The sequence below is a fragment of the Mytilus galloprovincialis genome, chromosome 3 (genome assembly GCF_965363235.1).
Source record: "Mytilus galloprovincialis chromosome 3, xbMytGall1.hap1.1, whole genome shotgun sequence".
In the NCBI taxonomy this organism is placed as follows: domain Eukaryota; kingdom Metazoa; phylum Mollusca; class Bivalvia; order Mytilida; family Mytilidae; genus Mytilus; species Mytilus galloprovincialis.
The window spans coordinates 9,183,502-9,311,048 of NC_134840.1; the positions used below are offsets into that span (position 1 = coordinate 9,183,502).

Here is a 127,547-nt window from a genome sequence, read left to right on the forward strand (position 1 = left end):
ACATTTATCGGTCTCATCCGAGTGCTCCTAAACAGGAGGGAATTACGAAAGAAGAAGTACACCTTACAAATATAGATTTATTTCGTCTTTAAGCCATTGTTCCACTACTAAATTATCTATTCTTCTTACCAGTACACTTGGTACAATCAAGGACGTATATTAGATATAATAAGGCCTTCGAAAATAGTGGAATTAATTACTTTTGGAGTGTCAAAAACTCGTTGGAAGTACTTGATAAATTGCATGCTTATATTGGTGATTTTGAATCTGTTCAAAGTTTTGATTTTTCTACCCTATATACCACATTGCCTCACATTCTCATTAAGAAAAAAATACACACCTAATTAAATGGGCATTTAAAAAGTCAGAATGTGAATATATATGTTCAAATTCTTTTAGGTCATTTTTCAGTAGCAATAAACAAAAAAAAAACTATGTCAATTGGACATGCTTTGATACTATATCTGCCCTTGAATTTTTACTAGATAACATTTTTGTTCGCTTTGGAGATTCCGTATATCGTCAGGTTATTGGAATTCCAATGGGGACTAACTGTGCACCACTTATTGCGGACCTGTTTTTGTATTGCTATGAGTTACAATTTATGACAAAAATCAGCAAATTAAGCCCATCGAAACAACATCTGATACACAAATTTAATAATACTTTTAGATATTTGGATGATATTTTAGCTCTCAATAATGACGACTTCAGTATGTATACTAAAGAAATTTATCCTGTTGAACTTACTTTAAATAAAGCTAATACTAACAATGACCACTGCCCTTTCCTCGATCTTGATATATATATATCATTAACGGAAAGCTTAATACTAAAATTTATGATAACAGAGATGATTTCTCATTTCCTATCGTTAATTATCCATTTTTAGATGGTGACGTTCCCTCATCACCATCTTACGGTGTTTATATATCCCAACTTGTACGATTCGCTCTTGTATTTAACAATGTTTTAGATTTTAACGAGAGAAATTTATGTATTAATGAAAAATTATTACACCAGGGTTTTCGATATCACAAACTTGTCAAAACATTTACTAAATTTTATCATCGGTATAAGGACATCATTCGTAAATATAGCTCAAAATGCAGACTTCTTATACGTTCAGGTATTTCACATCCAATACTTTATGGAAATATTCTTTATAAAGCACAAAAATGTCAGTATTCACCTCAGAAGCTAACAAAACCTTTAAATAGACTTATTAAGAAGGGATATAGTTACGATACTGTTCTCAGTTCATTAAAGATTGCATATTTTGGCGTTAATATTGATTCACTTATAGGGTCTTTGCATCGGAACTAAACACATTTATTATTAATAAAAACCAGTTGTTGGCATGACACGGGTTATGTTCTTCTCATATATGTTATGATGGTATGATACTAAACCCCTCACGGGGAGGATTGTGCCTGATATTCATATGATGAATATTCATATAATTTTTCAATCAGTTTAATTGAAGTCCGGAGCTGGCATGTCAGTTAACTGCTAGTAGTCTGATGTTATTTATGTATTATTGTCATTTTGTTTATTTTCTTTGGTTACATCTTCTGACATCAGACTCGGACTTCTCTTGGACTGAATTTTAATGCGCGTATTGTTATGCGTTTACTTTTCTGCATTGGCTAGAGGTATAGGGGGAGGGTTGAGATCTCACAAACATGTTTAACCCCGCCGCATTTTTGCGCCTGTCCCAAGTCAGGAGCCTCTGGCCTTCGTTAGTCTTGTATTATCTTAACTTTTAGTTTCTTGTGTACAATTTGGAGTTTAGTATGGTGTTCATTATCACTGAACCAGTATATATTTGTTTAGGGGCCAGCTGATGGACGCCTCCGGGTGCGAGAATTTCTCGTTGCATTGAAGACCTGTTGGCGACCTTCTGCTGTTGTCTGCTCTATGGTCGGATTGTTGTCTCTTTGGCACATTCCCCATTCCATTCTCAATTTTAGTAGACCCCCTTCAACAGAGAATTTTTAGATACTTTTAGATTTCATTCATTGACAAAATTTGTTTAGTATATCTTTTTCTATTGTGTTATATCTAGATATAATTTTATAGATATTAGTGACGTTGGAACAAGAAATGCATCTCTTATATAAGTTTTCAAAATGTCTTGTGCAATATTTGCCACAAGCTTTCAAAGTATAAAATTTTCTTAAATTGACACCAAAAATAATTTGGATAAAAAACGATGGAATATATGCAAAGTTTCATAGTTTAATTTCAGGCAATGTTTTATTTACTTCTAACAAGGAATTTACTGGTATTTTCGGGTAAAAGACTGGTTAAAACTCTCAGCAAGATAAAGAAATGCCAGTCAAAGATTTGATGAACGAAATATCTAAAAAAAAATAAAAATATAAAAAAAATTAAAGGAAATTCGAAATACCAGATAACGATTTTATGAAATATGATTTCAGGTTTGATATAAAGAAATTGGGAGGACAGGTATATAACACAAGGACATTTAAAGTCTCAAATGTTCTTAGACAAACTGGCACCAAAATAATTCTTTTAAAGAATAATCAAAAGCTTAAGCTTATTCTGGAAAACTTACGGTCTATTCAATTCTTTTTATGGGGTTATAGATGAAAAAAGGAGCACCAATCCTTCCCGATTATTGTGCACTTTAGTTTTTAATTTAATTCAATTCATGTGTACTATGTCATGGGGAGACACACACACACACACAACCACACATATACAGATATTAAAAAGATGTGGTATGAATATCTCTTTAAAACATATGATATAAAACTGTTAACACAATATAGTATTAACAGATCAATCTATAAAAGAGCCGTGTTAAAAAGAGTTATGAGAAACTGTAAAACATACATTAAAAATACATTTATATTACATATATAATATATCAATACATCTTAACATAAACATTAACATGATAAAGTCACCATAATATTAAAAAAAAACCACTATACAAACAAACTACATTATATAGTTATTTCGTGTTAAAAGTAAAATCACAAAAAATACTGAACTCCGAGGAAAATTCAAGACGAAAAGTCCCTTATCAAATGGCAAAATCAAATGATAAACACATTAAACGAATGGACAACAACTATCATATCCTGACTTAGTACAGGCATTTTTAAGTGTAGAAAATGGTGGATTGAACCTGGTTTTATTGCGCTAAACCTCTCTTGTATGACATTCGCATCCAATTCCAATATATTTACAACGATGTGTGAACAAAACAGACATAAAAGGTAAAATTGTCAAAAAACACTTTCTCTTAAAAAGTACTTAATGGCAAATTTGGTTGTAAAATAGCAAACTCTGTCATCATGAAACCTAAATAAAAACTTTTCTTCATTACTCAAATTACTAAAACTACTTTCTATAATACACATACTGTTAAAAAATATCGTTCACAAATCTGCATATTCTGGACAGTCTAAATCATTTTTTCTACAATTAATTCAAAATCTTTCATTAAATTTATAATTTCATACCTGCCCGTTTCAATTCTGATCGGCACAACACCAACTCTGAATTTAGCATATTTTGCACTTCTATATTTTTCCGGCATAGTTATACTTTAGTATTTTTCTGTATACTGATAATTTGATTTGAATAACCTGTAAGTATTCAATTTACTGCTTTCATTAACTAGTTTTGAATGCAATTTATTCTGGTACATACTAAATAGTTTGTTTTCTTTAATAACAGACTTGCTCGAAATACATTCAATATTACAATACTGATACATTAAAGTCTTGATCTTGTTATTAAATGTGTTTTGCATAGTCGTTAGTAAAACATCTAATCGCTGAGGATAAGAGTCTCCTGCTCTATTACCGATCGTGTGCATCGAGACTCATTCAAAAAGTATTTAAAGAATAGAAACCAATTTATACATTTATAGATCCGACACATATTCAGGTGACGTGGAATTCGGGTCCAAGGGGACATTCAAAACTCATAATTCGAAGTAAATCTGACAACACTATAGCAAAACAAAAAAACGAAAAGACAAACAAGTCCATAAAACAATACATAAAACTTAAAAAAAAAAACAACAAAAAAAAAAACAAGCGATAATAACTTGTGCTCTTTAAAGTTAGAAGATCCTGTGCAAATGACCAAATCAAGGAAAGGAAAAAGGTTGGATTGTGGTTACGACATTCGCAACTGGAACGCATGTTTGTTGTGGTCATTCGAAGATATCGACTTTCGTTACTCGATAACTATTATACGGTGTCATAAAACGAAGATCAAATCTTGGAGTTAACGATGACAGAATGTTCCTACACCGCATCCCAGACTGTTTTCAAACTGAGGCCTGCGCTAGTTTGAAACAACAGATAAAGAGTTTTTAATCTTTAATTATACAGTCACAATGTATTAATTTACAAACAATGACAAAAAATTAAGACTCCTTATTGACATCAAAATATAGAACTGAATGCATGTCAAACATTTGATAACTTTTTATTTCCTATGCGTCACCGTCCCCTCGTGTTTATTGAATATTTTTAAAAAAATGGTAGGCAAATAAAATACATGTTTTACGGCAGCATTCCTTTTGCGCCAATAACTGTTTTTCAGGGGTATCATTTGCGCCAAATTTTGTTTTCAAAATGTATCAATTGCGCCTTTAACATGTTTAATTGAAACTCATTAGCTCCAATTTACATGTACACATATCTATCATAAATATTAATGATTAATATTTATTCTTATTTTTGGCTTAAGAATTATCAATCTTTCGGAGATATTTCACCATGAAGATGAGCATCTGAAGAGAAATTACATGAAATACATTATGTTATGTCTAATTGAAACTGACAATATAAACTATTAAAGTTACTATGAATTGTTATCAAATGAACTGTAACCTCAAAGTGAGGAAAACCATATGGCACCGCCTAGACCGTTATATACCTACCACAGTTGTCGCGATATATAATATGTAACTTGCTTGATTATTTTAGTGTAGAATAAAATGCTAATCTAAACAGATGCCTTCTACCTCAATAATGTTATACTTAGTAATACATAACAAATTGGCGACGAGTTAAAAAGAAAAATGGCTGGATATATCGGTAAAATCGAAAATTTTGATGATGGAATTGAACAGTGGACTTCTTATACAGAAAGACTAGAACAATATTTCGCTGTGAATGAAATTAACAACGAAAAGCGTGTACCTGCTTTACTTAGTTTAATCGGTGGAAAAACTTATGCTTTGTTAAGAAATTTAACGACACCAGACAAACCGAAAGATAAATCATACGATGATATTGTGAAAGTTTTGAAAGAACATTTATCACCCGCACCATTGGTGATAGCAGAACGTTTCCGTTTTCACAAGAGGGACCAAAAGAGTGGAGAGTCTATTAATGAGTATGTACCACAAATTCGCAAATTTTCGGAATATTGTAATTTCCCGGATCTAAACGATACATTAAGAGACAGATTGGTTTGTGGGTTAAAATCTGAACAAACTCAGAAGAAACTATTGTCAGTCCAGGCATTAACATTAGAAAAAGCTATGCAGATTTCCGTGGCAATGGAAAAACAGCTACGAAAGACGCATTGGAGCTACAAGGAAAACAACCAGAGTCAGCTGTACATAAGGTTAGAAGTCAAAAACCGAAGGTTAACTCTTACCATCAGAAACTCATAACGTGTTACCGTTGCAACAAACAAGGACATAAAGCCGATACATGTCGTTTTAAAGATCAAACGTGTCTTAAATGTAAGAAGAAAGGACATATTCAAGCAGCGTGTCGTAGTAAAATGATAAAACGGAATGTGCCCTCACTGAATGCTGATGATTCTCAGAATGATGAATTTGGGATTTACACAGTGTTTGCGAACAAAGATACACAGAAAGGAAACAATGATGTAGAGATTTATACAGTGAATTCCAAAACAAAGGAGATAACTGTCGACGTGAAAATCGACAACAAATCTGTTGAAATGGAAGTGGACACAGAATCCGCTCTCTCGATTATTCCGAAGAAGGAATTTGATCAAATGTTTCCGAGTCGTAAGCTTGATTCAACAGACGTTATTTTGAGAACATTTTCGGGTGAGAAATTTAAACCACTAGGTGTAACCGCCGTAAAAGTAAACTACAACGACCAGAGTGAAGTATTGTCGCTGTATGTCGTACAAAAAGGAGGAGGAATCTTATTTGGAAGAGACTGGTTACGAAAAATCAGACTAGACTGGAGCAAAATCAACAAAGTAGGTGTTGACAATGTTAATGAGAAAACAAAATAATTTCTTGATCAACATGCATCCGTATTTAGTGACAACATCGGTTGTGTGAATGGAATTAAAGGAAATTTAATTATGAAAGATAATGTTAAACCCGTGTTCATGAAGGCGCGACCGATACCGTATGCACTAAGACCGAAAGTTGAACAGGAGCTTGACCGTCTTGAAGAGGGAGGAATAATTACAAAAGTGCCAACTAGTGAATGGGCAACGCCTATTGTGCCTGTCGTGAAGAAGTCAGGAGGCGTCAGAATTTGTGGCGATTTTAAGGTCACAATAAATCAGCAGCTTCAAGTGGATCAATATCCTTTACCTAGAATTGACCATATATTTGCTTCGTTATCTGGAGGTGAAAAATATTCGAAAATAGATTTAAGACAAACATATTTACAGGTCGAGATGAATGAGGAATCAAAGAAGTACTTGACTATAAATACGCATAGAGGACTTTATCAGTACAACCGAATGTTATTCGGCGTAGCTTCCGCACCTGCAATCTGGCAGAGAACCATTGACCAAATACTTCAAGGGTTGACAGGTGTACAATGCATATTAGATGATATGGTTATTACCGGTAAAAATGACCGAGAACATTTAGTGAACCTCCAGAAAGTTATGAAGCGATTAGAGATGTACAACCTTTCAGTTAATAAGGACAAGTGCAAGTTTTTCAAAGATGAAATCGAGTTTTGTGGACATAAAATAGATAAGCATGGATTACACAAAACAGAGGATAAAATCAAAGCTATTTTAGACACACCAGAACCACAAAATGTTACCCAGGTACGTTCAATTCTCGGATTAATGTATTACTACCATAAATTCCTACCAAATATCTCATCAGTTGTGCGCCCATTACACAGACTGTTAGAAAAAGATGTTAAATGGGATTGGAATGAAGAATGTAAGGTATCATTTAAGAGGGACAAAAATTTGGAAACATCTGAGCAGGTTCTATGTCATTATGACCCATAATTACCTATTCGATTAGCTTGTGACGCTTCTCCATTTGGATTAGGGGTAGTTTTGTCACATAAAATGCAAGATGGAACGGAGCGCCCTATTGCATTTGCGTCAAGGTCACTTAAAAAAGCCGAAAAAAACTACAGTCAAATCGACAAAGAAGCTCTAGGTATAATTTTCGGTGTTAAAAAGTTTCATACGTATCTTTATGGTCGTAAATTTACACTGATTACAGACCATATGCCGCTTGTGTCAATATTCAATTCGAAAAAGGGAATTTCGACCACTTCAGCAGCACGTTTACAGACATATGCGTTGTTTTTAAGTGGATATACATATGACATCGAGTACAAAAACACTAACAAGCACACGAACGCAGATGCGCTTTCGAGAATACCACAGGAATCTACAGAAGCAGATGGTGAGGAATTTGATGCAGTTGATGTTTTCATGTTAAAGCAGCTAGAACATTTAACAAACAACAACATTAGGCGAGAAACTGCGCGTGACAAGATCTTAGCAAGAGTCTATGAATTAGTACAAAAAGTTTGGACCGTCAATGATGATATTGACTTGAAACCGTATTTCAACCGGATAGCGAACTGTCTAGGTTGTTTGCAGTGGGGAATACGTACTATTGTTCCGACAAAATTTAGACAGCAAACTTAAGAACTGTTACATTCTGCGCACCCAGGAGTAGTGAAAATGAAATTATTGGCAAGGAGCTACGTATGGTGGCCACGTATTGATTCTGAGATAGAATCACTAGCAAAAAGTTGTTCCGGATGTCAAAAGCACCATCGTAACCCGAAACAGTCACCACTTCATCCATGGGAGTGGCCGTAAAGTCCGTGGAAACGAATACATATTGACTTTGCTGGACCATTTATTGATCACATGTTCTTGATTGTCATTGATGTTCATTCTAAATGGCCTGAAGTTATACCGATGAAAAGTACCACTTCAACACAGACAATTAGAGTTTTAAGGACTATATTTGCGAGAGCAGGATTGCCAGAACAAATAGTAAGTGATAACGGACCACAATTCGTATCTGCAGAATTTCAAACATTTACTAAAATGAATGGAATAACGCATATAAAGAGCGCACCTTACAATCCTGCAACAAACGGACTCGCGGAACGTTTTGTTCAGACTTTCAAACAGAGCTTGAAGGCAATGCGAGGAGAAAATGCAGATTTAAATAAGACATTAGCAAATTTTCTGTTGGCATATTGTAACGGGGTATTTTCTAGGCAAATACAACAGTAACGATGTTCTAGGGATCTTTTCTTTAATACACAATATTTAGACCCTACAACATATAATAACAAATAATAAATATTCACATGACAAGACAGTACATGTAACATATGGGCAAAGGGGAACAACTACAATTCATACTTATTCCTTAAATATCTATATACTACAATAAGTCCTTTAAGCACACAAATCTAACTCTTTAATTAACTTTCCAATACAATATAATTCATATGTATCTCATAATAATACATCTCAAATCTCTTAATGAGTCGTCCATTTTATAAATAGATTTGTATACAAAGTATATCCACTGATAGTATTTCATAATAAAATATTGTCCCTGACAATGTTTCATTATGAAATAGAGTCCTTGTCCATGAAATTTTGTCTCCTCCTTCTGGACAATATTTCACTATGAAATTCTGTTCATGGCAATACTACACTATGAAATACTGGCTTTGAAAATACTTTTTAATCAAATTATTACACAATTAGAAATAGTACACAAGCATGCAGCATGCACATTTTTAGATTTATAACTGAAATTGTTTTGAATAGCAAGGAGTTTATATTATTACTAATAGTGAGTTTCAAATTTGCATAGAGATACATTACAAATGGTTTACATGTATTATATATTAAAGAATTGTCTAACGTATGTTTCATTCTATTACAGTACTGTACAAATATAAGTAATGAACTGACAATCAATTATTTTGTAAATATATACACAGGCACGTGTCGCAGGAAAAAAAATCATATATACCTTCTCTGACATCAATATATGTTGATAACCTCCCCTTCATGAGACAAAATTCCATGACAATCTGTCTATGAAATATTGTCTCAATACCCACAAAATATAACCAAAATATAACCTTCCTTTAATAGGACATAATTTCATAGTATTTATCTGTGAAATATTGCCTCAATTCACACAAAATATAACCTCCCTTTAACAAGACAAAATTCCATAACATTCATCTGTGAAATATTGTCTTTATACAGACACAATTTCGCTATGAAAATTTGTCCTTCTCTGGACATTTTTCCATAGACGAGCACAATATTTCATGCTACATAGTTATGAAATATTGTTCTGTGGTACAATATTTCATAGGACAATATTTTGCTTTACACTAAGTTATTTATGGGTAGAAATTTACGAAACAGACTGAACTTAATTAAACCAGATATCAATAGACAAGTTCAAGACAAGCAGATGAAAATTGCAATTAAACCGACAAAAGAGACTTTGCGACAATGTACCGAGGGAGAAACAGTAGCCGCACGTGATTACCGTAGACCAAATAAATGGACAAGTGGACTTGTAACCAAACGTGAAGGACCGTTAAATTATCAGGTAGAAGTTTCGCCCAACAGTATCTGGAAACGTCATGCCGACCAGATACGAAACTCAGACTCAAACGATAAACAGAGAGAAGAAATCATAAATGACAAAACAGTTGAAATAAAGATAAATCCGGATGAACCAACTGAGCAACCACAAGATCTACAACAGAAACAACAAGACAGCGAACTACCTTTGTCAGAACCAATTCAGAGAAGATATCCGTTGAGAACCAGAAAGGTTACTAAGTTAAATTTGTAAAAATGGTTGTAGTGCCGTAAGGGTAATACTAATTCCCTTTGCAACTTATGTTAGGCGTGATTGTGTGCGCGAGAAAACGAAAGTTTTTCTATTGCAATCACTGTAGGGATAAATATTTTGAATGCATGATATTAGTGTTTTTGTAGTTGTTTAATGTTTTTAAAATACACATAGACAGTAATTATTTTCTTTCATTCATTCTTTTCACACTTGCTTTATACAACTGATTTTTATCAATGACCTTATCATTTGCATACTATAACTTTACTATGGAATTCGAAAATTAGAAGGGAGGAAATGTTATGTCTAATTGAAACTGACAATATAAACTATTAAATGTACTATGAATTGTTATCAAATGAATTGAACCTCAAAGTGAGGAAAACCATATGGCACCGCCTAGACCGTTACCTACCACAGTTGTCGCGATATATAATATGTAACTTGCTTGACTATTTTAGTGTAGAATAAAATGCTAATCTAAACAGATGCCTTCTTCCTCAATAATGTTATACTTAGTAATACATAACACATTAAATAGGCCATGTACAGAATGAGGAGAAAACTTATTGCTTTGCTGAATATTTATTACAAGATATACCAAAAGAGAAGAAAATAGAACCTTTTTATGTGTTATACACATATGTCGATGGCCAACACTTCCCACCATCCGTATTGACGTTATTTTGTTATCAGCCCATAGACATAATTTAGTCATGTGACCGTGACGTCATAAACGTTTTTTCATGGTTTTCTACGGTTTGAAATTGAATTTATAATTAAATTATAAGGAATGACTGTAATATTTTTTCTGTCTATGAAGAAATAACATAAAAAAATTGGTGCACACTGAATAACGCGCGTAGTGTCCGGAAATTTAGAAATAATCCTGGTAAACTTATCGATCCTTTAAGTAAACTTATTCTAAAAGGCTACCAATTCGACTATGTAATTAGATCTTTGAATATTGTTTTATTGGTATTAATATTGATTTTGTTTTTAGTAAAATTTTAATAGCTAACTAAGTATTATTGCTATATATATATATAATGTCTAAAAATAGCAACAATCAACATTCAATCTATTTAAGCGTGGATCAGTTTGTGAAAATAAACTGATACAGTTACTGAATTAAAATTATATAAATGTCTAAGAATATAACTTAAACAAACTAATTAATACATTAAAAAGTTCTATTAGATGTTAAATAGAAATACGCAATATTTCGCTAAACAAATTAGCTTCATCAGGCGTGTGCATCTCTCAAGGTGAAATCGGATGCATGACAAAAAAATATTTTTGTAGCTTAATCTATACAAGAGTTGAGGAAAAGTGTAACATATTGATTGATGTTGCATAAAATATGTTTGTAGCTACAACTACATGAAGTTGGAATAAAAGTTTAACACATTTATAGATGTTCGATTAATTGTATGAATTTCTATAAATTAATTTGTATGATTTCAAGATAATTATGGTTTTGATTTGTTTTTAAATCTTTTTTCGTCTCTCTCATTGAGTCCATCAGGTTCAAGAGTTCGTAACTGGTGCATCCAAAATCTCTCTCTTTTTTGTCTTCCTTGTGTATCCCAATTTTGATTTTTCTCAATGATTTGAAATGTGACGTTTTCAAAATCATGTCCTGCTCTTAAAAGGTGTCTTGTAATTGGGCAGTTCCTTTCTTTTGTATAAAATGACCGATGGTTATTTAGTCGGATGTTAAATGGTGTTTCTGTTTCACCAACATATTGTATTTTGCAAGTTCCACACGTTAGAACATAAATGCAATTTTGCGTTTTGCAATTTGATGTTATGAATATATATATAAGTCTGAAAATTACTCCAAACAGTGTTAGAGTTAGATTTTCTACTGACAATTTTTTGTTCGTCCCTCAGCGGGATTCGAACTCACACCTTTGATACACTACAGCACCAATCGCTTAGCCTCATGTCCAGCGCTCTAGACCACTCGACCACATCCGCTATATAAAAATATAACTTCAATAGTCGTAGTGTTACCTTGTCACGGAAGGCTAATCTAGAGATAGACATGAGACACGTGTTTTTTAAGCGTGTGTGGATGTTATATTATTATTTTTATACACAATGTATTTTTCATTTGTCAGTAATCTAACTCAACAATTTTTATATATCATATGGGATCATGATGCATTTCATTATACAGTCACTAGAAATAAGTATATCATACAAACAAGTCTAAACAAGTGTCAAACCATACAATATATATGCCCACTGGATCTCAGAGTGATAGAGATACATGGTTAATACAAATATTTATATAAGTCTGAAAATTACTCCAAACAGTGTTAGAGTTAGATTTTCTACTGACAATTTTTTGTTCGTCCCTTAGCGGGATTCGAACTCACACCTTTGATACACTACAGCACTAATCGCTTAGCCTCATGTCCAGCGCTCTAGACCACTCGACCACATCCGCTATATAAAAATATAACTTCAATAGTCGTAGTGTTACCTTGTCACGGAAGGCTAATCTAGAGATAGACATGAGACACGTGTTTTTTAAGCGTGTGTGGATGTTATATTATTATTTTTATACACAATGTATTTTTCATTTGTCAGTAATCTAACTCAACAATTTTTATATATCATATGGGATCATGATGCATTTCATTATACAGTCACTAGAAATAAGTATATCATACAAACAAGTCTAAACAAGTGTCAAACCATACAATATATATGCCCACTGGATCTCAGAGTGATAGAGATACATGGTTAATACAAATATTTATATAAGTCTGAAAATTACTCCAAACAGTGTTAGAGTTAGATTTTCTACTGACAATTTTTTGTTCGTCCCTCAGCGGGATTCGAACTCACACCTTTGATACACTACAGCACCAATCGCTTAGCCTCATGTCCAGCGCTCTAGACCACATCCGCTATATAAAAATATAACTTCAATAGTCGTAGTGTTACCTTGTCACGGAAGGCTAATCTAGAGATAGACATGAGACACGTGTTTTTTAAGCGTGTGTGGATGTTATATTATTATTTTATTACACGTTTATATATATATAAACGAGTCTTATTATATATATATAAACGAGTCTAAATTGAAAACTACGTTCAAACCTATGATTGCGTTGGATAAAAACCGCAATTTTTATACGTGTGCATGTAAAACAAATTTCGTTGTAGAATGGTCTAAAACCAGCACACACAACATTTTCCAAAAGACCAAAAAAGTGAAAAAGTATATTTTAACACAACGCATTTGACTAACAGGTCGAACAACTGATGTTCTTTAACCCTGCTGACTGCCATTGGCGATTGCCAAATAAAATTGATCACAAGATGTAATAAAATGGATCTTAATATAGATTTAATACTAAACAGAAAAAAAAATTTAACTTGTGGCCACGATGTTATGCCACAAACATACGGTGTCAATATTATATATAATATAATATATATATATGCACATTCATGATCAGGGATCTACAATCTGTCGATACCTGTATCTTGATATTGCACAAAATTATGTTTTTCTCTGACTGTTTATAACGTTTTTACACTAAATCTATTGGATGTTTCATGTGAACTGATTGATAATTTAGCCTTAGATGCATATTTTTTTATTATTTTGTTGAACTTGCTGTCAGTAACTGCGAGTTCTCGCAGATCTTTAATTAGTTATTTTGTTGTTGGGATGTGCAAGTACACGTCCACGTCCACTCTGTGTTTTTGTTATATGTGTGTATTTTTATTTACATCCATTTGATGAGTTAAGCTTTATTCAACTGATATTTATAGTTCTTTCTTAAGTTAAACTGTAACACCACTGATTAAGATTTGGGGCGGGGGTCGGATCCCTCCAACATGTTTAACCCGCTACATTCTGTATGTATATGCTCGTCCTAAGTCAGGGGCCTGTAATTCAGTGGTTGTCGTTTGTTGCTATGGTATAAATTTGTTTATCGTTCAAGTTTGTGTTCATAAAGTAGGCGATTGTTTTTCTCTTTTGAAGTGTTTTACATTTGGGTGCCTTTTATAGCTGACTAAGCAGTATGCGCGTTGATCATTGTTGAAAGCAATACGGTGACTATATTTGTTAAGGCAGAGGTTTCAAATTATAAACCATGACTGAGGAAACGGACCAAATAAACTCAGTGGTCATGCTTAAAATATTATTGACATATCAGTATGGTTTTCTTTTAACTGGCATCATTACAAACTGAAACAAAATACCGGAAACAGTTCGCAAATGTCTCGCCTCAACGAAGTCGAAAAAAAACCCTAACTTTATGAATTTATAGTTCCTCATTATATCCCGATTTAAAACAAAAGCAAACGCCAACATACATAGATAAGTGCAGTAGATAATAATGCCACATTCCTGACGTGGTACAGGACGTTTAAAGAAACATGGGGTGTTCTACCTTGTTTTATGGCTAGCAAACACTTTGTCAATCGAAAGTTTGTTCTGCTGCTATTGGTTTCGTATGTTTTTGTCTATATATTTACAGGTGTATAGCATGGGCTCGAACACTAATACTGGAATGCAGTATATTTATTCTGCGCCAACTAATAGTAAGTTATGTTAATATAATCTTTATCAATTTATCTTTACATTCTGACATATACTTTTGTTTGAGCGTTCCTTATTAAAATGTAAATACGGAGAGGCACTAATTCTATAATATTCATAAATTCAACTTTAAAAAGTGCCTATTGAAAGCTTCACAATGACGATCAAAATAAAAAAAAAATCATATACTTGTATAGTTATATCCACTTAATTTTTGTCCTTTCATCTTTTTTAAACCGAACTTTCCCTTTCAACAGTCAAGATTTATGAAACTGGTTCTGGAAACGGTCTGCCAAACTGCCGCTGCAATCTAAACAGTCGTCAGTTTCTTCCGCAATGTGTATTACAGGAAATATTGAGCTATACTTCAAACGATTAAAGAGGGTACTGTAAAAAAAAATAACAAAATAGCTTATAATATTCCTCTTTGAATATCTTTTCATCTTTAATCGATACACTAAAAATGCATAGCACTATGATAAATATGATTTGACCTAAGCGTTTGTTTATATTGAATGCATAACAATATGAACAATTCAAGGGTTGACCAAATGAGAATGGAAGCAAGAGTTTATGCACTTTATAGATCTCAAATACTTATGGTAGTCCAATCATATATGTTACCTTCGGTAAACACATTATTTTATTTTGTTCAGAAACCGGGCGGATATTCTGCTGTAATGAAAGCAAAAAGGTACATAAGATCGAAAACAGAAGAAACTGACCAAGCATTGTCTGTCATTGCTTTATTTCGATATACCATGAAACTGTCATGAGTTTTTTTTTATGTAAAGACGATCAATCGGTCTTCTTTCCTGCATTTAAACGAATAAGGATATGTTGTCTGTGAAACTAGCAGAAAACAAAATAACCGTACGGTGATATATGGTTGTTGACCATCTACGTCATCGGGTCTCTGGTACACAGCTACTTTTGTAAAGGTACTATTTCTGTATCAACAATCTGTAGTAATGGAAATCTACTTTTAATATACATGACTATTTTGTTACTGTTAAATTATTGTAATATGTAGGTATATGTATTTTACAGTACTTGATTTGTACTTGAAATTTAAGTACTACAGATTTTTGGTTACACCGTTACATTTTCAGCATTTTGAGAGTTTTTCGTTTTCGAAATCTCATAATGTTATGATGTTCAAAGACAGAATACTGTGATTATTGTTGGTATTATTTTTGTACAAATATTTTAAGTACAAATCAAGTACTGAAAAATACAAGTACCTAAATATTACAATAATTCTAAAGTAAAGAAATAGGACTAAATATTAAAAGTAAATTTCTAGTACTACAGATTTTTAGTACAGAAATAGTACCTCTTCAAAAGTAGCTGTGTAGGGTAGTTTTAGTGATGTTTCAGGGGCAATCATATCCAGTCGTATTTTTTTTTTTTTTTTTTTTTGTTACTCATACTTATATTTTTCAGTTGACTCATGCATTGGGACATGTGAGAATGGTGGTACATGGAGTACAGATATGTGTGCTTGTGATTGTACACCTGGATATACCGGTACGTTTATCCGAAAAGTAAATTTAGTGTATAGTTGTTGTTTTTTTATGCACCGCTAGGAGCGTTTTGTTTTTTCTGTGTGTGCGTCCATTCGTTTTTCTGTCACGCTTCAGATTTAAGTTTTTGGTCAAGGTAGTTTTTTTCAATATTAATGCCAAAGTTTTGACTACTATTTTACGATCCACTGGCATAGCAAATTATAGTGCGAGTATCGTATCCGTTTACTATAGACTTTTTCCATAATTTTCCATCAAATTTCTCATCTTAGGGCGACTCTCATCGAATGATTAAACAAAACAATTACTTGTTTATGCGATTGAATAATGTTAATATTGTTTGATCTTGTTCGACTTATTAATCAAATTAAAAATATGTTTACCAATTAAATGATGAGATTAATTATCTTTTTGTGGAATAAATTAAGATATATTATTCTAGGAGTATTTTCTAGAGTATGTAGAGTTTTTTTATACGACTATTAGATAACGACCTATGAAGCGTAATATGTGTTCTGATTTTTAAGATATATTTTTTAGCTAGTACTCGAGTTATTCTTCACCAAGTTGACATCCCTAGTTTAAATACATATTCCTATGTGTTCTGATTTTTAAGATATATTTTTTAGCTAGTACTCGAGTTATTCTTCACCAAGTTGACATCCCTAGTTTAAATACATATTCCTATGTGTTCTGATTTCTAAGATATATTTTTAAGCTAGTACTCGAGTTATTCTTCACCAAGTTGACATCCCTAGTTTAAATACATATTCCTATGTGTTCTGATTTCTAAGATATATTTTTTAGTAAGTACTCGAGTTATTCTTCACCAAGTTGACATCCCTAGTTTAAAAACATATTCCTATGTGTTCTGATTTCTAAGATATATTTTTAAGCTAGTACTCGAGTTATTCTTCACCAAGTTGACATCCCTAGTTTAAATACATATTCCTATGTGTTCTGATTTCTAAGATATATTTTTAAGCTAGTACTCGAGTTATTCTTCACCAAGTTGACATCCCTAGTTTAAATACATATTCCTATGTGTTCTGATTTCTAAGATATATTTTTTAGTAAGTACTCGAGTTATTCTTCACCAAGTTGACATCCCTAGTTTAAATACATATTCCTATGTGTTCTGATTTCTAAGATATATTTTTAAGCTAGTACTCGACTTATTCTTCACCAAGTTGACATCCCTAGTTTAAATACATATTCCTATGTGTTCTGATTTCTAAGATATATTTTTTAGTAAGTACTCGAGTTATTCTTCACCAAGTTGACATCCCTAGTTTAAATACATATTCCTATGTGTTCTGATGTCTAAGATATATTTTTAAGCTAGTACTCGAGTTATTCTTCACCAAGTTGACATCCCTAGTTTAAATACATATTCCTATGTGTTCTGATTTCTAAGATATATTTTTAAGCTAGTACTCGAGTTATTCTTCACCAAGTTGACATCCCTAGTTTAAATACATATTCCTATGTGTTCTGATTTCTAAGATATATTTTTAAGCTAGTACTCGAGTTATTCTTCACCAAGTTGACATTCCTAGTTTAAATACATATTCCTATGTGTTCTGATTTCTAAGATATATTTTTTAGCTAGTACTCGAGTTATTCTTCACCAAGTTGACATCCCTAGTTTAAATACATATTCCTATGTGTTCTGATTTCTAAGATATATTTTTAAGCAAGTACTCGAGTTATTCTTCACCAAGTTGACATCCCTAGTTTAAATACATATTCCTATGTGTTCTGATTTCTAAGATATATTTTTAGTAAGTACTCGAGTTATTCTTCACCAAGTTGACATCCCTAGTTTAAATACATATTCCTATGTGTTCTGATTTCTAAGATATATTTTTAATCTAGTACTCCAGTTATTCTTCACCAAGTTGACATCCCTAGTTTAAATACATATTCCTATGTGTTCTGATTTCTAAGATATATTTTTTAGCTAGTACTCGAGTTATTCTTCACCAAGTTGACATCCCTAGTTTAAATACATATTCCTATGTGTTCTGATTTCTAAGATATATTTTTTAACTAGTACTCGAGTTATTCTTCACCAAGTTGACATCCCTAGTTTAAATACATATTCCTATTTTAGTATATTTGATCTTTAATTATTCCCAAAGTCAACGATCCGTGAAGGAGATATATATTTCATCAGAATAAAAGTAATGTTCATTGTCTTTAACAGGGAATTTATGCACCAGTCAATGTTCTACGCAATGTAATAATGGAGCTGCCGTGAACGAATCTAACTGTGAATGTATATGCAACGAAAAACAGTTTGGAAGTAAATGCAATTGTCGATATCCCTTTACTGGTGGAAACTGTAACACGTGTAAACATGTAACTTGTGAGAATAATGGTGTATTTAATGCTATTTCATGTCGTTGTGAATGTTTACCTGGTTATGGTGGACTTCGGTGTGATGGTGAGTAAAACAATATGATGTTATATATCAGGACTATGCATTACAATATGTTGACTGATATTAAAGGTTTTTTTTTTAAATGCATGACATGCTTTCACAATATTGTATCGTTCACAAAATTTTCATATTTTACTGATGTCTTTCAAAAATTCTAAGGTGTCCTAAAACTACAATAGCCTACTTGAATTTATTTTCAGTTTAGATTAATCATTGAGCAATAAACTAATTTTCTTAGTTTTGTTTTCACACGTTTCCTATATTTATGAATCCCATTTGTTTGCAGTAACGTGTGCAGACACTGGTGATAACGCTACATGTACGGCAGGAGCAGCTGCAGGAAATTGTATATCAGATAATGTGAACATGGAGCAAACATGTATGGTATCGTGTAATTTGTGTGGTAAGAACATATCTCTTCTTAGCTTGTTCAAATTAAATTTCTGATTTATGTAACATATCAAACGTACCAGGATTATAGTTTAGTACGCCAGACGCACGTTTCGTCTACATAAGACTCATCAGTGACGCTCATATCAAAATATTTATAAAGCCAAACAATTACAAAGTTGAAGAGCATTGAGGATCCAAAATTCCAAAAGGTTGTGCAAGATACGGCTAAGGTAATCTATGCCTGGGATAAGAAAATCCTAAGTTTTTCGAAAAATTTAAAGTTTTGTAAAAAGGAAATTTAAAAAAATGACCACATTATTGATATTCATGTCAACACCGAAGCGTCGACTACTGGGCTGGTGATAAAAGATGTACAACGGTATTTTTCCTATTCTCCAGAAACGCATGTAATGCGCAAACTATACTTTTGACAGCTTATTTTGGTAATGACGGTAGGTTTTTAACCGGATTTTTGTGTCAAAGATGTCGGTTATTGATTTGGGGATGTACGACGGGCGGCCGGGCGGGCGGGCGGCAACCAAATGTTGTCCGTGCATTTTAATTTTAATATGTTGTTACTGACAACAAAATGGAGGTCAAGTTCAATAATGACGATTTTGACTTTTACCGTTCAGGAGTTACGGTTCTTGAAAGTTTAAAAAATGTTGTGTCCGTGCATTTCGGTTCTTGAAAGATTGAAAAATTGTGTTTCTGAGAATTATTGGCAGATTATACCACAGAAATGGGATTCATTAACTTTAGAAGCATTCTATGTTACTATTTTTTATTAGATATTTTCAAAATCCTAGGTAGGTGGACTTAGTAATTTTTTCTTACTTTATGCATTAAGGGCACACAGTTTGTCCTGCTAGAGGGTCATTTTCTATCTAGTTTATATGTTGTTATTGTTGACAACATGGAAGTCAAGTTTGATATTGATAATCATAAATTTTACCTATTAGGAGTTTTGGTCCTTGTAATATTGATAAATGCCAGAACACAAATAAATGTTAAAGAATCCGGTTTACTGTCATTTTGACAGCTCTTGTTATTTCTTTTGTAGGGCTAGGTGTCACAATCTTCAGTATTTTATGGGACTAAACTTCGCAAATATGGTTAACACTGGTGTGTGTCACTAAAATGAAGTATACGCTTCGCTTCTTACTTTTCCTTTTAAACACATGACTCTGTCAAGAATGTCGATGAGATGTGAGTTCCTAACTAAATTTCCTTCTGTATCATGTTTTACAATTTTATCAAAAACCACTTGTCTTCTAGTAAAGATGAAGGTTCTTTTATTGAAAAATCCCTTTATTATAACCTCTAATACTTCCCCTTTTTCGAACACGAAACTACGGCCAGTTTTCAGTTGTTCTAAGACTGAGCTAACAATTTCAAATGTCGACGTAAAAATATTTTACCTTATCTCATTGGGTCCTTATCGGTTTACATGATGCTCAATGTTTTTAACTTCCGAACTCTTTGTGCAAAACGTATCTACATATGTGTATGAAGAAACCAAAAATGAATTTTCTTAGGGCACCCTACCCCCAATAGAATTCACCTAACATCAAATGTTTGTAGTTATTCACGCTCATGTCGGATTTTTCCCTATAAGTCATGTAGAGTATGTATCTTTGATTTTATTTCTTGCAATGCTTACTTCTAATCATCTGCTTATTACGTATTTAAGCAATATGTTTCTTTTGAGTTTTTTCTCTTTGACCAGAGAAATGTAGGAAAAATAAACTCATACACCGAAAAACACTTTAATTCAATTATTTTAAACAAAAACCTGCTTTACTAACCGAGTGTGGTTATACGTAAGTATTGCTGATTGTCTTCAAAATGATTTGTTTATAGACATCGATTTAATGTTCTTATAATAAAAATTCTTGAAAGCAGACATCAAGTATAAGTCTCCACAATTAAAATTATCTTTACACACTACACTTTATTTACATTTTTTATAGTTGAACAATCTCCTTCTGCCGTTCCAAGTACTACAACTTCAAGTGGTTCCAATTTCAGTGAGTATAGTGCAATATGCAGCACATTTATATGCATCATAGATTGTGGAGACTGTATGTAGCACACTGATGTTCAAATGTTATCAATCGATTAATAAAATACTCACCAAGGTAGCAATCGTCCATGTATTCATGTTGAAGTGTTTCCTATGTATTAGTTGTGGGTATCCTGGTAATATGAATACGGCTAATCGCATTTTATTATTTACTAAAATAAAAAACTTTTAAAAAAAAACGATTTGAAACAATGTCATAACATAAAGGGCATTTCCATAGAAATAACATGAAGTTAAAATCTATTTTGTTGAAAACGCTATGTTATCATCAACCATAAAACAATAGGAGGATATCGTTGGACTAACCATACATCAATACTGTACTTTGATTCGAAAAATTGTGTAATGTCCTTTAAAATATAGTTATAACTCGCGAATGTTTGGTACTGTTGGAAAAAAGAAAAATAACAAAGATACTGAACTCCGAGGAAAATTCAAAACGGAAAGCCCGTAATCAAATGGCAAAATAAAAAGATAAAAAAAACATCAAATGAATGGACAACAACTGTCATATTCCTGACTTGGTACAGGCATTCTCAAATGTAGAAAGTGGTTGATTGAACCTGGTTTTATATTAAGGTGGTGTAATATCGATTGTGACCACTTTCGAGGATATCAGAATCTTTGTTTTTTTTTCACCCATTTTTTACTATTCAAAATAGGAACATTATCTTCCTTTGTTTATCTGAAAAAGGGTATGTGCAAAGAAACAAATCAATAGAAATTACTCGGAGAAAAGCTGCCGGTTATAGTTTATACCACTAAAGCTAGCACCGTAATATAAGTGCCATGCTTGAACACCAATACTTACCAAATCTATAACTAAGACGAAATTCTGTATATGTCATGCACCAAGATGTACTGAATTCAACACAGGCTACTTTTAATTCCTAATGATCCTCTCAAACATCTTATAACTTGTACCTTCAATAGAACCTGTATTTTGGTGATTTTAGAGGCCTTATACATGTCATTGTCAGTTAAAGTGAGAAAGGAAGAGCTTAACATGATACTTATTACAGTTTAAAGTTATTTATTTCAGGGAACTATGATTTGGAGATCATCATTATCCTTATTCCAGTAGGTTTATTATCGATTACATAAGTTAGGTTATAATCTATTAGAATAACGTAAGTTTATTTACTTTTGTAAACCAAAACCTCTGATATTTTACAAAATATTTGTTTTTATTCCAACACTAAATAAAGACCTTTTTCTCTAATTGTCCCAAACATTATCATTATAACATGACAAAAAGTAAGTAAAAGATACTAGGCTTAAAATGTGGGTACATCAAGGGAAAGTACTGCTTATCATGTAATCTGGAACTGACAAATATACACTTTCTAAACCTGTTAATTTTTTCTTCTTCTTTCAAATTATTTGATAAAATACTTAGTTACCAGAATTTTACGTTTAGTCAATGATAAACCATTTTGAATTATATTTGATATAACTGTTAGTTTCTCATTTTGGCTGACTTGTGCATATATATTTCAATCCTTTGAAATTATAACAATTAAAGGGGAACTAGCTGAGAGGTATATAACATATCTAAAGTAGAATTTTGTTCAATAATTAATGAAAGTCAAAAAGGAAAATAATAATTCACTTTTAGCAACCAGTATGGTTCTATTTGGTCGAATTAAGCTAAGAAACATTGATCATGAATTATTCACTTGCAAGTGAATAAATGGATCTCATTGAATCCGTTTTCATGTGAACTTCAATTTAACCCTTCACGTAGAGATGGATTACACATGCAGTGTGTGTGTTCGGTTATTTGAAGAAAAAGAATGTCAGAATTGTGTTTAAAGTGAAACAAAGGTAAATCATTTGATTGACTGAGTCGATCCACAAAAAAATCATTCTTATACATGTAAAATCAATGATTAACATATAGTCTTAAAGTCATATGAGTGATTGGTGAAAACTAATGTTTATCCAATTTTTTGAACCAGTGCATGTATATATTATTAACTTAGTCTTCAATGCTCGATTTTGATCATGTTTGTACGCATCCATGTAGTATAATCGTAAATATAATTCTCTCGGTCTGTTATGATGTGAAAATATGGCAGCTAATTAATTGTCGTGTTCTGAAGCCATAGTTAATCGATTGTTACCTTTGTAAACAATCAACAAAGAAGAATATATATTTAACGTGTTTAATGTACAATACTATTATAATAATTTATTTCAACGACATATCCATGCGTATTGCAATCACTGAATTTTTACGAGTAAGGTTAAAAAAAAATACGCTGAGTTCACTACATACGGAAAACATGTTGACGAATTGTTTACTGAAAGAAAGCAAGTAAAAAACAGTAAACTTTTTTCTAAATATGAACAAATTAGAGAATTTTCTTGAGAAAAAATATATTTACATAATTTAATTATAAAAACCAGCTATTTAGTTATAAAATCATATGCATAACTTTTTTTTTCAATTTGAAGTTGCATATGACTTTAATCTATAATATGAAATTAAACAGTCGAAAGAAATCAAATTCCTCGTGTTCGATTTGTATTTCTATCTATATTTTTGTTCATTTTTGTTTATATCACCATCAAAGACTTTCGGAGGTCAATTCGACTGTTAGACTTAGATGGCATCAAGACTAAAACACACACGAATCGAAGCTACATATTATCGAGCCCATGCCCTTTAAATCATTTATTTTAGAATTTTAATCATTTAATGAAATGTTTTACATGGTTATAAATCAAATATGAGAATTTTCGTCAAATCGGTGATTATGAATTTGACAGCTAGTGCCCCTTTAAAGATTGTTTAGTCGGTTGAAATTTATTGTCGACACTGAAAAAACTTGTTAATTATAACTAAATGAAAATAACATGATAGGTAAAAGGAGACAATTCAAAGAGCAGACCACTTTTCTGGTGCCAACATATCTGTCATCAATTCAGACCCAACATTTTGTCATTGTTAACATAAAGCTTGTGTTTTCTTTCTTCTTCGTAATTCTGATATCTATTGTTCCTTCCAAAATCCCCCCCTCCCCCCGATAATAATAGTTATTTTTAGAAATTATTTTTTTTTTACTTTCAGGTCGCACTGATGTTCCGAAAAAGTTGATTTTTCAAGAATTGTTCTAATAATCAAAAAGACTAAATGTTCCTGTGCACAAAAGTATTTTCATGTACATAACATTAATATTTGAATTTTGGTTGACAATGTTATTTGTAAGTCTATTCTTAAAAAGACTTATTTGCATATAAAATTTGGACAATTACAATATCTCAAATGAACATATATAAAGGCATTTCCATAAAAGATATATTATTTCCGTCCAAATAAGTGTATCTTAATTTTGTTAGGTTCGAGTTCTGTTTTTTATTGTACGGGTATATTTCCACAAAATATTGTATTTTACTGGATTTTTGTTTTAAAATAAAGATGTTTTTTTATCAAACTTGTTGAGTCATTGTACCTTTGTTATACCATCCTTGAAAAACATTGAAATATAGTTTTATATTATCATAGATAAATATATTCAGAATTTTTATGTACTAAGTACATATACATGCATCAAATCCAATCATTCATTCATCTTTTATAATTTACAAAGAAACAACAATAATGAATAAATAATTTATAAATACAAAAGGACTACATCTTTATTGATCAAACCAGGATAATACTATAAATAGCTTAATTGTAGACTTATGCTATACCAAACAAGATATTATGCTACGTGATATATCTTTCAGTGTGAAATTCTTGTTATTGCATTTCATTAAATAATGATTTGTGAACAATGACATCCATTTTGTATCAAATAGCATACAGCGATTTTGTATCAAATTGCAAACAGCATTGCAAAATGTACATTACACAGCCATTGTAGGTAGCAATAACATATTAATGGACTATTCCAATTAAAACTGAATCATGACAATAGCATTTTGTTCTAATATCAATGGATACATCGTTATCTTTCTTTTTTCTTGTCTCTAACAAAATATCTCACTAAATACTCATTATTTTGTTCAAAATTTAACACTGTAAGGCATTGGGAGTCAGAATTTTTGTTTTTTGTTCTCAGCTTGAACAGAATTTTTTTTTTCATCAATGTGGGAAACAAAATATTAACCAAACCAACCCCCTGGTATTGCAGTCAGAGTTTACATGGTCATTAATGTTGATGTTATCTTGTTCTTACTCGTTTTGTATCGTCGCAAAACAGACCTCTTGCAAACATTGTCTGATCTGATCGGAAAAGGTGGTAAACCTTTGACTGGTAAGGGAAATAAAATTTAAAAAATACTCTATTGGTGATAAAATAGTGTAAATTCATTTCCACGTGTATTCAATTGAAAAGGAAGACATATTCGATTTAACTGAATGCTCACTGAAAAAAACTTTTATATCATAAAATTTCTGAGGAAATTAGTATCTGCAATCTGATATTCTATACCACTGCTAAGGAAAATCTTATTTTCAATATCACATATCTATACTACTTCTAGTGTATCTCTCATCATACTTTTATGTATCTACCATTTCTGCTTAGGTATAACTCATCATACATCTTACTTATCTATACCACTACTTATGTTTTGTTCATCATTGCTAGAGAATCCCTCAGTTCCCTTCTTATATATCTATACCATTTAAACATATAAAGATGTTACCACTACCATTATGTTACAGCATTACAAACAAAGTACCCTGGTATATTAATGTATTTTAAAATGATGTCATAAAGATAACACTTACTTTATAATTGTTCGTTTCGTACATAGTTTATATTACATACATATCATATAACTCCAAATCAATTAACTTGGTAAGACGTATTTTGTTCCGGAATGACCTTTGCTTTCCCATCCTTATACTGTTCAGGCTTTTACATAAACCATACTTAACTCGTTTAAAAAAATAACAATTAGCTGGCATGATTCAAAGATATATTGTTTATGTTGATCTTCATTATTTTGGATTCGAACCCAAAGGTAAGGTAGTATATCTTTTTTAAATATAATTTTCTTTCTTCATGTAATCAAAGTTGTAAAAATAAATGTTATTAAAGGGTTTTATTAACGAATGGTGATGCGTCAAATTTTAATTAACAAATGTCGTCTCTTTTTTTTTATAGATACATCAGTTACAAATCAATTGCTTCATATATATTGTATAACACAACTATATATATTATATGTACTATGATATCCTTAAAAACATTAATTATTACATTGGTTGCAATAAATTACATTGATTTCCCAGTTAAATAAAAACCGATAATTTCACATGTGAAATAAACGTGGTTATTTCACTCTCTCACGTCATACAACAATAGGCGTTGTCGAGACGTCGGTAACGGCAGATCAAAACAAATTGTGAATGCGTAGAATGCGTAGAAAAAAGATATAATTCCTTACATGTTTTACATTAATTTTGTTAAAAAAAAGCCATCTGCCAATGTAATAAAAAGAATAACTAATTAAAGAATTCAAATATCGAAAAATATTCAACTCGTGACCAAACAACACTGATAATTAACTCATGCGCTACGCGCATTCGTGAAGTAATGTGTTGTTCGGTCACTCGTTGAATATTTTTCTCTATCTGAATTTTTCGATTAGTTATTCTAAAAGTCATTTTTTTTTCCGGATTAGAATAATTTTCCTTTTTTTTGTGAATCTGTTTACCTCAAAGTATGATAAGAATTCGTTTTTGAAAATATGGTATACGTTTGAAAACTTTCGTTCTTTGTTCTGATATGTGTGTTTTTTTTTTTCTATAAAAATTTGTTAAACAGTTTATTTTCAAGATTTTATTACTATTAATAAAATTGAGAATGGAAATGGGGAATGTGCCAAAGAGACTACAACCCGACCATAGAAAAAAACAACAGCAGAAGGTCACCAACAGGTCTTTAATGTAGCGAGAAATTCCCGCACCCGGAGGCGTCCTTCAGCTGACTCCTAAACAAATATATACTAGTTCAGTGATAATGAACGCCATACTAATTGCCAAATTGTACACAAGAAACTAAAATTAAAATAATACAAGACTAACAAAGACCAGAGGCTCCTTACTTGGGAAAGTCGCAAAAATGCGGCGGGGTTAAACATGTTTGTGAGATCTCAACCCTCCCCCTAAACCTCTAGCCAATGTAGAAAAGTAAACGCATAACAATACGCACATTAAAATTCAGTCCAAGAGATGTCCGAGTCTGATGTCAGAAGATGTAACCAAAGAAAATAAACAAAATGACAATACTACATAAATAACAACAAACTACTAGCAGTTAACTGACATGTCAGATCCAGACTTCAATTAAACTGACTGAAAGATTATGATTTCATCATATGAACATCAGGCACAATCCTTCCCGTTAGGGGTTTAGTAGCATACCATCATAACATATATGAGAAGAACATAACATGTGTCATGCCAACAACTGGTTTTTGAATAAATGTGTTTAGTTCCGATGCAAAGACCCTATAAGTGAAACAATATTAACGCCAAAATATGCAATCTTTAATGACCTGACAACAGTATCGTAACTATATCCCTTCTTAATAAGTCTATTCAAAGGTTTTGTTAGTTTTTGAGGTGAATACTGACACCTTTGTGCTTTATAAGAATATTTCCATAAAAAATTGGATGTGAAATACCTGAACGTATAAGAAGTCTGCATGTTGAGCTATATTTACGAATGATGTCCTTATACCGATGATAAAATTTAGTAAATGTTTTGACTAGTTTGTGTTATCGAAAACCTTGGTGTAATTATTTTTCAGTATACATAAATATCTCTCGTTAAAATCTAAAACATTGTTACATACACAAGCAAATCGTACAAGTTGAGATATATAAACACCGTAAGATGGTGACGAGGGAACGTCACCATCTAAAAATGGATAATTAACGATAGGAAATGAAAATTCATCTCTTTTATCATAAATTTTAATATTCAGCTTTCCGTTAGTGATATAGATATTAAGATCGAGGAAAGGACAGTGGTCATTGTTAGTATTAGCTTTATTTAAAGTAAGTTCAGCAGGATAAATTTCTTTAATATACATACTGAAGTCGTCATTATTGAGAGCCAAAATATCATCCAAATAGCTAAAAGTATTATTAAATTTGTTTACTAGTATCAGATGTTGTTTCGATGGGTCTTTGCTTATTTTTGTCATAAATTGTAACTCATAGCAATACAAAAACAGGTCCGCAATAAGTGGTGCACAGTTAGTCCCCATTGGAATTCCGATAATCTGACGATAAACGGAATTCCCAAAGCGAACAAAAATGTTATCTAGTAAAATTCAAGGGCATATATAGTATCAAAGCATGTCCAATTGACATAGTTTTTTTGTTTTTTGCTACTAAAAAATGACCTAAAAGAGTTTGAACATATATATTCACATTCTGACTTTTTAAATGCCCATTTAATTAGGTGTGTGAATTTTTTCTTAATGAGAATGTGAGGCAATGTGGTATACAGGGTAGAAAAATCAAAACTTTGAACAGATCCAAAATCACCAATATAAGCATGCAATTTATCAAGTACTTCCAACGAGTTCTTGACACTCCAAAAGTAATTAATTCCACCATTTTCGAAGGCCTTATTTGAACAATTTATTATCAGATTTTTAATTGTACCAAGTGTGCTGGTAAGAAGAATAGACAATTTAGTAGTGGAACAATGGCTTGAAGACGAAATAAATCTATATTTGTGAGGTGTTTTGTGTAGCTTCTGAAACCAGTACATAAGGATATCTTACCAGCTTTTTGTTTTTTGCTTCTTTTTTTGTATTGATACTTTGTCTATGAAGTTGTGGGTTGTTTTTTTTTTTTTTTTTTTTGGCTTTCACGGTATTTCATATTCGACTGTTTTCGTCAATGAGACTATTGATGAAAATCATACTATTTTGGGTCCAATTAGGCATTACTGCTTTTTCATTTTTTTTTAATTTGATGTATTTATTTTTTCATATTATTTGCTTGTATATTCTTCTGATAATAGATTTTTACCTCTTAGTGTCCAGCATTTAATTTATCTTGATGCAAATCTGGTAACTCACGTATAAAGGGTTTCAAAGTTCTAATTCCTAAATTCATTTCAGACATAATAACTTTTTTGACGTATTTATTAAAAAGGAAGATTGAAATAATTGACCAATTTTCCTATTTTGACTTTATTTATCTTGATACACATTTACTTTTAAGTGTTTTAAAGTATCTGTCGATATCAATCATTTTAAGCCCCCCTTAAGTGCAATACGATACAATAAGTAATCGTTACATTGTATTTTGTTTCTCGTCCCAAATAATATGAATATCTTTAAAAGTGTCTTTTTATACATATCAAATATATTTTTATGATTGTTATGCTTGCAGTATACAAATGGAGGTATGAAAAATATTTTGTGAAATGCAAAGTGAGTTCATGATTTTTTATTTTTCCAATAACAGTAAAAATATATTTTTTATAACCAAATATTAAGACCTGTTTTCACTTAAGAGTTAACTTAAATAACTTGACATCCAAACTAATAACACACTCATGGGCTTAACTGGACAGAAATAGATTTCTTTTCATTCATTTAGGTAAACGCAATTGCGAAAACTAAAATAGAAATACCAAGGAAAGTGCTAAACAGAAAGTCCATAATCGAATGGCAAAATAAAAAGCTCAAACACATGAAACAAATGGGAAGCGACTAGCATATGCCTGTATATTCATTTCATTATGTAGAAAACTGTAGGTTAAACCTGGTTTTATAGCTACTTAAATCCGTCACTTGTATGAGAGTAGCATACATTTCCGTTATATTGATAACAAATGGTCTAGAAATCGTTTAAATGCGAATTGACAAAACGAGATGGGGGTCTTATATGAAAATACATTTAAAGTGTGCGTATTGATATACGTCATATAACCCAAGTTTGCTTGTGGAAATATCAAAGTATGTACCTAGTGTGTGTTGGGGTCGAATTCATAGTTGGGCCTTTAATTTAGCTATTCTTTTCCCAATTGAAACATTTCTTGATTATTTTGTCTAGTGAAACATGCATTACAGAAAACACTTTGTTTGGGACACATTTTGTCTGGTTTGAAGAAAATAACAAATAGAAAGATTTGTTTATCATAGAATGTATCTCCACAGAATGTTTTAATCTTAAGGGAGAATCTAGGGGCTTAGTAATACTAGCTACCACTGTCAAAATCATACGTTCTGATGTAGTGATCATACAATTGTTAACACTTTTTTTACTAGCTTGAATGTAAATAATATAGCTTAGAGTATCTAATCGACGAAGACCGGACTTTCCTTAAATCCTACCAATCATTGTTTCAACTGGCGTTATTTAGACATTGTTAGACATTGGGACACAACATAGGTAAACCAGGAATTATTTCGGATATAGATTTTACAACTGCATCTAGTGGGAAACGATATCCATTCGAGACAACTTAATTTTCAAATTTGAAATTTAACTGTAAAGAGTGGATAATTATTGTATTGCCCGTGATAAGTTGGTGGAATTTGGTTCTGTGATAATTTGTATATTGATAATGCAATCATGGTGGAAAGACATCGTAAGCTAAAATGAAGAATGCATTTAGGTATTTAACCCTCTGGAATGATATCGAAGTTCTACTTATTAGCCTGGTACCTTTGATAACTATTTATATATTATATTTGAAGAATTATTTTTTAATGAGTTTTTGTTATTCAGTTATAACGTTTCTTTTTCTTTGTTTGACAAAAGTACAGTTGCAGCATTAAAAGACACACTATAAAATATCAATTTAAATTGCAAACATGTAACTAGTAAGAATTTAGTACATTGAGGAACATTTATCTTAGAAATGTAATTCTTAACACTATATTCATAATAATATTACTCTACATATTCGAAAGTCATCTAAAGTGTATATAGACTTGTTTGGTTACAAAAATTTATTCATATTTAATTTAGATTTGTGTATTTTACAACAAAACATATTTAAAGATCGTGTTGTCAAATATTTCAGAATAAGATGAATCGATTATGACCATGGGTTTTCAAAGATATATCGCAAAAACAATCTTTTAGTTAAATGGTAGTATTCCTCAGAGTTCAGTAATTTAGTGATTTTACTTTTTATGATAAAGATATTGTTAATAAGTTGTGATAAATAAATTCCGCATCTCTTTTCAGTTTCATTTCATGATTTTCATGTGAAACCGATCTGAAAGAAGCAATAATTGACTAGACTAGAAGCATTGACGTGAAAGCCACATGGTATAAAACTCATGGAATACGGTATTTCTGTCTTATTGTCAAAATCAGAGGACAGTGCAAAAGAATGGCTTCAGAACAACGACTGACCATTACTCTAGTTTTAATTTTATGTGTCTACAGCGAAATCGTGGTAAGATTTGTCTCGCATTTATTATATTCTGCTCTATCACATTCAAAATCGGTTATAAAATCTTATGAGAAGACAGAAAATATTTCAAAAAGATAGTGTCATCTTTTTCAAGAAAATTTTTCTTTAAATCTTTATCTTTTTCTTTTTGTCTTTTTTTCTTTAAATCTTTATCTTTTTCTTTTTGTCTTTTTTTCTTTCTTTCGTTCTTTCTTTATTTCTTTTTAAAATTTATTTATCAATTTATTTACTTTCTATCTATATATCTTTTTACTCATTCTATTTTTCAAGTGAATCATTAGCTAGACATACATTGCTTCAAAATAATTAGCCAAACTATCAAAATTGATATGTAATCCATGAGAAATTCACCAATTTGCAAACAAATTTCTTATGTATTATCTTACCAACATAATAAGATGTAGATGGTTGCCCAGAATCATAGTCATTTCGTTAAATAACCATTTCGTACGATTACCATGTTGTACCATTACCATTTCGTACCTTTACCATTTCGCACGATTACCATGTTGTACCATTACCATTTCGTACCATATGGAAGATCATTATGTATACCATTTTGTACCATATAGAAAACTATAATGTAAACCATTTCGTACCATATGGGAGATAGTAATGTTTACCATATCGTACTATATGTGAGATTATATTGTATACCATTTCGTACCATGTGGAAGATTACAATGTATAAAATTTCGTACCGTATGAAAGATTGTTATGTTTAGCACTTCGTACCGTTTTGTGTGATTTTTTTTTAATTTTTAAATTATACTTGTTGTTCAATGAATTTTAAAAATACAAGATTAAAATAAAAACGAAAACTTTCATAGTATTTTATCTTAAAAACATAGTTACAAAAGATATTTTCCAAACTTGTAGATGTTATAACGTCCAAAAATGATATCCTGGTTTTTTTTCTGTCAAATTTTAACAATTGATAAGGAAGAAGCATTTACTTTATTTTAGTGCATTATGAATTACTATACTATTGTTACGCTTTGATTTTTTAAAGATTTTCTCCATGATATTGTAAAGTTTAATTTTCGTATGGTAAAAAAAAAGATACAGCATTTTTTTTCAAATTGTACGAAACGGAAAAGCATTTTTCCATATGGTACAAAATTGAAGATCTTTTTTCCATATGGTACGAAATTGTTTCTTATGGTACGAAATGATAGATCCTTTTTCTCAATATGGTACGAAATGGTTTATAGTCATGGTACGAAATGAGACAACTCTCCGCCAGAGACCAAATGGCATGATTACTGACTTCGAATCTTCTCCCTTACCTAGGACAAGTGTGATACATTACAACATAAGAACAACATATTACAACTAAATAGAAAAGGTTCAGTTTTGAGATAATTTTCAGTTATTAAAAGCTAGTCTCTCATCTAATAATGGTGACAGAGTGTATAAATGTTTACAAATACAATATATTTGAAGAATTGTGTTTGTTTTATTTCATAGAATATATTTGAACTAATGCAACGTTTGATATATTAATTGTTATAAGTTTATTTTGATTGAATCATTTCATGAATACAATATTCTTTACAATTATAAAAAGATCAAATCTGTATTCACGATTATATTTATCACAAAAAGACGTATAATTGATACACATATTAAGAGAGAATATGCGTATTTGAACAATTGTCTTATGTAACGATATATCTGTGTATTGTCATCAGTGTTTCTACATGTGTACCATACCCGCAGTGACACCTATATGATCTTCAAAGTTGATGTCTGATATTTCATAATACGAACTTAATTTGTATGAATACAGACTTCAGATGTAGCAAATTGGATATAATTTTCCGGCTTAGATAAAGTAGATCATTATGATCATGTGGTTTTCAAGAAGTGTGTCCAGTATAGTGGAATGATATTATAGGGTTATTGAATGAATATTGAAGAATATTGTCCCGAGTAGAATTTTATATTGCACGAGCTTGCGAGTGCGATATATGTTCTACGAGGGACAATATTCCCCAATATTCATGCAATAACCCTTTTATTGTATAGCAATATAATATTTGTAAATAAAAATTGGTTTAAACTTAGATTTTGTCGTTTATGACGTCATGAATTTTGAAGATTTATTGCACTAGTGCAATATTAGAATTTATTGCACGCTAACTTTTGATTACTTTCTGTTCGAAATATTATATTGCTATATATATTAAGTACATGGTGCAACCCCCTTTTAAAAAGCAATTAAAATGCATTTTCAGGTTGACGAAATTTTGTTTAATTTAATACAAATAGTTTTTTAACTTTGTATTCTTACTACGATATTTTGACTCGAGACATATTAGCACAATTATAGTATAACAATAAAATGTTTGTTAAAACAGCTTATTTGTCTTAAATAAATTTGCCTATAAAAAGACCATTGAGCTTGTAATCAGGCAAAATTTAAGACTTTTTGTCAGATGTTCGTATTCGTTAAGTTTTTTCCTACGATTCAGGGTACAATGTTTCGCCCAAAATTACCCCTTTTTTTTTCTATTTATATATTAAATTGTAATTTCGAATGGTTTCTTTGGACGTAGTTACCAATGTTCTTCTAAATTTACTATTTAATGAAAAAGAATAAAAACAATCATATGTATCAGATTTATTAAATAGTAATCCAAACACGATTTGTCTACAGAAGAATTGTTTTCCTTCGAAATAGGTTAAATGTCTGTTATTGAAATAAAATTTAATTATGCAAAATTGTTCAAACTGTCAATATTGATTAAATTGTTTTTTATTTCCTTCGGTCTGTTACATAAAAATCTAACAACAGCGATATTATCATTTTCGTGGTGCTAGACGGTGAAAGATGGTTGTAAACGTTAATAGTCTAATGAGTACTAATTTAGATCAATCAAGTAAAATAATTAAAGGTTTCAGTTGCATCTGCCTTATTAAACAATACATTGGTGCGTAACCAAAGTTTAATTAAGGAATGATCTAGCATTTTAAATGTAATATATATTTTGATTGTCCCTTTGGTATCTTGTCTCTTTCCAAATGTATGTACCTTTCAAAAAGAAATGAAGTATAAAAGATATATTGGGTTCCAGTTGTGAACTGTTAGATCGTTGACAGCTTATGAGTTTGTTTTATTTTGTAAGAATAAACCTGAGAATAGATTAGCTTGATAAAAATATGAGCGCTTTTTTTAATATTATCCAATAAAACTGCTTGATAAGGGTTTCGTGATAATTATCATCATTTTACTGTCTCGCCTTGACGGAGTCAAAAGGCGAGACATAGGTTTGTTGTTTTTTGGCATCGGCGGCGACGACGGCGATGGCGTCAAGAATGTATTAGTTTGTGATTAGGTCAGTTTTATGGGGAACCACAAGTGGTAGGTCAATGATAGTTGGTATGCAGTTGTATTACCATTGCCACATTGCATTTCCATGGAGATTATTTGACTCTGCCTCCCCAGTCATGGTCTATTGACTTTGAATGTTTTTGATTACTTTACATATATTAGTTTGTGTGATTATGTCAGTTTATGGGGAACCATTAGTGGTAGGTCAATGATAATTGGTATGCAGATGTATTAGCATTGCCACATATCATTGCCATGGAGATTATTTGGCTATGCCCCCTCAGTCATGGTCTATTGACTTTGAATGGTTTGCTTACTTTACATGTATTAGTTTGTGATAAGGTCAGTTTATAAGGATCCATTTTTGGTATGTCAATAATAATTGGTATGCAGATGTATTAGCATTACATCCTCTCATTGCTATAGAAATTATTTGGCTATGCCCCCTCAGTCATGGTATATTGACTTTAAATAGTTTTTATTATCAAAATTACAAAAAGGCGAGACATATCTCTGTGATTACTATAATCGTTACTCCTGCTATTATAAAAGTGTTTTCACAATTTAAATATTTATGGGTACAACCTTAGATTATTGAATTGTCTGTCGTATTCCTGATCAGGTAATTACTATCATAATTATTTTTTTTGTGTCTCCAGCTTATTTCGCATTTAATAGAATCATTCTAGAACAACTTAAATTCAAAGAATTTTGTTAAGATGAGTTCAATCCGTTGGTGTTGGGTTATTTTAACTTCCCGTTGATAGTACTATTGCGAAAATGGTTGTACAAAGATTAAACAAATGATAAACCGATTGTGATGTTAATAAGTAAAATAACAAAAATACTGTGATAACAGCGAAGTAAAAAACTATAAGTTACCATGCGGCCCTCATCAATGACAACACCTATACCATATAGTAAGCTATAAAGGCATCAAAATGACAAATGAAAACATTTCAAATGTGTCAATTAACGGTCTAGTATTTGTACACACGATGAAGGTAAAACAAATATTATATACCGCTTCAAACAATAACCACAGAAATACAAGCTCCTGACTGGCACATACAAAAAGTCCCTAAGCAAATGGAAAAATCAAAAGCTCAAAAACATCAAACGAATAGATCATTCAAACCCAATAACAGTAATATGTAAAACCAAAAACAAGTCGAAGGAAGGACTGCAAGGCGAAACTGTACACTATTATGTGAATTATAAATTCCATTTTTAAAGAATAACTTTATTTTTCATTGCAGGCAAAATCATTGTTAGAACACAGTCACATAAAAGAATTCATCAAGTCTAGAAACCTTCGTGATGGTAATAAAATTATTTAAGTGGGGAGTGGTAAGCTACGTCATTACTAGTGCAGACTAGAAAGTGCAACTGCATGTCTTAGAATATGATAACAATGATGCAATGTAAAATATCAATTAAAACATATATAGCATTCAATTCATACAATTTTATCAAACAAAAATCTGCACATTCAGCTGAATAGCATATAACATAGGTAAAATCAACTAAGAAAAATGTAGACTGGTCAGACTGACACTGCCTTGTCAATTATATGAATGATGAAGTACTAAAGGCTTATAGAAGGACGGTCGCACGAACATACCTATGCTTATCCCCAAATAATGGGAATATCTTTTTAGCGTGGCTTGTATTTATTCATAACGCCATTGTGTTATTGCACTATGATCATTTTCTCTGTATTCTTGTCTTTTAACTTTGCTAGAAAGTATCTTTTGTTTTTCTTTGTAGGCTTATACTTATTTGGTTTTATAGTGATTAAGAATAACACAATTTTGACGGCTATGTTGTCAATATAATGACGTTATATACGCCTACCTTACAAGTGAGAAGTTAAGCTGCTATACAACCAAGATTAATCAACATTTTTTTGCATAAAACATTGACTCTTTCATGTTAGGAATATGACCCGTTTGTTTGATGTTTTAAGCCTTTGATTTTGCCATTTGATAAAGGACTTTCGTTTTTAAGTTTTCCTTGGATCTCATTTTTTTGTTATTTTACTTTGTTCGCCGGTTTGGTTTTTTCTTTCTTTCTTTAAATGTATATTACAAACTTCCCCGTTTTGAATTCATGATTTTGTTATACTCAGTATTTTTTTTTACACTTTTTTACATTCAAACATTACAAGTTAAGTGTTAGAAATCTTGGCGTTCTCCTAAATAACTGTACAGTAGATTAACATCGATAAGTTTTCCACATACTTAGAATAAAAATAAATATTTCTATAAAATTGCCTCCTGCACACATTTCCTGCGTGAAGATCAATTGATGTCATTCGTATGTCGGGTTGTTTTCTCTTTGACACATTCCCTGTTTTCATTCTGTTTTCCATTTTGATTCTTTATGGGGTCGGAGCGATTACTCATTGCTTTCATAGTTAAACATGACCACACTCATTCCGTTATCAGGACCTTTTTTTTTGTTCTCCTTTTAAATTTTCTGTCCAATTAAAACAAATGGTATGCATGCTCCTATATATTGTTTTAAGAAATATTTTTAACAGAGTTATCTTCATAAGTCTGTCGGACTTGTGTCTTTTCAAATTGCTATTTGAGCAAATCAAATATGTTTGAACTAAATCCCATATGCTAACTGGCATTTTTTCATCAGGTGAGTGATACACTCACATGTGAGACTCTTGTTATTAAAAATGCTTTGGATTTTATCATAGGTACAGTATTGGACAGCGATGTCAGTTTATCATATAAAGTTTTTGTGTTTATCGTGAACATAACAAAATACAAAAAGTTAAACAAGTAAAACAATTAGCGTGTTTCTCATTGAAATAACTCTTCAATCTTTCAAACATTTATTAGGGATATGTAGATCTGTTTAATTTTTTTAGATGGCTTCAATGAGTTCGAGTTGACATCAGTTCAAGAGGTAACACGTTCACATCAGCAGAGGTAGGATCTTTTTTTTTTTAATTATTACAATCTTATTATCAAAATATCAATATTTTCAATATAAATAAATCAAATTAAGATATTGTGTATGAACTAATTACAATAAATAATCATACACATTGTAAATACTTGATAAAACTCAATTCAAAGCTAGGAGTAGCGCATCGATTGCTGTTCATTGTCTCAAAGATAATTTAAACATTTAAAATGTGTAGAGATAAGTCCGCATAATAGTTTTCTGACTATTGCAATATGTGAAAAGCACATGAGTATTTACGAGTGGATGCTCTAGTAGACTCTAAATTTAGTCTTGGTTTCTGAAATAACAGCAGAAACATAGCGCATGCGACTAAAACAATTATACAATAGAAAACGTGTTTACGACTGTAATAATTGTATTGCATTTCAACAACAAATGAAATTAACATTTAATATATTTTATGCGTCGTAAGCGATCTACTGCATTTAACTTTATCAGAAACGCTAAAAGAAATAAAATGTATTAGAATCGAATATCATGATACGCTATATGACCTATAAAAGGTCAACTTTGCCTAGGGTATTGAAATATTACTTTCTTAATAGTTTACAAATTTATAAACGGTCAATAGCACAATCTGAAGATAAATAATACTAATGAAGTATTAACAAACAATGCTTGCAGTGAAAGAAAGATACATAATTGACTGTGATATAGACAATAATAGAAACCGTCTTACATGTTATCATAGGCCATTGTCAAAGTGAAGCATGACGTGTCAATTCATAATGAGTTATTTTATTTGCAGTCTCGATGCTTCATCAATCCACAGACGAAGATGGTCGTTAAACTCTACAGATTCATTTGATATTGCAATTGATGCTTTTGGAGAATCTTACAAAATGACTCTTCAACATACCAAGTCGGTGCTCCACCCTTCAGCTAAAGTTTCCATAATAAATGATGACAAAGAAACGAAATGGAATGGATATAATCCGGATTGTTTTCTGATTGGAAATATTCATTCTCATGATGGAACAGTCTCGGCATCATTTTGCAAAGAATTGGTATAAAATCAGGTTTTTCAAATGTGCAAATATTTATCATAGAAGGGAATTTATGAGCTTGAAAATATGGTTACAAATAAATAACATTTACTCTGTAGAATTTTTAAATTATTTCCGCATTTGTTGTAATAGAGAAATGTTATTAACTAAATAAAATATAGAGATCTTTATAGTTAAGAATGAAAGGAGGTGAACTGATTTGTCACCATACTGTGATAGTATGATCTATCTAGTATAAATAAACGGTTTTGATTCTAGTGCATCTCATGACGGTCATTCCAAACACACGCTACAAACGCAATGCACACACATAGTATCACTCGTTCTTGATCACTACTATTGTGTCGTAACCATCTCTGGTGACTGTGTGTAATAGCGAACAGGTAACAACGTCTTAGTTACTAGTATGATGTTAAATAAATAGATATATGAAGATGTGGTATGAGTGCCAAAGAGACATTTCTCCATCCAAGTCACAATATGAAAAAATAAAATCATTATTATCTCAATCGATTTATGACTACTGTTACCTTTATAGATCGAAGTACGGTCACTTTTAGTTAAATCATATGGTATACATGTGTAATCATAAAACACAATTACAAAATAGTCAATACCAATCATATATGAACTCTTATCTTAATTTTCTATGTTGCATATGCATGAATAGTAAAAAATATGATTTATCAATTTAGTGTGGAATGATGTCAACTAGCAATCATGAAATTCATTTTGAAGTTTTACCACATAATATTCGGAAACGGGGTACATTAAGGAGAAATCAACATACAACACTTATAGCCAGAAAACGACAAGTTGATCCAATGATCAAAGATGTAATCCAAAAGAATGGTAAGTATTTATTTTCTGGTTAAATAAAGGCAACAATCGTATACCGCTATTCAAAACTCATAAATCCATGGACAAAAAACAAAATCGGGGTAACAAACTAAAACCGAGGGAAACGCATTAAATATAAGAAGAGAACAACGACACAACACTAAAATGTAACACACACAGAAACGGACCAAGCATCAGACAAAATCCCACGAGAATAACAAATATAACATCAAAACCAAATACAAGAATTTGGGATAGACAAGTACCGTGACACGTCTTATAAGATATTTATTTCAAAACCGTGTTGGTTGTTACTAGTTTAGAACCTGAATTACAAGAAACATGCATATTCCGTAAATCGTCAAGTTACCGAAATTCCAATGTGTACGTACTGTGCACAACTTATTGTAGACATGTTTCTCTATTGTTATGACTTACAATTTATGATTAAAATCAGATCCATCAAAACAACATCTGATACAAATGTACTTTTAGATACTTGGATGATATATTGGCTCTCGATAATGACGACTATAGAATGTACACTAAAGAGAGTAATCTTGATGAACTGACATAAAGCTTATACTAGCAATGATAACTTTCCTTGCCTAGATCTTGATACTTATATATTTAACGGGAATCTTTATAACAAACTTAATGATAAAGATAATGACTTATATATCTCAACGAGTTTGATTTGACCATGTATGTAACAATGTATTTGATTTCAAAGAAAGAAATCTCTTCATTACTGAAAAAGTAATAACTAGTGTTTTCTATATCATAACATTATAGTCATAACATTTACTAATGTTTTATTATCGGTACAAGGACATCATTCATAAATATAAATCAACGTGCAGCTATTCTATATGTTCAAATATTTCACATCCAATCTTTTATGGTAACATTCTTAACAAAACACAAACACGTCGGTATTCCAAAAGCTAACCAAACCTTCAAACAGACTTTTTCAGAAGGAATGTAGTTATGATACTGTTGTGGGGTTAATAAAGATGGCATGTTTTTGGTATACATCTTGATTCACTCATAGGGTCATTGCATCGGAAATAAACACATTTGTTCTAAAACCAGTTGTTGGCATGATAAGAGTTATGTTCTTCTTGGGCTGTTTTCTACCTTTTGGTTTAGTTGTTGTCATCTTGGCACATTCTTTAATTCCATTCTCAATTTAAGACTATAATAGCCTCCTTTTGGTTTTGAAAGTATACTTTTAATTGCCTTTCTAATGGGAAACTCTTTTCAGTGGTATCGATTGGTTCATACACATGTAACATGTGATCATTCTATTTATTGACTTAATCAATTAAATGCTTATAGGATCAGTGACAGAATTCAATTGAGAACAGACATACGAAAGAATGATTAAAAAATGTTTATTTAAGACCAACCCGTTATCATATTTTTGTTATATCAAGTGAAAAATGGCGATAAAACCAAGTTAGCCGTGTCCGGTCAATCACCAAAACAATAAACGTTTCCTAATTTTTGTAGATATGTCATACCATTTTAGATTACATGCCTATTCATCAAACTGAATTTCACCACACAAGAATACACAAACGAGCGGTACCTTCCTCTGACTTCACAATAGAATTGGCCGTGTATGTAGATGCTGACTTCTTGACTTATAAATTACAAGTTACTGACATGAATCAAAGAATTGAAATCATGCTTAACAAGTATAATGCAGTAGGTGTATCTATTTAATGTGAAATTTTTTTTTATATATACATAAGCCTTTAGAATAGACGCCTTATCCGGTTTTTTCATTTGCAAAATAAATGTTATTCGTCAATTTTCCTCTACTCAACCTAATAAAAAGACCTACCAATTGTAGTAATAATAAAAACTATTTCATACAGTGTTTAGACTTGGAAATTTAAAGAAGTGGCAGTCACACACTTTTTTTTTCATTGTGTGCCTAATTTGCCTTACCATAGCACTTTAATGATGATAGAAAATACAAGCCCGGGAATTTCGTATCAATTGGGAAATACAGACTCCGTATGCAGGCGCTGCTAGAATGTTGCTGCATAGAAATGGAAAGTTTAAAGCTGAAGTGATCTTTTTTGACGTACAGTTTTGTGTTCAACCGTCCCTCATTGTCAATTTCTAGTTGTAAGTCAAGATATATGCTACTTTACCACCACCCCCTTTTTACAATCATCAAAACAGCTATAAATCAGCAATAAAAAGCTTCCTCAACTGTTGAAAGCTCTTTCATTTTCACCTTGTCATGGCGGTTGTTTATTTTCGTATGTCACTAACAAAAATTTTACAGCAACACGAAAGAATTGAAATCGTAAGAGAGTTTTTTAGATGCGATGTATTTTATTTGTATCTTTGTAGGTGCAATATGATTGGAGTCGAGCTAGTGTGTTGAATTATAACGTCACTCTATCAATAAAACTTATGACGTTTTTTGACACAAACCCGGTGAGAACATATGCATAATAACAGTTTTATATATTATTGATTGACTTGTGTAATATACAATCATCATTTATGAAGTCTTTTAAATAACTGGTAGTAAAATAACAGAATAAGAGAGTCTTCAGAATAAAATCCTTGAAATTCACAGAACATTTTAATTTGTAAAACGCCTGAAATATTTTTGCGTCTTCATAAAAGAAGTCTGAATTCTCCTGTAAGACTTTTGACCATTAACACTGACACTTCAGGTGATGTTCTTCTTTTGTCTAGAGAGGAGGGTCTTAAGGAATTATGGTTGTTGAATGTGAATTCTACTGCATTTGTCATTATATCAATCTGGATACACAAGTTAAGTCAAATCTAATACAGACCGTCAAGGTCATCAAAGAAACATTAATTTCTTAATAGGTTAAAAACAATAGTATATCTGTTAAACCAACCACTATTTTGTCAATACTATGGTCATGCACTTTAACAAGTACAGATAGTGTTTTGAATACACATCTTCCATACATTTGCTCCTTCTTTTGTTCTATTTCAGTCCTGGTACAATACTTCCACTGATCTGTCTGTTACTTTGAACAATATATGTACAGGAACTCAAGCTGGTCTACCTTACGATCATGTACATGTTCACACGGGGTAAGTACGAAATAGACAGTCTAACTAAGATAAACAGCCAAAAACCTATTCTAAATGGCAGTATACCCCGCATTTTTATTAGTGCGTCTGCATTGTTTACTAACACAATCATTTTGGAGTTCAGTATTTTTGTGATTTTACTTTCTACCCAAAGTACACAATATTACCATGGAAAACATTTAGGAAATGTTTTATTTGAATGTTTAAAGTGAATAATTTTGGCTTAACCATTGCTTTCAGAAATTAGTATCTGCTAATCAACAGACGATTGTTGTGTAAACTTAAAGTCGTTTTTTTACTAAACTATTTAAAGATCTTTTAAAAGTATTGGTACAAAAATAAAATACAGTAAAGCAGTTTTATCGAGCCAGTATTCTTAAAACAATATTATAATTAAAAGTTTTCAATACAACTTTATATGACCTAAACCATAAAAATGCCTTATTATATTATACCGTGATATACATTTATCATTGCATTATTTATTAAGATTGAAAATACACTCAAACCGTTTGATAACTATACATGTCTTTTGTTGTCCTGTGTCGATGAGTTGATGTCTCATTGACGTATACTCAGTATCACATCTTTTGTCGCGTCCTAAGAATATCAAGAAAGCGAGATTAATGTGCGCTTAGTGAATGATACAGTTTTCTATATTTATAGCATACCTAATCCAGAATTAGGAGGATTAGCTTACCAAAGTCTAGTATGCAATGCTAGGTACAGATGTGGTGTTTCTGCAGATGGGATAACAACATATGTCACGACAGCTCATGAAATAGGTCATAAGTATGTTTTCTGTATGCACTTTGATAAACTACTATTTGACATTCCATCTGTGTGATGATCCTGTTAAATAGCTTGACATGACAGCATAACTATGTATTGGTTAATTTTACATTACAAGTCGTTTCTTGTCCATTCGTTTTTGATGCGTTTTGTTATTTGATTTTGCCATGTGATTATGGACTTTCCGAATTGATTTTCCGCTAAGTTCAGTATTTTTGTGATCTTATTTTTTTTTCAATATTATACATGTATGGAAGATAGATATATTATAGATATATTTGTAGTTGTCACAAGACGTTATTCGTTTTTTTTTTTTTTTTTTTTTTTTGCTATGCCTTTGTCAGTATTTTAAGGGAGTTCGGTTGTCAGTTTCAAAATAATTAACTTTTCAAAACACTAGTTTATATTGATAGGGGATTAATAAAGGAATCAAAAGAGCCAAAAAAATATATAGGTCAATGTGATTGTTTTCGAGATATTAGCCTTTGACACTTTTTCGGAATATTTTCTCTTGACTTTTCATAGCTTTATCATTGACAAGTTTAAGTTCTCAAAAACTATTAAAGATACTTAAAATTTTATAAGACTTTAACATATTGCTTATCATTATACATGTAAAAGATTTATAAAAAGAAAAATGGGGGTCAATGGGCAATTGTTGGTAAGGCATTAAAAAGGATAAAACCAGAGGATTCCAAAAATCTGACAATAATCCCAAAACATGACAAGCGAACTTCCTTAATAGATTGTTTTGGCAATGGAGAAATACGATTAAATACTTGCATTTCCAATCAGTAAAGTTCATTTTTAGTAATTTTAAGAATAATTACCCATTATAACTTAAGACATTGATTACAGCATGGGTATGCTGCATGATGCTGATAGAAATTGTTTATCTCCAGACGTTGGTATAACGGGTGGCGCTGGCGTCGGATGGAGTACATGTAGTGCCAATGATATGAACACAATGTTACAGTAAGAAAACATAGTATACTATATCATTATGAAAAGAAAAAAAAAACATTGTATCTTAAAAGCATTGTCGATTTCGTGATTTATATATTTATAAAAAAGAATTCAGTAAAAATCTAAACACGAAGACTAAACTAAGCAATGAAAAAGAACATGATTCGTCATTAAAGGTTTTAAGAAAAACTGACATATTCTTTGCACATTTCAAGAGAAGTATATTTTGTAATTTTGAATTGAAATATCCACAGAAGACTCATTTAATGTTGATTTTGCATTTAACACGGATGCAAGTTATTGAAACTTTCCTCAATGGTTTGGACAGTTCTAGTGGTTGAGTATGTTAATAAAATAAATACGGAACACGCAAAGTGTACAATATATTTATCATCAATTGCATACACCACCTATGTTGAAGAAAGACTATCAGTTTGTTTCCAAAACATAAAACGTGATGTTTATAAAATGTTAAACGACGACGATGAAATTAAGGTGGGCAAAAACTTATTATGTTATTTATCAGAACAAGTAGTTTATAGGATAGCTCATTGGAGTATGCACCAAGTGAAGAAGACAATAAGACATGAAAAGTAGCACATACATTTTTTATGCAATTTTGAAAATATCCACTCCAAAAAAATCTAGCAAATTGGCAGTGTTAATTTTTTAAAATGTTTGGACAGGACTTAAATAAAACCTTGATTTGGCATAACTTTTTGTGGTTTTTTTTATATCAATACTTTTCAATTTGTAATTGATCCAGGTTTCAAAATGATTTGATTTCAAATTCCAATGGTGAGTCTCTTAATTGTGTGTGGAGCACGCGCTTTAAGTACTTGATCATAGGTCTGTTTCATGTGAATCAGTAGATAACTGAAGCTTTCATTGTTTTTGAAAGATTGAAACGGGATATAAGAATAACAATTTGTATTTCTACTTGTATTTTCCATTTGGTAGGTTACTGTGTTATTTGACTTGTTTAATATACGTAATTGTTTTCACAGAACAGGGAATCATGGATGTCTATGGATAGACAATATTGCTGATAATGAAGTAACTCCATCATCTTTACAGGGATTAATATTAGTGCCAGAACTTCCAGGTAAATACGTTATAAATAACTTTATTTTTATTATATTGGAAGAAGAAGGTGAAGGCAGCAGTCACTTCACGTTCATATATATATTTGGTACATTTTTGACGACATTCAAGTAAGTATCTATTCTGACCACTTTGTTCGAGACTAAGACTGTTCTCTTTATCTTTGGGATGTATCAAATAAAATTTTGTATTCAAATTATTGTGTTGTATTAGTTAGGAAATTCACTGTTATCCTCGCTAATGCAATTCAGTCCCTTCTCCCCGAACGTCACTTGCCGAATAAGACTTATGACCAGGTTTTTATTAACATGAACAACAGGACGGGTGCCGCAAGTTGATCAGGATCTCCCTACCCTTCCGGAGCGCATAGTTCAACTCCAGTATATGGTGTTGTTCAGCCTTTAGTTTTCCATTTGTATTTTGTGTACTGTTGTTTGTTTTTCTCAATCATTGTGTTTTGTATAGGGTTTCTTTAAACTGTTGAGTTTTTTTTGTTCATCCATCAGTTGATCACAGATTGCTCTATTTTAATATATTTAAGTAATTATATTGTTAAAAGTGATTCCCTTATTCTATGGAAATTTATCTCTTTCTGAACCTATTGTATATAAAAAAAAATAATCAACGTGTGGATGCCGGTGACCTAAGAAGGTGGTTGGGTGATTTTAAGGGTCATAGCCTATTTTATTCGTCCCCGAGGGTATCACCAGCCCAGTAGTCAACACTTTGGTGTTGACATGAATATCAATAATGTGGTCATTTTTTTTATAAATTTCCTGTTAACAAAAGTTTAAATTTTTCGAAAAACTAAGGATTTTCTTATTCCAGGCATTGATTTTCTTAGCCGTATTTGTCACAACTTTTTGGAATTTTGGATCCTCAATGCTCTTCAACTTTGTAATTGTTTCGCTTTATAAATATTTTGATATGAGCGTCACTGGTGAGTCTTATGTAGACGAAACGCGCGTCTGGCGTACTAAATTATAATCCTGGTACATTTGATAACTATTAGTTAACTGAATGAATCAAAATATGCTCACAGGTGATGATAAAATTGACAATTTTTTGAAATGTGAAAGGCACTCGAAGGGGATTTTCGTTTAACAAAAAAAGAGAATATTTATTTTCTAATCATTAGTGAAACAGATTCTTACATAGTTACACGTGGATTATCGAATTTATCCAATCTAGATGGTACAATTCAGAAATTTTAAAGTCCTCATCTAGGCTCGGACTTTAAAATTGATAAATTAACTATCTCGAATGGATAAGTCTGATAATCCACTGGTGTCAATGTAAGAATCTATATGTGTATCTTCATTTCAGATGCTTTATTTGGAATGATATTATTCTTGACACAGTGCTTACAATACAGTTTTATTGGGATTTTCATTTGAAAATCGTAATTAAACACCGGGTCCTAGAGATTGTGCTACCTTTAGTTTTGTGTTAAATGTATGTGAATTGTAGTTTTAATTTTGTCCTGTTTGTTTTCCTTCGACCATTAATTTATAATTTCCGCCTTTGTTTCTTTACTTGATAAAGCCATACAGTAAATATAGTATTTCTATATCAACCAATGTATGTTTGAAGTTAAAAAAATACGTTGATGAAGTTCATGTGGACTTTAAAAGGGGCCAAGGGGGTTCCAATAACAGCAAAACAGTAAATTGATTTAGCTTAAAACAGATATCAAGGAATTGAAAAGTCCGGTCCTGGACCAATACAGTAGATTTTATTATATAACTGGTTGTATAGATCTAGCTAGGCCTTAACAGAATCATTTTATTCATTTTAAAAAAATAATATGATCCTCATCAGGTATCAGGTACGCATGGGGTACAAGGAACATTATCCTCATATACCGGTTTATGTTAAATTCAAATTTGAACAATTCTTAATATCACAAAAAAGGAAAACATATGGCTATGATGAGGAGAGGCCTAGGTCCATACCACCATAACAGGGACACCTTTTATATATATTGGGGTACAAGTTTTGGTTTTCTACAAATTATGATTTGTACCCAAAAAAAATGTACAAATTATAATTTGTATTTTTACTTTGTACAATTGTAATTTGTTAAAATGCAAATTGTAATTTGTACAAAAAAATCCATGTACGAAATTACAAATTTCTACTTAAATTCACTTAAAACTGAACAAAATAACTAGTTTCTATTTTTGTTTAAGGAATATTTAAAAATCAAAGGCATTTGATAGATAAATTTTTGTGGTTTTCTTTTTTCAAGAAAATGAAGTCAGTGCCACCCTATGTTAATTTGATATCTAGAATATATTTTTCTGGAAAGCGATTTTCTCGTATCGATTTTGTCATCGAATTGATGCACACTATAGATTTTGTATTCAATGATCACATAATAAACCTCAGTCATAAAATACCAAAATACCTAGAGGAAATGTAATTGATACATGTATACAGTTAATCATGATAATATAATAGAAATTGGCTCAAGTGACTATTCTGACAGCATAATAGAAATTAGTCTGAGTGACAATTTGATCGACACCAAAAGAAACAACAATCATGCATCTTATGTGAAATAATTGAATATGGAGAATGTGGGTACCCATTGGAACAGCTGTTGGGTTCTTAAAAGTATATTTTGTGGAGAAATTAAATTGAAGCTGTTAAAGACACGTCTTTATTTGCAGTAGCACTTTCTGAGCTTTAATTTTCACTATGTGAAGTTTAAAAAAAAATATAGTCAGGGTAATCTCTTTCATGTAGATGCTCAAATAAATGATACATAACTATTTTTGCATTTTGTAAATATGTATAAAAGTATAAAAGGATGTGGTATGATTTCGAATGAGTCAACTCTCCAAAAGAGATAAAAAGACACAGACAAATTAACAACTATAGATCATCATATCGCCTTCGACTATCAGCAAACCCATTCCGCATAGTCAGATATAAAAGGCATTGAAATGACAAACGAAAAACAATTCATACGAGAAACTAACGGCATAATTTATCTACAAAATAATGAACCGTCAAAAAACTTAGCAACAAATATCAACCACTGAATCACAGGCTCCTGACTTGGGACATGCACATACAGAGTGTGGCGGGGTTAAACATGTCAGTTGGTGCCCGACCCTCCCCTAACCTTGGACAGTGGTGTAACAGTACAACATGAGGTTTATTATGTGCTCATTGATTTGAAATTCTATACGGTGTACCAATGATTTTTATAACAAAATATATAATTCATAAGTAAAATGTGTACAAAGTCAAAATACAAACTATAGTATACAATTGTTTTACAAATTATAATTTGTACAAAATTATACATCTAAAAACATGTTCCCAAACAATGGAATTTATTACAAAGAGTAATAATAATGAATACTAGAATGATCCTAGACCCGACTGTTTTAATATGTTTATGTGATGAATCCTCCTGCAAATACATGACTTCCATAACACCAGTGGAAAGACCCCAATAGATATAAGAGAAGTAGTATGATAGGCAAAGACACAACTCTCCGTCTAAGTCAAAATGTTTAATTTTCTTCAATTAAGATTGGCTGTCAATTGCTAACATTTCAATTTTCAATAACAGTTAACAGGAAATACACTCTCACAGTAACAGATAACAATAAAAATAATAATCCTATAACAGCTTACAAGGAATAAGACAATAACAGCTAACAGCAAATATATTTTCAGAATAACAGATAAAAACGAATTGAATAACTTCATAACTTCATAACAGTTGAACCTCTTGCCCACCTCTTTAAAGGTGCAAAAGCTACAAGATTAAAAAAAAAGATTTTTTTTCTGAAATCATATAAAAACGAAATAGTGAAATGATAACTCGTTTTTAGCTGCTAGTTTAGTTCAATTTTTACTAAATATACTAAGAAATATCGCTGCTGAATTATTCACTAGCAAATAAATAATTCGACTTCATTGAATCCGTATTCATGTGACATTCAATTTAAGCCCTTCGCAAGAGATTGCTAATTACATTCCCCATTTCCATTCTCAATTTTACTTCAGAATTATTTCAATTTGAATATACGATTTAGTATGTTAAAGATCCAATATGATACTTTAAGTTAAATCAGTGAACATGACTTTAACAGCTAATCCCCTTTTAAACATATGTGTATGCTTTTGAAACAGAAAAGAGTTTTTTATTTTATTAACGACAAATCTTTTAGTGTGCAATATAGACATATACTATGTTCTAACAGTTTTTATCAAAATAATTTCTGTATTTTAATATTCATATTATTTCTTTATTACCAGGTCAGTTGTATACAGCAGATGAAATATGTGAACAGTTATACGGAAGTGGATTTAGATACCGTGAATATCCGAATGTGAGCAAATTTTAAATATCAACCCATATCTCCATTAAGACATAAGAAATCGTAAACTTAATAGTATTAGGTAATCCGACAATGAAAACATACATTCACGAAAAACAATAATCATTGGGTTTTTATGAGGTGTTCTGAAAGAGGGAGAAAAGATCCGAACCCACATCTCACAACCGTAATGTTTGCATGGTAAGTACCAATTCGATATAATTCATCTGATGTTACAATCGAAGAAAAGAAGCACGGGTTTGTGGTTACAACACTTGATAAATCCATGATCGTCTGTTACACCGAAAATACAAAATTATCAACCAAATTATGATGGCGTCCGTGATAATTTATATCTCAGCATTTAATTTTTTCCTAATAACAATGCTGGTATCTTTCACGTGTCTATACAATTACTTTTAATAACAACACTTGTGATTACAAAAATTATATGTCAAAATTTTCATAATCTTCACTAAAGTGATACAAAAATTAGAGCTATTATTTGTACATGCAAGGGAATAGAACATTTATTCGGCTTCTATCTGTCGACAGGCGAACCTTGCTTGTATCAAGTATAGCTGTGTTGATCATAACGCTGGGAATACACATGGTCGGATGTTCCAGCAGTCGAATTCTATAATCGGACTATACTGTGAAGACCAAAAGGTGAATATAAAGTATCAATGTCGTTAATGATCATGGATTGTGTATATGTCTGTTTTCATAGTATAAAAGAACTTAGTTGTATATAACGGAATTTGACGAGACTGTCATCAAAGTGAGAGGGTTAGCGCTATAAAACCACGTTTAATCCACCATTTTCTACATTTGAAAATGCCTGTACCAATGACAGTCCTTGTCCATTCGTTTTTGATGCGTTTTGTTATTTGATTTTGCCATGTGATTATAGACTTTCCGAATTGATTTTTCTCTAAGTTCAGTATTTTTGTGATCTTTCTTTTTGTATACGTACTATTTGAAATAAGCATAAACACCCCCATTATTTACATTCGGTTCAGGTTTTAATATATAATACACTTTCATTATGTCAAAGGCTATGACATTTATGATAGTTTTTCTCAGCTGTTTTACGCGAATTTTTGTAAAATCCAAATTGATGCAATTTAGTTCGCCCTGTTCATGATACCTAAGAGAAAACAGACAAAATATTTCAAGCAAACTATTGGTGAAAGCAGTTTTTCAATAATTATAATAACAAAAAACAAAAAAGCATTAACCTCAATAAAACTGTTCATTTATATATGGGTTACATTGTTGTAATGGTGTTTTCTTTATTTGTTATTTACGTGTACTTTACCAGACACAATTTTAATTTCAAACCATGATATTTGCGAAATTTTATTAATTGCCAAACATCCAACTGAATATTTACTTAGATCTGCTTTGGTGTGTTGATTGGTCTGAAGCTCAATTAATTAATCCTGAAGTACGAGCAGGTGGGTGGTCAGATTGGGAAACATGGACAACCTGTTCCCGGTCATGTGGACGAGGAATGCTTTACAGACGGAGAATATGTAACAACCCAACGTAGGTTTGTTTTGGTATTTCCTTCTGAAGATTATGATAAATATATGTATTAGAAGCAATTAAGATCGTTTAGTAAGTCCAAAGTGACAATAGGAATGTTGTTATTTTACATATCAAATATGTACTTACTGTATTTTGACACTTCACATCTACGAAAACAGTATTGCGCAAAACAGTATTGCCGACCTCTTGCATATCATTCAATGAGGATAATTTTAACTAAACAGTTATTAAGGAAAGAAATTTATCAGTGATAGAAAACTGAGCTTTAGATCGCTGATATAGAAAAGATGCTCGAGGATACAAATGAAACGGTTAAAATGATTTGAATTCACCACTGAACTCTCAAATAAGTAAAAACTTAAAGTCTTTGGGAACTTCTACATATTAAATCTATGGAGATTTTGTATGACTTATTACGTCGCTTATGGACAATGTATCTGAAATTGAACATGTATCTAGATATGACGCGTGGCTTACTCCTATGTTTTCTCAATATATAAAACTACATTACAGAGAAAAACGATTCCGCAACACAAAAATAATGTGCTATCATATTTTGCAGATCTCATCTTTTACTATGTTATTAATTTTCTTTTATTTCAGTCCTAAGAATAATGCAACTTGCGATGGGAATGAATATGAAGCTGAATGTTGCAGTCTAACGGTCATTTTTTCTTGGTACTTAGATAGACAAGAAGATGCGAAATGAGTGCCAAGGAGACAAATCTTCATCCAAGTCTTAATTTTAACAGTAAACTGTTATAGGTCAAAGTACGGCCTTCAACATCCAGCATTTTCTCACACCCAACATCAAGCTATAAAGTTCCCTAAATATTAATAGTGTTAAACCATTCAAACAGAAAAACAAACGGTCTAATCTATATACAAAAACCAGGAGAAACACTAATGAACACATATCGACAACTACTGAACTTCAGGGTCCTGACTTGGGACAGTTGCAAACAAATGCAGTGGGTTAAAACGTTTAAATAGGTACCAACCTTAACCCTTACCTGAAACAATAGTGTTACATCCCAAAACAGGCATTTATCTCAAAAAAAAATTTCCTTTTATACCTTAATAAAACACAAGGTACTTAACTAAAAAAAATTTTAAAATGTCATCTGGTTGCAAACTTCCGGTTTTTTTTTCGATTTCTCGGTTGCCAAACCTACTTAAACTTATTATGCCGTAAATCTAAATTGATTTATCTACACAAAGGTGTATGACACGACTACCATTGATTTCGGGATCATTCGTAGCATGCCTCAGAAGCAGGTCAACGTGATTTTTTTTGTATACCGACACCAAATTGGAAACACTAAGTCCGCGGTGATTGATTTATTACAAAAAAAATATTTACAAAAAAACTGTCAGCTTTTTCTCTGAATAGTCATTATTATCTTTATTGTAAATTCGTAAAAGATTATATGATACAAACCCTAAAAAGTGTTATATGAGGTCTGTCTAATAGTCTAATGTGTCAGGAGTTTCTATTTTTAGAACTCAGATTTTCTCAGTTTATTGATATCATGCAGACTCACTCTTGACTTAACGTATGAAATAAAATAAGATTAGATAATTCCGAGAAACATTTGGACCTTGAGAGTGGGGAGATACCTTTTACTGCGAGACGTTTGTTTCCAACTTGGCGTCGGTAGACGAAATAATAACGATTGCCATAATTGGGTAGGATTGCTACGGATGATTTCGACAGCAAACGTAGGCGTGTTATACACAAGTGTGTAGAAAAATCAATTCAGATTTACGACATAATAAGTTTAAGTGGCGTTGGCTACTGGGAAATCGGCATATTACGGAATTTTGCGACCGCGTGACATTTTCAAAATGTTTAGTTAAGTACCTTGTGTTATATTAAGGTATATAGGGAAAAAAAATCTGAGACAAGTGCCTGTGCATTCCAACATAAATATACACACAAAAAAAAACAATTTGAATGACCTAAGGTGGTATCCAACACTTTCACTAAAATTCATTTGGCTCGTTTAATTTTCATAAAATTTTGACAAAGTATTTTACTCTGACCCTTTAACCAAAATATACAAATTTCAAAAATTTTGAACCAACCATTTTATCAGAAAAATTACACTGGCTATACAGCAGATTGACAAACACCAAATTTGATCATTGAGAAGCTTTATATTCTCTTTACAACACAACGTTAGTAAAACGTTTGGCTGATTTTACAGAGCTATCTCCCTGTAGTGTAAGTTACCACCTTAACTCAATCAAAATACATATTTACACAAACAAGTGAAAATATACTGAACCGAATAAATTTAATCTATGACACAATGTAAATACAAAATCTATAAAAAAAAGGGGTGAGTGATAAACAATATCAGAAAGACAGGAATAACCATGGACAAAATAACGCCTAATAAAATAATGTATACAGGTAAATGAAAATAATGTTGTTGTAAGATATACAGTAAATCAATAAGTATAATGTAATTCATAAATACAGTAATCTCTATAAAGAAAATGAATGTGGATGTGTATTTATACATCCTAAATTTTACACAACCCAAATAAAACTCGTTTGAAAAGAATACAAATTTATTTATTTTTGAATTTGCTAATAACAAAATCGATATTTGTGCCAATGTAGACCGTATTCAAATATTTTATTAAAACATTGGTAAGATAACCTTTATCAATAAGTTTGTTCAAAAGTTCGATGAGTTTACACTGATCACATAGTGATTCCCGCGCTTTTAGTACACTTTTACTGTAAAATGTAGGGTGAAAAGCAATACTTTTTGCATTGTGATTGACTTATGATAACATTCCAGTGTTGTATCTACAATATCTATCACTTATAAAAAGAAATGCCGAAAGTACAAAAGGGACAATAAAAATGTCGTAAACCGAAGACAGGCTAACCCATAGCAAAAAGATTGGCATAGCATTAGTGCAATGATACAAATATTATCATTATGGAAAAACTACAATCCACGTTTTGTATTTATCGTTTTCTTAATATTTTTCAGCCATGCGTTGGAGATATAAGTATGGATTCTTATCTTATAAAACAACGTGCATCAGAGACATGTCAGAGACTAATTGATAACAACATCATTAATGGAACAGAATACACAGCTAAGGGAACTATTTACTCATCCTTAAGTATGTAGAAAAACTTTTAACTCTTTCATGTACAGATCAATTGTATATCAAAGTCATAGCCATTTCATTAGAGAATATCTCACTACGTGTAAAATAATTATGGAAATAAGTCCTAAATTTTCGTTCAAAGTCAGGTGTGTTAGTGTGTTTCCCTTTCCCGCGACTAATCACACATGGCAGACGGTCATTGCTCTGAAATAAACCAGTATGTGATTATTAGAGCAATCGTTAAAGGTAAAACAGTCCCTAAGCAAATGGCAAAATCAATAGCTCAAACACATCAAACGAATAGATAACAACTGTTATTTCCTGACTTGGTTCAGACCTTGTCTTTTGTAGAAATGGTGGCTGAAACCATGTTTGATAACCAGCTTAACCTCTCACGTGTATGATAGCCGCATAAAATTTTATAATATGGACAACTATGTGTGAACAAAGCAAACAGACATTATGGGTAAAAATGTCAAAAACAGGGGTACAGCAGCAATATAATCTTAATTACTATAAAACAAAAACATATATCAACTAACAAAAACAGTAAGGCAAAAACGATAGCAAAACACGAAAATGTACAACAGTACAATAACACAATTACTGTATGTAGAACTACCGAGCCACGTCAAATAAATACTGTCAAAAAATAGGCTAAACAGTTAAAGTAAAAATTTAAAAAGACAATAAAACAATTCTATAACACGTTATTACGAAGATGAACATTAGTATAATCTATACTTCAAGACCATATGATATCATTTGTTAAGTTGATATGGAATATTTATCAATAAAGTCTTGGTATCTTCCGATGAACCTTTTAAGAATAAAAGGACGAGGCGTTTTTAGCTCACCTGGCCCGAAGGGCCAAGTGAGCTTTTCCCATCACTTTGCGTCCGGCGTCCGGGGTCCGTCGTCGTTGTTTACTTTTACAAAAATCTTCTCCTCTGAAACTAGTAGGCCAAATTAAACCAAACTTGGCCACAATCATCATTGGGGTATCTAGTTTAAAAAATGTGTCCTGTGACCCGGCCAACCAACCAAGATGGCCGCCATGGCTAAAAATAGAACATAGGGGTAAAATGCAGTTTTTGGCTTATAACTCAAAAACCAAAGCATGTAGAGCAAATCTGACATGGTCTAAAATTGTTTATCAGGTCAACATCTATTTGCCCTGAAATTTTAAGATGAATCGGACAACCCGTTGTTGGGTTGCTGCCCCTAAATTGGTAATTTTAAGGAAATTTTACTGTTTTTGGTTATTATCTTGAATATTATTATAGATAGAGATAAACAGTAAACAGCAATAATGTTCAGCAAAGTAAGATTTACAAATAAGTCAACATGACCAAAATTGTCAGTTTAACCCTTAAGGAGTTATTGCCCTTTTGTAAATGTTTAAAATATATTTTCCACTGTTATTACTGGGCCAAGTTCATTATAGATAGAGATAATTGTAGCAAGTAGAATGTCTAGTAAAGTAAGATCTACAAACACATCATGATCACCAAAACACAATTTTGTCATGAATTTATCTGTGTCCAATGTTTAATATGCACATAGCCCAAGGTGAGCGACACATGCTATTGAGAGCCTCTAGTTTGATAAACACCTGTTTCATCATCTTTCTGCTCTGACACTGGTGGCGTTTACAAAGTCTAAGTAGCAGCAGCAAGCTCTTGAAAGAATTGGGAAATGTATATCCTATATGCAGATGAAGTTGGGTTGGTATATTGCTACTAAGGTGGGGGAAATTGATACATGTAATTTGAAATAATTTCGTATAACTGATAAAAAATTACTGTTAAAAAAAAAAAACTAATTATGTTTCCTTAAGATCTTGCCCCGAGCTGAGAGACAAGTTCTAATTAATTTTATACTTTTGGATTAACAATACCAATCAATATACTTGACAATTGATCCGTCAAATTAATTACCACGACGACAATTTTTTTTTAAAGAAAACACAAATAATTAATGATTTCAATACAAATTTATATCAAATCTATTAAAATTGAAAAAAAGTCCGGTTAACCGGTTACCGTTTTGGGGTATTCGGTCGTTCGAACGGTTAACCGTTGACAACACTAGTAATTTCAAAATTAAAATCGTCTGGTTTGTCATTGATTCTGGTACTGAGATGATTAATTATGCCATTCGTGACATTCTGAATTTTATTTCTGATACTTGAACCTTAGCAAATGAATTCAACTGTTTTGTCTGTCTTTCTGAACTCGACAATACATCAGGTTTTCAAGTATAGTGTTGACCAAATGAAAACAATATACAACTAAGAGGTTGTTTCAGTAACTCTCGCAATTCCTTATACGTTTCCAAATAGTACCTCTGCCAATAAAATGGGGGCTATATTGCATATCTTTTACGATTTTATTGATGATTACCTCAAATTTCATTCCGTCAAATAATACATACGATTTCATTTCAGACCACGGAGTATGTGAAGTTCTTTGTGAATCGGCTCCTGGGTATACAAGACCTGATTTGACAAGATTTGGATTGATCGAAAATGGTACACCATGTCCCGGAACCTCAGCTACAGCTGATGCTAATCAATATTCCCGACGCCCAGGCTTTTATTATGCTTGCTTAGAGGGTTATTGTCAGGTGATGTACTAGTATATCGTTTAGCGCTTTTTTTGGGGTATAAAGTAAATTTGAAATACGAAAATTAACAGTTTAAAAAATTAAAGATACCAAAATATAACGAAATTTAAAGCGTCAATTCATATATGTCGAAGTAATACGGCAAGAAAAATGTTTTAACAACTATCAATGCATCGAATACTCAGCCACATCTACAATAGGAGACGGTAAGCAGCTCCTTCGTTACTAGTTGTACACGCCAAAAGCCTTTAAACGAAAAGATGGGGATATGTCAACAATTTGTAGATGAGTATAATTACTCTAGTCTGATAAAACAAAAGTATTCGTTATAAACGTACCTACTATATGAACTTCATCTGGTAATCAATTTAACATGGACTGTTGAAAACACCAGATTCTTCTCAAATATTTCGGAAATACACGTCCCGATTAACTATTTGGATATGTTTAAAGCGAAACGTTTAAACAAATCTAAGCATTATAAACGAATTGTATGAATCCAACCTAAGGTGGTACATAACACTACAGGTTGCACTTCTGTAAATATTGACAATGCAATTTCCCATAGGAACGCCTGTTACGGCTAAAACTGTACCACTTTTACTATGAAGTTTTGAAAAAAAATCTTATCCTAGAAATGAAATTTCATATGCACTACAATATTTTTCAAAGGTCAAAATATAGGGCTGTGCGGCATATTTTCAACGTTTATATGCCCTGAACTTTTCAGAGTTTAAACTAACACTAATTTTCTTAACTACCCCTACCTCGAATGAAGGGTTACCACAGATTTCAATGTAAACAATATGTCCGTATATTTTTACTGGTAACATTCCCAAGATATGTCTCTATGAGATGGAACACAGAGAGCATAACTGGGAACCAGTATGTAAACAAAATCAATTTTCTATGAATATTCTAAATCTCCCCAAAAGAGGCGTGGTTTGAGAAACAGCTGTATTTACAAAGTGCAACCTATACAAACATTTATTCAAATAGAAAACTCTCTAAAATCAGTTTTTCTCACATTAATACTCATTTATCAGAATTATAGCCTGAAAGAAATCACTGTGTATACTCTAAGGTTTTTTTTACTGACATTTTATACCCCTCCCTTGTTTCAATTTTTAAAAGAATTTGAAAACAAGACTTTAATTATTGCCAGCTTACCCTTTTTGCATATTTTCTGATTTAAAATGCCTAGAACCTGTTTAAAACTGTTTTGATAACACATTGAAAGCATATCAGAATACCATAAATGTTATGTTTAGCGGTCAATCATTACAACATTCAAAATTATAAAATATCCAATCCTGCCTCTGTCTCCAGTCCACATCTTACTGTATGCCTATTTGTCAATCAAAGTTCACATTTTTTACCTCAAATGGTCAATTTAGAATTCTTGTCACAACAGTATCATCTGTAACCATATATCTGACACAATTTACATAATAAATATACTAGAAGTGTTCAAACAAAGCCATATTTGCAATAGTTGTATGTATGCAGGTACCAGTCTGAGACATAAATTCACTTAAAATGTTATAGAAATGACTGCTAACATCTCATTTGTGCATAACTTCCAAGCATAGTTATTGTTTTCTATATCAAGAACTTAAAAATCATAAAATCATAGCATTTACATGTTAAATTATCTGTTTTATGACACAGGGGGTGGGCAATTTTCTATGTTTTTTGCCCCTGGGGCCTTACATTTCCTAAATTATTCTGCTGTTTCTAGCAATTTGGAATATTTAATACATATTCAGGATAGAACACACTATTGTAAGTTTTGTTGGGATATTTTTGTATTTCTAGCTTGTATTTTTTATGCTGTCGTGACAAAAAAGCAGATTTAGGTGTTACGGCTTACTTTTGGGTAATCGACAGGACACAAACATCCCATAAATAATATTCAGGAAGGATCGATGAGTTTCAATGACTGCGAAGAGTAAATATAAACACTTCTTAACAATTTAACTTACAAATATGCAAATATTATGAATTAATTTTGTATTCAGGACTTTAAGTAAACTATGCATACTGTAAACTGTGAAGTTATGCTGGGTCATCATATCTTAAGCCCAGGATTCTATCAATCTTCATGAAATATTTATAAAACTTCATATTTGAGTTAATTTCTTTAAAATCTGTGAGATAAAGCAAATTTGGTTAAATTCTGAATGTTCCCTTTTTTCACCCTATATAGGTTTCATTTCTGTAAATATTGACAATGCAATTTCCCATAGGAACTCCTTTTACGGCTAAAACTGTACCACTTTTACTATGAAGTTTTGAAAAAAAAATTATCATAGAAATGAAAGTTCATATGCACTACAATTTTTTTCAAAGGTCAAAATATAGGGCTGTGCGGCATATTTTCAACGTTTATATGCCCTGAACTTTTCAGAGTTTAAACTAACACTAATTTTCTTAACTACCCCTACCTCGAATGAAGGGTTACCACAGATTTCAATGTAAACAATATGCCCGTGTATTTTTACTGGTAACATTCCCAAGTTAGTCTCTATGAGATAGAACACAGAGAGCATAACTGGGAACCAATATGTAAACAAAATCAATTTTCTATGAATATTCTAAATCTCCCCAAAAGAGGCGTGGTTTGAGAAACAGCTGTATTTACAAAGTGCAACCTATACAAACATTTATTCAAATAGAAAACTCTCTAAAATCAGTTTTTCTCACATTAATACTCATTTATCAGAATTATAGCCTGAAAGAAATCACTGTGTATACTCTAAGGTTTTTTTTACTGACATTTTATACCCCTCCCTTGTTTCAATTTTTAAAAGAATTTGAAAACAAGACTTTAATTATTGCCAGCTTACCCTTTTTGCATATTTTCTGATTTAAAATGCCTAGAACCTGTTTAAAACTGTTTTGATAACACATTGAAAGCATATCAGAATACCATAAATGTTATGTTTAGCGGTCAATCATTACAACATTCAAAATTATAAAATATCCAATCCTGCCTCTGTCTCCAGTCCACATCTTACTGTATGCCTATTTGTCAATCAAAGTTCACATTTTTTACCTCAAATGGTCAATTTAGAATTCTTGTCACAACAGTATCATCTGTAACCATATATCTGACACAATTTACATAATAAATATACTAGAAGTGTTCAAACAAAGCCATATTTGCAATAGTTGTATGTATGCAGGTACCAGTCTGAGACAGAAATTCACTTAAAATGTTATAGAAATGACTGCTAACATCTCATTTGTGCATAACTTCCAAGCATAGTTATTGTTTTCTATATCAAGAACTTAAAAATCATAAAATCATAGCATTTACATGTTAAATTATCTGTTTTATGACACAGGGGGTGGGCAATTTTCTATGTTTTTTGCCCCTGGGGCCTTACATTTCCTAAATTATTCTGCTGTTTCTAGCAATTTGGAATATTTAATACATATTCAGGATAGAACACACTATTGTAAGTTTTGTTGGGATATTTTTGTATTTCTAGCTTGTATTTTTTATGCTGTCGTGACAAAAAAGCAGATTTAGGTGTTACGGCTTACTTTTGGGTAATCGACAGGACACAAACATCCCATAAATAATATTCAGGAAGGATCGATGAGTTTCAATGACTGCGAAGAGTAAATATAAACACTTCTTAACAATTTAACTTACAAATATGCAAATATTATGAATTAATTTTGTATTCAGGACTTTAAGTAAACTATGCATACTGTAAACTGTGAAGTTATGCTGGGTCATCATATCTTAAGCCCAGGATTCTATCAATCTTCATGAAATATTTATAAAACTTCATATTTGAGTTAATTTCTTTAAAATCTGTGAGATAAAGCAAATTTGGTTAAATTCTGAATGTTCCCTTTTTTCACCCTATATAGGTTTCATTTCTGTAAATATTGACAATGCAATTTCCCATAGGAACTCCTTTTACGGCTAAAACTGTACCACTTTTACTATGAAGTTTTGAAAAAAAAATTATCATAGAAATGAAAGTTCATATGCACTACAATTTTTTTCAAAGGTCAAAATATAGGGCTGTGCGGCATATTTTCAACGTTTATATGCCCTGAACTTTTCAGAGTTTAAACTAACACTAATTTTCTTAACTACCCCTACCTCGAATGAAGGGTTACCACAGATTTCAATGTAAACAATATGCCCGTGTATTTTTACTGGTAACATTCCCAAGTTAGTCTCTATGAGATAGAACACAGAGAGCATAACTGGGAACCAATATGTAAACAAAATCAATTTTCTATGAATATTCTAAATCTCCCCAAAAGAGGCGTGGTTTGAGAAACAGCTGTATTTACAAAGTGCAACCTATACAAACATTTATTCAAATAGAAAACTCTCTAAAATCAGTTTTTCTCACATTAATACTCATTTATCAGAATTATAGCCTGAAAGAAATCACTGTGTATACTCTAAGGTTTTTTTTACTGACATTTTATACCCCTCCCTTATTTCAATTTTTAAAAGAATTTGAAAACAAGACTTTAATTATTGCCAGCTTACCCTTTTTGCATATTTTCTGATTTAAAATGCCTAGAACCTGTTTAAAACTGTTTTGATAACACATTGAAAGCATATCAGAATACCATAAATGTTATGTTTAGCGGTCAATCATTACAACATTCAAAATTATAAAATATCCAATCCTGCCTCTGTCTCCAGTCCACATCTTACTGTATGCCTATTTGTCAATCAAAGTTCACATTTTTTACCTCAAATGGTCAATTTAGAATTCTTGTCACAACAGTATCATCTGTAACCATATATCTGACACAATTTACATAATAAATATACTAGAAGTGTTCAAACAAAGCCATATTTGCAATAGTTGTATGTATGCAGGTACCAGTCTGAGACATAAATTCACTTAAAATGTTATAGAAATGACTGCTAACATCTCATTTGTGCATAACTTCCAAGCATAGTTATTGTTTTCTATATCAAGAACTTAAAAATCATAAAATCATAGCATTTACATGTTAAATTATCTGTTTTATGACACAGGGGGTGGGCAATTTTCTATGTTTTTTGCCCCTGGGGCCTTACATTTCCTAAATTATTCTGCTGTTTCTAGCAATTTGGAATATTTAATACATATTCAGGATAGAACACACTATTGTAAGTTTTGTTGGGATATTTTTGTATTTCTAGCTTGTATTTTTTATGCTGTCGTGACAAAAAAGCAGATTTAGGTGTTACGGCTTACTTTTGGGTAATCGACAGGACACAAACATCCCATAAATAATATTCAGGAAGGATCGATGAGTTTCAATGACTGCGAAGAGTAAATATAAACACTTCTTAACAATTTAACTTACAAATATGCAAATATTATGAATTAATTTTGTATTCAGGACTTTAAGTAAACTATGCATACTGTAAACTGTGAAGTTATGCTGGGTCATCATATCTTAAGCCCAGGATTCTATCAATCTTCATGAAATATTTATAAAACTTCATATTTGAGTTAATTTCTTTAAAATCTGTGAGATAAAGCAAATTTGGTTAAATTCTGAATGTTCCCTTTTTTTCACCCTATATAGGTTTCATTTCTGTAAATATTGACAATGCAATTTCCCATAGGAACTCCTTTTACGGCTAAAACTGTACCACTTTTACTATGAAGTTTTGAAAAAAAAATTATCATAGAAATGAAAGTTCATATGCACTACAATTTTTTTCAAAGGTCAAAATATAGGGCTGTGCGGCATATTTTCAACGTTTATATGCCCTGAACTTTTCAGAGTTTAAACTAACACTAATTTTCTTAACTACCCCTACCTCGAATGAAGGGTTACCACAGATTTCAATGTAAACAATATGCCCGTGTATTTTTACTGGTAACATTCCCAAGTTAGTCTCTATGAGATAGAACACAGAGAGCATAACTGGGAACCAATATGTAAACAAAATCAATTTTCTATGAATATTCTAAATCTCCCCAAAAGAGGCGTGGTTTGAGAAACAGCTGTATTTACAAAGTGCAACCTACAGGGAGACTCTGTAAAAATCTTTCCAACGTTTTTTTCACGTTCTATTGATAGGGAAATTATTATCATTTTTTATATTTTTGTCACTTGGTCAAAATAATTATTGTGTCAAATTTTAATGAAAATCAAAGAAGCTAAATTAAATTTAGTCAAGGTGTTTATTAACACCTTAACTTGATTTAATTGGAACCTGATTGGTAAGATCAGAAATTACAGAATTAGTAAAAGTAGCATGAAAGACCTTACTATAGGCTATTCTAATTATATTAAAATCATGTTACTTAGTTAAGAGACAAAACACTGAACCAGTATGAAAATGTATCATAAAATGGTAATGTAATTAAGAAGGAAAAAATTGTTTGATAATATTTTGTAACTGTTTTAGAGATTCGACTGCGCCAATACTCTGAATGCTGGTGTATTTGATGGATGCGGCGTGTGTAATGGTGACAATGGTGCATGTATTATCCGGGAAGGAATATTTACTGATGATGTAGCTCAATGTAAATATTACTACTTACTTGTTATTGGTAATATCTGTTCAAATAAAGGCAACAGTAGTATACCGCTGTTCAAACTCATAAATCCATGGACAAAAAACAAAATCGGGGTAACAAACTAAAACTGAGGGATACGCACTAAACATAAGAGGAGAACAACGACATAACACTACAATGTAACACACACAGAAACGGACCAAGCATCAGACAAAATCCCACGAGAATAACAAATATAACATCAAAACCAAATACATGAATTTGGGATAGACAAGTACCGTGATACGTCTTATCGCAATGTGAATTTACACTCAAAAATAAGAGAAAACAAACGACGTAACGTTAAAATGTAACACACACAGAAACGAACTATAATATAACAATGGCCATATTCCTGACTTGGTACAGGACATTTTTAAAGGAAAAAATGGTGGGTTGAACCTGGTTTTGTGGCATGCCAAACCTCGCACTTTAATGGCAGTGTTAAATATAACATTGAAATGACAACATAATATTACAGGACTACAATACAAATAAATAGGAGAACGTATTAGAAAAAAAAACACATGATTAATGGATAACAAAAAGCATCAGGTTTAAAATTCAATACGCCAAAAACGCGCCTCGTCCACACAAGACTCACCAGTGACGCCCAGATATAAAAGATCGAAAGTGAAAAAAAGTACAAAGTTGTACAGCACTGAAGATCAAAAGTTGAAAAAGGTTGTGTCAAATACGGCTATGTTTTTAAGCTTGGGATAAGAACATCCTTATCATTTAGAACAATTAATGCTATTGCAAACAGTAAATTTTATTAAATGAATATAATAGATATACATAATGAAACTGAAGTATTAACTAATTACAGAAAACAAACACGAATACATAATGCAAAGACCAACACAGGATAGACACACCCGACTCAGTCCAGGCCTCAACGCAATAAATCATAAAAATGACGTCACATACGATAGTGAAAAAGCACAAAAATTACGTCACATTTGAATTTAAGAAATTTGAAAACAGATCATCAAAAAATGAAAAATGACGTCACATTTGAATGAATAAGATAGAATTAGGATTGATTTAAGATTATATTTGAACTAAATACTGATATTGCATTTAATAACAATGCACATTTTAATACTTATAAATAGCAAACTAAGGTTGCAATTAACTATTTATTATAAATCTATATCCGGTTTGTTTTGAATCTAACTTCAAACGTAAAATATCGTACTGATTACGTTGAACAAAATCAAATCTAAAAAATGAATGCGGTGATTAATTTTCTTTACCATAACACATAAATATAATAGAAAAGACGTTAACACATTTGACAAAATCCGATGAGAATTACAAATATAACATTAAACATTTAAACTAAATACATGAATTTGGGATAGACAAGTACCGTAACACGTCTTATAGTAATGCGAATTTTCACTCAGCAAAACAGTCACAATCGGGAATAAGTCACGTTTGGTAATTAAAAGATTAGACGACATAATGACAAACCACAATCTACCATGTGGCAAAAATGTCCTTAGCTAGTTTAGTTAAAGACACATCGTATGGATCCACCAATTCGTGATGGTGTCCATAAAATTTACGGAGTGTCAATTTTAATCTGTCCTCCTCATAACTTTGTTGGAGCAGTTTCTGCGTAAGGAGCACACTCCTGTATATGAAGTCCGTATAGTGTGACATATTAGATATTCAATATACGGATTGTGTGTTTCATATAAAAGAGATACTATATCTTAAGATCTTAGTGTTTCCATATTTCAAAAGTTAGAATGAAATCATAAGTAGACTTCGCGTTCCACTGAGGATCAAATCAGTCAACATGTACAATTCTTTACAGATAAGTGGTAACCTTTACCTCAGTCACTCTGTCCATAACCGTGGATATGTATGATAGTTCGTTTGACATTTGAGACATTTTCATATTTGTTGTTAAATTTTTGGGGAACAAAGTGAGATTCAGTCTTTTCAATGATAGGGTTTTATAGCAACCTAAGATAGACACATGCACATTTTTAATCCTCACGCACATTTCCTATACCTTTTTATATAATTTTGAAGTGGTTTTATGAAAATATATTTTTCATTAAGGGGTACAAAGGGATTGGACACAAATTCCTGTTGGTGCATATAACATAGAAATATCATTTGTTTGGAATGATATGAAGCAATATTACACAGGTAACAACTTAACTTAAGCACTGCATGATTAGTTTCAACTAACACATCTGGACACAAAACTCAAATATGTATGCTTTTTATGACGTTATTTGCGACGCAATAGTTCACTTGTCCATACATTATGACGTCTACTGACTCATTATCATCAGATGAGTCGATGATTATGTACATACCCAACTACAGAAATTTACACTTAAAAATTATCCACCTTATCAAAGTGTATTCACATAATCACCCAAAGTGCGCGAGATATCAACATGATAACAGATACATAAAAAGTCTCATTAACATGCCCTGAACAGAACACGAGATCCTTGAGTTGTCTTTCTAAGATACGATCAAAATCAATACTTTTGAAAAACAAAACTATGAAATATTGGAGAACAAAACGCCAAACTGGCATACATAGAACTGTGAATTACTAAAGACAATAGACTTTGAGAGTAACAACATAAGTTTAAACACGATTACACAATTAGATTAACTGAAAATGTTTATCTCAATCATGACATGAATCAGATTCAAAGTACCAATACTTACACAAAAGTTTTTTTTTTGTAATTAAAAAAGCCATGGGACTGATACCATTATAAACTTGTGTGGAATACTTAGCATACATAGAGATGAAAATGTGTGGTATTTGCCTGTGAGATAAACTTCTATGATCGAATGAAAGACGAGTATTTAGACAACTGCAGGTCATCGTACGGCATTTTAACATTGTACAATTATCATACTTTATAAAGAGCTATAAAATACACAATTCAATGTAAAAAAATGCATTAGAGAAATCAAATCAACTAATTGGTTTGAAATAATTCAAAAGAGATAATCAAAAGCCTGTTCCGTAAAATTTCATATGATCATGGACTTTTTTCTTGAAGATAAAGGAAAACACAAATATTAAAAATATTTAATAGTGTAATGTTCTTTTCATTATTTCAGAAATTTTTACTAAAGAAGGAACACCAATTATAACAAGTAGCATAGCCGGTGATAGCAGAATATTTCAAACTGGAAATAGTCCTATTAGTTTTGGTGGAACTTTATGGCATAATGATGCTTTTGTTGCGATTATGCATGCCGAAGGGCCATTGACAGAGCCAGTGATAGTGAAGGTTGTAAATTGATAATTTGTTGTGTGACTTGTTCTCATATCAACATTTAAATGTTTGTTCTATTTGTAATTCATCAACATGTAAATGCTGTATTAAAGTCAAAAAGCGTGAGCTACTTAATTAGATACACTTTCATATATTCAATAATCTTGCTAACTGCAATGATGCATACATTTCCTGTGGGTTTTTTAAAATAAATATAGCACTAAGTGTTAACAGTTTTTTTACATGTAAAAGTAGTTTCATTTTGAACGATTCGATTTACTTAAAGAATTGAAGACTTAAAGATTAAAAGATACATCTTTACATCGCTTATTGGCTCTACTTTGCTTTCCAGTTAAAAAAAGAGAAAATTATCTAATGATGTCAACATTTATAAAATTTGTTAAATCAGGGTATAACTCTTAAAATTTAGAACAAAGAAATGAACAGTAAATATGCAAATTTTGTTATCCACCGAGAATACCAGTACGATGTCCCAAATTAGTTTCCTCATAAAAATCATTTAAATATGTTTTGATGTGTTACAATCTATAATCTACGTGACCTTAACCTTTAAGCAAGAGAAACATAGGTTAGCATGGGAAATAATTTTTCTTAAACTAATACATTTAGTAACAGTGACAATGACCTTTGACATGATGACCAGAAACTCAATACGCTTCTTTCGTTCCATTCATCTCGCATCTATCTAGATGAAATTCCAAACAAGCAATGATACCCAAATTACAATTCGGAAACCACTTAATTGAGACAAATGGACAGATACATATACCTAAAAAATAAACTTATCATAGATACAATGATTGAAATTTTGTATTCACGCCAGACGCGCGTTTCGTTTTCAAAAGTCTCATCAGAGACGTTCGAATAAAAAATAAGTAAAAAGGCCAAATAAAATACAAAGTTGAAGAGCACTGAGGACCAAAAATCCCTAAAGGTTTTACCAAATACAGCTAAGTAATGATAAGTGGTATCTATATTGACTAGACAGAGATCAATATCATTTATAAAAGCTACTTTGACGTAACGCTATAATCATGTGTCTGACTATATCGAGAATTTATCTACATCATATTTGTAAAATTCGTTTGTTAAATTTTGTTGTTACTTGTTTGTATTCAAAATAATTATTAAAAATGTAAAAGAAGGGCGAAAGATACAAGAGGGACAGTCAAACTCATAGATCGAAAATAAACTGACAGCGACATGGCTAAAAATGATAAAGACAAGCAGACAAATAATAGTACACATGACGCAAAATAGAAAACTTAAGACTAAGCAATACCATAAAAGTATGGATTGTAGTTATTAATCATGACATAAATCTCGTAAAGGAACATGTTCATAGATTTGACTCAAATTCTCATATTTGATTTATTACCATGTAAAACATTTATCCAAATTATAAAAATTTTAAAATAAACAATATACCGTGAATGATCTCGATAAAATGTAGCTTCGTTTCGTGTATCTAGACGTCATCTAATAAACTGTCGAGTTGAGCTCGGATTGCCATATAAGGGATATAAACATAAATAGATATATAAATAGATATATCAGACTCATGGATTTGGATTTTTCTAGGTCTGTTTAATTTGATACTATAGATTATAGATATACGTTAATCATCGTTTTTACCTGTATAAGAATGATTTTTGTGGATCGAATCAGTCAATCAAATGATTGACCTTTGTTTCACTTTCAATGTTGGCATTCTTTTCCTTTAAATAATTGAAACACGCAAAATGCATGCAATACCAATATCTACCTAATGGCTTAAATTGAAGTTCACATGAATACGGATTAAATAAGGTCGAATTATTCACTTGCAAATGAATAATTCAACAACAATATTTCTTAGCATATTTTGACAAAATTGAACCAAACTGGCTGCTTAAAGCGCTATTATTTCACTATTTCACTTTCATTAATGATTGAACAAAAATACATTTTATATCTTATATTTTTTATATATCTCGTAGCCAGTGCCCCTTTAACGAACTTAACAAAACTAAAGGCGAAAGGAATAACACTTTCCAATAAAGTACATTATGTTGCTCCCCTGTATCTAAAAGATTAACTAGTCTTTTGTTTCTCATTTACAGGTGTACGGTATTGGATCAAACCGTAATACTGGAATGAAATATATTTATTCTGTTCCCACCGACAGTAAGTTGTGTTAATACATTTGCTTATGGATATATATTCTTCTAACAGTATATAATCTCATAGGTCGCTTTAATGAATGCTTGTCAATATCATAACAGATTAACACAGGGTTATTTTCATATCAGTTAATTGAAAAATATTAAAAGAAGTAGATGTGGTATGGCTGACAATTAGACAACTACCCGCCACAGTTCAAAATTAAGTTGATGGAATTTGTCTAGCATCATAACGTTTGGACGGTTAACACACACACTCACGATTCGATATAAAAACTAGATTAAGTTAGAATGTGTAATAATATGATTTACATAATTAGCAATTTTGAGTAAAATCAAAATTTGATATACTCTATTAATCAAAAGCATACAGAAGTTACATACATTATATAAGATACAAACAAATATGGATGCATTTATCTACTTCTATTTACACTCTTAATACTAGCAACGACGACAAAAATCTACGAAGTAATCTTTTATTTGTACGAATTTAACAGTTATTTGTTTTTTTTCTTTTTTATATATTATCTGATAAAAGACTTTTTGTATTTTCTGTGTAGGGTTGTTGATGTCATGTCAATACACTGTAGTAAACGTTTCTTGAAGATTCGCAATATAAATATTTGAAAATGAGCTAACATGTCTAACCCCGCCACATTTTGTATGTTTGTGCCTGTCCCAAGTCAGGAGCCTGTAATTCAGTGGTTGTCGTTTGTTTATGTGTTACATATTTTCGTTCATTTTTTGTACTTAAATAAGGCCATTAGTTTTCTAGTTTGAATTGTTGTTTCTGTGTCATGTGGGTCTCTTTTGGAGAGTTGTCTCATTGGCAATCATACCACATCTTATAATTTTTTTATCGTAAAGTATATTATCGGCAAATACAAAATTTACTAGGAACGCAAACATTTGAAAGCCAGGGTTATCACAGTACTTTAGTACGGGAGAAGCTATATAACTAAAAGGGACACAGAAACATATGTAAATTTATATAATGTCAACTACCACAGGGAATTGAAACATGTTAACTATATCCATAATTTATCAACGAGGAATCCAAATAAGGGAAACAGTAATGTACTGCTGTTCAAAAGTCATAAAACTTAAAAATTCGGGTCACAAACAAAAACCAAGTGAAACACATCAGTTATGAAAGAAAAAAACGGATTAACAGAAACACTGAACCGCTACAAAAGCATGGAATGTTTTATGTTTTAAATCTTGTCAGTAACGATGCACTGACTAATGAGCTTACAATGTCCACGGTAACTTACAGCACAACAGCAGTTGAGTCGTCTCTATTAGAAAATGGAAAAAAATGTAAGTTTGATGCGCATGAAGGTCTATTTCTGAATATGCCATTATCAGTACCGACAAACTTGTGGAATAACATCGTTGTCAATATAATGGAATTATATGCGACTGTCATACAAGTGAGGGGTTTAGCTAGCTATAAAACCAAATTCAATCAACCTTTTTCTACTGAAAAGAAAATCCTGTACCAAGTCAGGAATATGACAGTTGATATCCATTCGTTGATGTGTTTGAGCTTTCGCTTTTGCTATTTGACTACAAACTTCCCGTTTTAAATAATCTGCAGAGTACGATATTTTACTATTTACAATTGTTTACCCAGAAAACTTCAATTTTTTTTATTAATCTCCTTAATACATTTATATAGCTTATTCAGTTCTGAACATGTTTTGGAATTCATTTTCGTGGGTTGACCAAATTGGTATTGAAGAACGAGTTCTTGTTGTTTATAGATCACTGATGTTAGTACAATCATATTTATATTTTTTGTTGAAAAACATATCATTTCATATTGTTAAGACGCAAGTAAGAATGGTACTATTATAAATAAGAAAAGGTCAAGCATATCAGAATCAATGTAACAGTGTTTGTTACTGTTTATTGTCATGTTCAATGAAACGCCAATAGTTTGTTTGATGCAAGTTAGTCTTTATATTCCAACACCAGTGAAAATCAAATGTCTCTGTGAAACTAAACAGGCAAGCAAACTTATTGATCATGGTAATTATTTACAGTTGACTCATGTTCAGGGACATGTGAGAATGGTGGCACGTGGAATACAGATATATGTGCCTGCAATTGTCTAAGTGGATATTATGGTATGGCATATTTATAAAATGTAAATTTACTGTATGTCTTTCTAATATATACATATAATAAATTCATTGTTAAATGCAAAAGTGAGAACCAAACACAATTATAGGTCGCACACACAACGATTTCAACTCATTGCAGTGTAGATCAATGCATTTTATTATAAAATGTTTGCCTATCAAACAAAAATAAACAGAAAAAAGGTTAAAAAAATATTAAAGAATGTCAACACATTAGGATTTTATATGATATACAAAAGAATTCAGATGATTCTAAGCAAACAAGTCGTATACATTTTCAAAAAAGTAAGTTCAATGTTGAAGCCGAATTTTTATCCTTAATGTTTCTTATTATCATTCAAACTCTCATAATTGAAGTAAAAGGTTTTCGTCAATACATTAGAAAGAAACAGTTCCCTTTCAATTGAATATGGCAAATTCTCTGCAAACGCAAATTCTACCTGCCAAAAAAAATGATATTGCATATATATGAAAACATGACTAACATCATTTGTACTAGAAAACTATAGAGTAACAGGGAACTTAACACATGGCGTTTATATTTGGCTCATATTGTAGTAACTCAAATTGTATTCTAAAAAATCTGAAAGGGATTGTATATAATTTTAAAGCATATTTCTATTGTATTGGCCATCATTTTCCACGAGAAAATGTATTTTGCATTATTGTCAAAGTAACTAAGAAAAACTAGGCTATATATTTTACTACACTGAAATTAGTTTTTGATCATTATCATAAAACAGGGATTCTATGCACCAGTCAATGTTCTACGCTATGTAATAATGGAGCAGTCGTGAATGAATCAAACTGTGAATGTATATGCAATGAAAAACAGACCGGAACTAAATGTGATTGTATATATCCCTTTACTGGAGGATACTGTGATACGTGTGCATTTGTAACTTGTGAAAATGGTGGTATATTCAATGCCACATCATGTAGCTGCGCATGTTTAGATGGTAGTGGTGATCCTCAATGTAAAGGTGAGTAAAACATCATGATGTTATTAAACATTGAAATGTTATACAATAGAAAGATATAGTTTATGATTGTCAATGAAACTACTATTCACCAAAGTGCTAATAAAGTGGATGTAAACATTTATAGCAACTTTACGACAAAAGAGATGATTTCAGCTTTCCAATTGTGACCTTCCATTTCTTAGTAGCAACATTCCAGCAGCACCTGCATACGGTGTATATATCTCCCAATTGATACGATATTCTCGTGTTTGCATATCCTATCATGATTTCCTTGATAGAGGGTTGCTGCTCACAAGAAAGCTATTAAACCAAGAATTCCAAAAGGTGAAGTTAAAATCATCACTTCGTAAATTTTACAGACGCCATCACAAGTTGGTTGACCGTTATGGAATAACCGTTTCACAAATGATATCGGATATGTTCCTAACGTCGTAACTACAACCCCTTCCCTTTCATGAATGTGACCTACCGAATTAGACTATTTACCGGATTTGTAATCACATAAGCAACACGACTGGTGCCACATGTGGAGCAGGATCTGCTTACCCTTCCGGAGCACCTGCGATCACCCCTAGTTTTTGGTGGGGTTCGTGTTGTTTATGCTTTAGTTTCCTATGTTATGTCATGTGTACTATTGTTTGTCTGTTTGTCTTTTTCATTTTTAGCAATGGCGTTGTCAGTTTATTTCCGATTTATGAGTTTGACTGTCCCTCTGGTATCTTTCGTCCCTCTTTTATAGGGATAAAAGGATACGGCCATAAAATGGGGGGAAATATACAAGAGAATCGACTTTTAAAGACCCCGACATGAATAATATGATAACAAATCAATTGATAAAGGTAACGGTGTTGGTTATAACAAAACAATTTACGAAAAACAAATATATCAGACATTTACGAAATACAACCACTGAACTACAGACTCCTGTCATGGGACGGCACATATGGAATGTAACGGAGTTAAACATTTTTGTTCGCGCTCAATTCCAATATATATGGAATTTCGTCTACATAAGACTCAATGACGCTTAGATCAAAATAGTCAGAAAGCCAAACAAGCATAAAATTAAAGGGCATTTGAGGACCCAAAATACCAAAAAGTTATGCCAAATACAACTAAGGTAATCGATTCCTTGGATAAAAAAAAAGGTTTTTTTTTATAATTAAAACTTTTGCAAACAGAAGTACTGACAACTAGGCTGGTGATACCCACAGGTCGAAACGTCCACCAGCAGCGGCATCGACCAAATGGTATAAAAGGTTATCAAAGGTACCGGGCTTATAAAAACTATAAAAATCAGTTGAAAATGGCTTTACTCACAACATAGAGGATCACATCGTTGGGTTCATTTTGCTTTTTATATCTATTCAAAATAAATATTTTTTATGAAACTGTACAAATTACTGAGTAGATATTCAAGTCATTGTTATATATTACTCTGTATTAATTCAATATGTTCGTGTTGTTTATTCTTGAGTTTTCTATGTTGTGTCATGTGTACTATTGTTTGTCTGTTTGTTTTTTTCCTTTTACGCCATGGCGTTGTCAGTTTATTTTAGATTTATGACTGAGTTTGACTGTCTCTTTGGTATCTTTCGTCCCTCTTTTTTAATATGTTAAGGAGAGAGTATGATTAGCTCCAACTTGAATATGATCTCACACATTTTCAGCTAACAACACTTACGAATTACAAATAGAGTTAGAATAGTAAAATCAATTTCATTAGATGCATAACTTTTTTATTAGTCGTTATTGGCTTTCAACTAGCTGTCAGTAACTGTGAAAACTTTCATATCTGTACAACATTTTGTAAGTGTTGTTTTGTTGTTGTGATGTACAAGTACCCGACCACGTCCACTCTTTGCTATTTGTTGATATGATTCTATTTGTATCCATTTGGTGAGTTAAGCCTTTTTTCAACTGATATTATAGTACGTTCTTATGTTGTACTGTTACGCCACTGTCCCAGATTAGGGGAAAGGTTTGTCACCCGTCAACATGTTTAAACCCGCCATATTCTGTCCTAAATCAGGAGCCTGTAATTTAGTGGTTGTCGTTTGTTTTTGTGTTTCATATTTGTTTTTCGTTTATCATTTTGTACATAAATTCTCGTTTGAATTGCTTTACATCTGTCATTTCGGTACCCTTTATATGAGATTATGCGCTATGGTCTTTTCTCATTGTTGAACTTCGTACGGTAACCTTTAGTTGTTAATAACTCTTTCGTCTGATCTCTTATGTAGAGTTGTCTCATTGCCAATCATACCCCATTTTCTATTCATATTCAAGTGCTAACACGAATAATTCCCGTAAGTAATTATCAAGAATAATGTATCAGAATATTCTTACACACTTCGTTTTTGGTGCGTTTTGTTATTTGAATTTGCCATGTGATTATGGACTTTCCGAATTGATTTTCCTCTAAGTTCAGTATTTTTGTGATCTTACTTTTCACTACACGTACTGTTCTTTTGTTATTTTTAGTTGATCAGTCCACTACTGCTGTTTCAAGCACTATAACTCCAAATGGTTCCAATTCCGGTGAGTATAGTGGGATATGCAGCTTATTCAGTCGTCATAAATAAAAGCAACAGTGGTTAGGTTTCTGAAATGAGTTTCTCAACTGATTTTCAAATCTGATAAGTCGATTAAAAAAAATCAATATAACAAACAACAAGAGTGCACACGCTGAAACGCATCGCCTGCTTTAGTGAATTCGTGTTGACAGTTTGTAAAATTAACATGTAACTACAAGTTTCACATAGACATCATTTTGTCAACAACCCGTGAAAATGAAGTCACGAATTGATGAACATTGCCAGACAGACATGAATATCAAACAATCATTTCATTCACAAAATATAGTGGTATAATCACATTTGGCACATACTTACAGCTTTTCGTCCAATCAAATTACTTGTAAGCCCCTCGCTCTTAATTTCATAGTATATACCTTTCCATATACTAACCGACACATAGAAAAAGCTGACAAACCAAACAAACTACAAAATCTTAACATTGACCATTGAACTACGAAATTGAGGTTAAGGTAATATGATTCCTGTCAGAGAGACATCTAATCCTTACAATAGTTGAATACACCAAACATAGTTCAACAATTGTTTATATAGTAACTGATAAACTGACATAACCACAAAAACCTATCATCGACCCATGAACCGTGAAATGAGGTCGAGGACACTGGACATATAACAGATGGAAACTTGGCAACATAAGGTATCCGCATACAAGTTGTGAAGTATCCGGGTCTTCTAGTTTCTGAAATATAAAGCTTTTAACAAATAGTTTACGCTGTCGCAGCATTGCTCAAAATCTGAATGGAGCGAAACTGGGTGCGTAGACATGATATGCATGCATCGTTGCAAAGGTACTCCACACTCAGGAGCAGAGCACAATCAGTAAAAATTTAATATCAGATGATTAAAATTGTATATACAGTTCTAACACTGTAGAAACATGCTTCTAGTGAGTACATTCATCGACCAATTCGTGATGGTGATTGTAAGATTTATGCAGTGCCGATTGAAGGCGTCCTTCCTCCTCGTTACTCTGTTGGAGCAGTGTTTAAGTAGTACACCTCTGGTAATGAAATCTTTGAAGGAATGAAGAATAGCCTGTACATGTTCGAATGAAACGTATATATATATTATATTTTAAAATATGTAAACGCTGTACGATAAAACATACAGCTGCTTTCGAGAAATGATCATAATAAGAATAATAAAAAGAATTTATTCATGACCATCATCAGATGTTTTTCATCGTTGAGTTGTTTTCCTTAACAATACCTCGCATGCCATTTTATTCGTGTAAACAACAATACACATCTTCACATTATTAACGGACACAATCATTCATTTAATTTATGACATAGTGACTTTTCAATTAAAAAGCAGCCACAATATATGTCTATTTATTGCTATTCAGTGTGAACTTGCATATCTTAAATAAATGACTTTCAACCCCTTCATATATCAGATACGCAGACATCAATTTCCTAACTATTAACTTTCTAAAATTTTGCCAAGTCCATTTTCACTTCGACAGTGGACATATGCTTTTTATTCGGCCTTTAACAGGAAACATGTGCCTTACAGACAGTTACACCTTATAGGATTTTTCTATTGTATTAGACCACATAACATATTCAAATACTAGTATTAATATCAATAGAACATATGTTTAACTCCGCCACATCATACATGTGCTTGTTCCAAGTACATCAGAAGCGCTCAAACTTTAATTTTTTAAGCATCAACTTTATCGGAGCGAGTTTTGTAATCTAAATTTCTTAATTCATCAACAGCGATTTTTAAAAGTGTAAGCTATACATCATGGCATTACAGAAGCACGTCAGTCAGTACATGAGCTTTTGGTTTCAAATATCGTATGCGTTTCAATTGTTTTGATTATTCTATTTTTTACGCATCGGAGATATATATTTTTTACAATAACGGACAATATACTTAACTGTTTCTTAAAGGGCTTCTGGTTCATAATGAAGGTGCGTTTTTTAGATCAAGGCTAGTACAAACCGATTCTAGTGATAAAAGATTAATAAATACCTTTTTATTAAACATTGATGTTAGATGAACAATCAAGCAGCACAAAGCAGTTTCATTGTATCAATTAACCGAATTATAGAAAAGGGTAAATTTACAAATAACAATAACAAAGGTATCAGGTTTGTAAAATACCGAACTCCAAGAAAAATTCAAAACGGAAAACCCTTATCAAATAGCAAATTAAAATCGGAATACCCTTATCAAATAGAAAATTCAAAACGGAATACCCTTATCAAATAGAAAAGTCAAAAAGCTTAAACACATCAAACGAATACAAAATAACTGTCATGTTCCTTGATACAGGCATTTTTATGTAGAAAATGATTGATTAATCCTGGTTTTATAGCTAGCTTAACCTTATACTTGAACATAATGCTGAGCATTGATATTTTGGCTGTAAAGTACTGTAAAATCAGAAGCAGCTTCATATTTAGACAGACAAAAGGGAAGAGAATTGTCTACTACCATTCCTTCTTGTCGAATACAAGATCATGAAACTGCTAACCAAAATATGTATAAAAAATCTGATCATTTGGGGTGCTTCAGAACTAGAAAGGTCACTTTTCCCTCGACCGAGCCACATTCTAACATCAATGATTTTCGTGGATTCGATAAAGCTTTTGATTTTTACTTTTGACCAAATGAATCGCCTCTGTTCGAGATGAGCCTAAGGCTATTAAATTCTGATAGAGTACAGAGGCGGATTTAGAGGTGGGGGGGCAGGGCCCCCCTTTTTGGGAAAAAATTTTGTTGCTTATATAGGGAATCATTGAAGCGTGACTGGAGCGGGCCCCCTCTTAGGTCAGTCAGTGGGCCCCCACTTATGAAAATTTCTGGATCCGACACTGGAGTACGGCTTGTAATAGGGAAAAACGACATTGTAATTACAAACCTTTTTGAGTACTTTATATTAGTTTTTTTTATGTTCTTCTCAGCAACAAGTGAGCAACTAAAAATACGTAGATCCAACATGTTCAAGATTTATAGTCAGTAGTTTTCGAGGCTATTGTTATGCGAGTTATAATATGGCTGACTCATCACGATAAGTGTTTCAGTATAGAACTGTATATTACAGGGGACTCTGGTATGATTATGATTATTGCGGTGATAGGAGTGGCAGTGATCATACTGATATTTTTTATAGGATCGTGGTACATCGTGTTTACTTTCTGTAAGAAAAAAAAGTAAGTGTATTTACGTTTGTACAAACAATCTGCATTTGAATTTATAAAAGTAAACCATTATAGGTCAAGGTACGGCCTTCAACACGGAGCCTTGGCTTACATCGAACAGAAATCTATAAAGGGCCCCAACAATTACTAATGTAAAACCATTCATACCCACATTGAATAGAAACAGGTTTTTCTCCTTTTTTTTAATTTGCCCGAAATAATATCACGTTATTTCCATTATCACATGATCGACAATAATAAGATGCCAGGGATATAATTTGATACAAAACGCTTAATGCATACAAATATGATATAATACACAAGGGACTTTCTATACTAACTATAGAAAGTTCCCCCGACTACACCTAGCTTCTAAATAACCGCCTAATGTCAATCGATACGATCAGTGAAACTGCTTTTTGGTCAAATATTTAGACAGTAACAGTACTTTGCATTTAATCAAAGTAAAGTGTCCCTGTAAAATGAGAATTCCCAATATTTAATAAATACAGCAGCAGCTTAAAATTCTTTCCGTTTTTACTTTCAGATATTGTGTTGTCTCCAACAAATGTTGTGTTTACTCCAAGATAAGTTGTATGGTTTCCAACAGATGTACAGATAAAACTGTCTTTACAAAAAACAGTTCCAGTGAAATAATAACTAAATGTTAATGTTTACATATTCATATATCTAATTAATTAAATCATGGCTTGCAGTGTATATAACTTGAAGGTGTACTACTTACATTATTATTATTATTAGGCATATATTTAAGACGCTGATATCTGGGACAACCATAATGTCTCCAATGAACAGATAGAAAGGAATTTCGATACAAGATATTGTTATTTCTGTCCAAATAGTGTGTCAGTGTTTATATTAGGTATTTTATTATTTTGTGCTATTCTTAGTTATTTTTACCTTTTTTTGGAAAGATCTTTTTATAAAACATATTGGAGTAAAGCCTTTGTAATTTCATATTTTCATTTAATATGTAGAATATATAAATATATATTACGACATCAGATTAAAACTGACAAGGAAAGGTAACACCAGGCCACCGAAAGCTTTATTATTGTTAAGCCTAGATGCCCAAGCGTGCCCAAGCGTGTCGGATACAGTGCAAGGCAATTTTGCTGTCACGATATCTCAGTAGCACGAGTTTGAATCTTGGCAAGAAGAACAAAGAAAATAGCAAAAGCAAATTTACAGATTTAACATTGTTGGGCTGATGTTTCGACATATATATATATATATATATATGGTCGAACGTTATTAAAAACAAAACTGTCGGTGGAATATAGGTTTATAAAATAGACATGCAGCGGTCAGCAACTGCGGGTACTCTCTGATTGTAATCAGTGTCTTTTTGGTGGTTATGTTTATGTACAATGCCACATCCACTTGTGTTTTTGTTTGATATATTTTTGCTTTGTATCAATCTGAGGAGTTACACTCTTTTCAAATGATTTTTATAGTATGTTCTCATATAATACTGTAACACCACTTTCCAGGATAAAGATGCAGGTTTGTTACTAGCTGATTAACCATGCCACATTCTGTTTGTGCATATCCCAAGTTAGGAACCTGTAATTCAGTGGTTGTTGTTTAATGCTGTGTACCATATTTGTTTTTTCATTCATTATTTAAACAGGACATTAATTTTCTCATTTGTATTGTTTTGCAGTGATCATTTATCATTTCTAGGCCTTTTATAGCTAATTATGTTGTATTGGTTGTCATAATTGTTGCAGGACGTACAGTGACCTTTAGTTGTAAATTCTGTGTCATTTGGTCTCTGGTGTAGAGTTGTCTCATTGACAATCATACCACATTATATATTATAAAATAAGACATATATATTTAAATGTTTTATGTACATACACATTCAACAAATTCAATCATTTATTCTTTTTTTACAAAAACAAACAAAAATAATGAAATAATGATTAAATACAAATGAAGTGCACCTTTATAGATCTAGACACTTAAAGACATTTTTTATGTGGTGTTATCATAATATTTATAATACTGTAAATTCAGAAATTATTGTGATGTTTTTAATATTGCGAAAAATGTGACAGGATTATAATTGCAATAATTTAAACTTGCATTTTGAAATTTTTTATAAATTTTTCTTATATGAATTAAACAGGATTTTTCTCCATATCAAAACCAGAAAATCGCATTGAAGTCAAAAATGACAAAATCGCAATAATAAATGCATGGAACTATTTCTGATTTACAGCATACAAATCAACACTATTTAAGATATTTTTTATAAAGGGCATGGTATGATAACACCTCTTATTGCACCTAACTGTGAATGTAAAGAATACTTTTAAAATGCCAAATAACATGATTCAGGCATTCACAATAGTTTGCCTATCTTCTGTTTCTATATGTTTTGAATTTTGTCTTGCATATTTGATTTAGGCTCCAAACTTCTTGTGTTTAGTACAACAGTGGACAAGCTGTCAAAAGAGACATATTTTGACATCCTGACATTAATATTTTGGTATGAACTTAAGCTTTACCCAAAAAGATATTCTGATACTATTGTGAGTAATATATCTTTTTAGGTTAATACTTTCAAAAAAATTACAAATTTTGCAAATCAGGGGCCAAATAATGTCCCTAATCATACCTCTCCTTATCAACGACCACTAGATTTATTATAGATTTTAGGCATAACATAACAATTTTACAGGTGTCATCTACTGGCATAACACCCAGAATGACTGGTAAGGTTAAAGCTGTACAACTTTTTGGGCTACTTTATCAAAATATATACTAAATGGGGCATTCATTATCCTCAATTACACAAGCTTTACACACTCCTACTCTTATTCACTATATTCACAATATTAATAAACTCATTATAGACTATAGATGGTAAAATTGTAATTCTAAAATTTTTTGACAAATGGTTTAAAAGACACTTATAACTATTAAAGAGGAAAGATCAACATTTGAATTTGTTTATTTTTAGTAATTTATATGTATGACTCTCTATGTTACTCATAACTGTGATGGTCATGATGAAGTGCAATTGTTTGATCCATCCAGAAGTGCATTTTAAAGCATGCTTAAGTGGGACTGTGACATAGGACCATCATAATTCATAGCAGACCATCACACTTCAGTGTCCCCATCACAACTCACAGTCCTTTGTTTATGAAATATGTAATTTTGCTTTTACTTCAATGTGTAAAAGAAATATATAAAGTGCTTGCGTGAGGTAAATATGAAATATGAAATATTGGAAAATAATTAATATATCAATAAAACATTGTATTGCTGTTCTTCATCTTAAATATTAAAGAAGGTTACAGCAAAAAAAAATAGATACTTCTTTGATTATACAAATTGAGACCACTCTCAGTTTCTACCAAAGCAGAAGTCTTTGGTATTCAATGAACTGATGAATGATCTGTCCTGTTACTTTGTATGTAATCAAATTCTCATTGTACAAAAGTCACAGAAATTTCTTACTTTAATCACTACTTGACCTATTGTGAGGACCAGGATGAAACATTTTTAAATTGTCAAATCTCAGCAATAAGTCAAAATATAGTCATTACTGAAAATGAAAACTTCCAATAACCATCATGTGAATTATTTTAAAAATAGTCACAATTCAATAGAAATCATTACAAACAATTTTGTAAATCCTGATCATTTTTTCTCTCAACTAATTGTTGACAATAATGTATCTTTCTACATAGAGTTCAATCATATACACAAGTTTATAAAATTACAAATTCCAAAGCACTGTCAATGCTGAGAGCCAGCCAATCTGATATGATAAACAGAAGTACATCCATACATGTTAATCATGACAAGAAATAATTTCTGAACAAATATTTCAACTAATGCATTTGTTGAAGGTTTTTTTTCTAAGTTATCTGAAAGGATATGCTTGGAACTTTGCTTTAAGGTCTCCTACTTAGCAGAATTTTGTTATTTACATATAGCATTACCAAGTCAAGAACAATTGTAAATGTCATCTGTTTATAATTTTGGGTAACTAAGATTGAATTGTCTCTGTTTGTTTATTTGAAAAATGACTTTGAAATCAATTTTCATATCAATACTTATGTTGTGTTTCTATTCAATTACTTCCATCAGAATTTAATACTGATAAAAATACTGTTATAACTTCTAATCAACTCAGCAAAAATGAAATATTAACTTTATAATTTCAAATCATAGTGTTTTTCACTTGTATTGGCGCTATAATTTAGTGATTTGGCTGCACCAGTTAAATGACATCTCCTATATTGAAGCGCATGATTTTTTTCCAGACATTTTTTTCTCCAACTTTCTCAATGAAAAAACATAATTTTATTTATTAATATACAAAAAACAATTTGTGTTTTTTTTCACAAATTTTTTAAAGGAAAGAAATGATTTTTTTACCATTTTCTTTAACACTTACTCTTTTTTCAAAACATTTAGAATCTACAATGTTAAATTATTTTTTTTAAAGAAACATCCCCTCAAAAAGGTTTAATGTGTGTTGGCTTAATACAATTGAACAATTCAGCTACACTTCAGTATTCTGCCAATCATTTAAACATCTCCTTTTGTCAGATTATTTGACTTTAAACAGATTGGTTGGCTCCAAAAATTAATTCCAGAATAGTGTGAATGATTTTACCAATCCAACCATTATCTGGTCCAATTAAAACTGTTACTGAAGAGACCTCTCAGTTGATTGGCCAGCACAATCTATACACAATCTGTAGTGTTCTTCCATTGGTTGTATCACAGAGCCATATTTCTGCCTTCTACACTGATACCTACTGCCCTCTGAGCTTTCCCGTGTTTCTTTTTATCAGCAAAAGCACGGACATGTTTTTCATATCTGGAAATATCCTTCTTACCTCTGGACTGAAAATATATAAATAATAACATCTCAAATATTTTGTTATTTACTTAGCGTTATGAGGTGTATGCTGTTAATATATTATTATTCTTGTAATAAATAAAACATGAAATGATGTTTTCAACAAAGTAAACTTGCAGGCAGAACTGTCAAAACTCCTCAGGCTTTTAATATGATATGCCAGACACCTATTATATGATGTCATATGAAAAGCATCTACTTTTGGTATATTATAACATGTTATATTATATGGTTTTTTCAACAGTCAACCAATGAAATCCCTTCTACAAAACTCTTGAGATTTATATATGTGTATTATATAACAATTTTTTTTTAAGGGTCCAGCCTAGAATATTTGAATGATAAAAATCGCAATGTCTGTTATACAATGACACAATATCAATCTTGTCTGAGACAAGCGAGTAAATTTTTCATTAGACCTGAAAATATATGATGTACAAAAGTGTATTTTGATGAGCCTGGGGCACACCCTTTCGGTTAAATTGTTAAGCTGTTGTCTTTTTCTACTAAATGGAATGGAAATAATTAAATATGATACCTTGTGTTGTTCCATTTCGTACTCTGAGGTCCACTTAGGTCTTACGACATAATCTTTATTAGATGGCATGGGCACTCTTGCTCTCATAACAAAACCCTTTTCACCAGGTCTAACAGATCTGTAAATTAAAAGATATAAAAATAACTTAATGTAATATCTAAAATCTTTTTTGGCAGATGGACAAACATTAAGCAGCAAAGTCAGAAATCCTATCTCCATGCCAAAATCATACCAATTCACTATGAATAGTGTATGTCACAAAGTAAATATTTTTCATGTAAATAAAAAATTTGAACTAAAACCATACTAAACATTTATCAGAAGTAAACGTCTACATGGATAAGACATCAAAAGTTAATCGTGTTCACTTCATGACATATAGTAACAGATAGTAACAGATAGTATGTTAACTGTTTATATCCTTGTTTTTTGATCTTTTTGGCAGATGTTTCATTGGCAATCATACTACATAATCTGTATATACTTTTAAGGTAGTATGTTAAACTGTTTATATCCTTTAAATTGAGAATGGAAATGGGGAATGTGTCAAAGAGAAATTTACTGTAAGGCCCGAAAATAGAGCAGACAACAGCCGAAGGCTACCAATGGGTCTTCAATATATGCAGCCGGAAACTCATGCACCCGAAGGAGTTCTTCAGCTGGCCCCCAAACAAATATGTATACTAGTTCAGTGATAATGAACATCATACTAAACTTCAATTTCTACACAAGAAACTAAAATTAAAAATCATACAAGACTAACAAAGGCCAAAGGCTCCTGACATGGGACAGGCGCAAAAATGCTTGTTTATAAAATCATTTTGGCGGATGTTTCATTGACAATACCAAGTCTTCTGTATATACATTTTACTTACTGGTCTTCTCCAGCCAATACTTTATCTATATCTCTTCTGGGTGTCATTCCTTCAGCACTACGAACATAATTAGTTCAAAACATTAATCTAGGTATTTTTCAAGGAAATGTACAAGCTTTTACTGTAACAACAATTATAAATGTTTGAACAGCTTTTTACTTGAATTTCAATTAGTTTTCACTTCTCACCAACATTAGTCTAAATTTACTGTAAGGCCTCATAAAATAAAACACCATGCTGTGCACTGTGAACTGTGATATCTGGGTCACACTCTTAATTTAATATATTCACATAACTTAACATGTGTACTAAGTTTTCTGCTTCATGGGAAACTACCTTAAGGTAGACAGGGTGTCTAAACTATAATCCATAGACTTTTTTATAATTTGCCAAAATGTAGTTTATATCCTGCTTGTTAAAAAACATAAATAAAGAGAATGGGTCACCGGACTAATTTTCACACTACAGGTTGTGCAAAATTGTCAGATTTTGTATAGCTTATGCATAGAAAACCTAATTTTCTGCCATAAAACGAAAATCACACCATAGAATTTTGAGATAAAATATGAGAAGATAGCTCCAATATTATGCTTTTAGATAAGAAAAAGAAAAAACGGGGTCACCAAACTCGTTTTTTTGCTACATAATAAAATGGGTAAATTCCTAACACATTCTATTGTAAAAGTAACACTATCTGAATTATCTGCCCTTGCATTTGAGTTGACTCCCCTTATTTGGCAAAGTTGGAAAAAGTTGAATCAAACAAAATTATTTGTTTTTTGTAAAGTACAATCATAAATATGATAAAATATGGCATTTTCTATATTATAATGAAAATTCTTACACATGAATTACCTGCTAATCTCAAAATTTGCACATTTTATCAAAGAGCTAGTCCTTGTTTTCTTGTATTTCAAAATCCAAGATCAAGGAAGACACCCTATCTACCTTAAACTAAAACTATGACCTATACAGTAGACAGACGAATGGACATACAATGTGGACTGACACAGATTGGAAACTAGAGGCTCTAAAGAGCCTGTGTCGCTCACCTTGGTCTATGTGAATATTAAACAAAGGAAGCAGATTGAAAATTGACTACAAAGGTCAATAACTCCTACAGGGGTCAATTGACCATTTCGTTCATGTTGACTTATTTGTAGATCTTACTTTGCTGAACATTATTGCTGTTTACAGTTTACCTATATCTATAATAATATTCAATATAATAACCAAAAACAGCAAAATTTCCTTAAAATTACCAATTCAGGGGCCGCAACCCAAAAACAGGTTGTCCAATTCATCTGAAAATTTCAGGGCAGATAGATCTTGACCTGATTAACAATTTTACTTCATGTCAGATTTTCTCTAAATTATTTGGTTTTTGAGTTATAAGCCAAAAACTGCATTTTACCCCTATGTTCTATTTTTAGCCGTGGCGGCCATCTTGGTTTGATGGCCAGGTCACCGGACACAATTTTTAAACTAGATACCCCAATGATGATTGTGGCCAAGTTTCAAATAATTTGGCCCAGCAGTTTCAGGGGAGAAGATTTTTCTAAAAGATTACTAAGATTTACGAAAAATGGTTAAAAATTGACTATAAAGGGCAATAACTCCTAAAGTGGTCAACTGATCATTTTGGTCATGTTGACTTTTTTGTAGATCTTACTTTGCTGAACATTATTGCTTTTTACAGTTTATCTCTATCTAAAATAATATTCAAGATAATAACCAAAAACAACAAAATTTCCTTAAAATTACCAATTCAGGGGCAGCAACCTAACAACGGAATGTCAGATTCATCTGAAAATTTCAGGGCAGATAGATCTTAACCTGATTAACAATATTACCCCTGTCAGATTTGCCCTAAATGCTTTGGTTTTTGAGTTATAAGCCAAAAACTGCATTTTACCCCTATGTTCTATTTATAGCCATGGCGGCCATGTTGGTTAGTTGGCGGGGTCACCGGACACAATTTTTAAACTAGATACCCCAATGATGATTGTGGCCAAGTTTGGTTAAATTTGGCCTAGTAGTTTCAGAGGAGAAGATTTTTGTAAAAGTTAACGCCGGACGCAGGACGACGACGGACGACGACGACGGACGACGACGGACGCCGGACGCCAAGTGATGAGAAAAGCTCACTTGGCCCTTCGGGCCAGGTGAGCTAAAAAACAATGCAACCTTCCATCTTAGGCAAAGCCTATAAATCAGCAGCTATAACCATTACAAAACTATCAATTAAGTTTCAACTATCATTGATGTAAATATTTACTATGAAAATATACATTTTAAAAGATCTGGAGTCGATTTCACAAAAACACTTACGGCAAAGATTTATCACGGGTATACTGAATTATTCATGACTTACAATTTATCTTAATCATAAGTTTTTTTTGTGAAACCAACACCTGAACATTGATGCAGTAAACTTTGAAGAGTCAGAATAACAATATACAAATTTATAGTCCACTGATAGTTCATGTAAAAATTGAGAATGGAAATAGGGAATGTGTCTTTACACATTGTGACTTGGATGGAGAGTTGTCTCATTGGCACTCATACCACATCTTATATCTAAATTTATAGCGGAATCAATAAATGTTGTTGATACATAAATCCAACATGACAACAGCAAGATTCTTGCCATTTGAACTTAAGAAATTCTTTCCTTATAACTATGACTTATATCCAAAGAAATAAATTCAATAATAAGATTCAAGAAACAAATTTAATTATACAATGTAACAACAAAATCAATAATAAAAACAACAATAAAACTTTCTAGCATCTTATACCTTTTATCACGTTCAGCTCTGTAAAACATCAAACCATCAAAGAAACACAACAATTTAGCATATAAATGCCTATATATCAATTGTAAGGATAATTTTTCAGTCTGATATTTTAAACAAGTAGTTGTTATGAGCAAAGTAAAATGTCACAGGAAGACATATCATTCTGACTTAAGACCAACAAGTCAGGTCTTATTCTCCATAAACGACATGCACTTAGTGGCTTAGTGCAGAAGCAATCAATTTACATTTCAGACTTTCTTTTATCCCAGTATCTGATGCAACTGATTACCACCACCAAATATGTGCACACTTTTACAAGTAACTATTGAGGCAGATAACATTCAAATTAATATGAATGTAGATAAAGCATGATAAACAAGTGAAACTGCGAGCTACTGCTCACTGATGATACCCCCGCCGCAAGTGGATAATATTAATAGTGTAAAAATATGCAAGTGTTCGGTAAACAGGAAGTTGTCAAGTGATGAATCTGAAAACGCATCACACGGTATAGCTGACTTATATAAATCCTGAAACCAAATTTCAGAAATCCTTGTATTGTAGTTCCTGAGAAAAATGTGACGAAAATTTTCAACTTGGCTATCAGTGTAAAATCATACAAGTGTTCGGTAAACAGGAAGTTGTCGAGTGATGAATCTGAAAACGCATCACACGGTATAGCTGACTTATATAAATCCTGAAACCAAATTTCAGAAATCCTTGTATTGTAGTTGCTGAGAAAAATGTGACGAAAATTTTCAACTTGGCTATCATGTGTAAAATCATACAAGTGTTCGGTAAACAGGAAGTTGTCAAGTGATGAATCTGAAAACGCATCACACGGTATGGCTAACATATATAAATGTTGATACCAAATTACAGAAAGGGTGGATGTGTAGTTCCTGAGAAAAATGTGACGAAAATTTTCAACTTGGCTATCATGTGTAAAATCATACAAGTGTTCGGTAAACAGGAAGTTGTCAAGTGATGAATCTGAAAACGCATCACACGGTATGGCTAACATATATAAATGTTGATACCAAATTAAAGAAAGGGTGGATGTGTAGTTCCTGAGAAAAATGTGACGAAAGTTTCATGGGACGGACTGACTGACGGACTGATGGACGGACGGACTGATGGACGGACTTACGGACGGACTGACGGACTGACAGACAGAGGTAAAACAGTATACCCCCCCTTTTTTAAAGCGGGGGTAAAATAAGAATCTCGTTTTGTTTACTCATCACTAGTGTGGTAACATGAGTGGCTGTTTCTTTTTTTGTAGTCGTTTATAAAACTTATTACTAGTTATTATTTTCTCTGTCTTCAGGGACTTCATACTTCCCTGTTGATCAAACTTTTGTTTATACAATTAAATGATTATCAGAGAGTATGACAAGTCTTTTTATAGTTTACTGCACAGAGACAGGAAATTCCAGAACACATTTGATAACATGAGATGCAGGAAAACAAAACCAAAATATAAACCTAGGTTTATGGAACACATTTGTGTTATCAATTTTCATAAAAAATACCCTACACCTCTAAGTACTGTAACACAGACTATTCAACTCTGTTTCACATGAGTGTTTAACAAAAATTTAAGAAAACTACTTTAACAAATGAGAACTGATTTAGAGTTGATTTCCCTTGACCAAGGCCTTCATCATTTTAAAATTACAATCTTCTCTGGAAACTATATCTGAAGGAAAAAGGCTTAGTTGTAGTAAACATTTATGGAGGGTAATTTCTTATAATACAGAATAAATTGTACCAGATTATACCTTATTCTTCTTCTCTTTGGTAAATGAGCATAGTCTCTTTCTTCTCTTTCCTCTTTGGACATTGATTTGTGATTAGCTGTTAAACTGAAAATTGGGCGGGACCATTCATCTACAAAAGATAGAAAACAAAATTTAATCTCAGTCTCTCATACATAAATTTATACAAACTCCTTTAAACATTTTTTTCTGCAATAATAGATTGATATGCTGTAGCTAAATATCCCTTGTTGTCTCTAATGAAAACTTGTATTAAGTTCACCATGATATGCACTATTCAAAAATTTACTTTTTCACATGTAAGTATTCAATGTGGCCAAAGACGTGAACATTCTGAAATTTAGAAATTAAAACATATAATCATCCACATATTTAAATTTGATCCATACAAGCTTTGATGAGTTGCTTTACTCCTGTACACTTCACTGATTACTCATTTATGCAAATTCTAATTATATATCTATCATGTCTGAATGATCACAACAAGATTGCATGTCATGCTTAGCACATAGTTTCTATTTTAGCCATGGAGTTGTCAGTTTATTTTGTACTTATGAGTTTGAATATAGTATCTTTTGCCTTTGTTCTCTTTTCTAATGTACATGATGTAGTACTGGAGAAATGTGTGACAAAAGATTAAAAGTGCATTCAACATAATGAAAAATTCATATTATACTAAGCAAACAGAATGCAGGTGTCTGAGAGATGTTTTAAGTCTTTGCATGCTAAAACTTGTTACTGTCAAGCTGCTGACTAAATATGAAATCATCCTGTTCAGGATTAGCTGACAAATGCTTGAAAATGTGTTCGACAAAACAGACAGAAAAGATTACTGCAATATAGCCCCTTCTCTTAGGAGTGAGGATATAATAATAAGAAGTAACATCAGTTCACTGTTTTCTTGCATCTCTCTCTGGTGTTTTAAAAAAGATATCAGTCCTGAATATGATACTTACTAATAAGTTTCCCACATCTTTCTCTATTTTCCTTCGTCTCTCTTGGGTGTTTATATAAGTACATAACAGCTTTACCAATACCACTACTTTTTAATGAATCTTGATTTATAATTGGAAACTACAAAAGTTAGATACATGTATTTACACAATTTATAGATAAGAAAATAGGATTAGGGTTCAACAAAAATATTTCTATGTCTCTTTATGAGGTTACATTTTGTTGCATGTAGCCTTTTCACCTATTTTTTATATTTTTTTTATTTCAGTCAATGTATAAACATAGCTTACAAAAAAATTGGCCCACATCATAAACAATTTGGAATGGGAGACTACTGAAATTTACTCCAAGTTATTTCTTGTTTTTGTCTATTATTTTTACCCAAATCATACTCTTAATGACAAAGTTTGAAGGTGGAAAATCTGGTCAGAATCCTAAATAAGAAGTCTACATGTCTTCTATTTGTACACATTGTAGAAAAGTAGCATAATGAATGAAGCCAGTTCAACAATCTGGCCTTGTAGTTTCAAAGGATAAAAGATCACAAATTCAAGAGCTGTCTCTTTTGCCTGTTTTCATCAGATTTTTCATATTTCCTGCAGAGTTTTGTTTAGTTTTTGGTAATGAAAATAAAAATGTTGACACACAACAATTGAAAAGTCATGGCAAAAACTCATAATGGCCAGTTTGAGCTGAAAATATTGGAAATATCAAACATCACATAATTATACGTCTATCTTGAACTTATAACCACTTCAGCTTAAAGCATGTTAGGCAGCAGTTACCAGCTTAGATGTCAAGATGCTTATCAATTAGTAATACTAAACATACTAATTTAGTATGTCTCTGGTAAAGAATGTTGGTGCTACTGCAATATAAATTGTATTTCTAGTGTTATAAATTGAAACAAATATCTACCTCTTGCAAAACTTTCAAAAAGTTTTCTCTGATCTGTAAATGTGGTAAACTTTTGTCTGGTAAGGGAGCTAACCATTCCTGAAATAAAATGAAAATGTTCTATTGGTTATAAAACAGTGTTAACATATATGCAAATTGTCAAGAAAAAGAAAGCATTTTTGGCTCTGGATGCAATAATTTCACTATGATATCAAAACATAGGCTCATTTATACCTTTTGGCTAAATGAGCATACATTCAACAAGTAGATAATGATAAAATGCATCTGAGTTATATTATTTTGGCTAGTGCTGTGCTAAAATTTAACCCTTTAATTTGTTTTAGCCATCCAGAGTTGTAAGTATTAGACTTGAATAAGCTTTAACATAATGAAGAATTGCATGTAAAAAATTGTCAGAATATGTCAATTATTGTCAAAATCAGCAGATGTATAAATAAACAAAGAGAAGTCTTACTGTCATTGCATTGAGAATTCCTTGATCCAGAAAAGCTTCCTGTAAATCAGCCCTGTAAAATAAAATATTCACTTCATGAGATAAACATATCTAAAATCTAAATAAAATTCTAAATATACAACTCCTAAGTGAGGGTCCTACTCAGACAAAAATATCAATTTTCTTTCCTTCAAGGAGCTACATGATGTTCAGTTACTTGTTGAATATTTTGAATATTCAAATTATTGGATTAGTTTATTCTAGAAATATTATTCATATATGAGCCTCGTTCTATGTCATCTTTAACAGGATCATATTGTGTACCAGATTACATTTTATTAAACCACCCAATATTTGTAGTGGAGAGCCCTTGTTCTTTAACAGGATCATATTGTGTACCAGATAAGATTTTATTAAACCACCCAATATTTGTAGTGGAGAGCCCTTGTTCTATAACAGGATCATATTGTGTACCAGATAAGATTTTATTAAACCACCCAATATTTGTAGTGGAGAGCCCTTGTTCTATAACAGGATCATATTGTGTACCAGATAACATTTTATTAAACCACCCAATATTTGTAGTGGAGAGCCCTTGTTCTATAACAGGATCATATTGTGTACCAGATAACATTTTATTAAACCACCCAATATTTGTAGTGGAGAGCCCTTGTTCTTTAACAGGATCATATTGTGTACCAGATAAGATTTTATTAAACCACCCAATATTTGTAGTGGAGAGCCCTTGTTCTATAACAGGATCATATTGTGTACCAGATAACATTTTATTAAACCACCCAATATTTGTAGTGGAGAGCCCTTGTTCTTTAACAGGATCATATTGTGTACCAGATAACATTTTATTAAACCACCCAATATTTGTAGTGGAGAGCCCTTGTTCTATAACAGGATCATATTGTGTACCAGATAACATTTTATTAAACCACCCAATATTTGTAGTGGAGAGCCCTTGTTCTTTAACAGGATCATATTGTGTACCAGATAAGATTTTATTAAACCACCCAATATTTGTAGTGGAGAGCCCTTGTTCTATAACAGGATCATATTGTGTACCAGATAAGATTTTATTAAACCACCCAATATTTGTAGTGGAAAGCCCTTGTTCTATAACAGGATCATATTGTGTACCAGATAACATTTTATTAAACCACCCAATATTTGTAGTGGAGAGCCCTTGTTCTTTAACAGCTATGCCTTTACATGATGAGCTGTTGGTGCATATTTCTAAAACATCTAGAAATGGTTGCACTAGACTTCAATCGTTATGGACTAGGATTGTCAGTTTTCCTACTGAAGGTCTGTGGTTCTCTCTGTGCACTTCGCTTCCTCCACGGATAAAAATTATTGTCCCGAAATAGCACAATAGTGTTAAAAGTGGTGTAAAACACCAATCAATCAATTAATCAGCCTGCAGATAACCTTATCAAACTTTGACATGTAATAAACTTTGTCTCTCAAATAATCTGTAAACCAATTTAAATGACTATGCTGAGAACTAAATTTGAACAAATATACAAGAAATTAGACATGGATGACAAACATATTCCATCTGTTCAATAATATTCCACGAGTCCACTATAAATAGTGAAGGACAATTATTAATCATTCTAAGCATCTGTACATGGTACCAATGTTGTTATACATACTTGTATTATATGGTACCAATGTTGATATACATACTTGTATTATATGGTACCAATGTTGATATACATACTTGTATTATATGGTACCAATGTTGTTATACATACTTGTATTATATGGTACCAATGTTGTTATACATACTTGTATTATATGGTACCAATGTTGTTATACATACTTGCATAACTGTGAAGTAACAGAAAGAAGAAATTTTAACTTTTTGATTGCAGGTTTCTTTGCTCTGTTCAATTCCCTGTCACCCTACAAACAAAAATAATGATAAAGATTTGTAAAATAGTTTTAACATCTCCCTATAATTTGTAAACAGGTATGATAATGAAGGTTTGTAAAAACTTTTAAATTTCTCCTTATTTAGTTTCATGTACACAAACCTGTGTTAATTACAAAACATACCTTGAGACATGTATTAATCAACACTATTTATAAGTCAAATATATATAAATAATGTTTGGAAGAGTCACTAAGCATACTTAGTGGAATAAAGGAATAAAATGTAGGGAAAAAAAAGAAATAAAGTGGGTCTCATTGGGGTCTAAGCGTGACGCAAGATTGCTGATTTTTTGTAATCGTGACACGTGAAAGTCGAATTTTTGTGCCATGAAAACAGAAAATGGCGTCTAGCGGGACCTGGGAAATTACCAATAAATGAGAATTGCTAAGTACATAGTGTAAGCGGGCTACAGGAATCTGTCAAAACAGTAAGCGAGACCTGGATCAGAACCCCCCCAATGAATATGAATACAATGTAAAAAACACATTTTCAAACAAATTATAATTTGTTGTACTCAGGACAAGTTAAAAGGCATGTTGTTAACCCTCAACAGGAGGATTGCAGTTTAAACAAAAAGTGTTCTCTGATAAAAATTGATTAAACAAATAAGTTGTTTATTTTGGTTGCTAGCATTTTCTAAGTTGACAATAACTGGCAATACATTTCCTTATCCTAAAATTGAAAGGTTTAAATATTAAATCAGTTCTATATCTAGATCTACTTTTAAGGGGGGAGACAGGATCTTTTTCAGGACGTCGGGATTGGGTGTTTTTAAGCTTGGGATTTCGGGATTGACCCTTTCGGTATAATGGGATTTCTTTTTTCGAATTTCGGAATGTCTGGATTTAATTTTTTATAAATTTAGGACCTGGGGATTAAATTTTTTTAAGCCCGGGATCTCGGGATCAGGACCCTTCTCCCTCTCTGAAATATAAATAAACTTGGGATTATGTGCCAAGATTCTGTTACACAATTTGCAGAAACTAAAACTACCATAATATAGGGTCCCATCTGAACAATTCTTGTGTATTAAGATATCCTTTGTCAGTTTTTGTTTAAACAATTCATTTTAAAGCTTTCGGGTAATGAACAATATAAATATAAACAGATAATTTGATATGTTATGTTTTAAAACTTCCTTTTCAAAAAAAAATCATGGAAAAAGCAAAAAAACACAAACAGAAAAATTTAGCGCATCTTTCATTTCAATGAAAATCAACAACAATGTATAATACAGAAATATATTAAGCTAATCAAGAGATGAGTTTGTTATTGACATAGCTTAAATGGGCTGCAAGTCCAGTAACTTAATACCATAACATTTTACCTCTGCAGCTTCCTTCATTTTACAAATCATGTCAGCAATTAAATCATCATTATCATTTATAAGATCTCCGTCCTTTCTTTTATTTCCTTTTTGTCTTCTTTGTTCTGCTTTCTTTCTTTCAATCATTAAATCAAAGTCTGAGACGAAATCTCTAAAATGTAAATTAAATATCAAAGAAAATAAGCAGAAAGTTTAATCTGAATTAGACATAGCATAAGATCACATCTGAATTAGACATAGCATAAGATCACATCTGAATTAGACATAGCATAAGATCACATCTGAATTAGACATAGCATAAGATCACATCTGAATTAGACATAGCATAAGATCACATCTGAATTAGACATAGCATAAGATCACATCTGAGTTAGACATAGCATAAGATCACATCTGAATTAGACATAGCATAAGATAACATATTTTCAATGAAATTGATGTAATCAATGATTATGAATGAAGTTACAATTTTCAATGTGTAAGACAACATGACTTCAAGATCAGTAGCTCAAGGACCTGGTACTCGGAGCATGCTTTAAGTTCCTCTGGGCATTCAATGATATAATAATATTTAGTATTGCTTTATTGGGTCTAGGTTTTTTTATTTGTCATCTGTGATACAAGCATCTTTTGAGCTCTGTATTTTTTTTCTGAATAATTTTTATTGTGAGCCTTTCACTATACTTCTTTCTCATCTTGAGATTGAGAAGAAAAAAAGTAGGGGCATATCTCCTCCCTTAACTACGAACATTCAGAAAGTGTTCAGAGGTCATCTTTGTAGATTTTTGGGTGTTTTTTGTCAATTTATGTGTTTTCTATCACATAAACACATTACAACATAATGTGAAACTCATCTAATTGCATATTTTTCCACATGTGACATGTTTTGAGCAACAATGATATAATGATTTCATAGACAAAAGTAGTGGAAAGATTAATTGATAACTTCTTAACATCCAGCTCTGCAAATTCTACATGCATAATCAGGACTATGCAAATACAATATTTATGTAACCAGATTATACAAGACAGACTCACTGATTCATACCTTTTATGTGTTAGTTTAACAATATAACTTCACACTGGTTTTTTATAAACATGATAAAAGTAACGATGTATACAAATGTAATTTTTTAACTTGTTTATATATTTTTGTTTTTCACAGTAAACCACAGTAAATGACATAATTAATGATTTTCTTATTACTGTAAATTAAGAAATTATTGTGTGCATTTATTATTGCCATTTTGTCATTTTAGACTAAAATGAGATTTTGATTTTTGCGATATTCAGAAAAATCCTGTTTCATTCATATAAAAAAATTAAAAAAAGTTTTGATTATAGTCGCATTTTTTCGCAATCATTTCTGAATTTACAGTAATCCGACATTACAAATTAAACTGCTGATGTTAATCTTACTCTTGATCCCTTGCTTGCTTCCTAAGTGCTTCTTCGTTCTCATCATCAGATAATTCTGGTAGAACCTGACCATCATCTTTCCCTGTGGCATTTCCTTCATCATTTTCATCATCTGATACAATAGCTAAAAGTAAGAACAAGTGGAACTGCGAGCTACTGCTCACTGATGATACCCCCGCCGCAAGTGGATAATATTAATAGTGTAAAAATATGCAAGTGTTCGGTAAACAGGAAGTTGTTGAGTGATGAATCTGAAAACGCATCACACGGTATAGCTGACTTATAAAAATCCTGAAACCAAATTTCAGAAATCCTTGTATTGTAGTTCCTGAGAAAAATGTGACGAAAATTTTTAACTTGGTTATCATGTGTAAAATCATACAAGTGTTCGGTAAACAGGAAGTTGTCGAGTGATGAATCTGAAAACGCATCACACGGTATAGCTGACTTATATAAATCCTGAAACCAAATTTCAGAAATCCTTGTATTGTAGTTCCTGAGGAAAATGTGACGAAAATTTTCAACTTGGCTATCATGTGTAAAATCATACAAGTGTTCGGTAAACAGGAAGTTGTCGAGTGATGAATCTGAAAACGCATCACACGGTATAGCTGACTTATATAAATCCTGAAACCAAATTTCAGAAATCCTTGTATTGTAGTTCCTGAGAAAAATGTGACGAAAATTTTCAACTTGGCTATCATGTGTAAAATCATACAAGTGTTCGGTAAACAGGAAGTTGTCGAGTGATGAATCTGAAAACGCATCACACGGTATAGCTGACTTATATAAATCCTGAAACCAAATTTCAGAAATCCTTGTATTGTAGTTCCTGAGAAAAATGTGACGAAAATTTTCAACTTGGCTATCATGTGTAAAATCAGACAAGTGTTCGGTAAACAGGAAGTTGTCAAGTGATGAATCTGAAAACGCATCACACGGTATGGCTGACATATATAAATGTTGATACCAAATTACAGAAAGGGTGGATGTGTAGTTCCTGAGAAAAATGTGACGAAAGTTTCATGGGACGGACTGACTGACGGACGGACGGACTGACGGACTGATGGACGGACTGACGGACGGACTGACGGACAGACAGAGGTAAAACAGTATACCCCCCCTTTTTTAAAGCGGGGGTATAAATACAGTTTTTGGCTAGAAACTAGATACCCACTTTCCAAGTCTATGGATAAATTCCTGATGTTATTGACATTCTAAGAACATATGGACTTATTCAATATCTTACTGAATATATCGATACGGGTAGTTTCCCATCAAAAAGTCAATGGAAATGGATTGTTCACAAAACAGTTAATGAACAACAGTCAGTCAACTGGTTAGACCCTATTGCGTTAGATGACAATTTTATACGTTTTAGAAATATTCACAAAACAGTTTCTACGACAAACTTCTGGGAAAAAACACAATCGTTTGCAGAAATAAGAAATTCATATTTTATTACAAAACTGTTAGCTGATATATCAAATTCATCAGGAAAAAAGTGTGTTGCATGCGAAAATTACTTTAATGATGTCTATGTACATGCATGTTGTTCCTGCATCTGTACTACAGAGCTGAATGATTTGTGGTGGGATATGATTATCAAGAATTTTTCGCCAAAACTTTATTGTGAACTAATTATAAGTGAATATGATGATGAGGATATATATCAAATTTTACTAAAAAGAATTCCATTAAATTTAAGTGCCCAACATTCAGAGTTTGAGAGGCTTTGTCACGCCCATGTGGTTCAGTGCATAGCTACATATAGACGTTGTGTCAGGTTAGGCAATACAGGATATGTCATCATTGGAGATTACATAAGGCCTTAATGCTGAGAGACTAAAGTGTATATATGTGTCTGTATATGTAAAAAACTGTTTTTGTTCTGTTCCTATTTCGTTTATTCTTTTTGTTGTCTGATATTTATTTAACTGCATGTATTCATTTTATCTCAATTATGAGGAAATAAAGACATGAATGAATGAATGAATGAGCACCCACAATCCAAATCTTCCATATACTGATATTTATAGATTATCGTTGATCATCTCAACAACATTGATTTTCTCACTTGAGCCAATACCGTGAAAATGAGAAAAACAATTGAGTTGAGATGACAAATGATAATCTGTTTATCACTATTTTACCTATGACAGTGTTGTTAATTTCATTGTCAACGGGCACGTGCACCCTCAGTTTCTAGCAATTGTTTTTTCATATCACTATACTGTGCTGAGAAAGGAAATTATAAGTCAGTAAAATAAAAGGAAAATTTCGTAAAATAGCCATAATATGGTATAACATTGAAAGAAAAATAAATTTTGAAAAATTATAAAAAAGTAGATAAGTACAACCTACTGTAGGATTAACATTTACTGTGAACATATTCATTTGACATTTTTTTTAAATAAGTAAGAAATAGACAAGACAAACCTGTTGACTTTTTCTTCTCTTTCTTTTTATTTGCTGCCTCAATGTCATCTTCATCAAAACCCTGAAATTCAAAGAATTCTTTTAATAAATAGTTTTATTTGAACTGTCCTTAAAAATCTGCCAAACCTGAGTTTGATTAAAAAGATGGTTTAGTAAATTTCAAATGATTTTTGTAACATTTTTTGTTAAATGCTGAAAGCTGCTAAAAATACTATCAGTTTGATTACATTTTTTGACTGACAGGTAATCTCTTGTCTTTGTACTATTTTAATTAGAACTTTTTGTACCTTCTTCTCGAGGTAACAATTTTTAACAAATAAAATATTCAAGGTAAATTTATAAGCTGATAACATCTATATATTTGATCCCCACCATGAAAGTGCAAACATCTAATGTATTGTCAGTTGAAAAAGATGAAAAAGAAAAAGGGTGAATGTCATCATACACCTATGTACTCCAAATAATGATAAAGGGACCACACAGAATGGCAAGGTACAAAATTACTTTTGAAAAAGAAATTGTCTAGTTGAGATAATTTCAAATTCATGCAGTCCTAACATTCATATATATATATTATCAGATCTACTCTAACATCTCTAGGTTGATTTTCTAGACACTATATATTATCAGATCTACTCTAACATCTCTAGGTTGATTTTCTAAACACTATATATTATCAGATCTACTCTAACATCTCTAGGTTGATTTTCTAGACACTATATATTATCAGATCTACTCTAACATCTCTAGGTTGATTTTCTAGACACTATATATTATCAGATCTACTCTAACATCTCTAGGTTGATTTTCTAGACACTATATATTATCAGATCTACTCTAACATCTCTAGGTTGATTTTCTAGACACTATATATTATCAGATTTACTCTAACATCTCTAGGTTGATTTTCTAGACACTATATATTATCAGATCTACTCTAACATCTCTAGGTTGATTTTCTAGACACTATTTATATATGTATATGTTTATATGTTTATATAGTGTCTAAAAATAGCAACAATCAACATTCAATCTATCTAGGTGTGGATCAGTTTATAAATAAACTGATGCAGTTACTAAATTAATTTATATAAGTGTCTAAGAATGTAACTTTAACACACTAATGCATAGATGCCAACCCCCTTTTGACACAATCAGTAACAAAATATCAAATTTTCCGTATTTTTGAAAAGTTTTCAGTAATCATTCATAAATGTGCATTTACCAATAAAAATTACTGACGAGTGGTTGCAAAGTGATGTACACTAAAATTTGTCATTTAACATGTTGTCTGTAGTATGTATTCCATTCATTGATTGTTCAGATGTTCTCGACTCAAACATTTTTGTTTTGTCAAGGAGAAGTAGAGAAAGGGGGAATGCTACTTAATAAAATGCAAGTTTGCCTCTTCGGAAGTCAGTTAGTTACCCAACAATAGGTTGATAACTCCCGAGAAACCGGAAGCATTACATTGGCGTTTCCTAAATACTGGACCAGGACGGAAAAATAATGATAAAAATCCGCGTTTTACAAAATTGAACATCGATGATTGGGAATCCGTAACTATTCGACTTTGACCGTAATAGCGTAGTTTTTATCGCAAAATCGGAAAAACTACGGAAAAATCGTAATGGTTGGCATCTATGCTAATGAGTGTTATAAAACTAGTTGTTATATTTTATATATTATTTACGCAATATTTCGCTAAACAAATTAGCTTCATCTGGCATGTGCATCTATCTAGGTGAAATCGGATGCATGACAAAAAAATCTTTGTAGCTTGACGGCTACATATATGTTTATATGTTTATATATATATTTGCGAAAGCAAATTTACAGATCTAACATTGTTGGGTTGATGTTTAGATGAGTTGTATATATATATATATATATATATATATATAAAAGAGTCTAAATTGAAAATCTATGATTGCGTTGGATAAAAACCGCAATTTTTATACATGTGCATGTAAAACAAATTTCGTTGTAGAAGGGTCTAAAACCAGCACAAACATTTTCCAAAAGACCAAAAAAGTGAAAAAAGTATATTTAAACAAAACGCATTTGACTAACAGGTCGAACAACTGATGTTCTTAAACCCTGCTGACTGCCATTGGCAATTGCCAAATAAAATTGATCAAGAGATGTAACAAAATGGATCTTAATATAAATTTAATACTAAACAGAAAACGATAAACCTGTGACATACGTGTGCATGTAAAACAAATTTCGTTGTAGAAGGGTATATATATACAACTTGTCTAAACATCAACCCAACAATGTTAGATCTGTAGAAAGCAAATTTTTAGTTCTTCCCTCACCGGGATTCCAACCCATGCTACTGAGATATCGTGACACCAAATCGCCTGCACTGTAACCAGCGTGCTAGACCACACAACCACCTGGGCTTCATAATAATGAAGCTTTTGGTGGCCAGGTGTTACCTTTCCACGTCAGTTTTAATCTAGCGTCGTACTGCAGTACATGATATATAAGACATGAAGATGTTATTTTTACAGATCAGCTAAATTATCTTTAGTAAAGAATCCTACAAATTAATGTAAGATACAGTCACAGAAATAATTATATTTATAAGTACGTCTGAACCAGTGACAACTCTACAACAGATTTATCCAGCAGATCACCAGCAGTGATGTTGATACATGGCTGTGTACATTCTGTATATACAACTTGTATAAACATCAACCCAACAATGTTAGATCTGTAAATTTTCTTTCACAAATTTTTTGTTCTTCCCTCACCAGGATTCAAACCCATGCTACTGAGATATAGTGACACCAAACTATAAACTTACTTCAAATTCTTCTTCTTCATCACTGGAGCCAAAAATGTTTGCAATCAATTCACCAACTTCTGATCTGTAAAAAAGTTATTATAAAATTATAGACTGAAATTGTATATAGTTGTGTTTTCATTGAACTAAATTTTAATTTGGGATCCCAAATGCTTTTGGTCACACAAGAAGTAGTTGATATGTTGTTTTTATAAACAAATTTATGAAGGACATACAGTGAATATATGCATTTCTGAAGATGTTGAAGAAAAAATAAACATTATAGCAATGTTATTCAGCAAATGTGAATATATGCTAATACTCATGCTCCATTTATTATAAACTGTCCAAGCATGAATAAAAGGATTTCGACTGTTTGCCCCACGATTTACTTTTATTAAAATAAGGGGCTTATGGTGTCTCTGAAAGCTCGTTAAAATTATTAAAAAGTTACCTTGAAAATAGAAGGCAATGTATAAAGATTGGCAACACTTACAGTGACTGTGAAATACTGATAAGGGGGGCCCCCAAGGGTCGATTCTTGGTCCAGTGTTGTTTAATGTCTTTATTAATGATATTTTCTACTGTGTTCAAGACAGTACAATTTATAATAATGCAGATGATAATACACTGTCTTACTGTGACAATAATGTAGATAATTTAGTAAAAACACTTGAAAATGACAGTGAAAAAAATGATAAAATGGTTTTCACAAAATTTAATGAAAGCAATTGCTATTAGGAAAAAGACAAAAAATTATAATTTAACTTTTAATTTAGAAGGCAATAAAATTTCATGTGATGAAGATGTTAAACTCCTTGCCCTTGGTGTAACGATAGATTTTGAACTAAATTTTGATAAACATATCTCATAAATTTGAAAAAAAACTTCTAAACAACTAAACATTCTTAAAGGTATTGGCAAATATCTAAACAGGTTGGGACGTCTAACAGCTTACTTCTCTTTCATTCTTTCAAATTTTAATTATTGTCCAGTAATTTGGCATTTATATAGTGAAAAATAAACACAAAAAATTGAAAAAATACAGGAAAGAGCTCTCTGCTTCATATATGAAGATTGTATAAGCGGCTATGAAAATTTACTTTTAACTTCTAAACTTCCATCTTTAAAAATTCACAGACTTAGAACCATTGGAATTGAAACATTTAAAATTGTACACAAGAAAAGTCCCAGTTATCTTCATGACCTAATAAATATCAAAACTCAACGTTATAACTTAGATCTAAGGATACAGCTGACATACCCAGAGTTAAAACTACAAAATATGGGTTAAAATCATTTCATTTCAGTGCTGCAGTTATGGAATGAGCTGCCAAACCATGTAGACAGGAAAATTCTCTAACTCAATTTTCCAATCTAATACAGACCTGGAATGGCAGCTCATGCCATTGTAATGCATGCCATTAGTGCTTTGGGATTTGAGCTTAGCTTTGCTTTTTTCCCCTTTTTTCATAAATACTAAAATTAGCTAGCTATAATTTTATATTTTATCTGCATGAACAGTATTATTTTATTTGCTTATGTCATGTATGTGCTTTTAATATCATGCTGTAATGTATTTATGTTTGTCTTAATATGTGTGTTTTGTTTGCATGTTATTTGCTTGTGTGTAATTTATTATAATGTCGATTTTAAAAGCTCACTAAAGCTTGTGTTACTTTGTTTACTATGTATCAACAATAAATAAAACTTTGATTTGATTTGAAACAGAAACCTATCAACATAAACAACACAATGACATCTAGGGTCAACATACTTGTAGGTTAGATGAGTTCCACTGAAATTGAACTCTTCAGAGTAATATCTTTATTTGTTACAGCCTCATAAACATTTTGATACAGTATAGTGAAAGTATACATTTGTATATGTAAATGTGCATACATTTGTATAAGTGAATAAGTATACATTTTTATAAGTCTATGTGTACAAGGGAATAAGTATACATTTGTATACGTCCATGTGTATAAGTGAATAAGTTTGCATTTTATATGTAAATTATTATATATTTGTATACGTGAATAATTTCTGTTGTCATCTGCTATTTGGTAGGGTTGTTGTCTCTTTGACACATTCTCCATTTCCGTTCTCAATTTTATATATTTCATGCATAAATAAGTACATTTATACTTTAAGTAAGTAATACATTGTACTTGTATATCATGTATATAGGAGGAAATGTTGACAGCTTTATACTTACTCTTTGTCACTTTCATCTTCATCATCACTACCTGTTAAACAAAATAATCATAAATAATTTGTATTTAAACCAAAACTTTTCATCGTAACAAAAATGTATGTAAACATTTATATTCTTATCAAACAAGTGTTCATTCTTCATTGGAATAAATACATGTGCAATGTTTCAATCAAAACAAATACATGTACATTGAGTTGAATTGCTTTGTTAATCATGGCAGTTGTCAATAACTTAATTGTTAAAATAGTATTTAAAATAAGTATGGATTTTTTTCCCATATCAATCAGCAGCTTGCACCAAAGTTTATTGATCTACTTACAAAAGAATAACTTACTATTAAAACACTTTAATAATATCAACATGATAACAAATACCTAAACTTGATATTTTAGAATTTAGAATTAAGTAGCATTTGTGAACTCACTTTTTCAATCAATTGGCAATTTACATGTCAAAAGTTGGTAGTATATGATAGCAGTGGTATTTACTTGTCAAAAGTTAGTAGTATATGATAGCAGTGGTATTTACTTGTCAAAAGTTAGTAGTATATGATAGCAGTGGTATTTACATGTCAAAAGTTGGTAGTATATGATAGCAGTGGTATTTACATGTCAAAAGTTAGTAGTATATGATAGCAGTGGTATTTACATGTCAAAAGTTGGTAGTATATGATAGCAGTGGTATTTACATGTCAAAAGTTGGTAGTATATGATAGCAGTGGTATTTACTTGTCAAAAGTTGGTAGTATATGATAGCAGTGGTATTTACTTTTCACATAAAACACAACATAGGTTTCTATCCCATCAGTTCAGAAACCTGTTCCATCTTAAAATCTTGTGTAATAACATAGAGTCAGCATCAACAAAGGGAACAAATCCAATTCTTAATTCAAACTATTTCAACCACTGTAATTTCATTTAAAAATCTGACTTTATAACTTAATAAGAAATAAGATTTAAATACCTTTCTTTTTCTTTGTTTTAACCTCATCTTCACTGTCTGATCCTCGTCCACTTCCCGCTGGAGATGCTGATCTGCTTCTTGCTGGTGACCCAGATCTACTCCTATTCCTTGATCCTGATCTACTTCTGGCTGGGGATCCTGATCTACTTCTGACAGGTGACCCTGACCTGCTTCTTGCTGGTGATCTTGACCTACTTCTTGGAGATCCTGATCTACTTCTTGCTGGTGAAGCTGACCTACTTCTAGGAGATCCTGACCTGCTTCTTACTGGAGATCCTGATCTACTTCTGGGAGATCCTGAACGACTTCTTGCTGGTGATCCTGATCTACTTCTAGGAGATCCTGACCTACTTTTTGCAGGTGATGCTGACCTACTTCTAGCTGGTGATCTTGACCTACTTCTAGGGGACCCAGATCTACTTCTGACAGGTGAACCTGACCTGCTTCTCACTGGAGACCCAGATCTACTTCTTACTGGAGAGCCTGACCTACTGCGACTTCTTGAACGTGACTTTTGACTTTCACTATGAACTGATCTTGGGCTTCCTACTGGTGAAGCAGGTGCACTTCCACTTCTCATAGAGCGTGGGCTACCACTACCTGCTGGACTGCCTACAGGGGACTGGGGTCCATTTTTATATATGATAGGACTACCAGGAGACCGTGGTGGACTTCTTGGACTACCCATTGGAGACATACTGACATCAGGTGATCTGGGTGGACTCTGGTCAGGTGATGCTGGACCACTATTTGGTGACTGAGGCTCTACTTCTTCACGTTCAACTTCTCCGCCATCACTTACATATTCATCATCATTATTACCCAGAATTCCTCCTCCACCTCTGTCTGTTTCATTATCACTTTCCATTTCTGCATCCTGAAATAAATGATATAATATTGATTCCTTTTCTTTCATGAATTCCAATCTTCGTGGATTGAGAGAAACTTACATTTTCATGAATATATAATTTCATAGTTTGGTCAAAGTCTGCAAACAAGCCTTTCAAAAGTATGTAATTAGTGCAAAATTTAAATTGTTGGTTTTGCCTGCATCCCAAAAATGCTGTAGCCCATAAATAAAAATGAATTCACCAAAATCAATACTAGCATCTTTCCTATATAGAATACAATAAACATGCTGAATAAAAATTTTACTGGAAAAAAATTCTTTGGTCCACTATAATGGAAATGAGTAAATATTTTTTTAATAAGTTATAAATCTTTAAAAATCAGACCCTTGAATTGTCTGAAAACTTTCATTTTCTTCTTTCATTCATGCTTTTTTATTTTATGTCACTAATTACAAATGTAATTGAAATGTTTTTATTGTCATGATTGTAATCTTGTTATAGTTTTAAGTAGGGGTGTCAAAAGATCTGAAATTTAGTACTCGGATACTCGGTCATGATACTCGAGTACTTGCGAGTACTCAAATGAATCTTAAACGTCTATTATAAAGTTAAGATTTCAGGTGGGATGCAGTGTTTTTGTTATTACCTTTCATAAACATATTAACGAAAGACAAACGTACTACAAACATAGCTTGATCCTCTGATTTTTGTGTCAATTAAACAATGAATTACCGACCATCGTTTCTACAAATAATCTATCATAGTAGCAACTATTGTTTGTGTACGTGTTCATGAACCAAATTCCAATATTATCAAAACTATTTGCATATCAAGTCTGACAAAGTAGACAATATATGTATCATCTGTTCGTGAGGAGTTGGTATTTTTCCTCGGAGTTCAGCATTTTTGTGCTTTTACTTTTTTTTTATAAAACGACTTGTCCATTAATTTGTCAACAACAATATTGGACTTCAAATTACTTGTGCTTTTTTGTGTTGCTCTGTCTAACTTTTTCTGTGTTTTGCTGTTTTGCATTATCGTTTGTCTTTTGTTTTCTTTTGTATTAGCCATGACGTTGTCAGTTTATTTTCGGGTTTTGGGTTTGAATGTGCTCTCGTTCTTTCGCCTATCTTAAAATTGTAAATTAAACCATTATACTTAAGTTTCAAATACAGAGTAATTGAATTAATTTAAATTTACATCTAATTATACCAATTACGTTTACATAGAAATCTTGATTGACAAACAAAAGCATTTTTTTACGGCCTGTGATGAGTTAATTATTAATCAATGAAAGTGTTGATCCGTGTACAAACACCGTTAAAAATGTCTCTAATTAGTTGCATTGGGTTCACCGCAGGTCACTTTGATATTGTTCTTGTTTAGAAATATGATCTGGTCATTAATTTCAGACGAAAATTTTATAAATTGTGCACATGAAAACATGATTCCCTCGAAAGGAAAGGACGTTGCTGGTAATACATTGTACTATTACAAATAATAGCCTCAGGATAAGCATATTTATGTTGTTAATTAATTTTATTTAGTATTACGAAGATGATATTTTAACGAAACTAAAGTGAGTGGAAAAGTGAAGTGAAATATCTCAAGATGTATAACAGGTTGTCGAGTACTCGAGTAATAAAACTGTACTCGAGTACTTGGCCTTCCGAGCGAGTACCCGAGTACTCGAGTACTCGTTGCCATCCCTAGTTTTAAGTAAACAACACATCATGAAATCTATTCTGGGTGTAATCTTGTAATTATTTGAAGTAAACAACATTTCATGAAATCTACTCTGGGTGTAATTGGGTTATGGTTTATGCAAGGATCAAGTCAAGTAATATTTTATATCAGTGGTAATAATGTTAAGGTTTAAGATAAGGAACCAGCCATGAAATCTACTCTGGGTGTAATTGGGTTATGGTTTAAGTAAGGATCAAGTGTTGTCTGTTCTTCTATGGTTGGGTTGTTGTCTCTTTGACACATTCCCCATTTCCATTCTCAATTTTAAGTGATATTTTATATATATATATATATCTTTATTCTGTCAAACCTTTGCAATTACAATGATATACAGACACTACATGACATCAATAATACAGACATAAATACATGAATACATAGAGCAAAATATGTACACTATTTACAATTATACTGATAGTAGTTAGCCAGGAGGGCACACATGGGAATTTATAAATCTAATGAAAGTACACAGCTTTCGCAATTTAGATTTTTATTTAAATTCATAATTTTCTTCAACATTATTATATTTGGACGATTTACATATTTTTTATCAATACATTTGTTTCTTTTCTTGTCTTTTTATATCAGTGGTAATAATGTTAAGGTTTAAGATAAGGAGCCAGTCATCATGGTCATGTGATCTACCTTTCAAATAGGTATAATGGGATTAGTTTTTGCTCTAAATCCTTTATTCATACCTTATTCAAACATTTTTTTGTGAGAAATGACCTGTATTTTTATTTTGCTTGATTTGTCCTTTTAATAATGTAATTACTTGTGGTGAAGCTCTCATATCATATGTTGGTGGTTCGTCTTGTACTGGGGTTAATCTGCCTTCATCCTGTACTGGGGTAAAGCCTCCCTCATCCTGTACTGGTGTACAGCCTCCCTCATCCTGTACTGGTGTACACCCTCCTTCATCCTGTGTTGGGGTACCTCCACCTTCCATCTCATCCATCACAGGAGTAGCTCTTCCATCTTCATCTTGTACTGGTGTACTTCCACCACTTCCTGTAATGTACAAACAAATAATGTTGTTTATTTCTCATTTAAGTCTACATGAATGTTTTTTTAATTTCTTTGCAGACCATACTTGTGTATAAAGATTGTGCTGCCAGATTTAATTTTCTTTCATCACCTGTTCATTTACAGTTTATTGATGTAGGATCATGTATGCTTTTTCGTACACATATTTACGGGAGCAAAGAATTAAACTGAACGGGGACATCTTATAAATTATTGTTTATTTTTACCAGAAATGAAGTTCCTGAGGCCAATATTAAAAGTATCTTTGTTTCCCCTCACCCGACTGAGGTTGTTAGGGTATGGGTAGGTAGGTAGGCAAATTATTTTATTTTATTCCTTGATATGATTTTCTATATTGAATTTATATAAAATTCAACAGGTAAGGCTCAAGTCAAGAAAAGTGGGGTATTCCCTGTATTCTAATTCAGTGTACACCCCAGTTTTCTGGTGTTAAAACAAAACAGTATACAGGGACCTCCTTTTTTCCTATTCATTTAATGTAATGAAATCTACAAAAGCGCATATTCTACTTGTGATAACAATGCTTAATGATAGCAAGTGTTTTTTTAGTTAAAAAATCAAGTTTATTTCAAGTCAAATTTGATGCATAACTCGCAACAAAACAATTCCTTTGTTCACCAATTCATACCTTGATCATCAATTATGAGATGACAAAAAGATACATGTATGTTAATCACTTGGGAATTAAAATTCAAAGAATAAAAATTTTCAATAGAAGTGAACATATTAATTTAGTTATCAACTTATGTTCAGTTACACCTGGATCATGCAGCTTGGTCAATTGATTCTTAAACAAAGATTTGTATGTTTTTTTCAAGTTCTAGAAGAAACACGGCTTCACTTTATATTCATGTTTTGTATTTCCTAAAATACTTTTAATAAGTATTTACGAATTCTACGGATGCAGTTATAACGTTAAAACGTGCCCTTTTGTAATGTTCATGCCATAAATTGAAAAAGGAAATCCCATTTAAACTGGGTTTTTTTTTACACCAGAAAACAGGGATGTTCCCTGAAAGCAGGGAATACATGTATTCCACATTTCCTGACTTGTGCCCAACCTGTTCAAAGACAAAGTAAGTAGATAGATTTTAAAGCACGATTCAGGAACAGAGGTTAGATACAAAACAAATCACGATGCACTCAGCGGGTTGAAAGATGCTTCAGGTTTTTTTTTGATTTTCAAAAAAGATCACCCTTGCCCACAAATCGTGTGGCTTTGTTTCCTTGATTCCGAATCATGTAGACGCTAATCCTTGCAAAAATGCCTTGATTTAAAACGCTCGTTGACTACAGCATCATAAAAGTATCACCAAAAACCAACATAGCAAAAAAAAAAATAGTGGACAAGAATGGCCAATAAAATTTTTCGGGTCGCGGTGATTTTACCGGGTCGGTCGTGTGAGGGGAAACAAACAATATTTTATTTTTGGCCTGACTGTTAACGTGTTGTTTTCCTGACATAAAAGTGAATATAGAGAAACATAAAATACTGAAAACTACCTACAATGTACTAAATAATCTAATCCACCAGGAAAGAGAAGAAATGGAAAGACAGCTGGAGATTCAAAACATCAAAATAGATCTTCAAACCCTATTAGCACCAGAAAGTAAGGAGACATAAGAAAGAACAGCAGATATAATTGGAGAATAAGTAAAGAGTTCAGGGCCATTTAAAGATTCGTTTAGCCCTGATAACCCCTGATCCTGTGCCTAACAAATTAACCAATGTGTATTGTGTGGAAATACTAACAGAGTAATTTTAAATATACCAGGGACTGCTAGGGTGAAAAAAATCCAGCACAAAGAGAACAGTTGTATCAAAATATTGACCTTATGATCAGGATTAGCATGATTAGGATAAAGACATAAACAGGTCAGGAATAACCACCAATTGGTGGATTATACCTCAATTGACCTTTAATCCACCAATTGACATATAATGGTATAAACCAATTGATGTATAATTCTTTGTTTTTCAAATCAAATTATTCAACCAAAATGAAGCATTGTTTTCTTAAAACCATATTATAGTATATAAACATGTCAAAAATTTCTAGTTTAGTATAGTGAGATACATGTAACACAATGCATTAAATCAATAATTGTATTTGCAGATTCTTCTGTTGTTATCTTGTCAATTCTTGATTGGCAAATTAACCACTATTGGCACTAATCACCTGTCAACGGACATCAATACTGTCTGCAGTCATGTGATTATATGTACAACTCCACAGGTGGATGGAGCTCTTTGTTAATACTTGACTTTCATTATTAAAAGTCAATTATGGTCAATAGTACAGATGTTTCAACAAAAGAATGCTTGTACACATGCATTCTCAATACATGCAGCAGGCTTTGACAAAACTGAAACTTTAGGAGGACTCAACAATGGTCATAAAATAGGTTGCAAGTTGCAAAATGATGCTCCTAATTCACACTAGCCTTTTATTACAAAAATTCATGCACTATACGTCAATTGGTCTAAACCAATATATCCTGGTGTTATCTGTTCTCGATAGTGTAACAAACTTTTGCTCCGCAGGGCCAATTCTTCAAATAAATTTGGTCAAAGCTGATTGTTTTTAATTTAGTAGATACTTTTATTCAGTTCCTATTATTCTTACAATTTTCTCTTGCATAAATCAAGAAAAAAATCTGTTGTTGTGCTCAATTTTGACATTGTGTGCAATACATTTGTAGGTCATCAGTTCTCGATAGTTGTGAAAAGTATAGTAACGTAAGCATGTTTGATATTAATAGAAGATTCAAAATTATGCAAATTGAAGAAAAGTATCAATTAACTTTTATTTGTCTCTGGAAAACATTTTTTTTTTTTTTATGAACTTTAGCCTTATCGATCAATTATCACTCAAGGACAAAAATATGCATTTGATATTAGTTTTAGAGGATTTTAAATTATTGAACCAATTCTTATATGTCATAAGATGTTGTCACAGCTATTATTAATATTTTACTGTCACAGTAACAATATTTATGGGAATTACTTTTCCAATAATTGAATTGAATTAAATTTTATAGTTCATAAGATATGGCCGAAACTGCATTCCATAGCTTTTTTTCCATAGCGACGTCACACCATGTTTTACAATTGTGTATTATGTATGTGGACTTGACCTTCTTTTTGAGCTAAGTTTTGTTTACATTTGAAAATGTACTATTTATGAACCGAGGGGATGAAGTTGGGGTTGTTTTGGGAATAAGGAAAAGTAGGTTAAAATCGGAAAGTATTATTTTTACTGTTGTAAAATGTCTGAAAACTTGAAATGTTGAAACTAATGCTTGCTTGAAGCAAGTTTTTATTCTGTCTTTGAAATGTCCACAAATAGAAAACATGTGCGATTTTGCGAACTTCTTTTATTTTAACCACATGCATTGCTATCAAGAACTGATTACTATTGAGAACAGATGACTACATGATACCTCAATTGGTGCCTTATAATATAGGAACTATACGTCTTTTGAGGTATAATCCACCAATTGGTGGTTATTCCTCACCTAATAAACATTTGAAGTTTGAAAGAAGATGAGTTTATATTAAGTTATGTTACGTACAGAAGACAGGCGCAGAAAAAATGTAAAAGGTTAGTGATGTTTGTTTGTATAATCGGTGAAACTGTCATTGTATGTGGGTCTCATTGGGGTCTTAGCATGACGCGGGATTGCCGATTTTTTGTAAGCATGACAAGTCATATTATTGTGCCGTGAAAACAGGAAATGAAGTCTAGCGGGACACGGGAAATTACAAAAAAAAGATAATTGCTTACGTACATAGTGTAAGCGGGATACGGGAATCTGACAAAAAAGTAAGCGGGATCCGGGATCAGAACCCCCCAATGAGACCCCCTTAGTCTTTAGAAGTGTCAACTTGACACTATAATCTCTCTGTAATTTCAAACACCCTGGTATGTTCAAATGTTTGTCAAATATGCCGAACCAAAACAAATTTGTTTTCGTTCATTATACTCCGAATACTCGGAATAAAGACAGAAAATTTAATGAATAGTCTTACTTGGGGAAGTTTCCACATCCATGTGTTAACAATCTTAGCACAAATTCAAAGAAGCTTTAAAGTATGGATAATGTCTATTTTCATGCGTTTTCCTTAAAGCGGAAGTTCAACATTTTGAAACAAGGGCGAGCACCTGTTCCTTATTCTGTTCTGTTCTGTTCAGGTAGATTCCTCCGTTATATATCGGAGCACTCCCACTTGGGGATATATGGTTTTAAAATATTTACAGATATTTACAGTGTGGTGTGGTGCTCAAGTTTAAAAAACCTTATATACAGGTAAAACTGTGAATTTTAAGAACAATTGTTTAAAATTATGTGCTATTTACATCATTTATGAATTGATTTTACCTAGGTTGGAGTTTATGATTTTAAAACAGTTTTGATCCCTTTTTATGAGACGTTACTATCATATGTTTATAGATTTTTAAAAAAAGGATTTAAATGTGAAAGAAAAATGATAAAATCAAAGGGTAAAAGGTAAAAATAAGTACGGTAGATCAAACAAAACAATAAGAATGGGATTAGATATATGGCAGTATGGTAATAGCTTTTAAGAGATAATGTAACCAATTAAAAATAAAAAATTATCATTAACTAATAAAAAAAGAGAAAATCTTTCATATATCGTAAAATTTGAGTAAAAGGTGAACTCCTGCCAAGGTCTTAGCATATAATTAGATGTAAGCAACTAATCTAGTCGTAGATGGAGGCAGTTAGCTTGGCATTCCATGCATACTGCTTGGTCCATCTTTCCTTTTTGTATATATGCAGTTTATATAGTTGGATATAATAACAGCGTTGTTGTTTAAATGTAAATTCACTTTGCTGAGGGTCTTGAAGAGAAGTACTTGGATGGTTCAGCAGTTTCACTTCAGACTCTACTTCATGTATCATCGTGTTTGCATTTTTGTGCGCTCCTTATGCATTTGGTGACAGAAATTTTGCGATTGTTTTTCTATTTCTATCAGGTCATTTGCTTTTAGGTGGGATAGGCTAGTTGTTGATAGCTTCGAGCAGTCCATTATAATTTGAAGCACATCCTCCTCTTTATAATTAGCTTTATCACCTCCCCCTTTCAGCTCGGTTAAAGATAGAAGTTTGTTCATCTGTTTAAGTCGAACACTCTCCAGAGACTCACAATCCAGCAGAAAGTGCTTAATGTCCTCCTCAGCTCTGGTACATAGCTCACATATTCCTGAAATTTGATTTTTGCTAAATTTTGCTTTAGTTGTTTGTAGCATGTAGGTTCCAGTTATTAATCTACTTTTGAATTCTGCTTTTCGAATGTCATTCTGATTGTTTCTGGCAGCTTTCCAGATATTATGTGGGTTTTCAGTAGGATTTTCTTGGATTGTCAAGTACTTAATCGTTGTTTTTATCAAGCATTCCTCTTTCCAGATATTTGACCAGTATATATTTATGGCTTTTTTCAGCATGTTTTTCCATTTGTATTTTGATGGCGGGTTTTCTAAAATTTCTTTTGGATTTGGTAGACTGTATTTATTCAAAATTTTGTCTATTCTGTTTATGAAGGATTCTGTGAAGTCCTTTCCGATTTCAAGTTCCCATTGTAGAATTTTCTTTTCTATGGCATTATCTAGCCGAGAGATTGTGAGGAATAATGAAAGCATATTTCTGTCTAATATAGTTTCAACTGGTTCAGCTCCTAGGAGAATATATAGTGCAGAGGATGCAGTCCTTTCGGGTAGACTAAGGAATTGTCTAAATATTTTCCTCTGTAGTTTTTCCAGCTCGTATATATCAGCTTTTGTGCAGATTTGTACTTCCAGACCATAGAGATATCTTGGGACTACATATGTTTTCCAGATTTTGCAGAGTACCAACGGGCACATTCCTGTACGTGCATGTAGGCCAGATCCTAGAAGTGCATATATGGTTTGTCTACCAGTTTTTAGCCTTTCATCAGTATTTACTTTGCTTTTGACGTTCCTTGTGATACCAAGATGTTTTAGCTTGTCTACTCTGTTGATTTGTTTCTCACCGAGGGTGTATGCTTTTTGTTGGTAGTTCTTTCCTTTAGATGTACATAGGACTTCTGATTTTTCTGGGTTTATTTTCACCATGTCTCTCTTTGTATGGAATTCAATAATATTGAGCATTGCTTGTATATCCTGTGGTTCCCCTAGTAGGGCGATGTCGTCCGCACAGGTTGGTGAAGCTACGCAGATGGTACCTATCTTTGCTCCAAGGTGACTGCCTGTGATGGAATTTAGGATAGTGTTGTTATACCTTTTGTACAGGAGAGTAGATAGTTTAGCTCCTTGACGTATTCCTTGTTGTATGTTGACATGTTGGGTTGTTTGGTCTCCCCATTTAACTTGCAGTGTCATATTGGTATAGATGTTTTTCAGTAATACCCACATATCTCCTCTAATCCCATCATGGAACATTTTGTTCAGCATTATTTCATGGGTAACAGTGTCAAAAGCTTTTTCTGCGTCTAATGTTAATAGCTCTAGTACAATCTTTAGGAACTTGTATAGCATAGTTGTTTCAGAGACTATAAAAGCTGTAAATAGGCTTGACGCGCCTTCTGTGAATCCTCTCTGTAGAGTATTTTGAGATGAAAATAGCTCAGGTTCTAGTCTGTCTTTTATTATTGTTTCAAATATCTTGGAGAATATACTAGTGACAACAATACCTCTGTAGTTTCCAGGTATAGTTTTATCTTTTTTCTTTTTCAAGACAGGTGTCAAAATTCCATTTTTTAGACTCTGAGGTACGTCTAATTCTTCAAAAATTTGATTTATAATGTCAGTTATTTCATCAGTGATTACATCAATGGCATGTATGTAGTGTTCAGATACTATGCCGTTCTCGTCGGACGCTTTTCCTGTATTTAATTTTCTAAATGCAGATTCAATTTCTGTTGGTGTAGCTTTTGTTATTTCTTTATTTTGGATGTCCAATTCCGGTATTATCTTATTTTGTAATTTTGCTAATTCTAAACGCTCTAGGTCAAAAATATTTTCATCGAAGTTTGGTGTTCCCAGTGTTTCAAAATGTGTTTGCCAGGCTGATAGAATCTTTTCTCCTTCGAATGCTTTGTTTCCAATATATAATATATCTGTGTTGGTATCATGTTTCGATCTTTGTTGTTTGACAAGTTTATGAAAGGTTTTGCTGTCTTTCTGGGAGGCTTGCATGATATCGTTGATAAATTTTTCTTTCTTGGAGGCGTAGGCTTGTCTTTGTAGCTGTCTTAATTTTCGCTTTTTGCTGGTGAGGTTGATTTTTTCCGTGTCAGCATTTTGATGACTATTAATTTTCCTTTTCCATAAAGTATGGGCATTCTTTGAATCTCTAGATGCTTCGCTTATTTTTCTGTTCCAAATACCCTTGCCTACTGTTTTTAGACTTTTGAGTTGCCTATATTTGGGTATGGATTTTTTTCCTGCCTTATGGATTGATTTTTCAAGAAGTTTGATACGTTCCTCCACGCTACTTTCTTTTCTTCGGCTTTCGCATTCCAGCTCTTGTTTTAATGTTGATGTGTATATGTTGGTATCACATTTTGCCCAATTTGGTCTAGTGTAGATTTTGACTAGCTGAGTTGAGGTTTTGTCGATCTTCATGGGTATATTAGCTGTCACGAGAGTATGGTCTGAGGTGTTCGTAGGGTGTCTGTCCTCTATGACTATATTGGAGTTTTGTATCCCGGTTGTAGTTTCGGGGAACATTATGTAGTCTATTTGGGAGATGTACTTCCCGTTGTGATGGAAAAATGTAGGAGCCTTTGGATATCTGTTGGCTAAAGATAGATTGTTGTTGCTCATGAATTCCTTGAAATTTTGGTCACGTCTTCTGTTATCTCTGTGTAATGAAGCATTCATGTCCCCGCAAATAATTGTCTGGTAAGAGTCTTTGTACTTTTCTATTATTTCTGAGATCTGATCTAATGTGTCTTTATAGTCAAGATCTCCTGCTACTTGTAAGGATGGCATATAGACATTAACTAGACATGTTTTCAGTGGACTGCTGTTGATTGTGATTACTTGGATGCGGTTGTTACCATCAGGCATTATATTTATTGATTTTTCTAGATCTTTTTTCCAAAAAATTGCTGTTCCTCCATACCCTCTGATTGCTTTATGATCTATTATTGGATCTTCATCATCAACAGATTTGACGTACGATATAAAGTCGTTGTTGATATTTTTTATAATATTCTTTTCTAGTGATAGAATCCAGTGTTCTTGGATACAGAGTATATCTAGTGATTTCAAAATAGTTTGTAGATAAATGGAGTTGCCTTTTATATTCTGGATGTTTAGAGTTCCTATTGTGATGTTGGCGTTTTGGTTATCCAGTCCACTGTTGCAGCTCTGCCTACCCCTAAAAAATGCTGTTCAGTAGAATGTTTATTTGTCTCCTGGGTTTGCTTCTCTTTTTGCTTTTCTCTATTGATGGTAGTTGTAGAGTGCTGATTTGGTTCATTAGCCGTTGTATGAATGCCAATATCTGTTGGGTTATCTGTTTGAGTGAGTTTATAGGGAGGTTTATCTTGTGCCTTTGTTCGTTCTTGCAGTGGTTTTTCTAGCGTGTTGATGACCTTCTGCTGTTGTTTTGTACTCTTGTTGTTCATTTGTGTTGGTATTTGTTCATGCATTGCCTTGTGCCTTTGATTATGTATATGACTATTCCCTGTATGTTGAGGATGATGTGACCTTTGGATAAATGATGGTATTGAAGTGTGTTGGAGATTTGTGGCTGGCATGGCTTGGTAAGGCTGTCTACCATACGGGTTGATGACAACTTGTGGTCTCATATGTTGATATACTGGCGGTGGAGTTGGCTGATAAGTAGCATGAGTAGTATGTCCTGGCATTCCATACCAATTTGGTGGTGGATTTGTCTGTTGAGTATTGCGCATTGAAGATCCATACCAGTTATTACTTGGTATTGTGTTAGTATTGATGTTTGCTCCAAGGCTTGAGTTTTGCATAATATTGTTGCATTCTGTCTCCTTTAATTGGAGCTTCAATTTCAGTTCATTAATTTCTGAAGTATGTTTGAATTCAAGACTCATAATCTGCATTTGATGTTGGAAATCCACCCTTAGTTTTTCAATTTGATGTTCCATTTTGGATTCTAGCGCACTGATACTAGTAGCATGTGTCATTGTTGGATGTGTATTGCTATATCCCACAGGTGAAGGTATGCCTAGCTTGACTGATAGCATATCGATTGTGGTCCTATATTCTTTGTTTAGCTCTTCCAAGTTTGAGATTTTTGCTTTACTTTCAGCAAGTTGTAGCTCTATGATTTGCTCAGTATCTCTTTTCTTGGCTCTTTTTGGTTTAGTTTTTGCATCATCAATTAGAGGAGCCGTATTGCTTTGTTCAGAGTTTCTAGAGATCTGTGGAGCTGTTGGTACTTCATCTTCCTGGTGTTCAGATCTGTTGGTTATCCCTCCTTCAAGTTTGTTTTTTTTATGAATGTTGGTTTGAGGGGTAGTTAAATTTGGTTGTTCATTTGAGACTTCTATATGAGTGCTGTTCATAATTTGCTTTGGTAGAGTCTCTTCTTGGTATGGTCTATCTTCAAATGGTATTGTTAGATCTAGTGTTTTGCAGAAGGAGCATGTAAATGAGTCATATACGTGGTTTTCCATGTGATATTCAGTTAGCCCTTCACATGAGGTGTGAAACCAGAGTTTGCATGCTGAACACTCAATTGCTGATGTATTTGTTATTGGTTGTTCACATCCTTGGCATTCACTGTTTTCCTCGGTCTTAGAGGTTTCTCGGTTCTCATCAATTGCTAGGGTTTTGTCATTCTGTATTTTTGGATTAGTAGATTCTTCTCCTTCCCTTGAGCATGTTGATATTTCCTCTATTGCCATCTGTTGTAATGTGTTGTCATTATGGTTTGGTCTATTTTTGAGCAGATTGTATTGGTTTGGGCTGATCTCACATGTTGTTGTAGTATGCACTGCAGTATCAGCTGATTTGATTGTCCCTTTGTCTACAGTTTTTCCATTGTTGTTTAGACCATTTGCTTTATCTAACTGTTCTTTAGCAGTTAAACAGATGTTCTTGATTTGCATGTTTATATTCTTGTAGGATTTGTCAGCCTTGAAGTCCTCACAGATGGTGTGCAGGTCTTTGGAGATAAAGTCCTGTAGCATATACCCATTAGCATCTATTTTGCATGTTGTGTTGAACATATTGATACGGTATAGTTGTCGTTTGGACTTAGTTGTGTTCTTGAACTTGATTGATAACGACTCTTCAACAGTCATGATTTGATTGCTAGAGCTGCCTATATTGGCCTTACTTGTTTTTGTATGTAGTTTGTAACTTAGCTCTTTGGATTCGCTATAGTATTTGTATATGGCATGTTTGAGCGCTTCATATGTCCCTGCATTACAAGTGATGACTAGGGTTCCAGCTTTCAATGTTATTTCTATTTCCAGTTCCCTTTCAGCAGCGTCCATTTTCTTATCTAGCGCTTTTCTTACATTTAAGTTGTACGACATTTGCTGTGATTTTCCTTGGTATATACTACTTGGCGTATATATCACTGGTGGGTTTCTTAATCTTGACGGTCTCGCTACCTTATTTATTTCCATGCTTGAAATTGGTTCACCTGCTATTATATATATAGTATACTGTTATTAATTATTGTGCTAGTTAGCTTGGCATTCCAGGCAGACTGCACATATAATTTAGTATAATATAAGTATTAGAGTGTAAGCGGTAGTAGATAGCTATATCTCAAGATGTTGTAATAAGTATTGGCAGTACTAGTGTTAGGTAGATGATCTGAATTAACTGATATCAATATTGATTTAGGTTGGCACTTGTAATTTGTAAAAAAGTATGTCCTTGATGTTGGTTGTAGGCCTTGATAGAATATACTGGAATTTCTAGAAATGTAAGTTTGACCTGTGGATATTCAGCAATAAGTTTTTTGAAGTTTTCCAGATGTTTTGTTAAATGTTCAATGGAGCTTGTTTCTTCTGATGTAAGGTTTATATATTTTGAGTCTGGAGTTTTTGTAGTAAGGTTGCATGTACCTAGCCAGATGTAGAGGGCAATATCTCCAAGTTGATATAATTTTGTTGGCAATATTCTTTTTAGCCAGCTATAACTTTGCTCAATTTTGACTGATTTTTTACACCACCATACAATATTATTGTCAAATTGTTCTACAATGTTATTTCGTAGGGAGAATCCTTTGCTGTCTGATAGAATAACGGGTATTCTTTTCCGTCTTCCAGTTGGCGGTTCGTGTTTAACTTTCTGTAGGTATTTAATAAGCTTAGCCTCCTTTCTGTAGGTATTTAATAAGCTTAGCCTCCTTACCTGTTATCTAATCTGTAAATTCCGCCTCTGTCCGGCGCACCAACAAACGGTGTAATTTCGGATTCGCTTTATCAAGGACGTATAACTAATATACGTCCTTGGCTTTATACAGGGAGATACTCACATGCACTTGTCTATTTATTAAGGTATATAGGGGGACATTGCAAGTGCCTGTGAGGATGCAATACAGTATGCGAGGCAATCACAAACTGTACACCTTACAAATATAGATTTATTTCGTCTTCAAGCCCATTGTTCCACTACTAAATTATCTATTCTTCTTACCAGTACACTTGGTACAATCAAGGACGTATATTAGATATAATAAGGCCTTCGAAAATAGTGGAATTAATTACTTTTGGAGTGTCAAAAACTCGTTGGAAGTACTTGATAAATTGCATGCTTATATTGGTGATTTTGAATCTGTTCAAAGTTTTGATTTTTCTACCCTATATACCACATTGCCTCACATTCTCATTAAGAAAAATTTACACACCTAATTAAATGGGCATTTAAAAAGTCAGAATGTGAATATATATATATATGTTCAAACTCTTTTAGGTCATTTTTCAGTAGCAATAAACAAAAAAAAACTATGTCAATTGGACATGCTTTGATACTATATCTGCCCTTGAATTTTTACTAGATAATTTTTTTGTTCGCTTTGGAGATTCCGTATATCATCAGGTTATTGGAATTCCAATGGGGACTAACTGTGCACCACTTATTGCGGACCTGTTTTTGTATTGCTATGAGTTACAATTTATGACAAAAATTAGCAAAGACCCATCGAAACAACATCTGATACACAAATTTAATAATACTTTTAGATATTTGGATGATATTTTAGCTCTCAATAATGACGACTTCAGTATGTATACTAAAGAAATTTATCCTGTTGAACTTACTTTAAATAAAGTTAATACTAACAATGACCACTGCCCTTTCCTCGATCTTGATATATATATCATTAACGGAAAGCTTAATACTAAAATTTATGATAAAAGAGATGATTTCTCATTTCCTATCGTTAATTATCCATTTTTAGATGGTGACGTTCCCTCGTCACCATCTTACGGTCTTTATATATCCCAACTTGTACGATTCTCTCTTGTATGTAACAATGTTTTAGATTTTAACGAGAGAAATTTATGTATTAATGAAAAATTATTACACCAGGGTTTTCGATATCACAAACTAGTCAAAACATTTACTAAATTTTATCATCGGTATAAGTACATCATTCGTAAATATAGCTCAACATGCAGACTTCTTATACGTTCAGGTATTTCACATCCAATACTTTATGGAAATATTCTTTATAAAGCACAAAAATGTCAGTATTCGCTTCAGAAGCTAACAAAACCTTTAAATAGACTTATTAAGAAGGGATATAGTTACGATACTGTTCTCAGTTCATTAAAGATTGCATATTTTGGCGTTAATATTGATTCACTTATAGGGTCTTTGCATCGGAACTAAACACATTTATTATTAATAAAAACCAGTTGTTGGCATGACACGGGTTATGTTCTTGTCATATATGTTATGATGGTATGACACTAAACCCCTCACGGGGAGGATTGTGCCTGATATTCATATGATGAATATTCATATAATTTTTCAATCAGTTTAATTGAAGTCCGGAGCTGGCATGTCAGTTAACTGCTAGTAGTCTGATGTTATTTAGTATTATTGTCATTTTGTTTATTTTCTTTGGTTACATCTTCTGACATCAGACTCGGACTTCTCTTGGACTGAATTTTAATGCGCGTATTGTTATGTGTTTACTTTTCTGCATTGGCTAGAGGTATATGGGGAGGGTTCAGATCTCACAAACATGTTTAACCCCGCCGCATTTTTGCGCCTGTCCCAAGTCAGGAGCCTCTGGCCTTTGTTAGTCTTGTATTATCTTAACTTTTAGTTTCTTGTGTGCAATTTGGAGTTTAGTATGGTGTTCATTATCACTGAACCAGTATATATTTGTTTAGGAGCCAGCTGATGGACGCCTCCGGGTGCGAGAATTTCTCGTTGCATTGAAGACCTGTTGGCGACCTTCTGCTGTTGTCTGCTCTATGGTCGGGTTGTTGTCTCTTTGGCACATTCCCCATTTCCATTCTCAATTTTAGTAGACCACTTTCAACAGAGAATTTTTAGATACTTTTAGATTTCCTTCATTTACAAAATTTGTTTAGTATATCTTTTTCTATTGTGTTATATCTAGATATAATTTTATAGATATTAGTGACGTTTGAACAAGAAATGCATCTCTTATATAAGTTTTCAAAATGTCTATATGCAATATTTGCCACAAGCTTTCAAAGTAAAAAAATTGTTTAAATTGACACCAAAAATAATTTGAATAAAAAACGATGGAATGTATGCAAAGTTTCATAGTTTAATTTCGGGCAATGTTTTATTTACTTCTAACAAGGGATTTACTGGTATTTTCGGGTAAAAGATTGGTTAAAGCTCTCAGCAAGATAAAAGAAATGCCAGTTAAAGATTTGATGAACGAAATATCTAAAAAAAAAAATATATATATATATATAAAAATAATAGGAAATTCGAAATAGCAGATAACGATTCTATGAAATATGATTTCAGGTTTGATATAAAGAAATTGGGAGGAGTTGAAACAAGACAGGCATATAACACAAGGACATTTAAAGTCTCAAATGTTCTTAGACAAACTGGCACCAAATAATTCTTTTAAAGAATAATCAAAAGCTTAAGCTTTTTCTGGAAAACTTACGGTCTATTCAATTCTTTTTATGGGGTTATAGATGAAAAAAGGAGCACCAATCCTTCCCGATTTTTGTGCACTTTAATTTTTAGTTTTCAATTTAATTCAATTCATGTGTACTATGTCATGGGGAACACACGCACACACAACCACACATATACAGATATTAAAAAGATGTGGTATGAATATCTCTTTAAAACATATGATATAAAACTGTTAACACAATATAGTATTAACAGATCAATCTATAAAAGAGTCGTGTTAAAAAGAGTTATGAGAAACTGTAAAACATACATTAAAAATACATTTATATTATATATATAATATACATGTATATCAATACATCTTAACATAAACATTAACATGATAAAGTCACCATAATATTAAAAAAAAAACACTATACAAACAAACTACATTATATACAGTTATTTCGAATGTTAAAAGCAAAATCACAAAAAATACTGAACTCCGAGGAAAATTCAAGACGAAAAGTCCCTTATCAAATGGCAAAATCAAATGATAAACACATTAAACGATTGGACAACAACTATCATATCCTGACTTAGTACAGGCATTTTCAAGTGTAGAAAATGGTGGATTGAACCTGGTTTTATTGCGCTAAACCTCTCTTGTATGACATTCGCATCGAATTCCAATATATTTACAACGATGTGTGAACAAAACAGACATAAAAGGTAAAATTGTCAAAAAAACCTTTCTCTTAAAAAGTACTTAATGGCAAATTTGGTTGTAAGATAGCAAACTCTGTCATCATGAAATCTAAATAAAAACTTTTCTTCATTACTCAAATTACTAAAACTACTTTCTTTAATACACATACTGTTAAAAAATATCGTTCACAAATCTGCATATTCTGGACAGTCTAAATCATTTTTTCTACAATTAATTCAAAACCTTTCATTAAATTTATATCTTCATACCTGCCCGTTTCAATTCTGATCGGCACAACACCAACTCTGAATTTAGCATATTTGCACTTCTATATTTTTCCGGCATAGTAATACTTAAATATTTTTCTGTACACTGATAATTTGATTTGAATAACCTGTAAGTATTCAATTTACTGCTTTCATTAACTAGTTTTGAATGCAATTTATTCTGGTACATACTAAATAGTTTGTTTTCAATACCTCTAATAACAGACTTGCTCGAAATACATTCAATATTACAATACTGATACATTAAACATTGTTAAAGTCTTGATCTTGTTATTAAATGTGTTTTGCATAGTCGTTAGTCATGTTAGTAAAACATCTATTCGCTGAGGATAAGAGTCTCCTGCTCTATTACCGATCGTGTGCATCCAGACTCATTCAAAAAGTATTTAAAGAATAGAAACCAATTTATACATTTATAGATCCGACAACTATTCAGGTGACGTGGAATTCGGGTCCAAGGGAACATTCAAAACTCATAATTCGAAGTAAATCTGACAACACTATAGCAAAAAAAAAAAACCGAAAAAACAAACAAGTCCATAAAACAATACATAAAACTTAAAAAAAACAAAAAAAAAAACAAAAAAAAAACAAAAAACAAGCGATAATAACTTGTTCTCTTTAAAGTTAGAAGATTCTGTGCCACTAGTTAATAAAAATTCGGTGATGAAAATGACCAAATCAAGGAAAGGAAAAAAGGTTGGATTGTGGTTACGACATTCGCAACTGGAACGCATGTCTGTGGTCATTCGAAGATGACGACTTTCTTTACTCGATAACTTTTATACGGTGTCATAAAACGAAGATCAAATCTTGGAGTTAACGATGACAGAATGTTCCGCATCCCAGACTATTTTCAAACTGAGGCCTGCGCTAGTTTGAAACAACAGATCGAGGCTTTTTAATCTTTAATTATACAGTCACAATGTATTAATTTGCAAACAATGACAAAAAATTAAGATTCCTTATTGACATCAAAATATAGAACTGAATGCATGTCAAACATTTGATATTTTTTAATAAAAACTTTTTATTTCCTATGCGTCACCATCCCCTCGTGTTTATTGAATATTTTTAAAAAATTGGTAGGCAAATAAAATACATGTTTTACGGCAGCATTCCTTTTGCGCCAATAACTGTTTTTCAGGGGTATCATTTGCGCCAAATTTTGTTTTCAAAATGTAGCAATTGCGCCTTTAATTGAAACTCATTTGCTCCAATTTACATGTACACATATCTATCATAAATATTAATGATTAATATTTATTCTTTTTCTTTGGCTTAAGAATTATCAATCTTTCGGAGATATTTCACCATGAAGATGAGCATCTGAAGAGAAATTACCTGAAATGCATTATGTTATGTCTAATTGAAACTGACAATATAAACTATTAAAGTTACTATGAATTGTTATCAAATGAACTGTAACCTCAAAGTGAGGAAAACCATATGGCACTGCCTAGACCGTTACCTACCACAGTTGTTGCGATATATAATATGTAACTTGCTTGATTATTTTAGTGTAGAATAAAATGCTAATCTAAACAGATGCCTTCTACCTCAATAATGTTATACTTAGTAATACATAACAAATTGGCGACGAGTTAAAAAGAAAAATGGCTGGATATATCGGTAAAATCGAAAATTTTGATGATGGAATTGAACAGTGGACTTCTTATACAAAAAGACTAGAACGATATTTCGCTGTGAATGAAATTAACAACGAAAAGCGTTTACCTGCTTTACTTAGTTTAATCGGTGGAAAAACTTATGCTTTGTTAATAAATTTAACGACACCAGACAAACCGAAAGATAAATCATACGATGATATTGTGAAAGTTTTGAAAGAACATTTATCACCTGCACCATTGGTGATAGCAGAACGTTTCCGTTTTCACAAGAGGGACCAAAAGAGTGGAGAGTCTATTAATGAGTATGTAGCACAAATTCGCAAATTTTCGGAATATTGTAATTTCCCGGATCTAGACGATACATAAAGAGACAGATTGGTTTGTGGGTTAAAATCTGAACAAACTCAGAAGAAACTATTATCAGTCCAGGCATTAACATTAGAAAAAGCTATGCAGATTTCCGTGGCAATGGAAAAACAGCTACGAAAGACGCATTGGAGCTACAAGGAAAACAACCAGAGTCAGCTGTACATAAGGTTAGAAGTCAAAAACCGAAGGTTAACTCTTACCAACAGAAACTCATAACGTGTTACCGTTGCAACAAACAAGGACATAAAGCCGATACATGTCGTTTTAAAGATCAAACGTGTCATAAATGTAAGAAGAAAGGACATATTCAAGCAGCGTGTCGTAGTAAAATGATAAAATTAACGGAATGTGCACTCACTGAATGCTGAATTTGGGATTTACACAGTGTTTGCGAACAAAGATACACAGAAAGGAAACAATGATGTAGGGATTTATACAGTGAATTCCTAAACAAAACATAACTGTCGACGTGAAAATCGACAACAAATCTGTTGAAATGGAAGTGGACACAAGATCCGCTCTCTCGATTATTCCGAAGAAGGAATTTGATCAAATGTTTCCGAGTCGTAAGCTTGATTCAACAGACGTTATTTTGAGAACATTTTCGGGTGAGAAATTTAAACCACTAAGTGTAACCGCCGTAAAAGTAAACTACAACGACCAGAGTGAAGTATTGTCGCTGTATGTCGTACAAAAAGGAGGAGGAATCTTATTTGGAAGAGACTGGTTACGAAAAATCAGACTAGACTGGATCAAAATCAACAAAGTAGGTGTTGACAATGTTAATGAGAAAACAAAATAATTGCTTGATCAACATGCATCCGTATTTAGTGACAACATCGGTTGTGTGAATGGAATTAAAGGAAATTTAATTATGAAAGATAATGTTAAACCCGTGTTCATGAAGGCGCGACCGATACCGGATGTACTAAGACCGAAAGTTGAACAGGAGCTTGACCGTCTTGAAGAGGAAGGAATAATTACAAAAGTGCCAACCAGTGAATGGGCAACGCCTATTGTGCCTGTCGTGAAGAAGTCAGGAGGCGTCAGAATTTGTGGCGATTTTAAGGTCACAATAAATCAGCAGCTTCAAGTGGATCAATATCCTTTACCTAGAATTGACGATATATTTGCTTCGTTATCTGGAGGTGAAAAATATTTGAAAATAGATTTAAGACAAGCATATTTACAGGTCGAGATGAATGAGGAATCAAAGAAGTACTTGACTATAAATACGCATAGAGGACTTTATCAGTTCAACCGAATGTTATTCGGCGTAGCTTCCGCACCTGCAATCTGGCAGAGAACCATTGACAAAATACTTCAAGGGTTGACAGGTGTACAATGCATATTAGATGATATGGTTATTACCGGTAAAATGACCGAGAACATTTAGTGAACCTCCAGAAAGTTATGAAGCGATTAGAGATGTACAACCTTTCAGTTAATAAGGACAAGTGCAAGTTTTTCAAAGATGAAATCGAGTTTTGTGGACATAAAATAGATAAGCATGGATTACACACAACAGAGGATAAAATCAAAGCTATTTTAGACACACCAGAACCACAAAATGTTACCCAGGTACGTTCAATTCTCGGATTAATGAATTACTACCATAAATTCCTACCAAATATCTCATCAGTTGTGCGCCCATTACACACACTGTTAGAAAAAGATGTTAAATGGGATTGGAATGAAGAATGTAAGGTATCATTTAAGATGGACAAAAATTTGGAAACATCTGAGCAGGTTCTATGTCATTATGACCCAGAATTACCTATTCGATTAGCTTGTGACGCTTCTCCATTTGGATTAGGGGTAGTTTTGTCACATAAAATGCAAGATGGAACGGAGCGCCCTATTGCATTTGCGTCAAGGTCACTTAATAAAGCCGAAAGAAACTACAGTCAAATCGACAAAAAAGCTCTAGGTATAATTTTCGGCGTTAAAAAGTTTCATACGTATCTGTATGGTCGTAAATTTACACTGATAACAGACCATATGCCGCTTGTGTCAATATTCAATCAGAAAAAGGGAATTTCGACCACTTCAGCAGCACGTTTACAGAGATATGCGTTGTTTTTAAGTGGATATACATATGACATCGAGTACAAAAAACACTAACAAGCACACGAACGCAGATGCGCTTTCGAGAATACCACAGGAATCTACAGAAGCAGATGGTGAGGAATTTGATGCAGTTGATGTTTTCATGTTGAAGCAGCTAAAACATTTAAGCTTAACAAACAACAACATTAGA

The 127,547-nt window shown here is 32.1% G+C and overlaps 5 protein-coding genes and 2 long non-coding RNA genes across 8 annotated transcripts; 6 read left to right on the top strand and 1 right to left on the bottom strand.

The window, feature by feature from the left end:
• The first annotated feature begins 14,600 nt into the window (after window positions 1–14,600).
• Window positions 14,601–22,312, top strand: LOC143066307 (uncharacterized). The gene is made up of 6 exons (XM_076239289.1): window positions 14,601–14,686; window positions 16,131–16,214; window positions 18,420–18,659; window positions 18,943–19,059; window positions 21,023–21,079; window positions 22,178–22,312. The coding sequence occupies exons 1-6, from the start codon at window positions 14,632–14,634 to the stop codon at window positions 22,237–22,239; spliced, it is 615 nt and encodes a 204-aa protein (XP_076095404.1). The 5' UTR covers window positions 14,601–14,631; the 3' UTR covers window positions 22,240–22,312.
• A 3,649-nt stretch (window positions 22,313–25,961) lies between these two features.
• Window positions 25,962–38,894, top strand: LOC143069858 (uncharacterized). Its single transcript, XM_076244663.1, has 5 exons — window positions 25,962–26,118; window positions 31,325–31,538; window positions 36,153–36,216; window positions 37,781–37,841; window positions 38,630–38,894. The coding sequence occupies exons 2-5, from the start codon at window positions 31,473–31,475 to the stop codon at window positions 38,892–38,894; spliced, it is 456 nt and encodes a 151-aa protein (XP_076100778.1). The 5' UTR covers window positions 25,962–26,118; window positions 31,325–31,472.
• Window positions 38,895–42,107: 3,213 nt separating this feature from the next.
• LOC143069859 (A disintegrin and metalloproteinase with thrombospondin motifs 19-like) lies at window positions 42,108–50,728 on the top strand. Its single transcript, XM_076244664.1, has 7 exons — window positions 42,108–42,188; window positions 42,727–42,827; window positions 43,494–43,619; window positions 44,478–44,594; window positions 45,593–45,690; window positions 49,971–50,044; window positions 50,588–50,728. The coding sequence occupies exons 1-7, from the start codon at window positions 42,165–42,167 to the stop codon at window positions 50,726–50,728; spliced, it is 681 nt and encodes a 226-aa protein (XP_076100779.1). The 5' UTR covers window positions 42,108–42,164.
• A 715-nt stretch (window positions 50,729–51,443) lies between these two features.
• Window positions 51,444–54,730, top strand: LOC143067139 (uncharacterized). The gene is made up of 3 exons (XR_012975857.1): window positions 51,444–51,583; window positions 52,190–52,250; window positions 54,601–54,730. It is a non-coding gene; the product is annotated as an uncharacterized LOC143067139 (long non-coding RNA).
• An 8,592-nt stretch (window positions 54,731–63,322) lies between these two features.
• LOC143067138 (uncharacterized) lies at window positions 63,323–69,374 on the top strand. The gene is made up of 4 exons (XR_012975856.1): window positions 63,323–63,870; window positions 65,983–66,072; window positions 67,018–67,190; window positions 69,299–69,374. It is a non-coding gene; the product is annotated as an uncharacterized LOC143067138 (long non-coding RNA).
• A 1,243-nt stretch (window positions 69,375–70,617) lies between these two features.
• On the top strand, window positions 70,618–80,011 carry LOC143069860 (uncharacterized). Its single transcript, XM_076244665.1, has 6 exons — window positions 70,618–70,681; window positions 71,410–71,493; window positions 72,252–72,491; window positions 74,976–75,032; window positions 78,153–78,261; window positions 78,797–80,011. The coding sequence occupies exons 1-6, from the start codon at window positions 70,618–70,620 to the stop codon at window positions 78,918–78,920; spliced, it is 678 nt and encodes a 225-aa protein (XP_076100780.1). The 3' UTR covers window positions 78,921–80,011.
• Window positions 80,012–80,107: 96 nt separating this feature from the next.
• Window positions 80,108–112,383, bottom strand: LOC143067131 (uncharacterized). 2 transcript variants are annotated; one of them, XM_076240185.1, is made up of 16 exons: window positions 112,250–112,383; window positions 107,945–108,180; window positions 104,573–105,449; window positions 103,610–103,640; window positions 101,413–101,476; window positions 98,598–98,658; window positions 96,159–96,282; window positions 94,740–94,890; window positions 93,299–93,381; window positions 91,483–91,534; window positions 91,029–91,106; window positions 90,113–90,230; window positions 89,160–89,268; window positions 84,575–84,631; window positions 83,700–83,817; window positions 80,108–83,145 (listed from the first exon to the last, which is right to left on the bottom strand). In XM_076240185.1, exons 1-16 carry the CDS (start codon window positions 112,269–112,271, stop codon window positions 83,020–83,022), a joined length of 2,307 nt encoding a protein of 768 aa, XP_076096300.1. In that variant the 5' UTR covers window positions 112,272–112,383; the 3' UTR covers window positions 80,108–83,019. The 2 variants fall into 2 exon arrangements, with proteins under 2 accessions (XP_076096300.1, XP_076096301.1); XM_076240186.1 differs by lacking the exons at window positions 80,108–83,145; window positions 83,700–83,817; window positions 84,575–84,631 and adding an exon at window positions 87,294–87,393.
• Window positions 112,384–127,547: the final 15,164 nt, after the last annotated feature.

Excerpts from the sequence above, each read along its gene's own strand:
- LOC143066307 (XM_076239289.1), top strand. The coding sequence starts at position 14,632 with ATGGGCTCGAACACTAATACTGGAATGCAGTATATTTATTCTGCGCCA. Across the intron at positions 14,687-16,130 it reads TTATTCTGCGCCAACTAATA|TTGACTCATGCATTGGGACA; the intron begins GTAAGTTATGTT and ends TATATTTTTCAG. Across the intron at positions 18,660-18,942 it reads TGGTGGACTTCGGTGTGATG|TAACGTGTGCAGACACTGGT; the intron begins GTGAGTAAAACA and ends ATTTGTTTGCAG.
- LOC143069858 (XM_076244663.1), top strand. The coding sequence starts at position 31,473 with ATGGCTTCAGAACAACGACTGACCATTACTCTAGTTTTAATTTTATGT. Across the intron at positions 31,539-36,152 it reads GTGTCTACAGCGAAATCGTG|GCAAAATCATTGTTAGAACA; the intron begins GTAAGATTTGTC and ends TTTTCATTGCAG. Across the intron at positions 37,842-38,629 it reads ACACGTTCACATCAGCAGAG|TCTCGATGCTTCATCAATCC; the intron begins GTAGGATCTTTT and ends TTTTATTTGCAG.
- LOC143069859 (XM_076244664.1), top strand. The coding sequence starts at position 42,165 with ATGACGTTTTTTGACACAAACCCG. Across the intron at positions 44,595-45,592 it reads GATATGAACACAATGTTACA|AACAGGGAATCATGGATGTC; the intron begins GTAAGAAAACAT and ends TTGTTTTCACAG. Across the intron at positions 50,045-50,587 it reads GATACCGTGAATATCCGAAT|GCGAACCTTGCTTGTATCAA; the intron begins GTGAGCAAATTT and ends ATCTGTCGACAG.
- LOC143069860 (XM_076244665.1), top strand. The coding sequence starts at position 70,618 with ATGTCCACGGTAACTTACAGCACAACAGCAGTTGAGTCGTCTCTATTA. Across the intron at positions 71,494-72,251 it reads TTGTCTAAGTGGATATTATG|GGATTCTATGCACCAGTCAA; the intron begins GTATGGCATATT and ends ATCATAAAACAG. Across the intron at positions 78,262-78,796 it reads ACTTTCTGTAAGAAAAAAAA|ATATTGTGTTGTCTCCAACA; the intron begins GTAAGTGTATTT and ends TTTTACTTTCAG.
- LOC143067131 (XM_076240185.1), bottom strand. The coding sequence starts at position 112,271 with ATGGATGTGGAAACTTCCCCAA. Across the intron at positions 101,477-103,609 it reads GAAGATGAAAGTGACAAAGA|ATCAGAAGTTGGTGAATTGA; the intron begins GTAAGTATAAAG and ends ACTTTTTTACAG. Across the intron at positions 89,269-90,112 it reads AAGATGTGGGAAACTTATTA|ATGAATGGTCCCGCCCAATT; the intron begins GTAAGTATCATA and ends TATCTTTTGTAG.